The 144,179-nt window shown below is 41.1% G+C and overlaps 3 pseudogenes; all 3 read right to left on the reverse strand.

Annotated features, from left to right (window-relative positions):
• Positions 1-19,727: 19,727 nt before the first annotated feature.
• LOC122808616 lies at positions 19,728-96,098 on the reverse strand (annotated as a pseudogene).
• On the reverse strand, positions 24,013-36,075 carry LOC122808599 (annotated as a pseudogene).
• Positions 96,099-129,500: 33,402 nt separating the features above from the next.
• On the reverse strand, positions 129,501-137,276 carry LOC122807963 (annotated as a pseudogene).
• Positions 137,277-144,179: the final 6,903 nt, after the last annotated feature.

A 144,179-nucleotide genomic window follows, 5' to 3' on the forward strand; every position in this document is an offset into this window, starting at 1 on the left:
AACTCAAATAAAGGAACAAAAACTTTGGAACACTGGAAAGCGGAGTCAGCAAACAAACTGAGGCTAAAATATGAAAAAAGACCACTGCATGATATAAACCTAAGTGCCTTCATTCTTTAATTGTATAAAACAGAAGTTTCTCAGAACTTTAGTGCAACATAAAAAGCCCTCATTAAATACATTTCAAAAGCTGTCATGTGACAAACTCAATTAACCATTAAAGCTATACTCATAGTAAATGTTAAAATATATAATGTTAAAATATATATGACAGTATAAAAATCCCAAAAAATCATTCTAATATGTTTACACATAAAAGTGAACACCAATTAAACCTTTAAAAGGCATTTGATGTTGATATATTCATTGATACCTGATAACTTGTCAGCTTGTAAAAAGATTTGCTAGTTAAGTTCTTTGACCTCCAGGTAGTTTTCGAAGTTATGACTTAGAGGAACTGGATTAACAAAGTCAACCACAAAAAATAAAAACTTTCTGAAATCATTACAAGTAATAGCATGCCTGGCCAAAGCATTTCTAACATCTCTATTTTTAATGGCTAAAACATGTTCTGAAAAACATTTATTTAAATTCCTAATGGTCTTTCCTATGTAAACACAGTGACAGGAATCACATGTTGTCAAATAAACAACACATGTTGAGCTGCAAGTAAATTTTCCTTTTAAACGTATTTGTAAACTATTGTACTCAAACACCACATTTGAACCTTCACTGCTGAATTTACATTGTTTAGACCCATTACAATGAAACATTCCCTTCCTATTGTACTGGTTATTGTATGGTACATACTCAAATAACTTTTTACCGTCATAATTCTGGTAACAATATTTGGATGTATCACCTAATACTTCACTAAGATCTTTATTACCAGAAATGATCTTCCAATTTTCATTAAGAATTTTTTGGATGTCTGGTGCATCAGATGAAATAGGCAAAGAACATCCCGTTGACATATTATCGTTGTCACGTTGTCTACTTTTGTCAGTAAAAGGAATTCCACCAATCAAAATTGGTGGATATTTTCAACTGCTTAAACTTTTGACCTCATCAGTCACCCTGACCAAGTAACCAGAGGTATAGCCTCTGTCCAAAAAAGATCTGTCTCAAGTGTAAAACATTTTCAAAATTACTGTTTAAACTAATGAGATGACTTATACAAAGAACAAACCAAGTCCTATGCACGAGGGAATGCACGGTCCAAACCAAGTAGAAAGCAGCAAATAGACCAGCAAAGCAGCAAGGAGTTCCAATATATTTATTTTAGTACTTGAACAGACTAGTTTCGGCAAACAGCCTTCTTCAGTGTAAGACAGTACAATCAAGTTCCTTTTACTCATCACTTTAAATACATAACATGAGCCAATAAAAAATTGAGCTCATGAATATTAATGAAATTGAAAACAAATTTTTAACTTAGTATTTTTGACAATCAAATATGCAGTGGGTAACATATATGAAAAAGTCAATCCTGAACAGAGAAGATGACAACCCTGAATAAATGTATACAGATAATTTAACATGATGTTAATACATTATACCATATTTCTGTATAGCCATATAAATATATATTTCTCCGCCACAGGCACCAAATATTAAACATGGGTTCGTCATTACCACTAGTGGTAATGCATATCGAGTACTTGTATAGAATTGGCTTAAATAGCCTAGACTAGCTATGTCAAAATGGGTGCTATTAGGCAGATTGGGTGATCGACATATCCTGAGTATATAGCTATCACCAACAATAATGAAAATAAAACATAAAGAGTAAAATTAAAACAAAAAACAAAAAGCACAAAAAAACATATCATCCAAAACTGAAAATGGAAAAACGAATTGGGGTAATCTCATGTGACATGTATAAGTATATTGGAGAAAACATATATAGTTGCTAGTCAAAAACCAGCATATACTGAGTAGATACTGTTCCTACAAACACTGAGTTTTTCACATAACAGTTACCTATATTATATACATAAACCACACCCATACCATAGTTAGTGCTACAAAAAGGCCCATATGGTTCAGTGTCCTAAACTCAGATCCATACCGAACCAAAGTATATTTGTGTTCATTGCTCACATATATAAAACCAGATTGTTTCTAAAGATCAATGTGACCCAAGGCTTAGTATCAGATTGGTCAACATTGTTGTTACAAGATAACCATATTCTCCTATAAGTGATCATTTAGTCCCGGATGAAATAAACCCCCCAATGTAGTAATCCAATATTTCTCTTTTTGATCCAATAACCCATGCCAACCTTGTTTATTTGTTCTGTCTCCAGAAATACGATCAATAACAATGAAATTAAACTTGGCCTGAGGATGTTTACTCGTATGTTGATAAAGGGCACTAGTCTCCTTATGGTTTTTTATATCACTCCGATGTTCATTCATTCTGGATCTAAGAGCTCTAGAGGTTTGTCCTACATAGAATGCCCCACAATAACAGGAGGCAAGGTACACCACCCAATCGCTGCTGCAATTACCAAAGATCTTAATATCAAATATTCTACTGGTATTACGACTGGAGAACTCCTTGGATTTAAGCATATGTGGGCAGGATCCACAATGACCACAGGAAATGAACCAATAAGTTCATCACCCTGAAGTGTCAGTTGTTTGTAGATAGTACCCCCACTTGCCATGTGTTTGAAATGTGACAAGTAGGAGCCTAGGGTTTTGCCACGTTTGTATGAAAAAAGACATCGTGGTCCCAAAATACTGCAGCTTGTCATTTGCCAGTAAAATATTCCAATGTTTATTGATAATGTTTCTGATCATATTGATATTTCTGCCATACGTTGTGATAAATCTGACACATGTACTACGAGAAGAAAGATTTTTGTTCTTAATCTGGTATTGTAATAAATCATCCCTCTCTAGACTATTAGCTCTACTCTGGGCAGACACAATATCAAATCTATCATAACCCCTATTGGTAAACCTCTGACTGAGATCCCTGCTGGCCACTTGATATTCCTCTATATTTGAACTAAGACGTTTAATACGTATAAATTGAGATATCGGAATACTTCTGATGGTGTGACGGGGGTGTAAACTTGATGCATGTAACAAGGTGTTATATTGCGGGTACTTGCGGAAAACTTTGGTGGACAAAGTATGATCTGGGTTCCTGTAAACAGTGACGTCCAAAAAATTGATGGAGTTTCTGTCATACGTCACTGAGAATTCCAGTCCCCAAACATTGTCATTAAGATACTCAACAAATTCCTGCAAGTAACCCACATCAGCCCGCCACACCAACCAGCAGTCGTCCAGGTAACGTCTCCAAATGTCCATTTCCACCTGAAAGATGTTGTGTGATATATCATATATCATGTATTCTTCGACATAGGCCATGAAGAGGTCAGCATATATTGGAGCGAAGGATGCTCCCATAGCTGTTCCTTGTAGCTGCCAATAACATTGGCCTTGGAAATATAGAACATTCTTGTTTAGAACATGCTCAGACATACATATCAAAAGGGTGTTAAACCCAGGTGCATATAGATTGGCCCTTTCCAACCAATATTGGATAGATTGCAAACCCGCCCAGTGGGGTATACTTGTATATAGTGATTTTACATCCAATGTGCATAAATACCATTCGGGTTCCAATTGGGTCTCCCTAATTAACTGCAAAAATTGTGTGGTGTCCTGCAACCTAGATCTTATATGTCCCAAAAGTGGTTTAAGATATTTAGTAAGGAAGGCCGATAAGGGTTCAGTCAGTGAGCCTATTCCAGAGACTATTGGTCTACCAGGTGGTTTAGTTAGAGACTTATGAATTTTGGGTAAAAGATACAATATCTGTTTAGAAGGTTCAGAAACCATGAGTGAATCCAAACATTTCTTGTTTATAATACCTTCCTCACAGGCTAACCGCAAAAAGGAGTCAATCTCATCCTTAAACACAGGCGTTGGGTCTATAGACATGTGCATGTAACACTTAGCATCAGACAGTTGGGTTAACCCTTCCTGGACATAATCCGCAGTATTCCAAACCACAACTGCACCTCCCTTATCAGCAGGGACAATAACTATATCTTTATTGTTACATAAGTTGTCCAAAGCTATCCTATCATCCGGAGTTAAGTTGCTAGCTAGCATAATATGTCCCATATTCTCAAAGTGAATATCCCTCAAAATAGTGTCCATAAAAATGGAAACGTGTTTGTTCATAGGAGGTTGGAATGAAGACTTGCCAAAGCGAAAGTCCTCAGATGGTTCTGACTTGTTATCATCAAAAAACAATCTAAGATTTAAAGTCCGGCAAAAAGCTTGTAAATCCTGTACTATGTGATATTCCTGACTGAAAAAAGAGGGAATATAGTTAAGACCCTTGTTCAAAAGAGCAACCTGTTCATTTGTTAGTATAGCTTTAGATAGATTCAACACATTCTGAGTGGGCTCTGGCATAACTCCTATTTCAGGAAGTTGTCCAAAAGTCCTTGGAAGGAGACCTGAGTAATTGGTCTTTCTGTGCTTTCTGCCCCCCCGGTGTCCCTTACCCCCTCTAAAGGGGAAATTTTATTTGTTTTCTTCCTGTTTGGTGAGACCCTCTCCCCTGATCCCTCACAATCCGTGAGTGAGGATTCTTCACCAGATGTGCTAAATGAGCTGTCCCCCTTCTTCTTCAGAATTGAGCGGGGTCTCTTTTTGGTGCGACTGGGCCCTGTCCTAACCTGATTTGTGTCCACAAATCTAACTGATCTGCTGAAATCAAAAGGTTTACCCCGTTGGTAATCTGAGAAGTCACGATGAAACTTCTTAATTTTCCGTTCCTTCAAAATTTTTTCATGCTCCGTCAATTCTAGGGACAGTTTTTTAATATTATCCTGATATTTCAAAGAGGATTCAAACTTTTGAACCTCAGAGCATATATTTTTGATTTCAAGTATATTGGAATCTACTGTCCTTTCATAATATTGTAACAAAATGTTCACAAATGTCATGGATCCCGTCTGAAGAGCCTCCTGCCAATCTTGGTTTAGTTTGTCATCTGGTCTCCCCACTAGGGGTTGAGTGCGTATTCGTAGTCCCCTGGGAGCCATGTTTTGTGCCGAATATGCTTTAAATAACTTAAGATGCCAAATGTTTGATCTAAAGGTTTTGAATGCTTTGGTAATTGAATGAAAAAACATATCACAATCTACCAAAGAAGTCTGTGCCGAATTGACCGGATCATTGCTTGGCAAATTCTCAATACCAAATACACCTATATCTTGCCGATCAGCACATAATCCAGACAGAATATTATTCAGATCCATGTTGTGAATGATATTTTGTAAATGCTACTATTAATAATTGGTGGAGCACAAAAAAGCAACAAAAATATGCAATATTTCAACCAAATTGATAGAACAATAGTGAAAGACCCAGTGGCACCAAAAATTCGAAGATAGTTAAACGTCAATCCAAAATTTAAGGGTCACAAGGGTAGGCAGAAAGCATTGATTATACAGAAAAAACAGAAAAAACAATCCAAGGAATAATGAATCACTATGAGAGGCAAAACACAATGAATAGCACAGAAAAGTGATTTACAGTATTCCATATAAGGCTGTTAACTTATATTCTCAGTTAAAGCATCCAGACCTAAGAATGGTTAAATGTTAGACTCTCCAATGGTTAAGGCACGATTCCGATTAATCGCTGATGGATACCCCACTGAACCAAACTAACAAATATGAGTAACGGCTAATACTAGTCGTTAAATTCAAGTATTAGGATCCACTCAACAAATATATTAGATCAATAAACAAATGATCAAAACACTGGGTCCACTAAGGGAACCATAAGACTCAATTCACCATCAAAAGATGTTCTGTATATATAATGAACAACTGTTTGATAGTAATAAAGACAAATGTGGACCTCTTTAAAGATCAGATTGGAATGGTCTAATTAAGTAATATTCTTTTAATCGAACAATACCCCACTCACAGCTGGATAAATCCTCTAATCACTATACAAAATATTGTTGATTGTGTTATCAACCATATAAAATATTCATCCGATTAACGCACAAAAAACAATTAGTGGGAATGGTCCAAGTTTTAATTGTGATTGGGGGACCGAGCAGTGGCCCGTTTATAAGAAGGCAACTAAACTGGTAACCTACAACAAATTGCAAATGTAGTTACCGTAAATGCTAATACATGTTAGTACAACAACAAGGGCAATATTTCCGTTTGTTATATTGCACACTTTACTGGAACTATAATCCCAGACACTCAGAATATAACATAATATAATCAAATCTCAACAGTCGTTGTCCCTCTTGGACTCATACACCAGCTTATTTGTAATTATAACTCCACAATTATACATGCAACCTGTGTTAGTAAGTTAAACTCTCTAAAATTGTGTCCCATATTGAATATATATAGTATAATAGAGTCCAAATTCCCATTATACTGTAATATATTATAATAATATAACAAGTATAGTCACAACTATTCCAATATATTGTGTTCACGATAGTCAGTACCTATAACCAACTGGTATGTTGGGGAGGGATATCATACATAGTCATAAAACTATTTTAAATATACCAATATATTAGGGTCTAAGACATTGTATAAGTTGAACCCAGCATGACTCAGTTCTTAGTCTAATTAACACACATAACCTAATACCCCAACACCAGTTAGCCAACACTTCTGAAAGCCAAAAGGCTAAATATTTCCATTAGTTATCAGTATACTATATCAGTATACTTGATTTAGAGGTACAGTTTTCAAACTGTCTGAGCACACACAGAGGTGAACCAAGTATAACTTGGATACTGACTGTAGTAGGACCAGACACATTTAGTAATATCATGCACCATAAACTAGTATGCACAATCATATAACATGTACAACATAGTCATTAAGCAGAGTAGTTATCTCAATTATAAGCCAAGAGGGTGTGCAAACATATATTATCCAAAACCAATGGTTGTTTGTATATAGTATTTGCCGTGGCTAATATAAAACCACAACTTCAATCCTAGTACCTACTTATTTCCAAACACTCTATATTAATATTTGTACCAACTGGTTATTTCAAGTTGCACAAAGGAAACAACAGTGATTCCAATAGTTGCCCATAACTTATAGATACTAAAAAACATTCTGCGCTTGATGTTAATGTCCAGCTATTCAATAGTAGAGGAGTCCCAAGTCCTGGTCCTGACACGACCATAAATTGTTGTCGTCCTTTGGTCGTTTCAAGAGTATATAAATATAAAGCAAAACAGCACTAAAGTTCCGTAGTAGTTCACACGAACCCGACAGAATTCTTAGGCCCAGTTAATTTATTGCAACCTCACTCACCCTAGAGCGTAACAGGTGTAGTAATAACACCTTCAAAAGACATAGGCCCAAATTGAAAACATGTGTGAAAACCCAAATGTTATTCAAATACACGTTTGATAAATCCCTGAGTTTCAAAACATACCAATATACACAACTGCCGAAGCATTTAGTTACTTCACAACCAAGTATCAATTGAACACTCTAGACACTACCAGGAACCACAAATAAACCAGCGGCAGTATTGCCAGTAATAAAATATAATAAACACAAAATGTCCATATCACATTTGGCCCTGTTGGTTGTACGGACCCCAAAGGTTCATAGTAGAAGAAAACGCCTCCAAAAATGTAGCTGTTTTTCGAAAGAGAAAATTCAGTGTATCCCGATCATCAGTCATAACCCCATAGGTACCCAGAATAGTCTCACACATAAAGACATATATTTTTATTGTAGTAACACGAAAATGAAGATGTCCCAAAACGCCAATAATTTAAGTTGTAATCCTCACCCACGACAGACGGACATATCAAAGTACATCAGAATGGATGGAAGTCAAGACATCAACCGTCGATGTGGCCAAAACCAGTACAAAAATGCCCAACGATAACGCTAAGCTCAGTAACTACAATGCTGAAGTTCCAAAGGTTTCACGCACTTGCAGCTTAACCGCCGAGATGAAGCCAAACCAATATGGCGCTCCCAAAAACCGACAGCTGTGCCTGGCTCCTTCAATCAGAATTTTACCCACATCCAGGAACAAGAATAAATGTCCAAATGCCAACCCACTGTTAGAAAACAAACATGTGGGCATGTAAAAGCAAGTATACACAAAAAGTCACCATAGAAAATCAGCCTGGAACAGGCTGAAAACGACTCCACTGCTCGGTCCCCCAGCACAGAGTGAACACACAGAACAAACCAAGTCCTATGCACAAGGGAATGCACGGTCCAAACCAAGTAGAAAGCAGCAAATAGACCAGCAAAGCAGCAAGGAGTTCCAATATATTTATTTTAGTACTTGAACAGACTAGTTTCGGCAAACAGCCTTCTTCAGTGTAAGACAGTACAATCAAGTTCCTTTTACTCATCACTTTAAATACATAACATGAGCCAATAAAAAATTGAGCTCATGAATATTAATGAAATTGAAAACAAATTTTTAACTTATCGGCCTTCCTTACTAAATATCTTAAACCACTTTTGGGACATATAAGATCTAGGTTGCAGGACACCACACAATTTTTGCAGTTAATTAGGGAGACCCAATTGGAACCCGAATGGTATTTATGCACATTGGATGTAAAATCACTATATACAAGTATACCCCACTGGGCGGGTTTGCAATCCATCCAATATTGGTTGGAAAGGGCCAATCTATATGCACCTGGGTTTAACACCCTTTTGATATGTATGTCTGAGCATGTTCTAAACAAGAATGTTCTATATTTCCAAGGCCAATGTTATTGGCAGCTACAAGGAACAGCTATGGGAGCATCCTTCGCTCCAATATATGCTGACCTCTTCATGGCCTATGTCGAAGAATACATGATATATGATATATCACACAACATCTTTCAGGTGGAAATGGACATTTGGAGACGTTACCTGGACGACTGCTGGTTGGTGTGGCGGGCTGATGTGGGTTACTTGCAGGAATTTGTTGAGTATCTTAATGACAATGTTTGGGGACTGGAATTCTCAGTGACGATGACAGAAACTCCATCAATTTTTGGACGCCACTGTTTACAGGAACCCAGATCATACTTTGTCCACCAAAGTTTTCCAAGTACCGCAATATAACACCTTGTTACATGCATCAAGTTTACACCCCGTCACACCATCAGAAGTATTCGATATCTCAATTTATACGTATTAAACGTCTTAGTTCAAATATAGAGGAATATCAAGTGGCCAGCAGGGATCTCAGTCAGAGGTTTACCAATAGGGGTTATGATAGATTTGATATTGTGTCTGCCCAGAGTAGAGCTAATAGTCTAGAGAGGGATGATTTATTACAATACCAGATTAAGAACAAAAATCTTTCTTCTCGTAGTACATGTGTCAGATTTATCACAACGTATGGCAGAAATATCAATATGATCAGAAACATTATCAATAAACATTGGAATATTTTACTGGCAAATGACAAGCTGCGAAGTATTTTGGGACCACGATGTCTTTTTTCATACAAACGTGGCAAAACCCTAGGCTCCTACTTGTCACATTTCAAACACATGGCAAGTGGGGGTACTATCTACAAACAACTGACACTTCAGGGTGATGAACTTATTGGTTCATTTCCCTGTGGTCATTGTGGATCCTGCCCACATATGCTTAAATCCAAGGAGTTCTCCAGTCGTAATACCAGTAGAATATTTGATATTAAGATCTTTGGTAATTGCAGCAGCGATTGGGTGGTGTACCTTGCCTCCTGTTATTGTGGGGCATTCTATGTAGGACAAACCTCTAGAGCTCTTAGATCCAGAATGAATGAACATCGGAGTGATATAAAAAACCATAAGGAGACTAGTGCCCTTTATCAACATACGCGTAAACATCCTCAGGCCAAGTTTAATTTCATTGTTATTGATCGTATTTCTGGAGACAGAACAAATAAACAAGGTTGGCATGGGTTATTGGATCAAAAAGAGAAATATTGGATTACTACATTGGGGGGTTTATTTCATCCGGGACTAAATGATCACTTATAGGAGAATATGGTTATCTTGTAACAACAATGTTGACCAATCTGATACTAAGCCTTGGGTCACATTGATCTTTAGAAACAATCTGGTTTTATATATGTGAGCAATGAACACAAATATACTTTGGTTCGGTATGGATCTGAGTTTAGGACACTGAACCATATGGGCCTTTTTGTAGCACTAACTATGGTATGGGTGTGGTTTATGTATATAATATAGGTAACTGTTATGTGAAAAACTCAGTGTTTGTAGGAACAGTATCTACTCAGTATATGCTGGTTTTTGACTAGCAACTATATATGTTTTCTCCAATATACTTATACATGTCACATGAGATTACCCCAATTCGTTTTTCCATTTTCAGTTTTGGATGATATGTTTTTTTGTGCTTTTTGTTTTTTGTTTTAATTTTTACTTTTTATGTTTTATTTTCACTATTGTTGGTGATAGCTATATACTCAGGATATGTCGATCACCCAATCTGCCTAATAGCACCCATTTTGACATAGCTAGTTTAGGCTATTTAAGCCAATTCTATACAAGTACTCGATATGTATAACCACTAGTGGTAATGACGAACCCATGTTTAATATTTGGTGCCTGTGGCGGAGAAATATATATTGATATGGCTATACAGAAATATGGTATAATGTATTAACATCATGCTAAACTATCTGTATACATTTATTCAGGGTTGTCATCCTCTCTGTTCAGGATTGACTTTTTCATATATGTTACCCACTGCATATTTGATTGTCAAAAATACTAAGTTAAAAATTTGTTTTCAATTTCATTAATATTCATGAGCTCAATTTTTTATTGGCTCATGTTATGTATTTAAAGTGATGAGTAAAAGGAACTTGATTGTACTGTCTTACACTGAAGAAGGCTGTTTGCCGAAACTAGTCTGTTCAAGTACTAAAATAAATATATTGGAACTCCCTGCTGCTTTGCTGGTCTATTTGCTGCTTTATGACTTATACAAATACATTTGCCTTTGACTACATTTTTTCATAGCATCAGGTTGCTATTAGACATAAGATAGTTACTGACAAAAGTAATTTTCTAAAAATAGTACTATTGAAAGAACCTTGTAATATATCCATAGTGATTTCTAAATCCAAGAAATTTATACTAGAACCTCTACATTCCCAAGGTGAAATTAAGAAAACAAGTACTGACATAAAGGTCTTGAAAAAATGGTGTGAAGCTCATCATATTCACCCTGCCATACAAAAAAATAAGTCATCAATATATAACTTGTAGAATCCTACCACCAAAAAGGGTGCATTTGAACAAAGATGTTTGTGCTCCCACCAACTCCTAACCACATTTGCATATGATGATGTCATCCTGGCACCTGTTGCTACTCCTCTTTTTTGCCTGTAGCAATCTTTGTTAAAAACAAATTATTTTGTAAAACAAGCTTATCTAAAGTACATAAAGTATTAACAAAATTACCATCTGTCTTTCCAATTTATACCATGAAGTTTCTGAAATAGTCCAACCCTTCTTCTCATGGTATACAAATATACAATGCAGCGACATCCAAAGTAAACATACATTTCTCGATCAGAAAAAGAATATTGTCATAATAAATATAAAAGTGGCCATGAATCCCTAAGATACAAATTAGAATTTTGTATCACGGGATTAATGGTAGAGTCCAAAATTATTGAAATAAACTTTGTACTACTCTTGGAAATAATCAACTGAAAGAAGGAAAACTACCATCTACAATAGCATTATATGTTTTCAACATACAAAAAAAAATCATACAACTTGGCATCTATCTGTTCATTGATCTAACAAAGTGTTATCCAACATACGAAGACAATGGATCTCATTCAAAGAAACAGGTTTGTAAAGATTAGTATCAGATAAAGTAAATCACACTGGCATAATCTTCAAAATTCATAAGTACCATCCCATTCCCCTTATCTGACGTCATAATATGGAGCCCCTGGAAATTCCTAAGTTACAACAGTACCTGTCTTCCCAAAAATATCATATTGTAAAAATCTAGTAAACAAAGAGGGACTTAAAACATTCCTAATTTTTTCACAAGCTATTGAAAAATTTTTTAAGGTGTAATGAAGGGAAGGGTTAAACCTTATGTAAATGAAAATTATCCTTCTGAACATCAGCATCATGCAGAATAAATGCTAAATTTAACTTTCTTACAAAATGTTTAAGTTCTTTAACAGTATTTACAAGATTTGCTCTGCACAAAGACACAAAAGAAAGACCTTTTTTAAAACAGGAGAGCACAGTGGTGCAGTGGTTGCATTGTCAACTCACAGCAAGAGGTTTTCTGGTTCAATTCTCAGCTGGGGTGCCATCTGTGCAGAGTCTGCATGTCTTCCCTGCATTCGTGTGTGTTTCCTCCGGGTGCTCAGTTTTCCTCCTATGTTACAAAGATATGCATCTGGAGCATTTCTCCCCGGGCCTCTGCTGAAAATTGGCTTTGTTCTAAGTCAGACTTTCCCGATAAACAGATGTTAAATAAAATTAGATAAATAAAATAAAATAAAATAAAAACTGCCAAATGCCTGTCCTCTAAGACAAAATCACTGAAATTACAAACTAGGATGCCACAGTCATGTTCAGGAAGCTTTATTTTCCCCTACCTCTTCCATTGATTTTTCTGTGGGCCCCTTGGCACTCCCTGGTCCCTTCCACGATTCCCTGTCATTGTGTCCCAAAAAGGGGAAGATGACCGGACTGCCTCAACATAACTACCACTCATTAAACTGGTGCTGCTGTTGTCCAAAAAACACTATTTGTAGTTGGCTGACATTCAGAATTAAAGGATTAATGCTGGCCATTAAAAATAAAGATATAAGAAATGCTCTGGCCAAACATTCTAGCATTTGTAATGATTTTAGGACATTTTTATTTTTTGTGGTAGATCATGCTAATCCAGTCCCCCTGAGTGATAACTGTAAGAATTACCTTGAGGTTAAAGAGTGTAACTGGCAGATTTTTTTAGAGGCAGACAGAACACCAGGTATTAATGAAAGTGTTAACATCAAGTATTTATAAAAAATGGGTCTATATTAGAACATCAAAGTTTCAAAACTTCGAATGTCCTAATATCGAATCCTATTCAGCGAAATCTGAAAATATCGAAGCAACAGAAAACCAAATTTTTTCCTAGGGAAAGAATTTGGTTGTCCATTTCTGTTGCTTCTGTATTTTCAGCGCTGTGGTGGAAAGTCACGGGTCAGGTTCATGTAAGTGTGCGATTGAGTGGGGGTTAGGGTAGTTAGGGTCAGGGTGCGGGTTAGGTATGTGTGCGATTGTGTGGACGTGAGGGTTAGGGCGGGTTAGATGAGTTAGAGTTAGGGCGCGGGACAGGTAGGTGTGCGATTGTGTGGACGTGAGGGTTAGGGCAGGGTAGGTGAGTTAGGGTTAGGGCAAGGGTGAGGTGAGTGTGCGATAGTGACAGACCTTAGGGTTACGGTTTGGGTTAAGGTAAGTGGATACTTAGTGGTGTGTGTATAGTTTAGTGTAGGGTTAGGTGTAAGATTTTAGGTGTATGTGTGTGGATTGCTGTTTGTTTCGTGTGCTTGTGTTGTGTGTATGTGTTTTGGAACAGCAAATTTTTTCCCTAGGAAAAAATTCGCTGTTCTGTATGTTCGATGTTTTCAGCTTTCGCTGAATAGGGTTCGATATTAGAACATTCAAAGTTTTGTAACTTCGATGTTCTAATATAGACCCATAAAAATGTGGTGTAATTTTAAATTTTATTGTAAAGTTTTTCTAAATACTTTAATAGGTTAATTTTTTTTGTGTCATTTGATCTTTAAATTGTGCATTTAAATCATGTTTCCCCACTGCATTTAAAGTTCTGATGAAGTTCTGTTTGAAACAAATAAAGAATGAAAGTGCGTAGCTTTAAATTGCACAGCGGGTCTGTTTTAACCTCAATGGGATTATTGTTTTTGCTTCTGCTGCTGTTGTGAGTTTGAGTTTGTTTCATTAGTTTGGCAGAGTCCACTTTTAACTATTGTGAAGCCTGACCTAACAGCTATTAATGTATTATAGGTTCATAGGTTCATAGGTTTATACTAGGCTATCTGCCCTAAGGCATTTATAAGCCTAGCCCAAATTTTTGTGGCTTACGCCACCCCTTATATGAAAAAATACTGTGCCCATTAGTTTGTTGTGCCTCTGTCCAGCAGTGACACAGAGATGATTCCCGGGGTAAACCTATGATCTCCCATCCACAGGTCTAGATTTCTCTTGAACAGAGTCAGCGAGGTGCTCTGCCTCACATGGACCGGGATTTTATTCCACAGCATAGGGAGTCTCTGAGTGATAAATCTATCCCTCCAGCACGTCCTATTTATATCCGTGCTAAGGTTTAAGTCGCTTGCTCTAGTGGTTTTGGTGGATTTGGATTTTTGAGGTGGAGCATGTCCATTAATTCGGGTTGGACATGGCCTTGTATGTCAGGCACATGTCACCTCTGAGCAGACGGTATGCGACTGAATAGAGCTGGAGTTTCTTCAATCTGGCAGCATATGACAGATTTTGGAGTCCCTTTATCCTTTTGGTGAGGAACTTTTGGGGTCTCTCCAATTGCTGCAGATGTCGGGTGAGATACATCCCGAATGGGGCATTGTACTCGATCATTGGTCTGATAAGTGAAGAGTACAGGGGAACAATGACCTCACTAGATCTGGATGTGAATCCCTTCATGATCAGGTGGGCAATGTAGAAGGTCTTTCTAACCACTTTAGCAACGTGAGTGTCAAAAGAAAGGCCACTGTCAACCTGGGTCCCCAGGTCCCTGATAACCTCTTCTGTGCTTAGTGGATTGCCACCTATATGGTAGCTTGGGGTTACCTTGTTTTTCCCGAAGGGTATGACTATACATCTTTTGGTGTTTAACTTCAGGCCATGGCTCTGGCACCAGCTATCTGTTTCCGTGAGTCCCTTCTGAAGGATATCCGTGTCCGATGCACTTTCCACTATGGCGCCCAGTTTGCAGTCGTCTGCAAACTTTGTCAGCCAAAGTCCTCCCATGTTGGCCTGTACTTCTGAGAAGTAGATGCCAAACAATAGGGGGCCAAGGACCGAGCCCTGTGGGACACCACTTCTGACCGGCTTGGAGTCTGACACAGCGCCAGCAACTCTAACCCAGTGGGTTCTGTCCTTAAGCCAGTTTGCAACCCATCTTGTGACATATGGGTTTACATTTAAGCTGGTAAGTTTTTCTACAATACCCGAGTGGGGTATTGTGTCGAAAGCCTTTGCAAGGTCAAGGTAGGCTGTATGGACTGCCTTTCCCTCATTTATTTATTTATTTTACATTTGATTACCGGGTAATGTCCGACTGGGCACAGAAGCCTGTTTTCAGCAAAGACCTGTGGAGAAAAGTTCCTGTTAGTTTATGTTATCAAAAGACAGTGAAAAATAACAATGAAAAATTAAAAGTTCATATCTCAGAGTGAAAAATACAGAGGCATGAGAGTTTACAGCAATGATTCAGGTTCAACCAAGTACAGTAGAATGAGTTAACATGGATAATAGTTACATAGAAAAAAATGTATCCACATGTTCGCATGGACAGTAATTTTTTTTTTCTTCTCTCTCACTCTCAGGTAAGTTAGTAGTAACAGAATTGTTTTATTCATTGGTGGGTAGAGAATAATTGATATCAGGAAGGTTGGATGATTTGATTTGGAGTATTAATTCCCCAGAGTAAAATATGTACTGCCTATGGCTTTGCTGCAACCACATGCTTGTTACAAAATGTCCAAGGCAGTTGTATCATACATTTTGTCAGCAAGATATCACTTAGAGAAACACCAGATGGCTTCCAATTACGACAAGAACCATCAACATTGACAAAAGATATAGCCCACACAAGTTAGGATTATGAAATGTAAGAGTCTCAAAACTAGAAAAAGGCCCCAATTCTCATTCATAGCCTGTGAAAGACCCTTCAGGTAACTGCACCCAGCTTTGTGAAATAGCCTAATGAAATTACAACTGTTAGATCCACATCCAGAGAATTAAAATGCACTTGCTTTACAGTTTCAAAATTAGTAGAATAGTGGCTTTAATAGCACACATCTCATACTGTTAATTCTAATTTTATTGGGTAGGAACATGCTAGGCAACAATCACAGGGACAAAGACAGTAAGATGCCAACGTATGAACACTTTTAAACTAAAACTTCTTACCACCCTTTAAACTGTACTCACCTTATATTTCCAAAATAACTAGACTCCTGTTCTGGTTAATCAGTGCAACATTAATGAATCTTTCACAATTTAGTGCACGTCACGTTAAATGACTTATATTGTAGTGTCCATGTAGCTCCAAACCAAGGATGTACAACAATATTTTTAGCATCTTCTTTTTACAAGGTACCATCTGTTGCACTATGTATTTTTTCATAGGTTTTCTTTACCAATGCCTGCTGATCAGCCTATCCCCCATTACCATGGAAAGGGCCATCATTTAGGCAGTGATAAGCATGGCTGTGCATTTCCTTATGTCTACCATCCTTGTGCACACTGTATATGTAAGGGACAATGAAATGGGCACTGCTCACTTTCTCAAGGGGTGTGCACAGCCATGCCCTCTCATCCCTCAGCATGGGTGTAGTTTCCTCTTCCCCACAAGGGATGACTGCTATGTACACAAATGAATACAGGCACGTATTCTCACAAGGGGTCACTGCTATGTACACAAAGAATGCAGACATCTATTCTCACAAGGGGTCACTGCTATGTGTACAAATGAATGCAAGCACCTATTCTCACAAGGGGTTACTGCTATGTGCACAAACAAATGCAGGCACCTATTCTCAAAAGGGGTCACTGCTATGTGCACAAATGAATGCGGGCACCTATTCTCGCAAGGGGTCACTGCTATGTGACAAATGAATGCAGGCACCTATTCTCACATGGGGTCACTGTCATATGTACACATGAATGCAGGCACCTATTCTCACAAGGAGTCACTGCTATGTGCACAAATGAATGCGGGCACCTATTCTCAAAAGGGGTCACTGCTATGTGCACAAATGAATGCGGGCACCTATTCTCGCAAGGGGTCACTGCTATGTGACAAATGAATGCAGGCACCTATTCTCACATGGGGTCACTGTCATGTGCACACATGAATGCGGGCACCTATTCTCACAAGGAGTCACTGCTATGTACACAAACAAATGCAGGCACCTATTCTTCCTCTACCCCATGAAAGAAATGAGGTGTATCCCTTCATTCCTCACCCCCTGGCTTGTCCAATACCAGGACCACTAATCAAATCTAGGATGCGCTATGTATATTCACTTTACTATGGACTTAGTGTCTATATACCTGCATTAGCATCCCCGAAAGGCTCAGCCTGTGGTTGAAAAATGGTCCTGTACTAGACTCAACCAGTCACCTAGCAGGAGAGACCCCCCCAACTGCATAAATTGCCAGGTCTTGCCCCTCACTGCATATTCAAGTAGTACCATATCCCCATCCCACAAAATCACTAATAAAATGGCTTAAAGGCATTTTACCAAGCTATGCTCTATACTGTCCCCCTCTCCCCCGGTGACCATGAAAAAATGCTAATCTGTCATAGTGTGTCTAAACATGTACTAAAATTAAGACCATGTTCCCCTGTGGGCAACTTGTGCCCAGGTTAACTAGTTTGTGGGGCTTAGACCATGCAGTAAATGGGCTTTTTTTTCTTAAAATGAAATTTGAACAAATACAGTTATAGCATCTAAAACCCCACAAATATATGATCTCCACCAATCATGCAGTAAAAAAGTGCCCTTCTCAAAGGAAGCATTTCACCCTTCATATGGTCCTACACTGCCATACATTTAAATTTATCCTACAGGGGGATTTCTGACATTGGGTTGCAATTATTTAATTTTGATCTGGCTATTACATAGGTTAAGATTTAAGAGTTTAGCTGACACAGCAGTGTTTGGAGCACTTCTTACCCCATCCTACTGGGTAGAAACTGCTCAAGCAGTTATGCCATTATTATACAGCAAATGAAACCAGAGATTAAAGCAAAAGTCCATGCATGTAACCAGCTGCAAAGCTTCTAGGCATTAATTTTATAGCTAGAGTGCTTATTAAGTTTTAAGCATTAAACACATTTCAGACCATGCCCAGTCTCAAAACGGATTACTTTCACTTTACAAAGATCCCAAGAGGGTTGCTATCTACATCAGATAAAAGTTCCAGTTCTACAGTTTCCTGGTCAGTTTAGGGATGCAAGTCCAAGCCTACATGCCCACATCATTTGCCATTTAGACCATCTGATTTGCCTAGAGTTTTTGTTTTCTGTAGGATCCACTTTTTGCATTGTAGACCATGTGGCTTTGCCTACTTCTATGAGATATTTGAGACCTTAAAAAAGACTGAACTAGCTTAATCTGGCCCAAGAACATACAGAGACCTGGATCAGCCAACACCAAGGATGGGGGGGGGGGTGCACACAGAAGAACCTTCAGGTAGACTAGTTAACTCATTACATCCGAGTGACGCCTCCAGGTGCATCTGCAGTTACCTCCTACTGCTCCTCTAGACGTCAAATATTGCTTGTTCATATTTGCATTAATAGTTCCAAAACCATGCCCTGTACAAGATATCAGAATATTTTATCTTGAAGCATACATGATGGCAAAGACAATTGTATTGATATTTGACCTCTGTCAATGAGTATTTGTTAGGATTGTAAGGTGATAACTTTATTTTTTAAAGGCACAAGCCACGCCCACTAGGAGTTAAAGGTGCACAATCAAAAGAGCTGTACTGGAGGGAAGCCACGCCCACTAGGAGTTAAAGGTACACAATCAAAAGAGCTGTACTGGAGGGAAGCCACGCCCACTAGGAGTTAAAGGTGCAGAATCAAAAGAGCTGTGCTGGAGGGAATAATAACTAACCCATTTGTGTGTGCATATGCTGCAGTCTTAGTGCAACAAGTGTGTGAGGCAATCCGGCTTTAGCATCGATATGGCAGGACATGCCAACACTAGTCCTTCTGATGAGATCCAAAACAGAGGCCCCATCTGCCAGAGTTGGTGACTGCTTAGGTGGATGTAAAAGATCCCAAGGCACTTAAGATTAGGGAGAAGTTCCATGGTGCCCTGATAAAGTTTCTCCTAGTTAGTATGAATACCAGCTTGAGTCTTTTGACTAGGCTTTTGGTCACATGGAACCAACCTGATCAAAACATAGCTCCCAACTTTCATTAGTTAAGACTTCCTCACAGATGTCACCCCACGTATTTCTCATGACAGCCTTTATACAAAGTTACAAAAGGTATAGTAATAGCTAGGAACAAGCACAAGCAAATCATTTGCAGTACAAACAGAACTGTGTGTCTTAATACCACTGCACAATGAACATACTTGGCCTAGCCATAAAACCAATTCAATATGGATTCTCAAGCTCCAACAGCCAATATTGCCAAAATCCCTTCATAAGGCAAATAGGCCAGTGGAGACATTACTACCAACTGAAGGCTCACTGATCTTAGTCATGCTAAAGCCTAAACATACTATAACTTATGCTAGCCTAACAAGCACAGGGCAGCTTTATTACTTTATTTTATAGACATATACATTATAACTTACTGAAGAATGTTGCAAGTGCAAAGCTGGAAAAAGCCTGGTTATTTGGTAACTTCTCTTGTTGCCACAGTGCGATGGAGTCACTCCTTGCTGTGCATGTAGGCCATCAGGTCCACAACACGCTGGCTATAACCAAACTCATTGTCATACCTGAAAAAAGTGGCACTATTTAACTTTTGTACAACAAAACTGCATACAAGTACAAGTTACATCCAGAGTTGGATCATGGTCAAATGGGGACCTAGGCAGGGTAATGACCAGGTCCCCTGTCCACCCCCCTGCAACCATTCCAGTGTCCCATTACTTGGATGTCTTCCCAGTTATGCTAAGCATGGTTCAATCAAGTCAGTGTGCAGACTATTTTCTTGGCCTTTACAATGCTTAGAGATTTGATTTAAAACCTTTATTTCAAATTTTATGGCACAAACATATTTTGCTTAAGAAAACAAAATAGTCTCACATTGAAAACAGATTTAGCTTGAACAACAGTTAACTTCTCTTCCCTTGCAACATGCATTCATTGAAACTGTATCTGGCCAGTAGTGGATATCTGTATTTATATCCATAAACATCCCTCAAACCAAAGAATTACAGCTACATTGCTGACTACATCCCTCAGATGTTGGTGTCAACATTTATGAACAAAGTCACATTTCAAATTTGACTCAAACACAGTAGCCATAGCCAAAGTATTCCAGCTTAATTCACACATACTGCAAAGCCAGACTGACAGTTTTAAAATGTCCAGATAAAAGCATAAGGTACTTTCATCCAAAGAGCACTGACCCCCCCCCCCCAGTTATAACCAATTGTTGACTGTACACCTGGTAGCTTTGAACTACATGAAATTTTATAAAGATCACTAGCATCATACCATAAGATCCAGCTATGTGTAGCATACTTAAGCATTTAAGAGCACAAGAAATATCAACTACCTCATAACATGCTAAATCAGTATATACAATCTTGGCAGAACCTAACTGGCTGAGCAAGTCAGTTAACCAGACACTGCTCCCAAGCAGAGTATGAAAAAGATCTATGGGGAATCAATGCTCTACCCTGGAAAACAAACATAAATAAATAAGTCATCTGAATTCCACATTAGAGTTACTAATGCAGAAGCCACTGCTGCCAGACTTTGCATTTCAGTGCTTCATCTACAAATGCAGTGCCTGCTGTCCTTGAATAAATTGCCTGTGTTGCATTAAAATAGTGTGCTGGTGATATTGCCATAACATTTCCTTTGGTAGGTAAGCTATGCGATAGGGAATGGGTGGCAAACAGGTTCATAGTTACTAGGCATGTAGCCCTGGAGACCACTAACATGCCTAGCCCAAATTGCCAATTGTTCCAAAGCACTGTCTGGTTAAATGACTTGCTCAGTGTCACACAGTTGGTAAATGAGGGTCTACTTCACGTTGTTGTAAGCTGACAATACTGAATATGATATTGGCACGACAATGTCGAAAGTTCAGAACATCGCACAGGTAAACTGAAATCTCCATAAGGGGGAGATTTCTGTTTACCTCAATATAGTGTGGTCTCGGAGTTGATATATTTAAGTAGGGGGGTGTAGGGGGGGGCTTGCCCCCCTGCCTACGCTAGTTAGTTTTTTTTATTGATTTTTGTTTTTATATTATTCGATATTTTACTACTTCGATCAATAAAGTTCAACCTTTATTGATTCGATGTAGTAAGATTTCGATAGCATGATACAGACGTGGTAAATGAAGGCAGAAAGATTCAAACCTGCACCTTTACCACAGGAAGCAGCTCATTAACAAGTCAGAGCTTTAGTTCTCTCTGCTAACTGCTGTATTAAGTTTTTACCTAAATGTAGAAATCCTTTACAATCCGATGTTTTGAAGACTGTCAAATATGGAATTAATGCCAAACTATTCCAACAGCGTGAATACTTTTTTCACTGGGATTAAATGAACACCTGCGATCTGCTAATGGGAAATGACACTGACTATATAAATTGTGGGTTGGGTTAGATTAGCATGATACAATGAAGAAGGCTCGTTAGCCGAAACGGGTCTGTTTGTGGCCTTTTTATGTAATAAAGTAAGTGGATGCTGACTATGTTGTGCTGGCTTTTGTGTTTTTTGTTTTGAAGACTGTACCACAATAATAAACAATGACTACTTAAGGGATGCAAAAGATCTGAGTTCTGATCACCACCAAATGCAAACTATGACCTGACAAATTTAAACCCCTTTGTATTAGCTGGATGCTCTAAAGGTACTGCAAAAATATATTACCAAAATGCAACATGTTTTGGCTATTAATTCATTCATTCCTTAGTGTTCCTTAGCAGTAGCTTTTGTTTAACCCACAAGTCACACATAAAATCAGAATTATTGCATGTAGCGTACAATTTTCTGGGGGCTTTCATTCTTGCAGGACACCCCTCATTTTTGACCTCCCTACATCTTCTGTCAACTACTGTAAATCACTTACATCAACAGGTTTTGCATCAACATGAATTTCATGTACCAGATGAAATTGGGTCTGGCAGTTTGATTAAGGCTGTTTATCCCCTGTACCAAGGTACAGAGTTTGACTGACAAGCCCCATAACCAAGTGGGGGTATTTCTCACACACTGTACTGCCTAATAAAGTAAAATGCTGCATGGATTCACTGGCTAACACCTGCCAATAAAATGCTGCATCAACTGGATTATCTGGATGTTAACTCCAAACGCTGTTTTTACTGTATTCTAGTTTCACGCTGCTCCATCTTTGAATGTCTGCTTCTACTTCATTGGCTGAAAGAAGGAAGCAGCCGGACATGGCTAAAGGCAAAGCAGGAAAACTTAATTTTTTTAATTTTTAAAGTGACGGTATGCAGTCACGCAGGAAAGAAAGCTTTATAGTGTAATGTTGTGACTGGGACCCCCTCATGGTAAGGGGGCTTGGCAGCTGCCCAGGTCACCTAGTGCTTGATCTGGCCTTGGTTACATCTTAGTTGCTAAATTGCTACATTGTACTTCAAAGCTCAGTAAAAAAATTCTGATCAGGTACACTGAGCCACACTTGACTATAAGTTGGTTCCCCTCATACCATTTTACATGCTGGGAAGGGAAGATACTGTGGAAGTGCAGGAATCTAGAAAAGGCAAATTACTCAATACCATGCCCTTCCTGTATGCTCACATGAAAAAGATAGATACCAACCATGCTGGAACTTGAATGGTTACAGCCACTTTCAACCAATTACTCATCCCAAACAGACAGCTGATATATTAGGTCCTCCAATTTGGATGCTTTGCAAACCCCCCCCCCCCAGATGTTCCCAAGTTGGGTGTGATCACCAACTCTCTCCATCAGCTACCCCTAGCACTGATCCTACTTCAGTGTCCCACATGGCTGAAACATTTTAGGCCATAGTGACCTTCCATCCCTTCTTACAGAGCTTGCATCCACCTTTAAATTCTGGGAATATTCTACCAGGGAGCTGTACACAGTAAGAGCAGTGCACCAGGTCACCAAGTGCCAGCCACTAATCCTGACCAAGTCCTACTTTTCAGTACTTTGGGGGAGGGTAAGGCCAAGACTGAAGGCAAATTGATGCTAAGATTAATACTGTCATCTCTTCAGCTGTCCCCATTCACTAGGGATGAAACCCAGCCTTCAAACTCCTTGGTCTCAAATCTCAATCTTGTTAACAGTTGAGCACTGCTAAAATTGCTAAAAAGCATTTAACAACCGTGGTCAAGTCCCCAAATCAAGAACTGCAGAGTGTTCTTTGCAGTTCAAGACTGCTTCTGTATTTGACCTAGGCTGGCAGGCTCGCAAATCCACAGGAATAAACTCAGTATAATAGTGGCAGACCAGAATATACTTACCATGACACTAGCTTGACAAAGTGCTCATTGAGAGCAATTCCAGCTTCAGCATCAAACACTGAAGAACGATCATCCCCACTGAAGCCTGCTGAAACAACCTGAAAAATGAATCCCATTAAGCAATCATGTACTCCCTAAGTCCATTAGAAATCAACACTCCCAAGGACCTTTTCATCCCCCTATTAATGTCTGAACTTTGGTCAAAATGCAAACAAGGTAATAAGATTCATTCAGATTAGTGAACCTTGGCAAGGAACTTGGTCATGTGGCAACTCATCACATCAAAACTTTCTATAGATGTAGAAAAGACCAGAAAGGAGTTCACGAACCCTCAGTTCTAGATAAGAATGCAGAGTTAGGAAGTCAGTTCTAGATAAGAATGCAGAGTTAGGAAGTCAGTTCTAGATAAGAATGCAGAGTTAGGAAGTCAGTTCTAGATAAGAATGCAGAGTTAGGAAGTCAGTTCTAGATAAGAATGCAGAGTTAGGAAGTCAGTTCTAGATAACAATGCAGTGTTAGGAAGTCAATGTCTTGCTCGAATTGCAAATATAGCCTTCCCCATTGATTTGAGTATAGCAGCAGGATAGGCAATTAGGCATTGGAATATGGAATGTCATTCCAGTCAACTTCCTGTAATGTAAAAAAGGGGTTTTACAAGTTGTGAGAAGCCATTGTTTTATGTAGCACAGATCCCGCCACAAAACCAAATGCACCCTGGAGAGACAGATACACCTTTTAATGCATATTTTTGTAGTTACAGGACTTTTTGGCCATGCGGGCCTTCAGCTTTGACACTTAACCTGATACTATGAACAATCAGCACTACAAGGATCGACTACCCTAAGTTGATAAACTTGCACCACCCCCCACTACAGTTTAGTGGCTACCAGTATCAAATGCTACCAAACAGGACTATCATTTTGTCATGAGTGTGGTAAAATGACACCAAGGTACACCACTGCACTGGCTAACTAAACAGTTTCAAACAGGGTTTTGAAAACAAACAGCTTGTAAGCAGCAGTCATCTCATTTCAATAGCTGCCAAAACCTTAACATGCATATCTAAAAAAAACAATGGACAAACTAAACTACAATAGTAGGCCATAGGCAAGAATTTTTGCAAAGACTTCCCATATTTAAACTGGTAGTGCATGTGCCTTCCCCTAAAACTCTTGCATTAAGTTCAGGTACCCTAGTTCCCAGATAGGAGGAGACAGGTTATAGAACCCATCACTCAAAGCAGTTTTACACAGTGCAGATCCCCTTCCATTCTTGCCTTTTCACTCCCCCCCCCGATAGCCAAGTACACTCATTCAGTTCTGGAATAACTTTGCCGACTGCCTTGGCTCCACCAGTGGATGCTGGAATGATATTCTGAGCAGCCACTCTACCATCGTGCCACATTTTCGAGAAGGACCATCCACAGTTTTCTGACTGGCCGTATAAGAATGGACAGTTGTCTGAAAAAACAAAACAATTTCTGCACATCAGCCCACCAGCACTCAACATGCCCACATTTACAGTATTAGTGATGCTGAATTAAGTTCCTCTTCCCTTCCCCCAAATTCCATCTGCCTATTGCACCATGTATGGCAGATGCATCAGCTTTAGTATAACACACAAGCAAATGTTCCAACCCTACCCTTCACTTTTATGTGTAGCTGGATGGATGCTTGGGTTATAATAGAAGCCTTAAAAGTCTCCCATCAAATGCCATTAATTGCGCTCACCCATCAGACTTACAACAAAACGTGGCTCTCCATGAGTCCTTCCACAATACCAAAGTGGTCGTGGATAACTTTTGCTAAGGGAGCCAGGCAGTTGGTAGTGCAGGAGGCATTGCTGCAAGAGGAGAAAATGTTAGCAAAAACAGCAAATACTGCTTTTTATAATGAAAAGCTAGCTAGGACTTCAAATCTACACACAATGTTGAACTTTCACAGGTTAGAGAGCACTGAAAGCTAACATGCAGAATACTAGACAATTTACGTTTTATGTGTAAATAGGCCGAATTTTACACTATCCTATTTCTGATCTTGCCCAAATTCAAAAGGACCTTACCTGACTATTTTCAGACTGTTGTCATACTTTTCACGATTCACTCCAACAACAAACATCAGATGAGGGAGCAGTTATGACAACCCTTTTTGTACTTTCTTTCAGGTGAGCCTAGAAAATTAGTGTTAAAATAAAACTGTTGAGAATGTGCATCCATTCTGAAAGACTATCACCTCATTTTGTGCCTGCACTTTCTTACCATCCTCAAGGCAGTAACTACTCATTACATCATATAGGCAGTTAAATCACAGCTTTCCCTCCCTCTGATACCCACTTTCCCAGCTCCCTTCTAGCTAGTCCACCTTCAAAATGTAATGAGACCCAATAACACAACTTGCAAAAGCCTTCTCTGTTGTCATAAATACCTTTATGGACACCACAACACACTCAGCATCAGCATCTCCTCACTTGATGTTATGGGGTCATGCCTGCGAATGAAAACTATCAAAATTAGTACTACATTCTCATATTAAACCCAAGTTTAGTACAGGCACCCTTGTTACCACTACACTCTTACTATGCACCACCCAAGTATTAGTTAATACTAAAAAAGGGGTGTACTCATTTCATTGATCACGAGTTTTCCATTCTCTGCTATAACAGTACCCTAAAACATCCATGAGTGGAATCATACTTGAACATAGACCTGTTGCATACATTTGGTATTTAAAACTCAAGCTTACCAATGATTTATAATATCTAGTAAGTTCTAACGTACTAAACTGCACTCATCATGCATTTTGGCCCAATGAAAGGGTCATTAATGGCAACATTCTCCACCTTTCCACTCTTTAAAGCAGAATAAGCTACTAGTCTACTAATGTGGCCAAATCTAGGAAGACAGTGAGTAAAAGACTTAGCGTGTCCATGCTCTTCTTTCCATCATCCCTAAACAAGGCCTAAAGCTCAAGTTGTAACAGCTTGTTCCTTAGAGTAGGTTATCACCCAGACAAACTCTTCAGGCAATGATCTAAAGCCCTAGTTTACTAGCAAAAGCAGTGGTTCAAATCCCATATAAAATATGCAATGTGTGCTACTGTTGAACCAAACCACTGATGTAATTCTAAAACCAACCACAGACTCTTCAGGCATTGCTGCTTCTGCTACAATAGCACAGGGGGGAAGAGGTATTATAGGTTATTAACCAGGAACTGCTCTTAATATTTGTGGCAAAGTCAGCACATTGAGAGTTTGGACTTTCCTCTTAAATGAAAGAGGTACCCCAAAAGGCTGCAGAAGCTGCATATAAATAGTTACTACAGCCCTAAAGCTTACTATGCGAGTGGCATGTTTTGATTAGACAACACACCCTTGCTAAAACGCCAACTGATTTTTATGCCCTCCCCAAAAGTAGTCTTTTCCCAAATTCCTGATTACTGGGTATGCAGCATATATCCTATTTTCTGCAGGTTTTATAGTTAAGGTGTACAGCTTTACATTCACTGTAGACATGAGTGAAGGCACTTCCTCTATTTTCCCTTCTCTCTGTGGGAGCATGGAGAAAAACATGCTTAAGCAAGGCAGTGGAGACCCTGCTTACAGTTCCTGTACTAAAGTGCTGTGGACAGGAGGGATAACTGCTTTTGCTTCCTCACCTCCTGGAGCTACATACTTCAACTGTACTTCATGAGAACCATTTTGAGTCAAAAATGCTATGCTCCATATTTGAAAAGAATAAAAATGTTAATACCCATGGTAATAACCTGAATTATAGTATGATGAAACAGTTAACCATGCTATGAATTTCCATGTTGAAGTTGTTCGTTTTTGTAAATGCTCCACATTTGAGACAGAAGGTGGACACAAAGCATACATGGATAAGTGAGTAGAGGGTGAGTAGAGGGTGAGGGGTGGGAAGACTACCCCATGCAACATATTACTTACTATAAATCCAAGTGTCTTGTGAGATTCAATTATTGCTTCATCACATTTGACATACGTCTCAAACATCTCAACGTACAGTAAAAATCAGTTTATTTCTTTAGATTCTGAGCCCATTTTGACATTTAAAAGAAAAAAAATGAAAGCTAATATTCATACATTCATACATACAAATATCAATAATCAAGCCTACCAATATATCAAAATAGTTGTTCCCATAATAAGTGCCTAGGGTGTTCTTAAAAATATCTAAACTAGTGCTTGCTTTAATGTAATTGGTAGTCTGTTCCATGCTGCTGTCTCGGAGAACCAATTAGTACACTTGACATTCCTACAGAATCTTCCACACAGTAGTAGAGAATCATTCCTACAGAATCTTCCACACAGTAGTAGAGAATCATTACTACAGAATCTTCCACACAGTAGTAGAGAATCATTAGACAACCTTTTTGATAACCTCAAACATTCCCTGAAGTAGATGTTTCTAAATGCACTATATAGCTGAATAAAATCTCTGCTTAAATATTTATAAGAGACACTGTACAAGTTCAGGTATTTTAGTCTTTGATAATAACTTAAATTTTCATATCTATGGAGGTCTTCGGTATATTTCCGCTGTAGTCTTTCCAGTTTACTCATGCTTGTTTTCTTATAAGGTTTCCATATTGTTATTTCATATTCAAGTTTGGGTCTAATGTAACTAAAAACAATGACTTAATCTTTTTATACAACCTAAAGTTCTATAACTATCATTAACCAATTGGTTGAAATGATTAGAAAAACTCAAAGCTCAATCTACACATGTACCCAGGTCCTTACATGAATCTACAGTTTCAATCACTGTGTGCTATATTAAATATGCACCTTTCAGCTTATGTCTCCCAAATGTCATATGTTTAGTTTTGATGTATTTATCAACATACTCTCCTATGTCCAAATGGTCAATTTAGTCAAGTTCTTTTGCAGACATTCCATATCGGTAACACGTGTAATCAGTTTACCCAATTTCAGGTCATTTACATACAGCCTGTAGAACACCTCATATGAAAAAGGTAGATCTGAAAGATACAATCTAAACAAGTAAGGGCCTAGGACAGAGCCCTGTGGAACACCCTGACTGTAACCAAATATTTCACCTGCGTAACTGCTGTATGATACTTTCCATGTCCTGTTTGTAAGCCATGCAGCTATCCATATTCACTCACACCATCCAGAGAAAGGAAACAAGTTAAACTAGAACACGCAACCTTCCTCCTCAATTCAACCTGTAATACTGAAGAGCTCTCTTACTGGTAATGCATACAAACACAGCAGGTTCAGTTTCTAAACTACAGGTGGAGATTACTTTTAGAAACATCTACTTGCAACGTATTAATGCCTCCCTAAAATCCTTCGTAAACTGGCACTGTCATTACTAATCAGCTCTAGGATAACAAAACAGCTGAATGTTCTTTTGGGCCATACTGCATACACATCTACAAGACTGCAAATTTCATTGCTAGCATACACACTTAATTACTTCTCTTTTGCTTTGTGCAATCGCTCTCTAAAAGTTACAAAACTTACTTTTATGTGGGTTCTGTTTTGTACTACTGCAGCCAGATTGCAACATGCATGGTTTTGAGCAAGTATCCTTTTCTTCGAATCTGCTAAATGAATAATTCATTCCACCAAGTCTGGAAAAGCTGTATTTATTGTTTGTAAACCAAGGTACTGGTGCAGACTTGTAACTTACTTTATAAGCTACACAATATAAAGATATCATTTTTAACAATAAGCAAGGCTCAAATGTTAAATGTTGCCATTTTAGTTTCAGTGATTTATACATTTTGTTAGTGTACATCTACATTAGCCTACCACAGTTTTCTCAATATAGCAATAAAGATCAGTCCCAAGTGGTACTAAAACATGCAAAAGACTTTGATATAGAAGATGCACTTAAAGAGAGGGTGGGGATTCAGCATCCAGGACAACTTCCTAAAAAATACAAAGAGACAGAATTAAGAGACAGGTGAGCACAAACAGAAATAAAAGTGCCGCTGGATCCATAATGTTACTACCTATCAATACTCAAAAATCCAGCAGCTGGCCAATATTAGCAAGTATATGCTATAGTCTTAAAAGAGTATATGAGCACATCACCTTCTAACTTCAGTGCTTAGCAGCATCAGAATTCGTAGTCAAAGGTTTAGCAAACTGATCCATCCTGCATAGTGTATGTTGTGCTAAACAGTAAATGCCAAAATCCTAAATCTGGATTAGCGGGCATGGTCTGAAAAGCAGTACTTAGAGTAGAAAGGACAACGGTAAGCCAGAGGGCTCAACTGAAGTCTTGTATCCCACCTGTGACCCAGACGGTGACAGGACTAACAAGAAACAGAGTACAAAGGATTAGTCCAGATAAAATCACTTTAGCTAGCAGATCTGGGAGACTCTCTCTCTCTCTTATACCCTCCCTGTGACAGGAATAAAGGCACCTGATTGATTATCTTTGGACATCAGAAGCAATCAGGGTCCAGGTCCAGCCTGCTCCATACGCACTCGCTATGTTTGTGTTCCCTCTGCTCCCCTATCCTCTGCCCCCATTTCCCACTCATCCCCACAATACCTGCATTTATTTAAAATAAGCCGATCCCACCACCCACTTCACCCAACCACCAAAGATAACTTGTCTAATTCTCAGCACCACTTAATTAACCAACCCCTCCCCTTCAAACCCTTAGTAAATCTACTCAGTCACTTAGATAGCAGATATTTTAATCCCATACCTCATAACAGCACTGTATAACAACTAATAACAAATGCTGTCTTCTACTAATTGCCTCCTCTTTAATAATATGTTACACTTATATACTGCTGTTCTAATAATCCTGCCATTAGCTGCCCATTTTACCTCTTACCACATCAACTTAAAAGAGTCAGTTCACTACCAAACCACCCCATTCTCCTTCCCACAAAAAGTTAAACCAAACATATCTTTCTAAATATTTAACACTTCACCTGTCAACCATGCCCAGTTCAGTGTCTCCCTAAAATATGATAGGTGTTTAGTTAAAGCCCTAAAAAGATTAATTAATATAGCATCCAAACTAACTCTCAGTGGAGACATTCACCCAAACCCTGGCCCAAAGACTAACCTAAACCATACACCTCCCCAACATACCACCCTTTCCCAGTGTTTACTAAATCACCCTAGAAAGGCAGGTGACCTCTTACTATTAAACATCAATATTAGAAGTATGCAAACAAAATCCATGAACGTCGTGCCGGTCTTGCTCTACACTCGCCCAATATTGTAGTAGTAACCAAAAAACGGCTAAAACCTGACACTAGTCATAATGAAATTCTAGCTCCTGGGTATAATATCCTATGGGTGGACAGAAAGGGCAAAAGGGGGTGGTGGAGTAGCCATTCTATTTAAAAATCATCTTACCCTTGAAATATCAAACCAGCATGCCCCCATCTTTGACAATGCTGAAGTGATTTTTACAAAACTACAAATTAATTCTAAAAAACAGGTAAATATGATAGAAAGCTATATACCACCCAGAAACAACCTCTCCACTCTAGAAAACATACTGCATTGGACTACTAAAATGCTGCCCCAGGAAACAATAATCATGGGAGATTTTAATATAGACTGGTCAACTTGTAACTCTCAAAACCCCACAAATCACATCAACCTCCATGTATTTAACCAAATTATACAACACCCACCAGGAGTGTCAACCGATAAACAATCCATTCTTGATTGGATATTAACAAATAAACCAGCCCTTTCCTTTCACTCTGGCTGTCTCCAAGACTGCCTTAGTGATCATCTCCCACCATTTCTGCTCAGGCATCATATATGCCCTACTAAACATACTACTTACCATCTAATAAGAAACAAAAATAACTTCAACACCAAAAAGTTCTCATCTACCCTCAGACCATCGTAACTGGGCATCACTTAAGCATCTTCCCCTAGAGGATGCCGTCAAGTTTTTAAGTCTACCTTCCTAAATATTTTAAATATACAAGCTCCTCTGAAATAGTTAAGAATCAAATCCAACTTTGCCCCATGGCTAAGCAAAGAAACCAGGCCAATACTAAAATCAAGAGACAAAGTTGGGTTCTCTTTCACAAAACTAGGACACTAGCCACTAAAAGATCTTACCAGGAACTCAAAAATAAAGAAAAGAGACTAGTCAAACAGGATAAAATAAACTTCCACTATTAGACCCAAATTAAACACCAAAACAATCTACAAAAGTTGTGGTCAGCTATTAATAAAATACTCCTACCAGGTAAAGCTGGTACTCCCTCCCCATCTACTACCAATCCAGATAACATTCAATAAATACTGCACTGAGACTATTTTAACCAATATACCAGATCCTCTGATAACTCAGAATAACAACAATATCTTCTTACTACCGGTCTCAACTTACAAAATAAAAAAAACTAAAGCCCACATCTCTAGCTGCGGATAGCCTTCAAGCAAATTTCCTAAGAATAGCTGCAGGTGGAATCACCTTCCCATAATCCATCCTTATTAACAGATCCATTTATGAACATTGTGCACCTGCTGTTTGGAAAATGTCACGTTATTCCATTACATACAGGAGGCAACTCAACAGAACTGTCCGGTTACCGACCAAGCTCGATTTTATCCCCTGTTCAAGATACTAGAGAAATGTATACACACACAGATAATGCATTACTTACATACTAACAACTGTCCAGTACTCAACATGGCTTTCGTCCCTTCCACAGTACTACCACTGATTTAATGTCTTTCACTAACAGTTAACCATCACAGAAATAATGGCAAATTTGTATCCGCTATCTTTCTCGATCTATCCAAAGCCTTAGATATGGTCTCACATAGTAAACTGATCAGTATCCTCTCTGAATTGAATCTAAGCTAGTCTACTCCTGCTCGGTTCCAAGACTATCCAAATGGGCATCAGCAAACAGTACTATGACAACAAAACCTCTCTCCTCTTCTTCCTGTTACTCTAGGTGTCCCACAAGCCTTGATCCAGTTCCCCCTACTTTTCTCTCTATTTATTAACAATCTCTATACTTCAACACCACATGCTTCTGTTATTCAGTATGCAGATGATTCTACACTGATATGTACTGCTTCTACAATGCAAGGATTACAGTGAAATACACAAAATTCTTTCTCTGCAGTTAAACCATGGCTAACTAATTCCCAGCTAATTCTGAACCCCAACAAACTAAGCTCACACTTTTCCATCCTAAAAGGCCTCCTGTACCCCTCCCTTCATTTAACCTTGTGTCCAAGAACAATACAATCATCGTACCTGTACCTCCCATTAAACTCCTGGGAGTTATGGTAGATAGCAACATGAGATTTGATATCCGTAATTCACAAACCATAAAGTACACAAAAAAACTTGGTATACTCTTACAAAATAATCAACTGTAGCACAAACACATCTAATCTTGACTCTCCTCTATGCCTCACCTAGTCTCACCAATCTAAGAAAATCTGATTTAGCAAAATTTGATTCCTGTTATAACAAAATTGCCAAGTTTGCAATAGACACTCCCTTCAAGTCACATCTCTGTACAGCACTCAAGCAACTTAACTGGTTAGAACTTCCTCAGGTCTTACTCTATAACCAACTAACTATGGCCCATAAAATTCCATCCAACCACAGAAACCCCCTGCCCTCCAAAATCTACTACAACCATACTCCAGTAACAGGATTCTTTGGTCAAGCAACAAATCCCTAATAAATGTAACCAAGGCCAAGAATGCTGCAGGAGACTCCCTCTTCTCAAACTATATACAGTACAGTCTCACTTAACCAGAACCTGTGGGGATTGGTAGATGTCGGTTAAGTGTATGTTCTGGTTGCTTGGAATATGCTTTGTGATTTTTGATTGGTTTGTATACCGGCATATCAGCCAATCAAAAATTGCAAAGTGGAGCTACTTCTACTCTATGCGGAACTGCTGGCTGTTCTGCATTGTGTAGAAGTAGCTCTGCTTTGCGATTTTTGATTGGCTTGTATGCCGGCATGCAAGCCAATCAAATGCTGGTTGCTTAAGAGTGCTGTTTTTTTAAGTTACAGATAATGGGGATTTTACTGTAGCTAAAATCTGGAACACAATGCCTAATAATATAACTTATATGACCAATCTATCTCATTTTAAAAAAATACTAAACACTCCCTTATTTAATATATGGCTATGTTCATGCACTACTCCAGGTTAATGGTTTTCTTTCTTTGCTGTCAATACTGTAAGAACAATGCTGACCTCAATGTTTATGTCTCTGTACATTGCATCTAATGATTTTAATCTACAAATGGGTAATCCCACTCTTGTTTTTTACTTTGTTAGAATGCTTAATAACCACTTTTGTACAGTTTCTCTGTGATCTACCTGTATACTGTCAACATGAGCACATTATTTTATTATATGTTGTTCTTCTATTTATAAAGATGCACATTCTCTTGCCTTCACTATATACAAATGCTTAATATCCTGTTATGTGCATTTCCTTGGTGATACATGATTTACCTATATATTGTCAATGAGTACTCTGAATCTTATTCTATATTGATCTTAATTTTGTTGTCATGTGCTTTTTATATGCTTTATGTGGAGCATTTCTCCCCAGGCCTCAGCTGAAAAAGGATTAGTGTCCAGTCAGACTTTCCTGGTAAACAAATGTAAAATAAATAAAATAAATACCTGAAGTTTCCAGTAGTTTATTCAGTTAAGTAGGTAGATGGGCGAGCGTTCTTGTAATAAACTACTGGAAATTTCAACAATGTGTCTTTATTCTCCCACAGAGAGGGTGTCAAAGAGAGAGAGAGAGAGAGTCTTCTAGATCTGCTAGCTAAAGTGATTTTATCTGGATTAATCCTTTATACTCTGTTTAGAGTAGAGAGGATGCAAGACAAGTATGTCCAAGAAAACAGATAACAGCTTGGGAAGTAAAAAAATTTAAATAATGGAATGTACATAAAGGCACAAAAGGCCAGAACACAATCCTAAACTACATCAAATTTCCTATGACACAATTTAGTAGGAAAAAAATTATACAAAGAAGTTGAAAATATATATACGCTAAAGCCATTGAAATATTACTATTACACCAAACTATTACAAACAGCCCATAAACAAATATTATTTTTATTTATTTATTTTACATTTGTTGACCGGGATAGTCCGACTGGATTCATATCCATTTTCAGCGGAGGCCCGGGGAGAAAAGCTCCAAGGTACAAGCAGATAAGAGTACTTAATACAATTTATACACTGGTTACATGCTTAAATATCAAGTTATACAGTTCCAATGTTTGAGAAAACCCAGGTGTAAGACCAGGATATGTAACACAACTAAGCTAAACTACAGTTTTTTAACACCATACTAGAAGAGAGTTAGTCAGGTTTGATACATTGACATAGACAGTTTAGTTTCAAATACTGTTTGAGTCTTTTCTTAAATTGACTCAAGGTGGTTTGTAGGGTAATATCAGCTGGGAGGGAATTCCAGGTTCTGCCTACAGAGTTGACAAACAGAGAGTCTCCAGCTGAGTTATTAGTTTTGACAGTTTGAACTAGAAATCTATTGGAAAAACAGAGGTCTAGGATTATTAAAGGGGGTAATAATGTTTTAAAGTGCAGGTGTATTGTCAGGATGGTTAAGAACTTTATATGCCACAATAAGTTGGTTATACTGGATCAGGTTGGGCAATCCCAGCCACCCAAGCTCGTTTAGATTTCTACAACGGTGTGTCCTAAAGGGCAAACCAGTGGCAAATCTGGCAATGTGGTTGCAGCTGGTAGAGAGTTTGTTGAGAACAGACTTGTTTAAGTTGCTGAGTAAAGGGGATGTGTGGAGAAGAGTAGATGAGGGCATACAATGGCAATTCTAGCCAGTGGGGTTAGGAAGGATTTAATCATGTAAAGTGATCCTAGTTTTTTTATTGATGGTTTTGATAGTTTGATTGACATGCAAGTCGAATTTAAGATTATTATCTATGATAACACCTAGTAATTTTGTAGAGGTGTCTGAGGAGATTATAGTGCCATTACCGGATTTTATGGTAAAGGAAAATGCAGTGGACCTATGAGTCAGGAGGAAAAGTAGCAGCTTTGTTTTTTGGGGGTTTAAGATCAGACAACGACCAGAAAGCCAGTTTTCCACTATGTTGAAAGCATTCTGGGTTAATGGCCACAGATCTGTCTGGAATGTGGCCGAGCAGATCAGGGTGGAGTCGTATGCATATTGAATACAGCTGACTTTTGGGATGACAGTGTAAAGGTCATTGATGAAAATGGAGAACCTATTATAAAACCCTGGGGAACACCAAGGGAGTAGGGTAGGAGGTTAGATAGTTTTTTTTTGCCAAAGGACAGCCTGCTGTCTACCACTTAGATAACACTGGAACCATTGAAGGGCTTTAGTATCTAAGTAGAATGTTTTAAGGGTGTGGATTAGTAGTTGGTGATCAACCATATCAAATGCATTGGAGAGATCCAAGAACAGGGCAGAGGATAAATTATTATTGTTACGATTATGGTTTATGGTGTATTACATTGAAAGATAAAGCCTCAGCGTACAAAATTTCCACACACAGACACCCATTAAGTCTAACCCTCACCATAATGGCAGAACTAGATGCACTTGACTCACAACTCCTCCTACAACATACCAAAAGCAATAAAAAAGAAGTGGGGTTTCATCCAGGACGCCTGTACTACATTATTTCTCTGTCCCACCCCAATAGCCATCTAATCCAATCAGCATTAATGTTCAATTAAAAGAGCAGACAATCAGATGTCTGTAATTCAGAAACAGGTCAGAAAGTCACAGCAAGGCCACCTCCCACTTCTGACTTCACTGCAGGTTTTGTTTGACTATATTTAGAGTAACCACTGAGATCTAGTATGACTGATTTGTGCTCTACTTATTTACTTTATAACAGTTTGTTACCCAAATGGCTAGTAAGTTAACCTGTTTTTTTATGTATAACCTATTATCCAAAGGTAGAAGTATGCTCTATATTAACAACAGTCCTTATTATTCACATGTAAGCACAAAACAACAGCTCTGTGCTCCTGTATTTATTTATTCACTTGTTAACTGGGTAAACTGAACTGGTCCAAAAGAAATTGTTCAGACACAGAGTCAGCAGTGTCAAGTGGTACAATAATACACAGTGACACTACAATATTACATAATTTAATTTATTCATTTGTTAACTGGGTAATTTAACAGTCAGACTCTGACCCTTTTTAGCTACAACTCAGGCCAGAAGGGAAATGATAAATGCAATGTATGTGAACAATTTAGTTTTTGGGAGGAAAGCAGGGTATCATGAAAAAAGCTACAGGGTTACAGGAAGAGCATGCAGACTCCACACACACACACACTCACACACACACACGCACACACGCACACACGCGCACACGCGCACACACGCACGCACACACGCACACACGCACACACACACACACACACACACACACACACACACACACACACACACATACTGGGAATGACAGACATATTACAGACCTGTGAGGCAGAGATCTTACCAGTAAACCACTGTACTGTCCCCTATTGGTCTCAAAAATCAGAAATTAATTCAGTAAATGAAAAAAAAGACATATAAATATACATATAATACATAAAAGGGGAAGGGGTTGGCATAATGGTTAAGGTGTTCACCTTACAGACACAAGGTGCAGGGTTCGATTCTCACATGGGGTAATTGGCTAGGCTTAAAATGGCCCACGGGTCAGTTAGCCTAGTACTAATCTATGAACCTATGAATAGGTTCATAGGTGTGTACTAGGCTAATGGGCCTGGGGCCTTTACAAGGCTAGCCCATAGAAGTGCCCTGGCATTGTGGCACCCGTCATTAGTTCCCAGTGTCTCTATGAAGCAGAGCCACTGGAGTGATCCCCAGGGTGAACTTTCTATTTCCCATCCACTCATCAAAATTTCGCTTGAAGAGGGCTAGTGAGGAGCTCTGCTTGACATGTATGGGATGTCTATTCCAGAGCATGGGCAGTCTCTGGGTTATGAACCTGTCCCTCCAGCATGTTCAGTTGATTGTAGTAATGAGGTTGAGGTCTCTGGAGCATGTGGTGTGGAGGGATTGGGATTTCTTTAGATGTAGCATTTCTAACAGAGATGGGTCAGACATGGCTTTGTAAGTCAAGCAGAGATCGCCTCTTAGCAGACGATATGAGATAGAGAATAGCTGGAGTTTTTTGAGTCTGTCCATGTAGGACATGTGTTTAAGGCCTAGGATCCTCTTTGTGAAGTACTTCTTTGGCCTCTCCAGCTGTTGCAGGTGTCTAGTGAGGTACATGCCAAATGGGGCATTATACTCTATGATTGGTCTAATGCGGGAAGAGCAGAGAGAAATGATGACCTCTTTCTTCCTGGATGCAAAACCCTTGGTAATGAGATGTGCCACATAAAGGACTTACTGACCACAGTGGCAATGTGGTGGTCGAAGGAGAGGTTGCTGTCAACCTGTGTCCCCAGATCTCTTATAACACCCTCAGTGTTCAGTGGGCTCCCATCGATGTGGTAATTAGTGGGAACTGAGTTTTTTCCTAAGGGGATGACAAAGCTTTTTTGGCATTAAACTTAAGGCCATGGTTTCAACACCAGTCATTGGTGTCAGTGAGGACTTTCTGTAGGATGTCTACATCACTTTGGGAGTTAATAATGGCTCCCAGCTTGCAGTCATCTATGAATTTGATCAGCCAAAGTCCCTCCGTGTTGTTGGCCTGGACATCTGAGAGGTAGATGCCAAACAGGAGAGGACCCAGGACTGATCTCTGTGGGACTCCACTCATGAGTGGTCGGCAGTCTGACTTGGAGTCCTCTACTTTCACACTGTGGGTTCTATCTGTGAGCCAATTTGCAATCCACCTAACGATATAGGGGTTGATGCCTAGTTTGCTGAGTTTATCCATAATTCCTGAGTGAGAAATGATATCAAAGGCCTTGGTCAGATCGAGGTAGGCTGTATCAACTGCCTTACCTTCATCCACCGCTCTGGTGACTGACTCAAAGAAGTCAACCAGGTTGAGCAGGCATGATCTGTTTGTTTGATTGTTTGTTCTGATTTCCTGCCAAGGAGTGTATCATATAACTGATTTGTTTGCAGTTAAAGGCATTCTCTAAAAACTTTCATTTAATGGCTGTTTTTCTGCTGTGATAAATATTTCTGTAGTGTTTTCTGCCTAAACTACTGTAGCTGCTAGCTGTAATAGTTCACCCCCTGCTGCCTATTGGTGTCTTGTTCTTATACTTGGTAGCTTTGCAGTTGCCCACCCCTACTGTAAATTTGATCTGAAACACTCCTCCCAATCTAGTGTCATTAGCTTATTCTACCTAATACAGAGAGAACATTTGAGAAGGCCAACCCACTTAGGTTCTTAACCAATTATCTTCTGGTCCTCCTTTCTCCCTTTCCAATTTACTAAAAAAAAAAAAAAAAACTTTGCTGGAATCTCCTTGTGTTCTGACCGAGTGTGCTTCTCAGCTGATAAGTATATTTTTTGGCACTTTTTAACTGTTCAGAGTTGAATAAAACAATAACTGAATTCAGTTATTTAAATGTTTAGCTGCTAGAAAAAAAATTCTAAGCTTGTTTCCTGCCTTTCCTTTAATTAGTCTAGTCCAGATACAAATTTGCTGTATCCAGGACTGTTTTTAAGCTTCTGCGCCCCACAAGCCTTTCTTTGTTGGAGGGAAGCCTTCTAGCTTATCAGTGGGTGTGGTAAGCACTAGGTAGCTTGCTACCACAAGAGGAGTGGTTTCTGGCCCAGAAATTGTAGTTTATTGGCCATTTGGGTAGTTTTTCCATCTCTTACAACTTTCTGGTTTATAAGCCTGCATTTGCACGTGTTTCCTGCCTTTCCTGTACCTAGTCTAGTCCAGATACTAATTTGCTGTATCCAGGACTGTTTGCAAGCTTTTCAGCCCCCCAAGCCTTTCTGTGTTGGAGGGAAGCCTTCTGTTTTATCAGTGGGAGTGGTAAGCACTAGGTAGCCTAAATACCACAAGTGGAGTGGTTTCTGGCCCAGAAATTGTAACTTATTGGCTGTTTGGGTAGTTTTTTTCATCTCTTTCAACTTTCTGGATTAAAAGCACACATTTGTGCTTGTTTCCCACCTTTCCTGTAACTAGTCTAGTCCAGATACAGATTTGCTGTATCCAGGGCTGTTTGTAAACTTCTGAGCAGTGCCAAAGTCTGCTCTTCATTTTTTCCCCGTAGATATGCTAGTTCTCTCCTCTCCTGTACTTTTACTAGCTTATTAGTCTAGCACTTTACCAGACTTCTTATAGCAATTATTGTACCACACAAAGTGCCACCAGCACTAAAGGTTCTAGAAGGAAGTAGCTCCAGTACTTATTAATGCCCACCCCTCCAGGCATGTCTAAAGGTCAGTTCCCTGTGCTTTCTCCTATTAACCTGGTGAACTTAGGCATCCTGAGGCAATGTAGCAACTGCCTCATGTACACTGACAACCCTCTCCTCTTACCTCCCAATACTCAGACTTGTGAGAGATGCACTTATATATTCAAATTGGAAGCCACACACTCTCTAGCCTAGACCATAATAGCTGGTCAAGAGGAGAAGGTCAGCACTTGCACCACACCACATGGAACACATAGCCCTCCAGAACACACACCAACACTGCCTTCACATAAAAATACAAACCACACACCCATCTTCATGGAGGCCTTCAATAAAAATCTACACAAGCAGCAGAGACCTCCAAGGCAGAAACGCACTTGATCACCATAATGCAACACTAATCATGAGACACATAACTCTCCTAAACAGTGTGCCACTCAACCAAAGCCCCTAAGGCAAAACAGCATGCCCAACACATAGGTGACTCGATAGTGAAGCACACTGATGTCCCACTCACTAGGTTGAATAAGGAGAAAGTAACAGTCAGCTGCTTGTCAAGTGCAGGATCTGCCACATAATGTAAGCACTCAGGTCCCTCATCAACAGGTACAAATATGACTCTGTCATTGTACATGTGGGTGTGAATGACCTGAGACATACCTCATTGGACTACATGAAAAGAGACATGGAGGAGCTCTTGGATTATGTAGCCCAGGCAGATATAACCCTAGCCCTGAGCAGCATCCTACCATCACCCAGAATGATACCACAGTACAAGCAGAAAATGATTGATTTCAACAATTGGCTAAGTTTCTGGTGTCATTCTAAGGGGATCCAGCATCTGTCTGTCTGGAATGACATGACTGACAGACCTCGATGCTTTGCTAGAGATGGCCTGCATCTGTCACCCCTGGGCTTCTGGATACTGGCTAAGGCTCTTGCCACCCCTGTAGTGCCTTTTTTAGGCAGTATTCCAAAGACCAAATTACCACCGTAACAGCTACAAACAAATGCAAACTGAGGGTCATGCTGCTCAACTCTAGAAGTCTAAATCTCAAAATACACTCGCTCGAAGCACTCCTCAAAATGGAGAACATTGACATTTGTGCTGTAACAGATACCTGGTTTAAAGCAGCAGAAAGCACCCCTGCACTACCAGGCTATAACTCATTCCACACCTTTTGGCTCCAGAACTAGGACCAAAGCTCCAAAGACGGTGGTGTTTCCATATTCATAAAGGATGCACACACCTCCAGACTATTAGCCCAATATAACAAATCAGAGATACTTCAGGTGCAACTAACATTGGGTAAGACAGTGATTCAGGTCATAGCCTGCTATAGGTCCCCAACCATGTCCCATGACTCACACTCCACATTCCTAAGCACCCTGGAGAGTACTAGGGTCCAACCTAACACTCTCATACTGGGCGACTTTAACTACCCCTCCATTAACTGGGAAAACTACTCATGTACCAAAACACTTACCCAACATTTCCTAAAATTTATTAATTTCAGTGCCCTGGACCAGCTCGTTCTTACCCTCAATAGAGGTAGCAACATCCTTGACCTGGTCATTACTAACATGGGCAACTGTTGCTCTACACCAACAGTCAACTCCTCCCGGGTTAGATCCGACCACAAACTAATCACCATGGAAATACACCCCCTCCCACCCACCCCTGCAAAGGTAACCACCATGAGAAACTTCTCCAAAGCTGACTTTGAGCTCCTAAAAACAGAGATGGCTAACTTAACGGCACCCATGCAAATGGAGAATAGTTGCATGATCACTGAATCATACACCAATGCACTGTACGAACACGTACACAAATGAATGGATCTCGCCATACCCAAAAGAATCAAGACGCTCTCCTCCACAAAAAGGAAGCCAATTTGATGGTCCTCTGCCATAAACAAACTCTACAACAGAAGGAGTAAACTGATGTGGAATACGGTGAAGTCCCAAGACTGGAAAAACTCTCATATCAGCTTCAACAAAAAGTTGAGTCCCTCATCAAATCCTCTAAAGCTAGCTATGAAAACAGAATTGCAGCAGGTAGTAAAGACAACCACAAGGTCTTCTATAGTTATGTAAATAATCTCCACGACAATACCCAGATTTGCTCTGAGCTACTGCACAATGGTACCTCCTATACAGAGCCAATGGATATTGCCAATATACTGGCCGACAGATTCAGTGCCAAATTTACCCCCCCCCCAAAGGATCAATCACAATACCAGTAGATTGCCAGGCACCCAGTATTACTGCTGCACAGGTTAAAACAGCACTGTCCAAGGCCAAGAATACAGCTTCTATGGGACCTGACAATATCCCCGGCTGTGTTCTACATGAACTACAGAGTGAACTGGCACCTCACCTGTGTGCCCTGTTCAACCACAACCTCACCTTAGGCTTTGTCCCTACCAAATGGCGCACTGCTACAGTCATCCCTCTCCACAAAGGTGGAGCGATTATGGACCCTGGGAACTATCGCTCCATTAGCCTGACAAGTCTGATATGTAAAGCTATGGAACGCATCATCATGGACCTAATAAACAAGGATCTAGGGAATCTCCAAACTCTGGATCCCACACAGTTTGGTTTTGTGAAGGGTAGATCATGCATGCTCAACCTGGTCGATGTCTTTGAGTCAGTCATCAGAGCTGTGGATGAAGGCAAGGTGGTTCATACAGCCTACCTTGATCTGGCCAAGGCCTTTGATACTATTCCCCTCTCAGGAATCAGAAAAACTCACTAAGCTAGGCATCAATCTGTATATCACTAGGTGTGTTGCAAACTGGCTCACAGATAGAACCCGCAGTGTGAAAGTAGCTGACTGCAAGTCAGATTGTTGACCAGTCACTAGGGGAATTCCACAGGGTTCGGTCCTGGGTCCGCTCCTGTTTGGTATCTCTGAAGTCCAGGCCAGCACGAAGGGACTCTGGCTGACAAAGTTCACAGACGATTGCAAGTTGGGAGCTATTATTAACTCCTCAAGTGATGTTGACATCCTACAGAAAGGCCTCACTGAGACCAACGACTGGTGTCAGAACCATGGCCTTATGCTCAATGCCAAAAAATGTGTCGTCATCCTCTTTGGGAAAAACCCAGTTCCCATGAATTGCCATATCGATGGTAGTCCACTGAACACAGAAGGTGTTATAAGAGATTTGGGAACACAGGTGGACTGCAACCTCACTTTTGACCACCACATTGCCACTGTGGTCAGAAAGTCCTTCTATGTGGCACATCTCATTACTAAGGGTTTTGCATCAAGGAAGAAAGAGGTCATTGTCTCCCACTACTCTTCTCTCATTAGGCCAATCATCGAGTACAATGTTCCATTTGGCATGTACCCCACTAGACACCTGCAACAACTCGAGAGGCTGCAAATGTACCTCACAAAGAGGATCCTAGGCCTTAAACACTTGTCCTATATGGACAGACTCAAAAAACTCCAACTATTCTCTGTCTCATATCACCTACTTAGAGGCGATCTCTGCTTGACTTACAAATCCATGTGTGACCCAGCTCTGTTAGAAATGCTACATCTAAAGAAATCCCAATCCCTCCACACCACATGCTCAAGAGACCTCTACCTCATTACCACAATCAACAGAACATGCTGGAGGGACAGGTTCATAACCCAGAGACTGCCCATGCTCTGGAATAGACTTCCCATACATGTCAAACAGAGCACCTCACTGGCCCTCTTCAAGAGAAATCTTGATGAGTGGATGGAAAATAAAAAATTCACCCCGGGGATCACTCCAGTGGCTCTACTCGACAGAGGCACTGGAAAATAAGGTTGGGTGGCATGATGCCAGGGTAATCCTATAGGCTAGGCTTGTTAAGGTTCCAGGGCCATTAGCCTAGTACACACCTATGAACCTATGATCTACCTTTCACAAAACCAAATTGCGTGGGATCTAGAGTTTGGAGATTCCCTATATCCTTGTTAATTAGGTCCATGAGGACGTGCTCCATAACCTTACATATCAGACTCGTGAGGCTAATGGGGCGATAATTTCCAGGGTCTGTAGTCACTCCTCCTTTATGGAGAGGGATGACTGTAGCAGTGCGCCATTCGGCAGGGATAAAGTCTGAGGTGAGACTGTGAGTGAACAGAGCACACAGATGTGGTGCCAGTTCACTTTGTAATTCATGTAGAACACAGCCAGGGATATTGTCGGGTCCCATGGAAGCTGTATTCTTGGCCTTAGACAATGCAGCTTTAACCTATGCTGCAGTAATGTTGGATGCCTGGCATTCTTCTGGTACTGAGATTAGTCCGTTGGGGGGAGAGGGGTAAAGTTGGCACTGAATCTGTCGGCCAGTATGTTGGCAATATCTGTTGGCTCAGTATAGGAGGTACCATTGTGCAGTAACTCAGAGCAAATCTGGGTATTGCCATGGAGATTCTTTATATAACTATAGAAGGCTTTGTGGTTGTTTTTAGTGTCTGCTGCAATTCTGCCTTCATAGCTGGCTTTGGAGGTTTTGATGAGGGATCTCAACTTTTTGTTGAGGCTAATAAGGGAATTTTTCCAGTCTTGGGACTTCACCTTTTTCTGCAACAGTTTCTTTCTTCTGTTGTAGAGTTTATTAATGGCAGAGGACCACCAGACTGGCTTCCTTTTTTTGGAGGAGAGCATCTTGGTTCTGTTGGGGATGGTTAGTTCCATGCATTTATGTACTTGTTCGTACAGTGCATTCATGTATGATTCAGCAGTCATGCATCTATTTTCCATTGGCATGGGTGCCATGAAGTTAGCCATCTCTGTTTTTAGGAGTCGAAAGTCAGCATTGGAAAAGTTTTTCATGGTGGATACCTTTGCGTGGGGGGGGGGCTACTAGTCTGGAGGTGTGCATATCCTTTACACATATGGAGACACCACCACCTTTGGAGCTTCGGTCCATCTTCTCCGGCTGAAAGGTGTGGAATGAGTTATAGCCTGGTAGTGCAGGGGTGCTTTCTGCTGCTTTAAACCACGTCTCTGTTACAGCACAAATGTCGATGTAATGTGAATGTAATGTGAGGCAAACATCTGACCAGCATTCAAGGAAGGTAAATACTGAAGCAACTACAGTTTGGGATTATCGTGGAGCATTTCATTCACTGAACTAGTTCATTTACCCAGCTATTGCACAAGTAAATGAATAAAATCGCTCTAAGATGGTTATTCACCTTGACCATCAAAATGAGAGGGCCAGAGCAGCAGTTAGAGAGCATTAGTTAAAAAAATGTGTTTCAGTCAAAATGCATGATGCAGCATTCTCCAGTGGTACAAAAGCATTCACAAAGGTACAGGAAATGGGTGCCAGGATTGCTCTTGTTGCAGGCTTGTCAAAATCAGCCAACATGTGGTAGCGCAACCCCTCAATAATTAGACAGTGAAACTCACAAGTCACAAATTACACAAGGCAGTTTTGTGGGTGGACTTGGAAGAAGGATGTGACCAATGTCTGCCTGTGGGTCGCTTACCATCTCAGGTTCCTCTGGCATTGGCATGTGATCATGAGAGGAACCCGCCTGTCACTGTGCTGAGTACTCTTTGCAGCTGTTACCTTTAGAAAGATCTTTGTTGCTGCTGGTCACTTTCCTTCCCCCAGACCTATAACCTGCCTTGCTAACTGTTGCAGATAGTTTGAGGCTGTCATGTGGGCTGGGCAGCCATCACTGGAATTAATGATATAGACTCCAATTCCCTGTATGTCACAGTAAGGTCTTTATGGCTGGATATCCAATGGACACAACGTCAGAATGTCACTCTCATCATAAAATGACACAGTCCCACAGATAGCCCTGTCTCTTTCTGACCAGGCAGCTCTCATAAAGTCAACAACAGGCATAAACATATGAAAATAAAGTGGCATCTATATGTCTAGTGCTTTAGTAAACAGTGCCAAATGAGTGTTTCCAACGCAAGAAGCTATTGTTGCTTAATAAAGCACTTAGCATATAGATGCCACCTTTTTTCTTGCTTTAAAAGTCTATGATCACCACTGGGGGATAGTGTAACAGCACATGTGCCCTCCAAGATACATTCCTGAACCTAACCCATAGGAAAGGTGAGCAGACAACATATGTTCACTCCCACCTCAACCAGCTCTTCCATTTCTCAGGATGCTAGCTGAATATAGGTTGGCTGTGCTATGTTTAGGGTTCAGTCCCTGCATGGTAAACAACCATTAGCATCTTCAGATAGTTGAGCATACCCTTCAAGTTTACAAAGTTGTTAGAATAGCAGGATTTGTGTTAATTTGCATTTTCTGAAGGGTATATCATTATTTCGTGACTTCATTCCTCAGTGATTTGCCAGAAAATCACAAATTTTATGAAGAGCAGCAAAAATACAAGGCAAAATCTGAACAGTTGAGGAGTATGGAGATAAGGTAGGCTAGAATTTCAGCCTTCATTTGCTGCAGATCTTTTTCTTCTTCTCTTTTCAGCTGCTCCCGTTAGGGTTCACCACAGTGGATCATGTCCATAGAATGAGTGGCAGTATAGTTTTACAGTGTGTCAAGTTGCCAGCCCCACACCCAACCTTCCTCAGAAGGCACACACATGCACACACTCACACCTAGAGTCAATTTAGAGTGTCCAATCCACCTGCAGCATGCCTTGGGAATGTGGGTGGAAACTGAGCACCCAGAGAAAACCCATGTGAACACAGGGAGGACATGCAGGCTGTGCACAGAAGGCACCCCAGCCGAGAATTGAACCGGAGAATCTCTTGCTGTGAGACAACAACGCTAATCCCTGCACAACTGTGCCACCCTACCTTCTTCACCTGCACATGACTCATCTGAAACATTAGCATTTATAGTCCTATTTCACATCATACTCCTCGGAAAAGCAAGCAAGAAACTGTGTAGATGTAGCTCTTAGTTTGGGAAGTGGAGCCCGCAGAAACTCCTGGGATCATTTTATTTTTACTTATCTGTACCTAAATGTGTTAACCAGGATATAGCACTGATCACAAATGATCAATTTCAGTCTCAACCTGGGCATGATATTTTAGGCATCAAATGTGAGAGAGTTTCTATGACAAACAATAGGACTGAGAATAACATTGTGCAAATGGTAAAAAACAGCTGGCAGTCAGTGGGGCTAAACACATTCGGTTTGCTTTTACTACTTATTTATTTGTATACTTGTTTAGTTACCTGGTGTAATGCGCTGATTTAAGACATTGCTAACGTACAACACACCCAATGAACACAAAATGGTCAGAGAAAGAAATTAGCGTAGGTGACATTTGATGCACAACTAAAATATACCCATATCTAATGCCACACAATGCTTAATAGTTTATTATTCACAATCTAGTGTAATGTTTGTATGATGAATTAAGTGTCAGAAAGCAAACCACAATGGCTTACGAATACAGGTGTACAAAACCTGATAAGAGTAAAGGTGGGGTGCCTGCCTGGTTATATAACTCCAGTCTAACTGAACCAATGGCAATGGGATCTTTGCGAGAGAAAGGATCTGAGCTCTGTGCAGAATTATTTGTAATGGGATAATTCTGATCCTAAGTGATATAATTTGGTCACTGAGACTGAAAAGCTCCGATTGTTACAATGTAGTTTATTGTGCCGATCAGCCTGTTGGTGCTAATACAAGGCACATCTCTGATGCTAGTGACATCAGTTCCATAATGGACTGGGGTTACTGGTGAGGTTGGACTGGGAGAAAAGCCTGGAAATCTACTCCTGTACCACTGCCACAAAAACTCTAACTGTCCACTAAATCACAAAAATTTGGTGAGAACTCAATGGCCACACATATATACATGGACAGCATTTATATTACCCTATCATACGATTTAAATAGTGAATGCTATTTCATCGTACCTAAAATATGTAAACCACAAAATATCGAACATACAGAACAGTGAATTTTTTCCCAGGGAAAAAAACTGCTGTTCCAAAACACATACACACAACACAAGCACACCAAAATAAATAAGCCACACACATACACTTAACAAAACCATAATTCTAACCCTACACTACTACCTATCCACTCAACTTAACCCAACCCTAACCCTAAAGTCCCTAACAACCACACACTCACCTTACCCGCTCCCTAATCCTACAGTCACTAACTACCGAACACTCACCTTACCCGCTCCCTAACCCTAAAGCCCCTAACTACCGCACACTCACCTTACCCACTCCCTAACCCTAAAGCCCCTAACTACTGCACACCCACCTTACCCGCTCCCTAACCCTAAAGTCCCTAACTATCGCACACTCACCTTACCCGCTCCCTAACCCTAATGTCCCTAACTATTGTACACTCACCTTACCCTGATCCGTTCCCACACTTACCTTAACCCAGTCCATAACCTCAGTTCACATACTTACCTTAACCCGGTCCGTAACCTTCCCACCACAGTAGAGTAAATAGCGAAGCCATGTAACGGACAACCAAAATCTTACCCTAGGTAAGATTTCGAAGTTCCGTGGCTTTGCTATTTTGAGTTTTCGACAAAAATAGGTCAATATTATAGCATTCAAAGTTTTAAAACTTTGATACTATAATATAGACCCCCATGGACATACACACAGATGCACACACAATTGTTTTAAGATACCTTAGTGTGGGGGGGCTTCACTGAACTGAGAGAAGTTGTCTGCAGAAGATTGTAACGTGAACCTGGAGGCATGGGAAAGGAAGAAGACCAGGACTAAGTGTTTACAAAGGAATGAACCCATAAAGAAGTCAGCACAGTGTTCAATGGGGAGCTGTCTGTCTTGGTAATGACTGAGAAATTATGCCATGGCATTGGAGATAGGATAATGAAATGCCAGATTCTGTTGGTGGCTGTTTACAAGGAGCTGATGATTGTTTTAGAGGAGGATGTTATGAATGGAAGGCCATATTCAGGATATGAGAGTAGAATTCTTGGTGATGGTCATGTATAGAATGCAACACTAACTGAAACATAGGTAGCATAACCAGCAGTTATGTTATTTGTGTATGAAAGACTCATGCCCACAGTAATCACTACACGATACCAGTTGCTATCAGCTGAAAAGGGAAATGCACATATAGAGAAATCTACCATGTAACTACATATTGTTAGGACAGAAAGAGCTAAAGAAACTTCCTTTCCTATGACAGAAAGAGCTAAAGCCACTTCCTTTCCTTATGCTTTCACAAGACTGTGATGACACAATTATAGCAGAGACCTGCTTCTACAGTGACAGGTTGACAAGCCAAAAAAAAAGAAATCTGAAACTGCTCTGAAATGTACCTATTGCATTCACACCGTAGCTTTAAAGCCAGGTGATAATGATGTAAGATTGTTTTCATTTGTTTCTTTCTTCATAGCTTTCATCAGAAAGAGAATTAAGAGTTTATGATGATTACTAGTCTGAATTCCGTATCTTGGTATTCACAATTCTGAGATTCTGTTGCTAACAGAAAACTGTGGAGGACTTCCTTTTTTTGGCATATACTCAAACTTTATTGCACAAAACAAATTTCCATATCACCTTTATAGCGCAATCTTCATGTATTTTGCACTTTAGCCCCACCCATGCTGAGACTGAAATTGCTCATGGGCTGCACCACACAATGGAGTGTGTGCCATTTTGCTTACATACATGCATGTTAAATCCTGTTTGCAATATGTTCCTCAATGTTGTGGGTCTGCATGATATTGATTTGTATGCTGCAGTTGCAGCATGATTGTTCCACAGCACTGAACCACAAATGTTCCATGTTCCACATTGTAAGTGCACACTGTATAAACTGGTGTTTGTGATGGGGAGTTGATGTTTTATGACATCTTTTGTTTTTCCTGTTTTTCCCCCATGCCTGATGACTGTTAAGCCTCCCCAAGTCATGTCCATTCATTCCACTACCATAGGATTTCACCCAAGAACATGGCAAGAGCTGTCCAGAAGGGGCCATCATCTAGGGAGGCATAGAGGTATTGTGGTGCCTCTTCCTGAGCCACTGATCCCTCTGGCTTTTGTCATATACATAGGCACCTTCCAACATGGCTAACTGCATCCACATTACCACCCTAGACCTGGGTCTACTGGAGACTTGCCCCTTTAGTCTAGCCATGAACAAAGACACACAATCCCACCAGATAGATCAGTTTGCCTTATCCATAAAAAACACCGCCGCCAGCTGTAACGACTGACTCAAAGTTTAATGTTACAAAAAAAACAACTTTACACTAAGCGCTTTCACCCAATAATTTAACTGGGCTTCTTCAGAGTAAAGCTGTAACCTTTTACTGTCTATTTAAATGAGCCCAAATCATGTGATTCCTTAGAAATTCACTTTTTAAAGTTAAAGACACATATTAAAACCATATTGTTAAGTAAACACATATTAAAACAAAAACATTAAAACAATCAAACATTAAAACACACCTGATGGTCAATGCTGAACTAAATTGGAGAGTTGCATGTAAGTGACTGCAAATACTAAAAGGTGTAGTAATAACAAATTTTAATTTCATACACTCATTTACTTTGGGTTCCATTTAGATGTTCGAAAGTCCTTTTACGCGAATACGAAAAGAGCGACACATATTGCGCGAACCACGGAAATGCTGAATGTCCAAAACCGCGAAATTTGAAATGTCGAAGTGTCATGGTTGGCCCGTCTGCATTATAGCTCCGTAAGGCAAATATGCGATAGTTACAGACCTTAGGGTTAGGGTGTGGGTTAAGGTAAGTGCAAAGATAGGTAATGTATGTAAGGTTTAGTGTAGGGTTAGCATTAGGGTTTTGTTAAATGTATGAGTGTGGATTATTTATTTTGTTTTGGTATATCTCTGTAGGGTAAGTGTGCGATAGTTACGGACCTTAGGGTTAGGGTGCAGGTTAAGTTAAGTGCATAGATAGTAATGTATGTAAGGTTTAGTGTAGGGTTAGAAGTAGGGTTTTGGTGCTTTACTTTAGGGTTAGAAGTAGGGTTTTGGTTAGTGTATGTATGTGGTTTATTTATTTTGTTTGGGTAGGCAGTATGTAGTGGGAGGTGGAGTTGGCCGACTATGGGGATTCGACTTTTTGAATTTCGTGGTTTACTGCGTTCGGCATATTCGCGGTTCGCGCAATACTTGTCGGTGTTTTCGTGTTCGTTTAACAGGATTTTTGCTAATATAATATAGACCCATTTACTTCTTAGTGACACACTAAGGTAGCTGTAAACAGTCTAATGCTCACTATGCTGTAAACAAGCAACCTTTTAATGTAATCTGATGATTACAGTTTGGAAGACCTTAACTTAAGCACACTAGCCAAAGAACAGATTTCATTAATACTTGGGGTACAATCAGCATTCAATCTTAACTGCCACTGAAGTTCTAACCTTTCTAAATTTGTTTTACTGTCACCTCCCCCTCTGAGTAGGGATGATATGATCAATAATAAAAACACAAATTTCTTGTAGTTCTCACAAGACAGACTGTGTGTAAAAAGTGCATTTTCTTTCTTTTTGTTTTTAATGTCCCTTATGTGTTTGTCCATTCTTTCCCTCAATTTCCTTGTAGTCTTACCTACATAAAAAGCTAAACATGAAGTACAAGTTGCAATATGGCTAGGCTTATAAATGCCCTAGGGCAGATAGCCTAGTATGAACCTATGAACCTATAACCTCAAAAAAGGGCATAGCAAAATTAATTTAAAATGGGTGGCGAAAGCCAAACACACTCTGGCTAGGCTTATAAATGCCCTAGGGCAGATAGCCTAGTATGAACCTATGAACCTATATACACCACCATTCCTGTGTTGCAATTACAGTGTCCTGGACACGCAATAGTACGGTTGTGCCCCTCTATCACTACGTAAGGGCCATCTTTTATATACCTACAATATTTGCATGTGTTGCACTTAGACATTCTAGACCTGCGTGTCTTGCTTTTGTTTTCTGCATTTTTCTCCAGACACATTTTTATGTTTTGACCTTTACTGTAAATTAATTTTCAGACAATAGAGTTTTTGGATATTTTATTGTACAAAAATGAAATCACTGGTAAGATAGAGTCCAATATTTACAGGAAAGACACTTACTCTAATTCTTTATTTCACTACAATAGCTGTCATCCCCCACACTAGAATTAAAGTGCCATCAAAGGATAGATGGTGAGAGTCTCTAGACTGGTTAGCAATGACACAAAGTTTGAAAATGAGATATACAAACTGATAGGCACATTTAAAGAGAGAGGATACCCTACCAAATTGTTAATTAAAATTAGGAATGAGATTCTAAAGAACAGAAAGGATACGTTTTCCCCGATCCTTTCACCTATGATATGGACATCTATAGGTTCAAAAGCAGTAAAACAATTTGAAAGAAGCTTAATACTTCCCTACAATTACGAGACCCAATACCTCAGAGCATTTTTTGACAAATATTGACAATTGGTATTTGACAAAGGGATGAAACAGATATTAGGTGAGAGGCCGAAAATAACATATAGTAAAGGTCAAAACATAATATGTGTCTGGAGAAAAATACAGAAAAGAAAAGCAAGATGCACAGGTCTAGAATGTCTAAGTGCAACACATGTAAATATTGTAGGTATATAAACGATGGCCCTTACGTAGTGATAGAGGGGTACAACCGTAGTATTGCATGTCCAGGCCACTGTAATTGCAACACAGGAATGGTGGTGTATAGTGCAACTTGTACTTCATGTTTAGCTTTTTATGTAGGTAAGACTACGAGGAAGTAGAGGGAAAGAACGGACAGACACATAAGGGACATTAAAAACAAAAAGAAAGAAAATGCACTTTTTACACACAGTCTGTCTTATGAGAACTACAAGAAATTTGTGTTTTTTATTATTGATCGTATCATCCCCACTCAGAGGGGAGATGACAGTAAAACAAATTTAGAAAGGTAAGAACTTGAATGGCAGTTAAGAATGAATGCTATTTGTCCCCAGGTATTAATGAAAACTGTTCTTTGGCTAGTGTTCTTAAGTTAAGGTCTTCCAAACAGTAGTCATCAGATTACATTAAAAGATTGCTTATTTTAAAGCATAGTGGGCATTAGACTATTTACAGCTACCTTAGTGTGTCACTAGGAAGTAAATGAGTGTATGAAATTAACATTTGCTATTTATTACTACACTTTTTATTATTTACAGTCACTTACATACAACTATCCGTTTTAGTTCAACATTAACCATCAGGTGTATTTTAATGTTTGAATGTTTTAATGTTTTTGTTTTAATGTGTTTACTTAACAATATGGTTTTAATATGCATCTTTAACTTTAAAATTTTAATTACTAAGGAATCACATGATTTGGGGTCATTTAAATAGGCAGTAAAAGGTTACAGCTTTACTCTGAAGAAGCCCAGTTACATTACTGGGTGAAAGTGCTTAGTGTAAAGTCGTTTTTTTGTAACATTAAACTTGGAGTTTGCAGTTACGGCTGGCAGTGGCGTTTTTTATTTGTTTTTTTATGGTTATGAGTGTTACACTCTCTGAGTATTTTTAACTACTTGCTCAGTTTACCTTATCCCCCAGACCAGAATCTGAAGGGGACCTATCTACCCAACTCAAATGGCAGACACTTACTTCAATCAGTGGCCCACATCATTCCCAGTACAGGCTATGTTAGCATTTCTCTTACCCTAATTCGACCTTAAGCCCCCGCCATGGTGATGTAGGCACCCTATTACTGCTATGAATCCATTTCCCTCCCCCAATATATATATGCTGCCAGATACACACACACCCTCTTTGAGCTACCATCACTGATTTGGGATTCCAAGCCTTCACTTCCACTAGTCCAACCAGGAATCACCACTCTCTCACCCAGTATGGGCGAGACAGACCTCCCTCTCATTATCATCTCCTCCAGATCTTCCAATGTCCAGGTCACTACTTGAGCTCTGGTGGTTTGGGTCTCAGTGAGGACTTTATCCCTCCAAGCCACAGAGCCAGGATGTTATGTGACTCATGTGACCTGACAGCTACACTACATGTTGGTATTGCATTCACATTGTCAACGTGTTGTTCTCTGTATTTGGGTGTCATGTATGTACCCCACGGCTTTGTGGAATATGTTCATAGTCCCATGTTTCAGCACACTGCAGCCACTGACCATCAGTACATCCATCTGACACCTTATGTGTTTACCTCCCTCTACATGTAACATATCTCTGTGTTGAAGCTGCATTGCTAATGCATGCATGTTCTGTAAATGTGTTGCCGTTGCTCCATACATGTCTGTTATATTACACATGTACTGGTGACATATTTTTTAATTTTTGTCTAATTGGTTGTTACTTCACCACTGTTGTGTGAACATGTTGTGGCTGTACACTGTGGCACTGTGAATGGCAGGGGCTGATGTGATGTCCATGCAACATGCATATCCCTATGGCCTGTTGTCATTTCTAACCTGCACTCTCTGACATTATGTCCATTCATGGTCCATGGATGTGTTCCTATATATCCAAGTAGTTCCCTGTCTCAGTGGATATGTAGCCATGCCATTCCTTGTCATTAAGCTTATACATGGCACAGTCCTGTGGGTTCATAGGTTCATAGGTTCATACTAGGCTATCTGCCCTAGGGCATTTATAAGCCTAGCCAGAGTGTGTTTGGCTTTTGCCACCCATTTTAAATTAATTTTGCTATGCCTTTTTTTGAGGTTAGTATACTGTGCCTCTGTCTAACAGTGACACAGAAGTGATAGCCGGGGTAAACCTACGATCTCCCATCCACTCATCAAGATTCCTCTTGAAGAGAGTCAATGTGGGACTCTGCCTAACCTGGACTGGGATTTTATTCCAGAGTGAAGGGAGCCTCTGGGTTATGAATCTGTCCCTCCAGCATGTCCTATTTATTTCAGTGCTGAGGTTCAAGTCTCTCGAGCGTAGCTCGATGGGATTTGGATTTTCTGAGGTGCAGCATGTCCATTAATTCCGGGTTGGACATGGCTTTATACGTCAGGCACAGATTGCCTCTGAGCAGGTGGTATGCCACTGAGTAGAGCTGGAGTTTCTTTAACCGGGCAGCATATGGCATCTGTTTGAGCCCTTTGATCCTCTTGGTGAGGTACTTTTGGGGTCTTTCCAGTTGCTGCAGGTGTCTGGTAAGGTACATCCCAAAAGGGGCATTGTACTCAATTATGGGCCTGATGAGGGATGAGTAAAGAGGTATGATGACCTCCCCTGATCTAGATGTGAATCCCTTCATGATTAGGTGGGCTATATAAAATGTTTTTCTAACCACTTTGGCCACGTGGTTGTCAAATGAGAGATTGCTATCAACTTGGGTCCCCAGGTCCCTAATGACTTCTTCTGTACTTAATGGATTACCACCTATGTGGTAATTTGTGGGCACTTTGTTTTTGCCAAAGGGATGACTATACACTTTTTGGCGTTTAGCTTGAGGCCGTGGCTCTGGCACCAGTTGTCTGTTTCTATGAGGCCCTTTTGGAGGATGCTTGTGTCGGCTGGAGAGTTGATTATGGCGCCCAGTTTGCAGTCATCTGCGAACTTGGTCAGCCACAGTCCTTCCGTATTGGCCTGTACCGCCGAGAAATATATACCGAACAAGAGAGGTCCCAGGACTGAGCCTTGTGGGACGCCACTTGTAACTGGTTTGGAGTCTGACATGGCTCCAGCAATTCTAACCATGTGGGTTCTGTCCTTGAGCCAGTTTGCAACCCATCTAGTGACATAGGGGTTTATATTTAAGCTGGTGAGCTTATCTATAATGCCCGAGTGGGGTATTGTATCGAAGGCTTTTGCGAGGTCCAGGTAGGCTGTGTGGACCACCTTCCCCTCGTCAATGGCCTTGGTGACTGTTTCAAAGAAATCGACCAGGTTTAAGAGGCAGGATCTGCCCTTAACAAAGCCAAGCTGGGTAGGATCCAGTGTCTGTAGATCCCCAATATCTTTATTTATGAGGTCCATGATGATCCTTTCCATAGCTTTGCAGACCAAGCTAGTCAGGCTTATGGGGTGATAGTTTCCAGGATCCGTTGAGGCACCACCTTTGTGGAGAGGGACCACTGTTGCTGTACACCACTCTTTGGGTACATATCCTGTAGTAAGGCTAAGATTGAACAGTAGTTTTATGTTTGGGTTTAGCTCTTCTTGGAGTTCATGTAGGACGCAGCCCGGGACACCATCTGGTCCCATTGATGCTGTGTTTTTTGCTTTGGAGAGGGCGGCTCTTACCTGAGCATCTGAGATGTCACGGGGGGGCAGCACTCTGTTGGGATAGATATTTGTCCTTTTGGTGGGGAGAGGGGGGAGAAGTTTGCACTGAACCTGTCAGCTAGGATGTTGGCAATGTCTGTGGGCTCGGTGTATTTTTTGTCATTTTGGACTAATTCTGAGCATATCTGGGAATTCCCACCCAGGTTCCTAACATAACTAAAGAAAGCCTTATGATTATCCTTAGTGTCCTGTGCAATTTTTCTCTCGAAGCTGGCCTTAGACGATTTTATGAGTGCCCGTAGTTTTTGCTAATACTGATCAGAGATGCCTTCCCTTTTGGGATTTTGCTCTATCATGTAGTAGCTTCCTCCTTCTATTGTATAGTTTGTTTATGGCTGGGGTCCACCAGACAGGACGTCTGCCTTTGGAGGATTGGGTCTTGGTTTTATTTGGGATTGCATGATCCATGCATTCCTGAAGGTGTTCATAGAATGCGTTTATAAAGGATTCTGCGGTCTGGGCCGTATTTTCCACAGGCCCGGGGCTTTGAAGGATTTCTCGGTTTTGAGGCGTGTGAAATTTGCTTTAGAAAAGTTTTTCACTGTGGTTTTCTGGGCAGGGGGTGGGGTCGGGATGTGAATATCCAGTGAGATTAGTTTATGGTCTGATCTTACCAGTGAGGGATACACTTCTGGTCTGGAGCATAGTGCCCCCATGTTGGTGATGATCAGGTCCAGTATGTTTTCCCCTCTTGTGGGAGTGGTAACAAGTTGTTCCATAGCATTTGAGTTTATAAATTCTAGGAACCTTTGGGCTAGGGTGTTGGAGCTAGAGTAATGCTCCCAGTCTATGTTTGGGTAGTTGAAGTCACCCAATATAATGGTGTTTGGAGAGACCTTCATATTTTCCAGTATTCTCAGGAAGGCCAAGTGGGGTTCCTGTGTTTGGGAGGGTGGTCTGTAGCAGGCTATAAACTGGAAGGCAGTTTTACCCATAGTTAGTTGCACATGGATAGTCTCTGATGCTTCATGCTGTGCCACCAACCTGGAGGTGTGGGTATCTTTGACAAATATTGATACTCCCCCTCCTTTTCTGGTTCGGTCCAAGTTTTGGGGCCGAAAAGCATGGTATGAGGTTTAGGCTGTTTATAGTCTGCAGGCTCATGTGTTTTGCAGAACATTTCCTATATGGGTGCTGCAGCTAGTATTTACCTGTTGGTCACCCTTATACAACGCAGATACTGGTGCTGACATTTTTCTTTACAATTACAGAACAGGAGGAGCCCCTCATGCCATTTTCCAGCAGAAGGGGCTTAACTGAGTGTCCCATAAAGTGAAGGGTGTTACGTAGCAGGCTGAGGTGTTTTGCATTTGGTGAAGGGAGGCTTGGTGCATAGACGAGATTGCTAAGACATAAAGTACCAATACATGACTATAAATATGCAGCAAGGTGTGATGTCAGGGTTGACCAGTCTGCTCATGGTCAGCAAATACAGCAACGCCATCATGTAGGGCCAGGATAGTTCTTCAAGCTTTATCTGTGGAATCTGCAATATGGCACATCAGATCTGAAGGCAAAGTCAGGTGGTACATCCAGTGATAAAAAGAAAAGCAAAGTCTGTGATAGGTATCCCATCTGTTACCTGCCAACACTACATGCCAGCCACTTCCTCTAACTTATGCATGGTCTGGCAGATGCTGGATACCCTCACATATTGCCCATGAAACCTGTATGTCACAGGACAAACTGTGCTATTGGACATGCTCCATACATAGCTGCATCACACCTGCCTTCACCTGTGCAGCCAACTGGTATGGCAGAAGGTGTAGCAATAGCACAGGCTGGATGAGATCAATGAGCAGCTTGAACCCCACAGAGTTTTGCACCTTCCATTGTATGTTGTTACTGGTGTTCTGAGAACCCCACAGTGTTTTTATTTTTTGTGCAGCTTCCATTTTATGTTGGGACTGGCGTTCTGAGGACCCCACGGTGTTTTTATTTTTTTGTGCAGCTTCCATTGTATGTTGTGACTGGTGTTCTGAGGACCCCACAGTGTTTTTTTGTGCATCTTCCATTGTATGTTTTGACTGGTGTTCTGAGGACCCCACAGTGTTTTATTTTTTGTGCAGCTTCCATTGTATGTTGTGACTGGTGTTCTGAGGACCCCACAGTGTTTTTTGTGCAGCTTCCATTGTATGTTGTGACTGGTGTTCTGAGGACCCCACAGTGTTTTTTTTTTTTGTGCAGCTTCCATTGTATGTTATGACTGTTTGTTCTGAGGACCCCACAGTGCTTTTTGTGCAGCTTCCATTGTATGTTGTGACTGGTGTTCTGAGGACCCCACAGAGTTTTTATTTTTTGTGCAGCTTCCATTGTATGCTGTGACTGGTGTTCTGAGAACCCCACAGTGTTTTTATTTTTTGTGCAGCTTCCATTGTATGTTGTGACTGGTGCTCTGAGAACCCCACAGTGTTTTTATTTTTTGTGCAGCTTCCATTGTATGTTGTGACTGGTGTTCTGAGGACCCCACAGTGTTTTTATTTGTGCAGCTTCCATTGTATGTTGTGACTGGTGTTCTGAGAACCCCACAGTGTTTTTTTGTGCAGCTTCCATTGTATGTTGTGACTGGTGTTCTGAGGATCCCACAGTGTTTTTATTTGTGCAGCTTCCATTGTATGTTGTGACTGGTGTTCTGAGGACCCCACAGTGTTTTATTTTTTGTGCAGCTTCCATTGTATGTTGTGACTGGTGTTCTGAGGACCCCACCATGTTTTTATTTTTTGTGCAGCTTTCATTGTATGTTGTGACTGGTGTTCTGAGGACCCCACAGTGTTTTTATTTTGTGCGGCATCCATTGTATGTTGTGACTGGTGTTCTGAGGACCCCACAGTGTGTTTTTTTGTGCAGCTTTCATTGTATGTTGTGACTGGTGTTCTGAGGACCCCACAGTGTTTTGTTTTTGTGCAGCTTCCATTGTATGTTGTGACTGTTGTTCTGAGAACCCCACTGAGTTTTTATTTTTTGTGCAGCTTCCATTGTATGTTGTGACTGGTGTTCTGAGGACCCCACAGTGTTTTTATTTTTTGTGCAGCTTCCATTGTATGTTGTGACTGGTGTTCTGAGAACCCCACAGTGTTTTTATTTTTTTGTGCAGCTTCCAGTGTATGTTGTGACTGGTGTTCTGAGTACCCCACAGTGTTTTTTTGTGCAGCTTTCATTGTATGTTGTGACTGGTGTTCTGAGGACTCCACAGTGTTTTGTTTTTGTGCAGCTTCCATTCTATGTTGTGACTGGTGTTCTGAGAACCCCACAGTGTTTTGTTTTTGTGCAGCTTCTATTGTATGTTGTGACTGGTGTTCCGAGAACTGCACAGTGTTTTTTATGCAGATTTCATTGTATGTTGTGAGTGGTGTTCTGAGAACTCCACAGTGTTTTGTTTTTGTGCAGCTTCCATTGTATGTTGTGACTGGTGTTCTGAGGACCCCACAGTGTTTTATTTTTTGTGCAGCTTCCATTGTATGTTGTGACTGGTGTTCTGAGGACCCCACCGTGTTTTTATTTTTTGTGCAGCTTTCATTGTATGTTGTGACTAGTGTTCTGGGGACCCCACAGTGTTTTTATTTTGTGCGGCATCCATTGTATGTTGTGACTGGTGTTCTGAGGACCCCACAGTGTGTTTTTTTGTGCAGCTTTCATTGTATGTTGTGACTGGTGTTCTGAGGACCCCACAGTGTTTTGTTTTTGTGCAGCTTCCATTGTATGTTGTGACTGTTGTTCTGAGAACCCCACTGAGTTTTTATTTTTTGTGCAGCTTCCATTGTATGTTATGACTGGTGTTCTGAGAACCCCACAGTGTTTTTATTTTTTTGTGCAGCTTCCATTGTATGTTGTGACTGGTGTTCTGAGGACTCCACAGTGTTCTGTTTTTGTGCAGCTTCCATTCTATGTTGTGACTGGTGTTCTGAGAACCCCACAGTGTTTTGTTTTTGTGCAGCTTCTATTGTATGTTGTGACTGGTGTTCCGAGAACTGCACAGTGTTTTTTTTGTGCAGCTTCCATTGTATGTTGTGACTGGTGTTCTGAGGACCCCACAGTGTTTTTTTTTTTTTTGCAGCTTCCATTGTATGTTGTGACTGGTGTTCCAAGGACCCCACAGTGTTTTTATTTTTTGTGCAGCTTCCATTGTATGTTGTGACTGGTGTTCTGAGGACCCCACAGTGTTTTTATTTTTTGTGCAGCTTCCATTGTATGTTGTGACTGGTGTTCTGAGGACCCCACAGTGTTTTTATTTTTTTGTGCAGCCCCTAACTATCGCACACCCACCTTACCCGCTCCCTAACCCTAAAGTCCCTAACTATCGCACACTCACCTTACCCGCTCCCTAACCCTAATGTCCCTAACTATCGTACACTCACCTTACCCCACACTTACCTTAACCCAGTCCGTAACCTCACTTCGCATACTTACCTTAACCCGGTCCGTAACCTTCCCACCACAGTAGAGTAAATAGCGAAGCCATGTAACGGGCAACCAAAATCTTACCCTAGGTAAGATTTCGAAGTTCCGTGGCTTTGCTATTTTGAGTTTTCGACAAAAACAGGTCAATATTATAGCATTCAAAGTTTTAAAACTTTGATACTATAATATAGACCCCCATGGACATACACACAGATGCACACACAATTGTTTTAAGATACCTTAGTGTGGGGGGCTTCACTGAACTGAGAGAAGTTGTCTGCAGAAAATTGTAACGTGAACCTGGAGGCATGGGAAAGGAAGAAGACCAGGACTAAGTGTTTACAAAGGAATGAACCCATAAAGAAGTCAGCACAGTGTTCATTGGGGAGCTATCTGTCTTGGTAATGACTGAGAAATTATGCCATGGCATTGGAGATAGGATAATGAAATGCCAGATTCTGTTGGTGGCTGTTTACAAGGAGCTGATGATTGTTTTAGAGGAGGATGTTATGAATGGAAGGCCATATTCAGGATATGAGAGTAGAATTCTTGGTGATGGTCATGTATAGAATGCAACACTAACTGAAACATAAGTAGCATAACCAGCAGTTATGTTATTTGTGTATGAAAGACTCATGCCCACAGTAATCACTACACGATACCAGTTGCTATCAGCTGAAAAGGGAAATGCACATATAGAGAAATCTACCATGTAACTACATATTGTTAGGACAGAAAGAGCTAAAGAAACTTCCTTTCCTAGGACAGAAAGAGCTAAAGCCACTTCCTTTCCTTATGCTTTCACAAGACTGTGATGACACAATTACAGCAGAGATATGTGTGATGACACAATTATAGCAGAGACCTGCTTCTACAGTGACAGGTTGACAAGCCAAAAAAAAAGAAATCTGAAACTGCTCTGAAATGTACCTATTGCATTCACACCGTAGCTTTAAAGCCAGGTGATAATGATGTAAGATTGTTTTCATTTGTTTCTTTCTTCATAGCTTTCATCAGAAAGAGAATTAAGAGTTTATGATGATTACTAGTCTGAATTCCGTATCTTGGTATTCACAATTCTGAGATTCTGTTGCTAACAGAAAACTGTGGAGGACTTCCTTTTTTTGGCATATACTCAAACTTTATTGCACAAAACAAATTTCCATATCACCTTTATAGCGCAATCTTCATGTATTTTGCACTTTAGCCCCACCCATGCTGAGACTGAAATTGCTCATGGGCTGCACCACACAATGGAGTGTGTGCCATTTTGCTTACATACATGCATGTTAAATCCTGTTTGCAATATGTTCCTCAATGTTGTGGGTCTGCATGATATTGATTTGTATGCTGCAGTTGCAGCATGATTGTTCCACAGCACTGAACCACAAATGTTCCATGTTCCACATTGTAAGTGCACACTGTATAAACTGGTGTTTGTGATGGGGAGTTGATGTTTTATGACATCTTTTTGTTTTTCCTGTTTTTTTCCCCCATGCCTGATGACTGTTAAGCCTCCCCAAGTCATGTCCATTCATTCCACTACCATAGGATTTCACCCAAGAACATGGCAAGAGCTGTCCAGAAGGGGCCATCATCTAGGGAGGCATAGAGGTATTGTGGTGCCTCTTCCTGAGCCACTGATCCCTCTGGCTTTTGTCATATACATAGGCACCTTCCAACATGGCTAACTGCATCCACATTACCACCCTAGACCTGGGTCTACTGGAGACTTGCCCCTTTAATCTAGCCATGAACAAAGACACACAATCCCACCAGATAGATCAGTTTGCCTTATCCATAAAAAACACCGCCGCCAGCTGTAACGACTGACTCAAAGTTTAATGTTACAAAAAAAACAACTTTACACTAAGCGCTTTCACCCAATAATTTAACTGGGCTTCTTCAGAGTAAAGCTGTAACCTTTTACTGTCTATTTAAATGAACCCAAATCATGTGATTCCTTAGAAATTCACTTTTTAAAGTTAAAAACACATATTAAAACCATATTGTTAAGTAAACACATATTAAAACAAAAACATTAAAACAATCAAACATTAAAACACACCTGATGGTCAATGCTGAACTAAATTGGAGAGTTGCATGTAAGTGACTGCAAATACTAAAAGGTGTAGTAATAACAAATTTTAATTTCATACACTCATTTACTTTGGGTTCCATTTAGATGTTCGAAAGTCCTTTTACGCGAATACGAAAAGAGCTACACATATTGCGCGAACCACGGAAATGCTGAATGTCCAAAACCGCGAAATTTGAAATGTCGAAGTGTCATGGTTGGCCCGTCTGCATTATAGCTCCGTAAGGCAAATATGCGATAGTTACGGACCTTAGGGTTAGGGTGTGGGTTAAGGTAAGTGCAAAGATAGGTAATGTATGTAAGGTTTAGTGTAGGGTTAGCATTAGGGTTTTGTTAAATGTATGAGTGTGGATTATTTATTTTGTTTTGGTATATCTCTGTAGGGTAAGTGTGCGATAGTTACGGACCTTAGGGTTAGGGTGCAGGTTAAGTTAAGTGCATAGATAGTAATGTATGTAAGGTTTAGTGTAGGGTTAGAAGTAGGGTTTTGGTGCTTTACTTTAGGGTTAGAAGTAGGGTTTTGGTTAGTGTATGTATGTGGTTTATTTATTTTGTTTGGGTAGGCAGTATGTAGTGGGAGGTGGAGTTGGCCGACTATGGGGATTCGACTTTTTGAATTTCGTGGTTTACTGCGTTCGGCATATTCGCGGTTCGCGCAATACTTGTCGGTGTTTTCATGTTCGCTTAACAGGATTTTTGCTAATATAATATAGACCCATTTACTTCTTAGTGACACACTAAGGTAGCTGTAAACAGTCTAATGCTCACTATGCTGTAAACAAGCAACCTTTTAATGTAATCTGATGATTACAGTTTGGAAGACCTTAACTTAAGCACACTAGCCAAAGAACAGATTTCATTAATACTTGGGGTACAATCAGCATTCAATCTTAACTGCCACTGAAGTTCTAACCTTTCTAAATTTGTTTTACTGTCACCTCCCCCTCTGAGTAGGGATGATATGATCAATAATAAAAACACAAATTTCTTGTAGTTCTCACAAGACAGACTGTGTGTAAAAAGTGCATTTTCTTTCTTTTTGTTTTTAATGTCCCTTATGTGTTTGTCCGTTCTTTCCCTCAATTTCCTTGTAGTCTTACCTACATAAAAAGCTAAACATGAAGTACAAGTTGCAATATGGCTAGGCTTATAAATGCCCTAGGGCAGATAGCCTAGTATGAACCTATGAACCTATAACCTCAAAAAAGGGCATAGCAAAATTAATTTAAAATGGGTGGCGAAAGCCAAACACACTCTGGCTAGGCTTATAAATGCCCTAGGGCAGATAGCCTAGTATGAACCTATGAACCTATATACACCACCATTCCTGTGTTGCAATTACAGTGTCCTGGAATCGCAATACTATGGTTGTGCCCCTCTATCACTACATAAGGGCCATCTTTTATATACCTACAATATTTGCATGTGTTGCACTTAGACATTCTAGACCTGTGTGTCTTGCTTTTGTTTTCTGCATTTTTCTCCAGACACATTTTTATGTTTTGACCTTTACTGTAAATTAATTTTCAGACAATAGAGTTTTTGGATATTTTATTGTACAAAAATGAAATCACTGGTAAGATAGAGTCCAATATTTACAGGAAAGACACTTACTCTAATTCTTTATTTCACTACAATAGCTGTCATCCCCCACACTAGAATTAAAGTGCCATCAAAGGATAGATGGTGAGAGTCTCTAGACTGGTTAGCAATGACACAAAGTTTGAAAATGAGATATACAAACTGATAGGCACATTTAAAGAGAGAGGATACCCTACCAAATTGTTAATTAAAATTAGGAATGAGATTCTAAAGAACAGAAAGGATACGTTTTCCCCGATCCTTTCACCTATGATATGGACATCTATAGGTTCAAAAGCAGTAAAACAATATGAAAGAAGCTTAATACTTCCCTACAATTACGAGACCCAATACCTCAGAGCATTTTTTGACAAATATTGACAATTGGTATTTGACAAAGGGGTGAAACAGATATTAGGTGAGAGGCCGAAAATAACATATAGTAAAGGTCAAAACATAATATGTGTCTGGAGAAAAATACAGAAAAGAAAAGCAAGATGCACAGGTCTAGAATGTCTAAGTGCAACACATGTAAATATTGTAGGTATATAAACGATGGCCCTTACGTAGTGATAGAGGGGTACAACCGTAGTATTGCATGTCCAGGCCACTGTAATTGCAACACAGGAATGGTGGTGTATAGTGCAACTTGTACTTCATGTTTAGCTTTTTATGTAGGTAAGACTACGAGGAAGTAAAGGGAAAGAACGGACAGACACATAAGGGACATTAAAAACAAAAAGAAAGAAAATGCACTTTTTACACACAGTCTGTCTTATGAGAACTACAAGAAATTTGTGTTTTTTATTATTGATCGTATCATCCCCACTCAGAGGGGAGATGACAGTAAAACAAATTTAGAAAGGTAAGAACTTGAATGGCAGTTAAGAATGAATGCTATTTGTTCCCAGGTATTAATGAAAACTGTTCTTTGGCTAGTGTTCTTAAGTTAAGGTCTTCCAAACAGTAGTCATCAGATTACATTAAAAGATTGCTTATTTTAAAGCATAGTGGGCATTAGACTATTTACAGCTACCTTAGTGTGTCACTAGGAAGTAAATGAGTGTATGAAATTAACATTTGCTATTTATTACTACACTTTTTATTATTTACAGTCACTTACATACAACTATCCGTTTTAGTTCAACATTAAACATCAGGTGTATTTTAATGTTTGAATGTTTTAATGTTTTTGTTTTAATGTGTTTACTTAACAATATGGTTTTAATATGCATCTTTAACTTTAAAATTTTAATTACTAAGGAATCACATGATTTGGGGTCATTTAAATAGACAGTAAAAGGTTACAGCTTTACTCTGAAGAAGCCCAGTTACATTACTGGGTGAAAGTGCTTAGTGTAAAGTTGTTTTTTTGTAACATTAAACTTGGAGTTTGCAGTTACGGCTGGCGGTGGCGTTTTTTATTTGTTTTTTTATGGTTATGAGTGTTACACTCTCTGAGTATTTTTAACTACTTGCTCAGTTTACCTTATCCCCCAGACCAGAATCTGAAGGGGACCTATCTACCCAACTCAAATGGCAGACACTTACTCCAATCAGTGGCCCACATCATTCCCAGTACAGGCTATGTTAGCATTTCTCTTACCCTAATTCGACCTTAAGCCCCCGCCATGGTGATGTAGGCACCCTATTACTGCTATGAATCCATTTCCCTCCCCCAATATATATATGCTGCCAGATACACACACACCCTCTTTGAGCTACCATCACTGATTTGGGATTCCAAGCCTTCACTTCCACTAGTCCAACCAGGAATCACCACTCTCTCACCCAGTATGGGCGAGACAGACCTCCCTCTCATTATCATCTCCTCCAGATCTTCCAATGTCCAGGTCACTACTTGAGCTCTGGTGGTTTGGGTCTCAGTGAGGACTTTATCCTCCAAGCCACAGAGCCAGGATGTTATGTGACTCATGTGACCTGACAGCTACACTACATGTTGGTATTGCATTCACATTGTCAACGTGTTGTTCTCTGTATTTGGGTGTCATGTATGTACCCCACGGCTTTGTGGAATATGTTCATAGTCCCATGTTTCAGCACACTGCAGCCACTGACCATCAGTACATCCATCTGACACCTTATGTGTTTACCTCCCTCTACATGTAACATATCTCTGTGTTGAAGCTGCATTGCTAATGCATGCATGTTCTGTAAATGTGTTGCCGTTGCTCCATACATGTCTGTTATATTACACATGTACTGGTGACATATTTTATAATTTTTGTCTAATGGGTTGTTACTTCACCACTGTTGTGTGAACATGTTGTGGCTGTACACTGTGGCACTGTGGATGGCAGGGGCTGATGTTATGTCCATGCAACATGCATATCCCTATGGCCTGTTGTCATTTCTAACCTGCACTCTCTGACATTATGTCCATTCATGGTCCATGGATGTGTTCCTATATGTCCAAGTAGTTCCCTGTCTCAGTGGATATGTAGCCATGCCATTCCTTGTCATTAAGCTTATACATGGCACAGTCCTGTGGGTTTATAGGTTCATAGGTTCATAGGTTCATACTAGGCTATCTGCCCTAGGGCATTTATAAGCCTAGCCAGAGTGTGTTTGGCTTTCGCCACCCATTTTAAATTAATTTTGCTATGCCTTTTTTTGAGGTTAGTATACTGTGCCTCTGTCTAACAGTGACACAGAAGTGATAGCTGGGGTAAACCTATGATCTCCCATCCACTCATCAAGATTCCTCTTGAAGAGAGTCAATGTGGGACTCTGCCTAACCTGGACTGGGATTTTATTCCAGAGTGAAGGGAGCCTCTGGGTTATGAATCTGTCCCTCCAGCATGTCCTATTTATTTCAGTGCTGAGGTTCAAGTCTCGAGCGTAGCTCGATGGGATTTGGATTTTCTGAGGTGCAGCATGTCCATTAATTCCGGGTTGGACATGGCTTTATACGTCAGGCACAGATCGCCTCTGAGCAGGTGGTATGCCACTGAGTAGAGCTGGAGTTTCTTTAACCGGGCAGCATATGGCATCTGTTTGAGCCCTTTGATCCTCTTGGTGAGGTACTTTTGGGGTCTTTCCAGTTGCTGCAGGTGTCTGGTAAGGTACATCCCAAAAGGGGCATTGTACTCAATTATGGGCCTGATGAGGGATGAGTAAAGAGGTATGATGACCTCCCTGATCTAGATGTGAATCCCTTCATGATTAGGTGGGCTATATAAAATGTTTTCTAACCACTTTGGCCACGTGGTTGTCAAATGAGAGATTGCTATCAACTTGGGTCCCCAGGTCCCTAATGACTTCTTCTGTACTTAATGGATTACCACCTATGTGGTAATTTGTGGGCACTTTGTTTTGCCAAAGGGATGACTATACACTTTTGGCGTTTAGCTTGAGGCCGTGGCTCTGGCACCAGTTGTCTGTTTCTATGAGGCCCTTTTGGAGGATGCTTGTGTCGGCTGGAGAGTTGATTATGGCGCCCAGTTTGCAGTCATCTGCGAACTTGGTCAGCCACAGTCCTTCCGTATTGGCCTGTACCGCCGAGAAATATATACCGAACAAGAGAGGTCCCAGGACTGAGCCTTGTGGGACGCCACTTGTAACTGGTTTGGAGTCTGACATGGCTCCAGCAATTCTAACCATGTGGGTTCTGTCCTTGAGCCAGTTTGCAACCCATCTAGTGACATAGGGGTTTATATTTAAGCTGGTGAGCTTATCTATAATGCCCGAGTGGGGTATTGTATCGAAGGCTTTTGCGAGGTCCAGGTAGGCTGTGAGGGCCACCTTCCCCTCGTCAATGGCCTTGGTGACTGTTTCAAAGAAATCTACCAGGTTTAAGAGGCAGGATCTGCCCTTAACAAAGCCAAACTGGGTAGGATCCAGTGTCTGTAGGTCCCCAATATCTTTATTTATGAGGTCCACGATGATCCTTTCCATAAGCTTTGCAGACCAAGCTAGTCAGGCTTATGGGGCGATAGTTTCCAGGATCCGTTGAGGCACCACCTTTGTGGAGAGGGACCACTGTTGCTGTACACCACTCTTTGGGTACATATCCTGTAGTAAGGCTAAGATTGAACAGTAGTTTTATGTTTGGGTTTAGCTCTTCTTGGAGTTCATGTAGGACACAGCCCGGGACACCATCTGGTCCCATTGATGCTGTGTTTTTTGCTTTGGAGAGGGCGGCTCTTACCTGAGCATCTGAGATGTCAGGGGGGCAGCACTCTGTTGGGATAGATATTTGTCCTTTTGGTGGGGAGAGGGAGAAGTTTGCACTGAACCTGTCAGCTAGGATGTTGGCAATGTCTGTGGGCTCGGTGTATTTTTTGTCATTTTGGACTAATTCTGAGCATATCTGGGAATTCCCACCCAGGTTCCTAACATAACTAAAGAAAGCCTTGTGATTATCCTTAGTGTCCTGTGCAATTTTTCTCTCGAAGCTGGCCTTAGACGATTTTATGAGTGCCCGTAGTTTTTTGCTAATACTGATCAGAGATGCCTTCCCTTTTTGGGATTTTGCTCTATCATGTAGTAGCTTCCTCCTTCTATTGTATAGTTTGTTTATGGCTGGGGTCCACCAGATAGGACGCCTGCCTTTGGAGGATTGGGTCTTGGTTTTATTTGGGATTGCATGATCCATGCATTCCTGAAGGTGTTCATAGAATGTGTTTATAAAGGATTCTGCGGTCTGGGCCGTATTTTCCACAGGCCCGGGGGCTTTGAAGGATTTCGCCTCAGTTTTGAGGCGTGTGAAATTTGCTTTAGAGAAGTTTTTCACTGTGGTTTTCTGGGCAGGGGGTGGGGTCGGGATGTGAATATCCAGTGAGATTAGTTCATGGTCTGATCTTACCAGTGAGGGATACACTTCTGGTCTGGAGCATAGTGTCCCCATGTTGGAGATGATCAAGTCCAGTATGTTTTCCCCTCTTGTGGGAGTGGTAACAAGTTGTTCCATAGCATTTGAGTTTATAAATTCTAGGAACCTTTGGGCTAGGGTGTTGGAGCTAGAGTAATGCTCCCAGTCTATGTTTGGGTAGTTGAAGTCACCCAATATAATGGTGTTTGGAGAGACCTTCATATTTTCCAGTATTCTCAGGAAGGCCAAGTGGGGTTCCTGTGTTTGGGAGGGTGGTCTGTAGCAGGCTATAAACTGGAAGGCAGTTTTACCCACAGTTAGTTGCACATGGATAGTCTCTGATGCTTCATGCTGTGCAACCAACCTGGAGGTGTGGGTATCTTTGACGAATATTGATACTCCCCCTCCTTTTCTGGTTCGGTCCAAGTTTTGGGGCCGAAAAGCATGGTATGAGGTTTAGGCTGTTTATAGTCTGCAGGCTCATGTGTTTTGCAGAACATTTCCTATATGGGTGCTGCAGCTAGTATTTACCTGTTGGTCACCCTTATACAACGCAGATACTGGTGCTGACATTTTTCTTTACAATTACAGAACAGGAGGAGCCCCTCATGCCATTTTCCAGCAGAAGGGGCTTAACTGAGTGTCCCATAAAGTGAAGGGTGTTACGTAGCAGGCTGAGGTGTTTTGCATTTGGTGAAGGGAGGCTTGGTGCATAGACGAGATTGCTAAGACATAAAGTACCAATACATGACTATAAATATGCAGCAAGGTGTGATGTCAGGGTTGACCAGTCTGCTCATGGTCAGCAAATACAGCAACGTCATCATGTAGGTCCAGGATAGTTCTTCAAGCTTTATCTGTGGAATCTGCAATATGGCACATCAGATCTGAAGGCAAAGTCAGGTGGTACATCCAGTGATAAAAAGAAAAGCAAAGTCTGTGATAGGTATCCCATCTGTTACCTGCCAACACTACATGCCAGCCACTTCCTCTAACTTATGCATGGTCTGGCAGATGCTGGATACCCTCACATATTGCCCATGAAACCTGTATGTCACAGGACAAACTGTGCTATTGGACATGCTCCATACATAGCTGCATCACACCTGCCTTCACCTGTGCAGCCAACTGGTATGGCAGAAGGTGTAGCAATAGCACAGGCTGGATGAGATCAATGAGCAGCTTGAACCCCACAGAGTTTTGCACTTTCCATTGTATGTTGTTACTGGTGTTCTGAGAACCCCACAGTGTTTTTATTTTTTGTGCAGCTTCCATTTTATGTTGTGACTGGCGTTCTGAGGACCCCACAGTGTTTTTATTTTTTTGTGCAGCTTCCATTGTATGTTGTGACTGGTGTTCTGAGGACCCCACAGTGTTTTTTTGTGCATCTTCCATTGTATGTTTTGACTGGTGTTCTGAGGACCCCACAGTGTTTTATTTTTTGTGCAGCTTCCATTGTATGTTGTGACTGGTGTTCTGAGGACCCCACAGTGTTTTTTGTGCAGCTTCCATTGTATGTTGTGACTGGTGTTCTGAGGACCCCACAGTGTTTTTATTTTTTGTGCAGCTTCCATTGTATGTTGTGACTGGGGTTCTGAGGACCCCACAGTGTTTTTTTTTTTTTTTGTGCAGCTTCCATTGTATGTTATGACTGTTTGTTCTGAGGACCCCACAGTGCTTTTTGTGCAGTTCCATTGTATGTTGTGACTGGTGTTCTGAGGACCCCACAGAGTTTTTATTTTTTGTGCAGCTTCCATTGTATGTTGTGACTAGGGTTCTGAGGACCCCACAGTGTTTTTTGTGCAGCTTCCATTGTATGTTGTGACTGGTGTTCTGAAGACCCCACAGAGTTTTTATTTTTTGTGCAGCTTCCATTGTATGCTGTGACTGGTGCTCTGAGAACCCCACAGTGTTTTTATTTTTTTGTGCAGCTTCCATTGTATGTTGTGACTGGTGTTCTGAGGACCCCACAGTGTTTTTATTTGTGCAGCTTCCATTGTATGTTGTGACTGGTGTTCTGAGAACCCCACACTGTTTTTTATGCAGCTTCCATTGTATGTTGTGACTGGTGTTCTGAGGATCCCACAGTGTTTTTATTTGTGCAGCTTCCATTGTATGTTGTGACTGGTGTTCTGAGGACCCCACAGTGTTTTGTTTTTGTGCAGCTTCCATTGTATGTTGTGACTGGTGTTCTGAGGACCCCACAGTGTTTTGTTTTTGTGCAGCTTCCATTGTATGTTGTGACTGGTGTTCTGAGAACCCCACAGTGTTTTTATTTTTTTGTGCAGCTTCCATTGTATTTTGTGACTGGTGTTCTGAGGACCCCACAGTGTTTTTCTATGCAGCTTTCATTGTATGTTGTGAGTGGTGTTCTGAGAACTCCACAGTGTTTTGTTTTTGTGCAGCTTCCATTGTATGTTGTGACTGGTGTTCTGAGGACCCCACAGTGTTTTATTTTTTGTGCAGCTTCCATTGTATGTTGTGACTGGTGTTCTGAGGACCCCACAGTGTTTTTATTTTTTGTGCAGCTTTCATTGTATGTTGTGACTGGTGTTCTGAGGACCCCACAGTGTTTTGTTTTTGTGCAGCTTCCATTGTGTGTTGTGACTGGTGTTCTGAGAACCCCACTGAGTTTTTATTTTTTGTGCAGCTTCCATTGTATGTTGTGACTGGTGTTCTGAGAACCCCACAGTGTTTTTATTTTTTTGTGCAGCTTCCATTGTATGTTGTGACTGGTGTTCTGAGTACCCCACAGTGTTTTTTTGTGCAGCTTTCATTGTATGTTGTGACTGGTGTTCTGAGGACTCCACAGTGTTTTATTTTTGTGCAGCTTCCATTCTATGTTGTGACTGGTGTTCTGAGGGCCACACAGTGTTTTATTTTTTGTGCAGCTTCCATTGTATGTTGTGACTGGTGTTCTGAGGACTCCACAGTGCTTTTATTTTTTGTGCAGCTTTCATTGTATGTTGTGACTGGTGTTCTGAGGACCCCACAGTGTTTTTATTTTGTGCAGCTTCCATTGTATATTGTGACTGGTGTTCTGAGGACCCCACCATATGTTTTTTGTGAAGCTTTCATTGTATGTTGTGGCTGGTGTGCTGAGGACCCCCAGTGTTTTTTTTTTGTCCAGCTTCCATTGTATGTTGTGACTGGTGTTCTGAGAACCCCATAGTGTTTTTATTTGTGCAGCTTTCATTGTATGTTGTGACTGGTGTTCTGAGGACCCCACAGAGTTTTTTTGTGCAGCTTCCATTGTATGTTGTGACTGGTGTTCTGAGGACCCCACAGTGTTTTGTTTTTGTGTGCAGCTTCCATTGTATGTTGTGACTGGTGTTCTGAGGACACCACAGTGTTTGGTTTTTGTGCAGCTTCCATTGTTTGTTGTGACTGGTGTTCTGAGGACCCCACAGTGTTTTTATTTTTTGTGCAGCTTCCATTGTATGTTGTGACTGGTGTTCTGAGGACCTCAGAGTGTTTTTTTGTGCAGCTTTCATTGTATGTTGTGACTGGTGTTCTGAGAACCCCATAGTGTTTTATTTGTGCAGCTTCCATTGTATGTTGTGACTGGTGTTCTGTGGACCCCACAGTGTTTTTTTTGTGAGCAGCTTCCATTGTATGTTTGACTGGTGTTCTGAGGACCCCACAGTGTTTTTGTTGTGCAGCTTCCATTGTATTTTGGTACTGGTGTTCCGAGAACCCCATAGTGTTTTTTTGTGCAGCTTCCATTGTATGTTGTGATTGGTGTTCTGAGGACCCCACAGTGTTTTTTGTGCAGCTTCCATTGTATGTTGTGACTGGTGTTCTGAGGACTCCACAGTGTTTTTTTGTGTGTGCAGCTTCCATTGCATGTTGTGACTGGTGTTCTGAGGACCCCACAGTGTTTTTATTTTTTGTGCAGCTTCCATTGTATGTTGAGACTGATGTTCTGAGGACCCCACAGTGTTTTTTTGGGTAGCTTCCATTGTATGTTGTGACTGGTGTTCTGAGAACCCCACAGAGTTTTTATTTTTTGTGCCGCTTCCATTGTATGTTATGACTGGTGTTCTGAGGACCCCACAGTGTTTTTATTTTTTTGTGCAGCTTCCATTGTATGTTGTGACTGGTGTTCTGAGGACCCCACCATGTGTTTTTTTGTGTGCAGTTTCCATTATATGTTGTGACTGATGTTCTGAGGACCCCACAGTGTTTTCTTTTTGTGTAGCTTCCATTGTATGTTGTGACTGGTGTTCTGAGAACCCCACAGTGTTTTGTTTTTGTGCAGCTTCTATTGTATGTTGTGACTGGTGTTCCGAGAACTGCACAGTGTTTTTTTTTTGTGCAGCTTCCATTGTATGTTGTGACTGGTGTTCTGAGGACCCCACAGTGTTTTTATTTTTTTTGCAGCTTCCATTGTATGTTGTGACTGGTGTTCCAAGGACCCCACAGTGTTTTTATTTTTTGTGCAGCTTCCATTGTATGTTGTGACTGGTGTTCTGAGGACCCCACAGTGTTTTTATTTTTTGTGCAGCTTCCATTGTATGTTGTGACTGGTGTTCTGAGAACCCCACAGTGTTTTTATTTTTTTGTGCAGCTTCCATTTTATGTTGTGACTGGTATTCTGAGGATCCCACCATGTGTTTTTTTTGTGCAGCTTGCATTGTATGTTGTGACTGGTGTTCTGAGGACCCCACCATGTTTTTTTTTTGTATAGCTTCCATTGTATGTTGTGACTGGTGTTCTGAGAACCCCACAGTGTTTTATTTTTTGTGCAGCTTCCATTGTATGTTGTGACTGGTGTTCTGAGGACCCCACAGTGTTTTTTTTGTGTAGCTTCCATTGTGTGTTGGGACTGGTGTTCTGAGGACCCCACTGTGTTTTGTTTTGTGTGCAGCTTCCATTGTATGTTGTGACTGGTGTTCTGAGGACCCCACAGTGTTTTGTTTTTGTGCAGCTTCCATTGTATGTTGTGAGTGGTGTTTTGAAAACCCCACAGTGTTTTGTTTTTGTGCAGCTTCCATTGTATGTTGTGACTGGTGTTCTGAGGACCCCACAGTGTTTTTTTGTGCAGCTTCCATTGTATGTTGTGACTGGTGTTCTGAGAACCCCACAGAGTTTTTATTTTTGTGTGGCTTCTATTGTATGTTGTGACTGGTGTTCTGAGGACCCCACAGTGTTTGTTTTGTGCAGCTTCCATTGTATGTTGTGACTGATGTTCTGAGGACCCCACAGTGTTTTCCTTTTGTGCAGCTTCCATTGTATGTTGTGACTGGTGTTCTGAGGACCCCACAGTGTTTTGTTTTTGTGCAGCTTCCATTGTATGTTGTGACTGGTGTTCCGAGGACCGCACAGTGTTTTGCTTTTGTGCAGCTTCCATTGTATGTTGTGACTGGTGTTCTGAGGACCCCACAGGTTTTTTTGTGCAGCTTCCATTGTATGTTGTGACTGGTGTTCTGAGGACCCCACGGTGTTTTTTTTTGTGTGCAGCTTCCATTGTATGTTGTGACTGGTGTTCTGAGGACCCCACAGTTTTTTTTGTGAAGCTTCCATTGTATGTTGTGACTGATGTTCTGAGGACCGCACAGTGTTTTGCTTTTGTGCAGCTTCCATTGTATGTTGTGACTGGTGTTCTGAGAACCCCACAGAGTTTTTATTTTGTGTGCAGCTTCCATTGTATGTTGTGACTGGTGTTCTGAGGACCCCACATTGTTTTTATTTTGTGCAGCTTCCATTGTAAGTTGTGGCTGGTGTTCTGAGGACCGCACAGTGTTTTGCTTTTGTGCAGCTTCCATTGTATATTGTGACTGGTGTTCTGAGGACCCCACAGTGTTTTTGTTTTGTGCAGCTTCCATTGTATGTTGTGACTGGTGTTCTGAGGACCCCACAGTGTTTTTATTTTGTGCAGCTTCCATTGTATGTTGTGGCTGGTGTTCTGAGGACCCCACCATGTGTTTTTTTGTGCAGCTGTCGTATGTTGTGACTGGTGTTCTGAGGACCCCACAGTGTTTTTTTTGTGCAGCTTCCATTGTATGTTCTGACTGGTGTTATGAGAACCCCACAGTGTTTTGTTTTTGTGCAGCTTCTATTGTATGTTGTGACTGGTGTTCTGAGAACCCCACAGTGTTTTTTTGTGCCGGTTCCATTGTATGTTGTGACTGGTGTTCTGAGGACCCCACAGTGTTTTTTTTGTGCAGCTTCCATTGTATGTTGTGACTGGTGTTCTGAGGACCCCACAGTGATTTTCTTTGTACAGATTTCATTGTATGTTGTGACTGGTGTTCGGAAGACCCCACAGTGTTTTTATTTTTTGTGCAGCTTCCATTGTATGTTGTGACTGGTGTTCTGAGGGCCCCACAGTGTTTTGTATTTGTGCAGCTTCTATTGTATGTTGTGACTGGTGTTCTGAGAACCCCACAGTGTTTTTTTCTGCAGCTTCCATTGTATGTTGTGACTGGTGTTCTGAGGGCCCCACAGTGTTTTGTATTTGTGCAGCTTCTATTGTATGTTGTGACTGGTGTTCTGAGAACCCCACAGTGTTTTTTTCTGCAGCTTCCATTGTATGTTGTGACTGGTGTTCTGAGGACCCCACAGTGTTTTTATTTTTTGTGCAGCTTCCATTGTATGTTGTGACTGGTGTTCTGAGGACCCCACAGTATTTTTATTTTTTGTGCAGCTTCCATTGTATGTTGTGACTGGTGTTCTGAGGACCCCACAGTGTTTTTTTTTTGTGTGCAGCTTCCATTGTATGTTGTGACTGGTGTTCTGAGGACCCCACAGTATTTTTTTTTTTTTGTGCAACTTCCATTGTATGTTGTGACTAGTGTTCTGAGGACCCCAAAGTGTTTTTTTTGTGCAGCTTCCGTTGTATGTTGTGACTGGTGTTTTGAGGACCCCACAGTGTTTTCTTTTTTGTCCAACTTCCATTGTATGTTGTGACTGGTGTTCTGAGGCATAATGTCAATTATGCCACTTGTACGGACACTGGATGATGACAAATGCCAACATATCTCTCAACTTTTTTGCTCAGGAATTCTAGATGAAAATAAAAGGAGTCAAAGACTTGTATTAATAGAACAGAGTTTGCATCAACATACATTTATTGTAAATAAGTATGAACCTCTTCTGACCAGCGTTACTGACTAATCCTCAAACATTTCTCAGAAAACCCCCAAATTTTACAAGGGACAGGGCAAAACTGAGGCAAAAATCAGTAGAATAATTTCCTTGTGTCATGTTTGTCATCCTGAACCATCTTAATACTGGTTAAGCTGTGGCCCACCCCCACTAGAAATAGGACACAACTCATTGAACAGTCATACTGTGCTATAGTCAAGAAAATTATCTTTTGAAAAACATCTATAACAACTCCCAGGAAAAAAGTTTGAAATTCATTTTCTTCTAGAAAAACTAGACTAGAAAAAAATCCATCAACAACTGAATAGAATGAGCTTGTATCAAGTCATCCAGATAATGAAAAGATGAATACAATTCACACTGACTGCTTCTATAACAGGAACTAAGAATCAGAAAAAAAACACAGGCACTGACCCCACATCACGAGACAGACTTTAGGGTGAATCTGATCTGGAGATGGTATACCAGAACATGGCAATAATTATTTTTCTGCCCGACAGTGGCCATCCAAGCCCACTGGAACAAGAGTAACATATAGATATGAAGTCATTTGGCTTCAATGCATGTATTCAGCGTGCACAAACTTAAAGCAAGCATAGAGGACCATCTCAGAGAAGAAGGAAACTGAAGTAATACCCTTTGTCTTATAAGGAGATGTCACTCTCTCTTTAACCCTTTCCCTTATTATTAAATACAAAATAGGCCATGCCAGAAAGTCATTGACACTCTTCAATAACAAATGGCTGAAAGAGAGAAGACTGAAATGTAGCTGTCAAATAAGCACAAAATCAGACTACAAGCACCATCAAAGTTCACATCAAAGCACAGAAAGTAAGCCATATAAATACATTTTTTGGGGGGGACAAACTTGTCTCCACTCTCACATGGGGAATATTTAAACTGCAGGTTCTCAGATCAGATGGCACTTCTTTGTCTCAGAAGTGTCTCCCACTGCCTATAACTAGTGGTGTAACCATCATCCATCCAGTTCGCAGTGGTGGTGCTCCTTAAACTCCACCAGTACCCCCTTTCAAATGTCCAGTCAAGTATGTGATGGGTAGGGTTTGCAATGGGAAGTGCACTATGATGTCAAAGTTACTCACATTTGTGGACGATGTACCCAGAAGCAGCCCTATCTCCTTTAGAAGTAGGTGCTTCTGTTCAGTATCAGGTTTCCATCACTGATCCTCGGCAACATTTGCACCTCCTCATCCACCCAGGGAGAAGTAAATGGGGGTACCCCATCACCTTTCTTCCTCCCTATGTGGCTTCTCTAGTTCTCATGCATCTATCTGAAATAGGGCATCTGGGCTCCATTCCTCTGTGGCACACAGCTACTGGGCAGCCCATCTCTTCCCCTTGTGCAAACACTGTAAAGTTGTAATTTTAGCCTTGTTATTTGAAATTTTAGCTCAATGCTGCTCTGGGCTTTCAGGCTTTATGGTGCAGTCATTTTGGTTGCTTTCTTCTTCAATTTGAGAATGTCAGCAGACTCCACACTTCCCTGTCTACAAGGGTCATAGATACACTTGAAGTAGGCCAACATAAGGATTTCACCAGCAATCCTGAATTGTATCTTGACCCCAGCACAAAAAAGTAGTAGGTCATTGATGCTTGGTTGTGAGGAAGTCTGAAACAAAAGATAGCGAGTTGATTGTTTAGATAGCTCTATCCTTGGAAGATAGATTTTGTGTTAACATGAGTCCATTTTCATGTTTCCAAACATGACAGTTTAAGATTTTTCTTCAGGGTATTCCACTGTCTTGGTAAACAGTTGTATTGAAGAGTCATGTTCATCTGGATTGCTTACTTTCAGATCCTGGCTGGTCTCCAAAGGGTTAAAATAGGCACTTTTCTGTTTGTTCTCGTATTGTAAAACTCCAGTGCTCAAGGCAATTCTGAAGAGCGTCAGTACCAGGTTTTGCATTTATTAACAGTCACAAACTGTTGTACTTCAAAAAGTGTGAGAGTTGTTATTAATCACAGTATATAAACAACTGCTTTCATTTGCTACAGCCAACAAACAACACAAAGTTCTGATATAAGTGCAGGTGGCACAGTAGTGCAATGGTTAACATTGTTACCACACAGCAAGAGGTTCTCTGGTTCGATTGTCGGCTGGGGTGCCTTCTGTTTGGAGTTTGCATGTTCTCCCTGCGTTTGCAAGGATTTCCTCCAGGTACTCCAGTTTCCTCCCACAATCCAAACACATGCATCTGGAGCATTTCTCCACGGGCCTCCACTGAAAATAGGCTATGTCCTAGTCAGACTTTCCTGATCAACAAATGTTAAATAAATAAGAGCTTCAGTCCTGACCACAGAAGCAGTATTGGAATTCATTTTCATACTGGCATTCAGAAATGGAACTGTACTACTGACCATCCGTCATCTGCCAATTGCACCTCTTAACAACTTGTACTCAGCATGGCTGCCTCCTTCTCCCCACCCTATCTATGCCTCTGTCAGTGTGCCCCTACTATAATGCCCAGCAGCCCTGATCAGTAAACTACTGGTCAGCTTGTGTCCAGCTGTCTTGACTGAGTTACCAGGAATAGCTCTGCTGATCAAATGCTGTATGAAAAAATAGCTGTAAATCCTTGAAAAATGAACTAATAATTTCTACATTAATTATAGATTCTGTGATGGGGCAGAGCCTTGAAGTGGATTACATGATGGTAAGGAAGAGAGTGAACATTCTGTGTAGCCAGCAGACAACACGGAAGGCCAGTACAGCAAAGTCACATGTCTTAGGATGAAGACTGTCTTCTACTTTAGTGGGGGGGGGGTCAAACAAAAAGTGGTGTGGTAACTGTGGTGAGAGAGCCTTCCAAAGATAGTGGGTTGCCAGCCATCAGCATGAGTGACAGACTCACAGCATCAGACTCTGGTGTAAAGACACAGTGGTATTCATGATCTCAAATTGTGCCCACAGAAGGGCTGTGATGGAAAGGAAATGAGGGTGTGAAGGCTGCCGGCCTAGGCAGATAGACTTTTGGAGATAATTCTGCCATCTGTAAATATTAATGTAAACCACAAGCTTGTTGTCTTAAATGGTAAAAGTAGTATTACACGTGGAACTGGGAAAAAAAATGTAACAGTGCACTCTACTGACCAAGTAAAGCATGTTGTGACCCTTTGACGTTAAAACTCAGAGCCAGAAAGTCTAGAGTGAGGCATCCTGCCTATTGTTTTAAGGCCAGAGTTAATGGCCAGAATTTGCATGCATAAAGGTCCATTACTGCTCTGGTTTCTGCCCAGAGGTGAAGAATGTACATGTAGTTTCTGTTAGCCTAGGAACCCAGGGAAGTGTGATGAATGATGCAATGTGAACCAGGAATGTGATTTTAAAAACAGAGAGAATCAGAGAGCATTAAGCATTTCTGTCTTGACCATCCAACTCACCAGCACTGTCTTGCTCTATATGTAAGTTTATCTTAGACTTGTGTTTTCTCTTAGAAATAGCTGGAAACTAGAAAAATTAGACTAAGTGTTTTTCTGTGATGTCAGAACAGTACTACTGAATTATTTTAAGTATTTCTCTGTGATCTCTGAACTCTTGACTAGCACTGTGTAGTAAAAAGTATTGTCTTATGCTTTAACTATTTGTTATTAAATATTCTTAAAACCCTTTCAACTGTGGCTGTTTTTGTAGAGACAATTTAAGCTCTTTACAGTACTTGCATGCCTTTGGTAAAATTGTACAAAGCCACTCTAATAGCTTTAGCTCTGGGCTATACTACGATTTGGATAATAATATTGCACAGTAATAATTGGACACCCTTTTAAGGGCCTTTGAGTAGCTGATAAATATTAGTGGGTGGTGGCAGCTGGTACTACCGTACAGTCTGGGACAAAGGGGCACAGCTGGAGAGCCTGTACCAGCCTTCCCCAGGAGTGTCTGTGTAGTTGTATAAAATCTTTGCAAAGTGTGTGTGTGTCAGCTACTTGGGCAGGGACACAAAGCACTGGTTGGACAGAGGATGATGGAGGTTTTAGCTTGCCCACTAGGCTGAGATCTGGTCCCTATAGCTGTGCCAGTGGGGAGTCTTACTGGGGACCTGGAGAGCAAGGGAGCGACCAGCCCCGGACTGACTGTGATCTCTGTGTGCTCTTAAGGGAAATTGCACTTTACTGTGTGTACTTGTCATCCTTTCCTCCTATATGAGACGACCCTCACTGCACCCTCAATAAACCAGGACAAAAATGAGTTAGTCTTGATGAGTGACCCGAGTGCTCATAGGTTCATAGGTAGGTACTAGGCTATCAGCCCTGGGGCCTATACAAGCTCAGCCAAAAAGGTACCCTGGCTTTTGCCACCCAAGAAAATTATTTTCCTGTGCCACTGTCGAGCAGAGCCACAGAGGTGATCCCCGGGGTGAATTTCCTATTTCCCATCCAATCACCAAGATTTTTCTTGAAGAGTGCTAATGAGGAGCTTTGTTTGATATAGATAGGTAGTTTATTCCAGAGTATGGGAAGTCTGTGGGACAGGAATCTATCCCTCCGGCAATTTCTGTTTATTGTGGTGACAAGGTTTAGGTCCCTAGAGCATGTAGCTCAGAGGGATTGGGATTTCTTTAAGTGGAGCATGTCCAACAGCTCTGGGTTTGACATAGCTTTGTATGTTAGGCAGAGATCACCTCTGAGTAGGCAATATGCGACGGAGTAAAGCTGGAGTTTTTTGAGATGGTCTGCTTAGGGCATCTGTTTGAGGCAATCCTCTTTGTGTGGTATTTCTGCGGCCTTTCCAGTTGTTGTAGATGTCTTGTGAGGTACATACCAAAAGGGGCGTTGTACTCTATAATGGGTCTAATGAGTGATGAGTAGAGGGGAACAATGACCTCTTTTTTTCTGGATGAGAAACCTTTTGTGATGAGGTGTGCCATGTAGAAGGATTTCCTGACTACTGTGGCAATGTGATTATCAAAGGAGAGACTACTGTCCACCTGTGTCCCAAGGTCTCTTATCACACTTTTGGTATTAAGTATACTACCACCTATGTTGTAGTTCATTGGTACAGAGTTTTTACCAAAGGGGACGACAATGCACTTTTTGGCATTGAGCTTGAGGCCATGGCTTTGACACCAGGCATCTGTCTCTGTGAGGCCCTTTTGTAGGATGCCCACATCGTTAGGAGTTTCGATTATGGCTCCTAGTTTGCAGTCATCTGCGAACTTCATTAGCCAATCCTCCTATGGGAGGAGGTCGTCTCCTCAGGACAAGATATGAAAGCTACCTGGGCTCACATGGTTGGGATAACATGACTAGTGGTGGAAGGGCTGTTCTAGACTTCTGTCTGACAAACAGCTTAATTAATGTCAACACGTGGGTCACCAAGAGAGACAGTCACAAGTTTATATACAAGAGTGGCCAGTATGTAGCATGTGTAAACTTCCTCCTAGTAAACAAAAGGCAAACAGGGTCAAATTACAGATCGTTTCATTAGGGATAAGTTTGCAGTCAGTTCCCAGAATAAATCATTGTTAGCAACAATCAGCAGCAAGGAACAGTCAGATAACACTTTAAAATCAGAGACTAGGCTGAAGACCTGGAAGTTAACTTGAATGAAAGCACAGACATAAAAACAAGTATTCATGGCTCTAGTACCTGAGGAAGAAGAGGAAGTAAGTGAAGCAGAAGAAGAATGGCAGCATCTCAAAACAGTATGTAAAGACCCCAGAAATTTCAGCAGATGCCAGCAACAACCTACCTGCCAGTCCAGAGTTCACCAATGGCAGATGGCAAAAATACATCAAAAAGCTTCTTAATTAAGAAGACCAAACAGAGGCTGTATTACCACATATGCAGCTAACAATGAAAGAAGGGGAATGTACACTGAGGAACATGAAGTCAGAGAAAGCAGCAGGCTCAGAGGAAATCACAACAGATATTATCAAGATGGAAAAATGCCTATAGAGGGTACTCATAGTTCAGGGCAGAGAGAATGGCATATTCCAAGTGACTGGAGAATAATCATTCTAGTGTCATTGTACAAATACAAAGGGGACATCACAGCTGTGGACAGTCAGATGTATCAAACTCCTGCCACAGTGCATGAAAGCGCTGGAGATGGTGATTGATAAATGGATATGCACAGCAGTAAAAAGTAAGATGGGAAATGAGCAGTTGGATTCATATCAGGATGCAATACAACTGAACAATTGACCTGATGTCTGCAGTGAGAGAGAGAGAGAGAGAGAGTTCAGGAAATAGTCCGACTTGGAGAAAGTATATGAAAGGCCCCAAGAAAGCTGATTTGGTCAGTCTTTGAATGACTGCAAGTCCTAGAAATATTGAAATAATTAGTGTAGGCCATATAGAAGGACCCAATAAAAAGCATGAACAGTGTTTGGATTCACAGAAGGGTTCCCACTGGCAGTGGGTATGCATCGGGGTTCAGCTCTGAGACCACTGCTGTTCACAGAGGAGATGGACTACATTAAACAGGTCGACAGATCATCAAAACTGCTGCATGCAGATAATGTGGCATTACAGGTGGACTGTGAACAGGGACTTCAGCAAATGACAGGGGGAATGGAATGCAAAACTAAAGGAATGTGGGATGAAACAAAGCACAGAGAAGACAACTGTCATGGCAGCAAATGTAGGGAAACTAGAAGAAGCCACGAATGGAGACACGAGGGAGAATAATGAATGAGGTTAACAGCATCAAGCAGTTGCGAGGGATGGTTGATGAAAAGGGAAATCTGAATGAGGAGATCAAAGCTAGAATCAGAGGTACTGCAGCCAACTGGCACAAAATATTATGGGTAGTCATGTGACATAACTATACGGTTGCAGTGGTAGCGTTGTCGCCTCATAGCAAAAGGTTCTCTGGTTCAATTCTCGGCTGGGGTATCTTCTGTATGGAATCTGCATGTCCTCCCTGCATTCATGTGGGTTTCCTCCTGGTTCTCCGGTTTCCTCCCATGTTAGAAAGACATGCATCTGGAGTGTTTCTCCCTGGGCCTCCGGTGAAAATTGGCTTCATTCATAGTCGGATTTTCTCTTTTAACAAATGTTTAATAAATAAAATATAAATAAACATGAGAATGTCACAGAGGCTGAAAAGTAAAATGTACAAACAGTGGTGTGACCAGTGGTAGGTCACAGAAACCTGGGATAGTGAAGGCAGAGCATCTGAGTAAGCCTCAAGTGATGGAAATGAAGTACTCGAGAAGAGAATCTCAATGTACATTCTGGGACACAAACTAATGAAGATATCAGAGAAGAAGCCAAGGTAGCCATTACAGAAACCAAGGAAACCAGATTTATGATGCTTTATGATGTGCAGGAATGCAGAAAATGATTTGGTAAAATAGATTTGGGGGAGAGAAAAAAAAAAGACAAGAGAAGATGACATTCAGCCAAGAGATAGACTGCATGAGAAAAGTCTGACAATTGTCAGGCATGACTGCTGAAGAAGTTAGGAAAGTGACTCTGAATCAAGAGAGGTGGCCATAGTTGATGCAACTTCCTAACGTTATGTGAAGAATGAGGAAAAGTAGGTGGGTGATGGTTTTGGAATTATGGGTAGCCACACTACAAAATCTGCATACTCCAATCCCCAGGGTTCCTGCGGTGCCAGTATATCTTAGGGTTACCACCTGTCCCACTTTGCGAGGGACAGTCCCTTTTTGGGCAGTTGTGTCCTGCAAAATATTGTGAGAAAATGGCATATGTCCTGAGATTTTAGGATAAAATTATTTTTTATATTGTATGTAATAGTTGCATAAAACAGTTATTCTGTATCTGAAACACCTAAATGTTATACGAAACAGAATAAGGAACTGAAATGCTACAAGAATAAACTTTTATTCAGGCAAACAACTGAAGTTCTGTCCTTTGTACTGGCTGTGGGTATGTTTTGCCCTGCAAAATCTGATGTTTTTAGCACAAATGTCCCACTTTGGCCATTTGGAAAGGTAGCAACCCTAGTATATCTTCCTCATGTACAATCTGACATTGACTTGTTGGCACTAAAGGAGGACATCTGCTCAGGGCTACGAGGCATGTATTATAGTCAATTCTTTCTATTTTGAAATATGTAGAAAATAGTCTATCACGAGGCATGTATTATAGTCATTCCTTTCTATTTCTGAAATATATAGAAAATAGTCTGTCAGCTGAACTCTCTCCAATAGTACAATTATCTTGGAAGGCTTGAGATGTAATACTGCTTTCAAGAATCCCTCTTAGACAGAAGTAGATCTGACTGGTAACCAATGTAAATACACAGGTTACTAAAACATTGTGAAGTTTGTTGTACTGGAAGAGAAAAACACTGAATAGGGCTGGCTTGGATGAGGCAATCATTCAAATAAGAGCAAATGTGATTAGATGATAAAAATGGAACTAGACATCTGATGAGCGTTCTGAATACAACAGAAAGGTTACATGGAAAACATGTAAACTGAGAATGAACCTTTCCCAATTTGAACCTGATAAACTGTCTGTCAGCCTTATGGATGGTAATATGTATGTAGTCACCTCAAACAATCTGCATCAGCACAGAAGGCAAAATCTGCACTGTCCAGCATTTTGAAATGAAGTGAGATCTAAAATTGGCCTCTACAAGTCCTCTTTTTCTCACGATTACAAAGCTTAAAAAAAGATTTGCTTCCTTTCTATGTTAAAGACAGTGTATGTAGGACTTTTATGGCCAATAACTGATGGCTCAAGAATAAGGCCAATCTTATTCATTGTCTTGGAGTCTTGGAGTGGAAGGAATAAGTTCCGGCAATGGTGTAACTTGTCAACACTACTTCTGTGATCCATTTGTTCTTAGCTATCTGTCTAGAACTGTTTAAAAAAAATGGATAAATGTTCCTCTGATTGTGAGAAAGGGGGCAGGCGAAAAAGACAAGTCTTTCTTCTAATTACTATGCTTTGTAGTTCTCAGCAGACCACTCCTGCTACACAATAAACCCATCTCACTCATGGCCCCATGCACACCAGAGGATTTCCACAGGCAGGGATGTCTTTGTCAAGAACATAAGGCCTTGGCAGCCAATAATATATGTTAAGGTTACCTCGCATCAAGCCAACACAAGTCCATATAGGAGATGAAGTTTTCGTTTCATGCAGGAGGAGAACCTGCCATTTTCTAGTTTTTTTTTTCCTCTCTGATAGGATCAATGTCACTGCAGCTGTCAATCACTCCTCTCATTACTTCAGCACAGGTCCAGTTAACCTTGTTCATTGAGAGAGACTGCACCACTCTGTTAACCTTGTCCGTTAAGAGAGACCACACCTCCAACCCTTACACTAGAAAGGATGGTCATCACAGGCACTAGACCCTTCCCCACTGGCCTTCTAGCTTCTTGGGCTCAGCAATAAAGCCTCAGAGTCAGAATAGTCATCACTGAAACTTCATATACAGCTTTTCTTAATCATAGGAAGTTACTAGGCTAGTGGCCCTGAGGCCCTTACAAGCCTAGTCAAGAATTTAGCCCATGTTCCAACAAGTCAGCATCCGATGTCCCTATCCAGCAGGAATACTAGTAGAATACCAGGGATGTAGTTTCTGTTACCCATCCAGTTATCCAGGTTGTGCTTAATAAGGTTAATGTTGTACAGATGAACAAATCTTTGCTGCCAAGACTGCTGGCACTTACATTTATACAACTGGAACTTCCTTTACCTAGCAGTATCACTGTTTGTGATACAAAGCCAGGATTTGACTGGGATTTAATTCCTGGAATAAGTAGGTAATAGAAATAAAGTTACCCCCCTCCCTTAAAGGACTGACTACACACTGAAAAAAACATGTTTATTTTATCAAGTATTGCTACTTTTGAACACTATTTAAATACAATTACAGAGTCTGCCCAGATGTGGTCTGGCATCTTTTTTCCCTCCAGATATCCCACAATGCAGCATTTGGCTTAGAAATATTAAATCATATGCCCCAGAGTTCCTGTCAATGCATTGACTTTTTCATGTATTTTCACATACACCCTGCTTTCTTTTAGCAAGTCAGGTTTAATTACCATGTATTGCTTTCAATGACTACTTAAGACAAACAGGGATATTGTCACATGTACCAACTGAGGCTGGGTATTGGTTCAAGCTGTTTATAAACACATCAACTGGAACATATATTTAAGCTGACCAACTCATTACTTCAAACACACAAGCAGGCGCATCTCCATTCATGCTGGCATTCACTGCCTATACAAAATAGCACTGATCTTGCACATGCTCAGTAACTTACATGCATGTGATATCTAGCAACAGTGGCTGACTAGGTACAATACACAGTGATCTGCATCCTCCGTCCGATTTGTTAGGCATGCAATAGGAGATATTTTACAAGCTAGAAATCACATCAATATGTAACAAATAAAGTCACAGTGTATTTCACATTGGGTCTGGTACATTTACCCCATCTGGTTAGAAAAGGAAAAAAAAAAAACAGCCCAGGTTTAGCAACAGGATTGAAGCCGTGGGGGTGGTGCAGCAGTAGCGTTGTTGCCTCACAGCAAGAGGTTCTCCCATTCAATTCTCAGATGGAGCGCCTTCTGTGTGGAGTCTGTATGTCCTCCCTGCAACTGAGAGTTGGTCAAAAGACATGCATAGAATGGGTGTGCATTTGTTGAAGGTTGGGCATCAAGCTGGCACCTCAGCACCCATTAAAAAAAAATCTGCCAATCATTAGTGGACCAGAGTTCCACTGTGTCGACCCCTAACCGGGAAAAGCCAAAAGAACAGTAGTCTGGGGATTATTTTACAACTGAAACTTTAGGGATTACATCAGTATTACTTGAAGTACACCAGCCTCTGGCATTCGAACAAGTGTAGTCTCATTAGCACAAGCAATCTACTGCACCACTGGTTTGGAGATTGGTAGTACAAGTCGGATTCCTTCAGATTGTACAAAGATCTAGGTTCATAAATACTTGACAATTTCCACTATCATAACCTTAGGCTTAATGGTCCGAGAGGGTTGGTGGATTTATAGCAAAATTTTTCTGATTGGCATATTCTGTTCTTTGCATTAGGTATCAATTGGTTTACTGATCAGAAGAGTTCTAGTCAGGACTTCAATCACTGCAACTAATCCATTAGACTGTGGATACTTACAACTAGTAACATGTACCAAGGACCAAGCCTCAGCAAATTTCTTCAACTTGTAAATTGTGCACCATTATTAGATGTAGCTTTGTGTGGACTACCATGGACAAAAAAAAAAGTCTCAAGCTTTGTAATGCAAGATAAGAAGGTAAATTTAAGCCAAGTGTGGAGTTCACTCCATGAAATGTTACACCTAGTTCACTAAAACTACATAGTGCAAAATAAAGTAGGTAGCCCACAATGGAGTCAAGATGGATATCCTTGACTGAAGCAAGACAAGCAATCCTAGTTGATTGGAACAAGCATAAGATACTAATTCATATATAAATTGAGTTACTTGGAGCAAGGGAGTGAACACTCTGTAACCACTGCAATACAAAGCCATTGCAAGTACAGACCTGTATAAAAACACTTTAAGGCTTTGCTACTTTAGGTATTGAATGCAGGAATGAGGCTACAACATAAAAACCAAAGCTAGAGTTGTGTAGCCCAAAAAGCTGGCAGGTGCAGGATTAGGCTGGTCTTTTCCAAGAGAAAAGACAGGATCAACTTTTAGGCCACTGAATGAGGTGTCGTACAATTAAAAAAAATTGTGTAACAAGATTGCTTGTTAAAGATATTTGAGCTTGGGGGTGACCCACAGAAGCTGATAAAGGAGTACGGAGGTTGTTCTTATCAGGAAGACAGTTCTTGGCAAGCAGATCCTGCTCAGTTTCCTTCTTGCATGCCATCCGATGCAATAAACAAACAGGATTTTACTTGAACAAGACAAAGTATCTGCATCCCACAGATTTACACCTGAAATAGACCACTAAAAATGACTCCTTGCTTAAAATAAGCCCTCACACCAATCAGCAGAAAACAAGCAGTTAAAAGTACAAACAAAATAATGAAAAATAGCTCCGAGTCAAGCTAGAAGTGAAGGCTATAGTTACAAGCCCAGAAACAGTTATACTCCTTAATCAGCTAAAATTTAAGGCAAGCAGGATGCCATCTCATATCCAAAGTCTCAAAGATTCCTTTATAAGCTGTTTGACCCTTTCTGGTAGTGGGTTTACACCTCCACACACAGAGAGGCACTCAATGGCTCCTGTAGCATTGAGTTAGATCTGGATTTATATTAGAAAGCCAGATCTCTGCATTTAAGGCAGGAGTGGTTTAAGAGGTGCATCTTAGGAATGAGCTCCTACAATTGATACAGATTGTTCAGCCTGTTACACCATGTTCATATTACTCAGGTCTGACATACCAAATCAATAGGCCAACATACTTACACAGTATAACCTACCAGTGACTGCCCCTACTAACATGTGGTTACGATCTAGTACACAGCTATCACTACTACAGTGGGCACTGAGCTGCTGCTTCACCCTGAAAGGAGCGGGGGGGGGGGGTGTATACACAAGGTCTACCAAACTGCTGCAGGTTCAATCCTGGCTTTGTGTTTACATGGAGCTAAACCATTGTTAGGGGGGATGTAATTTCTTACCAAAAGAATTTGGCTGCACAGAAAACAAAGCTGGGCAGTATTTACTCCTATCCTTGTAAGCCATGACATGGGTTAGCTGAAAGGGACTGACTACTATCCACAAAGGTGGAAAGGAGTAACTTGCAAATATAGGAAAGACCGCATTCACACCATTTTATTCCTGGCCAAACTAGCAACACTACATTCAAAGAATGCTCGATTGTGAGGAAAGCCCACGTGCCCGATATACACCAAGCCTGCCTTTTAAGAAATTGTTCTTACAGCACCTAGCCTGTGCTTTTGGCCCAGGCTACAAGTTAGGTGCCCAGATTTTAATTAGCAGATCTGGAGGTGCTTTCTAGACAAAAGTGGTAATGCCCATCTCAGGCGAGTGTTACACAAAAGATAATCGCTTATGTAGGTTGGGGGATACTAGAAGAGTTATACCCTAAAGGAAAGGTACAGCAGAGGCATGGCATTCCAGCAAGTCTCCCAGATACAACGGGGCCTACAAAGGGGGGGGGGGTAGCTTAGCATACAGTAAAGTCATTCCTCCAAGTCAGTGTGAGGCTGCACCACAGACCACAATCTCCTTAACCCAACCAGTCAATTGGGGGTGGTCAGTTCTCATTTATGTTCAGCACACCATTCTGAAAACTTCCTGGTAGGAGTCCTGCTAGATCACTGCATTGACAGAGCTAGAGTCATCTGGTCAGACATGGGTGGTGTGCATTGCTAATCCAAAAAGAGAAGGGGCCCAGTATTTACTTAAATATTCATCCCTGGTTTCGCACCAATGTCTCCATTGGAGACAAGTAACCTGTAAATGGCATCTCCCAGGCCCATGCTTACACTTAAAGGCATCAGAATTCGTCAGATTTGGGATGCATGGCTAGGCTTAAAGGCCTTGTGGTAGTTGGCCTAGTAATAGAGTATAAGCCTACAGGTAGTGCATCCCATTCTCCATTTAGAATGGGATCTCAGGAAATTCTCCCCAGTGCTGGGGCACTGGCATATACAGACCAGATGCCAGCTGCTCATTTGATCTGCACTAGGGATGAAATGGTAGTTTAAGGTAATCTTGTTTGCTTCAGCACAGTCTTTTAATACACATACGTTTTTATTATTTATATATATATATATATATATATATATATATATATATATCTCCATCTATCTATATATTAGGTCCCCCCCCATTCCACTGAAAACTTGGTAGTGGTTCACAGTGGCTATTCCTATGGTTATGAACGCACCAAGCTCACATTCCCAGGCACTGAAACATGCCCAGCTCACCACCTTCATTCCATTTCCTTACCACACCTACCAACCGCACAGCCATTCCCTCCCAAGTAATACACATTTCCTGTAACAAGAAGTGCAGCAGGAAGCTTACCACAAGTGGCATCTACACAGTCTCCTAGTTAGGATGTAGCAGCCTGAACATAGCCCAATAGCCCTGATTGGCTAGTGTGCAACCAGGTGGAGCTTTATCTTACTACCTTCCCTTAAGCTCCAATGGAAAACCCTCCACAGGCAGTAACCCTAGCTCCATAACTGGCTGTGGTAAATCACCAGGCAATATCTTCAAACACTAGCCAACTTCACTTGGTGGAAGGGCACACCATTGCAACACCTGCATGCACACACCCTCTATGGGTAATGACAGTTTTTTTCCTTGAAGGATGCAAGCTTCTTTTCCAGTCACCAATTAAATTTCAGGATGACATAGCAACTCTTCAGGGCAACTTGTGTCTATTGAGAGTTTGATGTAAATAAACAGCAAATTTCAATTCACAATTATGCCTTTCCATGTGCTTCAAGGCAGCTACAGCACTTTAGCACACAATGCCAAGGGCCCAGAGTTTCATAAACATTCCAGACAACGACGTTATTTGGCAGGACACATCAAGAAATCCCCCCACACACACGCACACACTTCAGCCATATTAAGTGGAGCTTGGCAAAAGCCCACACAGTAAGGGGGTTGCAGCATTAGTTTTCCCCTCCTGAAAGGGCAAGGAGGGTTTGGGGAATACTCAGGTAAAGAGTGATACCAGACCAAATACTGAACCCCCACAACTGGGCATTTAAAAGCTTGTCTTTATACCAAGTGCAAAGAAGTCAAGCATTCAAAAAATTTCATGAAGTGTTTGAGAGGGCATTACTAACTTAGCCACGTAAATGCCAGTGTGAAGCTCCAACCTACTACCTCTTCTAGTGCCATGTGCCACAGTCCAACTAGATTCACTTACTAGCCTGACCATACATTTGTGTATAAACCAAAGTCTAATCTCCCCAACTATTCCCATCCAAACTAGGGAGAGGGGCCATTCCCCCCCCCCTGAAGTTAGTGCAATCACCACTTGTCTCCCCCCCCCCCCATTTCTGGGATTCTGAGTTTGGCTTCTCATCCAAGTTTTGGCCATTTACACATTTCTGGCATGAAAATTGATTGTATGAAGTTGTGGCATGACCACCTCCAGATCAGGAAGAAGTGGAGAAACCCACTAGTATGCAAACCAATTTCTCAATATGGCAATTTAGAGGGCAAAAAACATGCATGTGCTATCCAATGGCAGCCCTTCGCTGCCACAGTGGATGCACACCCACCCTTTATGGGCAACCCACTAGAGATTCAATCCCAGAATTCCCATACAAATGGGCACATTCATTGGTGTTGTGCAGGGGCTCCAGAGAGTTTCCATATTAAACCAAGAAACTAGATTCTACACTTACAGCTCCCCCTTCAAATAAAGTTTTAGGACCAGTTTTGCCCATCATACTATGGAGGCACTACTAATACTTCACAAGTCAAGAGAAGTCAGTCCGGCGGATAGCAAGTGAATAGAAGACCCATGTCACAGCATTTTTAATTAAGTGTTCATGACAGATTCCAAATTGTTCAAGATACATAGAAGTGCAAAGCTGAAGAACTTTGTTTAGGCTACAATTCAGAGTTGGAGGCTTCACTTCTTGCTGTACATGTAAGCCATCAAGTCCACAACACGCTGACTGTAACCAAATTCATTGTCATACCTGAAAAAAAAAAAATTGAAGACTGCTTTAAAAACTTCTCCATTCCATTCAAACCAGCATTATACATGAGGAAAGTTTTTCAAAACAAGCCAATTCTGGCTACATCATGAAGGGTAGCCCTTTTAGTCAGCATTGAGGCTTTGAGAATCTCAGGATCCTTCTACAAGAGGCTTGAGGAGCACCAAGGAGCAGTCCTCTACACAGTGGCCAAAAGTGTGGTGTATACCATACATTTTCTAACAAATGGAGACTATACCAAACAGGGCAATCCCCAGAAACTTCAGGGGGACAACTACATTTGCCATTGAGACTCAACTCTAATTTAAGAGACCAGAATGTACTTATCATGACACTAGCTTGACAAAACGCTCATTGAGAGCAATTCCAGCCTCAGCATCAAACACTGATGAACGATCATCCCCATTAAAGTCAGTTGAGACTACCTGTTGAGAGAAAAATGTTCAGAGATACACACCACCACAAAGCTTTGCTTGTCCTAAAGTCATGAGCAGTTTGTTTTTATCATATAAAGCTCACTAATTTTAAAGGGCCTAACTTGGAAAAGAGACTGCACCCCCCCCCCAAAAAAACAAAAACAAGGAATGAAGAAGAGCTCTCAGCATATATGTACATCTAGGGCTACAGAGTCCCAAGCATCATTCTCCCAAGCAGTTCTACTTACAGGTTTCTCCAAGCGACATGGCAAATCCACAACCGAGACATTGGGTGTTGGAACACGGAATGCCATGCCAGTCAGCTTCCTGTGAATGTAGAAGAGTATAGAGTCAATATTTATAAAGAGCCCTCAAGAGGGCCAGTATTCATAAGCCACCCCTCCCCCACCATGTAGTAGAAGAATACTGGATAAGCAGACTTCCAATTTTGCTGCATTCTTCCCCTCTTAAGAATTCCCCCTGCCTGGAGGTAGGCAGGGAGCCCATCTCATAACAAGTCACTTTCTGTAAAATATTCCCTCCCATGTTTTTATAGCTTTCTCACACCAACTAGGCAGATTCACCTCACTCTGTAGTACTGACCCATTTAGTTCTGGAATGACTTTGCCGACTGCCTTGGCTGCACCAGTGGATGCCGGAATAATATTCTGAGCAGCCCCTCTACCATCATGCCACATTTTACCAGAAGGGCTGTCCACAGTTTGAGTGGCTGTATACAAATGGACAGTTGTCTGGAAAAGCAAAACTGTTTAGTATTCCTGCATACACATGCATCAAGCCAGCACACCCAAAGCAAAATTTTGCTTATAACAAGCACAGTCTAAATCCCACTATTCCCAAGACAGACAAAGACTTGACAAAATGCTGATGCCAAAATACAATAAACCAATGCAGGGAAAAACTTGTATTGCATTTGCTTTCCTACAGAAGTCAGCAATAACCACCCCAAGTCATACTCCTCCTGTGATGCAAGTAAAATAGATAATGCACTCCTATCACTCAAAGATTAAAAGTCCCAACAGATACCTTTAAATGCCATCACCACAAGACCTTCCACAATGAAGTTCACTCACCATCAGTCCTTCCACAATACCAAAGTTGTCATGGATGACTTTTGCTAGGGGAGCCAGGCAGTTGGTAGTGCAGGAGGCATTACTGAAACATAAATTGAGTGTCATGCCATTAGTAAGCCTTTTCATTGAAACCAAGTCAATGCAGCGAGCCCAACACAGATTATAGTGGTGTAATTACCTAGAACATGCAAGTCCCATAGTCAGTCTGCCAAAGACTGCAGAGGTCTTACCTGACTACTGTCAAACTGTTGTACTTTTCATTATTCACTCCAACAACAAACATTGGGGCATCAGCTGAGGGAGCAGTTATTACAACCCTTTTTGCACCCCCTTGCAGGTGAGCCAAGAAGAGGGAAAAAAAAAAAAACACGTTTGTTAAACAGTCAAAGTGGTAACCTCCTTAGGTTCTCATCATTGCTAAACATTTAAGCTTTTTTACATTACTTAAGCATGCAATTTTCCCTCACCTTCAGGAGGTGGGTACTTTCCAGACACCCTTTGACTGAGATGGTTTGTCCTTGAAGTCTTTCTGGTCCAGAAAAAGAAAAGTAGAAAAAAAAAATCATAAAAACAGTACAAAAATCAAAGCACTACTTACAGACGCCTTCTCTGTTGTAGTAAAGACCCCTGTGGACTCCACAACATACTCCACACCAGCATCACTCCATTGATGTTACTTGGGTCACGCCTAAGGAAACAAATGAACAAAAATGGTAAATGAATAGTAATATTAAACTAAGTACAAAAAAAGAGAAGGGGTACTCACGCCTGGAAGACAGTAATAGGCTTTCCATCAATCACAAGTTTACCATCTTCTCCTGAAACCATCCCCTTATAACATCCATGGGTAGAATCGGACTTAAACATATAGGCCTGCAAGACATGTACAGTATTAGATATTAAACAACCCTACCAAAACAGATCTAGAGTAATAAACTGCACTCACCATGTACTTTGGCTCAATGAAAGGGTCATTAATGGCAACAATCTCCACCTGTCCACTCTTTAAAGCAGCACGAGTTACTAGACAACCAATGCGGCCAAATCTAGAACAATGTTTAAAGGTTTTAGTGAGCTGCACTCCATATCTAAACATGACCTGAAGCTTTTCCAAATTTTTAGTAACTCATTTCATCTTAAAGCAATTTGTCAAAAACAAAATAAAGTCTCTTGCTTTACTACATTAAAAAATAAATAAAATAACCAGCATCACTTATGGCTTTGTTTATGTTATAGGACTCAAGCCCAAGTTACTCTCCCCCAGAAAACAAAATCCAGTCATGAGCTTTTACCTATATAGAATAAGCCATCAAGCAATAGTTTGTGTTTCACCACAGTCTTTTATAAAGCAACCAAAAACACTTACACTTGACTCCTTCTAAAATGAGAGAAACACAACCTAGACCAGTGGATGGGGAACAGGAAATTTACACCAGGATCGGCATTCAAGTGCCTTACGGATAAATGTAGCTCATAAATGCCTAGCTCCCAATGTCCTATTTAGCTACAGGATAGCATAATTCTATTGGGAAAGCTTTGCTAGACTTAGAAAGGCACCCCAGCCCCAGGTCATTTGCCTAGTAAATTTACTTGCCTAGGACATGCACATTAAATTCCCCATTAGGAGTTAAATACGAGCATCATAAAACACACTACCAATTTAGGGGCCCACCTACACAGCGGTAAACATGGGGCTTAAAATTTCTGTTTTAAGGGACTTGAGGTGTTTAGAAGTATAGGCACTAACAGCCAAGATCACAGAGCAGACCTTTGATACAAACATACAGCCAGGTTAACAGGAACCACCAAAACTGCCTGGCAAATGTGGGAATAGCCTGGTACCAACACTAACAGCCAAGATCACAGAGCAGACCTTTGATACAAACATACAGCCAGGTTAACAGGAACCACCAAAACTGCCTGGCAAATGTGGGAATAGCCTGGTACCAGCACTAACAGCCAAGATCACAGAGCAGAACTTTGATAAACATACAGCCAGGTTAACAGGAACCACTAAAACTGCCTGGCAAATGTGGGAATAGCCTGGTACCAGCACTAACAGCCAAGATCACAGAGCAGAACTTTGATAAACATACAGCCAGGTTAACAGGAACCACTAAAACTGCCTGGCAAATGTGGGAATAGCCTGGTACCAGCACTAACAGCCAAGATCACAGAGCAGAACTTTGATAAACATACAGCCAGGTTAACAGGAACCACTAAAACTGCCTGACAAATGTGGGAATAGCCTGGTACCAGCACTAACAGCCAAGATCACAGAGCAGAACTTTGATAAACATACAGCCAGGTTAACAGGAACTACCAAAACTGCCTGGCAAATGTGGGAATAGCCTGGTACCAAAGTTACAAGATTTTCTCTTACAATGTGGGAATAGCCTGGTACCAAAGTTACAAGATTTTCTCTTACAATGTGGGAATAGCCTGGTACCAAAGTTACAAGATTTTCTCTTACAACTCTTTGCAATGGTCTACAACTACACCTTTTGCTCAATACATTATTAGAAGTACAACTTCCTTAGTTCAGGCACTGCGAAATATGACTAGTATGTACATAACACTAAAAATGAGCTGCTTTTAAAATCAAAAGTAGAAACAAGAAATACTTGCTGGGCTACAGACACAAGCATCCAGTCTTAAATACAAGAAATTCTTAGCTGTATTTCCAAGGTTAAAACCTTCCTAAACTACAGTCTCACATATAAATATTTTCTTGGTTGCTGAAGAATTAACCTTCAACAAGATTAATATACATTATTAATAAAAAGTAGTTCAAGACCTTTGTAATACCACTGTTGACATTAAAAGAAACAAAAATTACAAAACATCCAAACAAACCCATTAATTCCAACCTTCACCATGATGTCAGATATATAATTCCTTTACAATCTGAAAACAACCTTCTGCAATATACCAGGTTTGCCTAATATAATAGAGTACCTTTTATCCCACAAGTCTGTACCACACCTTTCCTCTGTCCCTTCCCCAATCACTTATCAATCCAGTGTGCATCCACGGCTCACTTAAAGGAACAGTCATGCAAGTGTCTTCACTTCAGAAACAGTTCAGCAAATGCTAAATCACAAGCTGCACCTGCACTCCCCATTTTAGTAGGTCTTGCAGCAGCCATTATGATCTAAGATGACAGAAGGACACAACAATCAGATGAACACAGGTTCAAGTCCTACTTATTCTCTTTTTAACGGTTTGTAACAAATAAAACGGTTAATAATGCAACCTTTATTATTTAGGACCTGGAAATGTTTTAAAATATTTAAGCCCTAGCTGGAAGTTCACCGAACAACAGCTCCATCTTGCAAAATGCAAGACTGGAACAACTGTTCTTCCTTTATTTATTCATATTTTTATTTATTCATTTATTAAGGGGACACATGGACTGATCCAGCAGAACCTCTTCAGGCACAAGGAAGTCAGCAGTAGTGTACACAGTGAAACTACAAAGTTACATAATTTGATTTGTTTTCTGGGTAAATTAATATGCCCCTCACTTACCGTTTAAAGTCACAAAGGCAAGGATAAATGTAGCATATAAGGGCAATTTAGTTTTGGGGAGGAAACTAGGGTATCAGGATAAGTGTGTACAGGGAAAACATGGAAACTCCAAACTACACACACACACGCGCGCGTACACACACATGCACATACTCTGACTGGCAGGACTCAACCTCAGACCAGTCAGGCAGATACACCAGCGATAAATTCAGTAAACAGGGACAATGTATAAAAAGATATATAAGCTTCATGTAATATGTATTGTGAGGCAAACATTCAACCTTCATTCAAGAAGTGTAAATATAGATTAAAAAACTACAAATTGGGATTACTCTGAAACATCTTTGCTCTGCTCATAGACTAGTTTACATATCCAGTTATTAGAGAAGTAATTAAAAAAATAAACATACAACCAAGAATCCAAATAATAAAAGAAACAGCAAAAGGCTGCTTTTCCAAATTTAATACAAATCAAAGAACACACACAAAACTCTAGCACCTCAGCTGTGTAGCCTTCAAGGAGTATAAACTTACAGACATGAGCAACTATATATTAGAATAAAATAATTATCTAATTAAATAATTAATTAATAAATAATTAAATCAGATTCCTCCAGTTACATTCAGTGTTAAGACCCTAAGGAATTAAAGTGTCATACTTTAAAATAAAAACAGACTCTTTATATAGCAGTTGGCATCCCTTGCACTAGAAGAAGGCCCTTTTAAAAGGGCAACTGGTACGATTAGAAAGGATGATGCCTGAGACGGATATATTTTTTAAGGAAGGGGGAATATCAAAGGCTATGTTACTAAATAAAGGATACCTCCTAGAATTATTGGAAGAAATATTCCAAGAGGTAAGACAAAAAAGATTGGGTCATTTTTTTCAAACCACTATTAGGCAGTCCTAACGATGGTGAGGTTAGACGTTTGGTCAATTATACTAAATTTAACAAGGGATGTATCCTTACTTGCAACAATGAGGCAAGAAGTATCCAGTATACTTTGCGATACAAGTGGAAAATGCTGGAAATAGGAGGTTTAAATATGGAAAAACTAGGTGATCGCCCCATAATGACATTCAGAAGGGATAGCATTTACTGTTTGGAAAGGAAGAAATTATCAACTTACAGAATACAGAGACCTCACAGGATGTTGAAATGTGGGAGATGTACCTGTTGTCATTATATTATGGAAGGGGAATATGTAATGGTCAAGGGGTTCGAAAGAATTTCATGCCCTAGAAGGTGCAACTGTGAGACAGAAAAAGTAGCCCTTTGTTTCTATATTGATAAAACAGCCAGGTCACTGAGAGATACAATTAATGAACATTTATGGGATATCAAGAAGCAAGACATTAGGAACAGTTTATGGAAACATATTCAAAGTAATGTGGACCATTCATTTAGCCTTTTTTGTCATTAATGTAATCAAGTTAGATTCCAAGGTGGGGGGTTTAGACTTGAGTGCAAAGAATCTGAGTGGCAAATAAAAACTAATGCCACCAGTCCCAAACATTTGAATTAAAGAATTTCCCTCTCATATTTCCTAAAGCTGAAGGCATTGAATTATTAACCCCCTGACCATGTACACTTAGATAACTTCCTCCTGGAACCATGTACAGGCATGATATGTTAAATCCAACACAAAATGAAGAAATTATCTTGATAAAGAATGGATTTTTATGTGGTTTTCACATTTGTATCGACTGTGACATAAACTGACAAGTGTGATGATGTGAACTATTGCCAGCCATGCCAGGATAAGTAGGGTAGTGGAGATGTAACATATGTCAGCATAGCTAGCTGCTGTTTTGTAAAGAATTATATGTCATTTGTATATCAAACTGATTTGTACAAGTTCTTGTGTTGAAAATGTATTTGTAAAGCTGCTTCTGTTAAAAATGTGCCAACAGTGGGTTCTGCTGGGCAGACTGTATTATAACTGTTGAAATGAATATACTGTTAACAGAGGATACTAGAAGAAAAGAGGTTACTCTCAGTCTAGGTAACTTTGAAAAATAGTCTGGAATTAAATTACCTGGTTTAGGCCATAAAGATGCTATCTTACAGTTCTGCAGCCAGAGAGAAAATGTCTGTGAAAACCAGGACAAGAAATCCTACTGTATTGTCCCTAGGGATGAACTTATTGCTACCCTGGAAGGACAGATTTTTTTTAAATGGTTTTAAAGCTTCCAGATGCTAAAACACATCCTAGCAAAGCAATATGTATGTGTATTATGACACATATGTGCTAGATTCTGGTTCAGTTTCTGGTAAAGTGGGTAGTTTGAGAACCAGAAGTCAGATGACCATATGTATGTAATGTCATTATGTAATCCAGTACTGAAATGATGATGTAATGTGATCCTGTCTCGCCTACATTCTCTACAGATGGGTTCGGAGCCGATCCTCGGCTCCGACTCGGCGCTATACAATAGAACGCAGTCTCTTATTGGCTGAGTCACCTCATATCCCAGGATGCACCACCACTACCTCCCCAGATCTCGTTTGCCGCTTTCCAGCATAGACGTGGTCTCGGACTTGGCTGAGCTAAGTACCTCTAGTCAGAAACTTTTCTGTCAAATTTCTCTCTAAAACTCACCCAAAAGCTGTTTTAACGGCTAGTGTTGTTGTGTGATTGTTTTTTTTGGTACTTTTTGTGGAAGATTGTGTATTTTTGTTGGTAAAAAGGTTCCGTTTAAGTTAGAGGGGCCTAGCCCTGCCTTAGGCGTTTAAATTAGAGCCTAGTTGTCGGTGTTAACTGTTTTGTCTGTAATTGCTGTTAAGTTTTAGGCGTTTAAATTAGAGCCTACTTGTCGGTGTTAACTGCTTTGTCTGTAATTGTTGTTAAGTTTTTCTTTAAAACCATGTCTAAAGAACATAGACCTTCCGGTTTTACAAAATGTGTTAAGTGTGGTTACAAAATGTCCATAACGGATGATCATTCCTTGTGTGTATATTGTTTAGGTCCCAAACATCTCCAGGAGTCCTGTAGCGTTTGCCACGCTTTTTCCTCTCGAGTCCTCCAAGAGAGGAAAAACAAATTGATTTTAAAAGGGCTCATTGCCCCTTCTTTTGAGGAAGCCTTATCCTCTTTTTCTTCTCCTACTGGCAAGAAGAAAAAATCTTCGGCTCCGACCAGTCCGTCGGATCCGATAGCTAAAAAGTCTAGGCAGGCTTCTCCGTCGGCTCCACGGACTTCGGAGCCGAGGGCGGAATGGTCTGCCTCGATGTCTCCAGCCTCGACTCCTCTGGCTTTGGAGTCGAGAGCTCGGGCATCGAGAGGTGTGTCACCTTCATCGGCTCCACTGCCTTCGGAGCTGATGGGGGTTGCCCGCTCAGACACTTCCACTTCGGAGCCGAAGTCCACATCGGCTCCAAGGGAGATTGCAATAGTAGTGGAATCTCCCTCGGTGCCGATACGCCTCGAGCCTTTACGGAGTCAGTCCCCCAGTCTTTCGGAGCCGGCGGAGAAGTCGACTCGGACCCGGTCGGTCTCTTCTCGTTCTTCGAGGATGTCCGATTCGGACGTAGACAGGGTACTTCAGAAGCTTTTCCAGTCACCGGTCTTCGCTAAATTGATCTCGACTCCTGCCCAGTTGGCTCTGGAGCCGATCCCCCATCCTTCTACTTCCATTCCTCCTCCGACAGCCTTGGCGCTGTTGGAGTCGGTGTTGGTGGATCCGGTCGAAGTTATCGAGTCGGCTCCGACTCTAACTTCAACCCCGTCCCTCGGGTCGGGTTCGCACGCTGACCTCCTCAGTCGGCCCCGGGGGGGATGCTTCGGATCCGATCCTTTTAGTTCCGAGCCTCCCTCTAGGTGCGTCGGCTGTGGGGGCTCCGGTTACTGTTGTGGCCTCGGGGATGGGACCTTCCCAGGATTCTGGGGGTCCGGCCTTCGATGCCATGAGAAGTGCTTTAGCCAAATCCTCTGTGGCCACTTCGACCTTTCCACCACCACCACCTTCCTTGGGCATGGAGACTGGCGCTTCTGGAATCCCCCTGTCTCGTGACAGCGGAGCCCCTGGGCCTGAGGTTACCCCCATTGGCGGTTCCCTTCTTCCTGGAGGTTCCTCCGACACCCTTTCGGAGGAACCGCCCAGGAAGAGACAGTGTAAGAGGAAACACGTCGACTCCCCTGACGAGTCCCTCACATCGGATACCAACCTCGATGATGTGGAGAGGTCCCCAAAGTCGTCTTCGGAAGATGTCTCCTTTGCAGACATTCTGGAAATCCTTAAACACCGAGGCGACTGGCAGTCCAAACCCCCTTCCACTGAGGAGTCGGTGTTCCTCAAGGCCTTCGGGGCTCAGCCCTCCGCCTCCTGGGTGTCTCCGCCCTTCGATGAGCTTCTGGATTTGATCTCTCGAAGGGCGTGGGAACACCCGGATTCTGTGGAACCGGTGCCAGTTCGTCCCAATAAGTTTTTCTCGGCACCCCCGGACAAGGATTTTTTATCTAAAGGTGTGGCTGTAGATGCTATGGTGGTGGCATCTGCCACCCAACAAGATGTGGCAGAGGCTTCGACGTCCATCCATCCCCCTAATAAAGAGTCTAGGAGCATAGATCGGTACGGCAAGCGTACCCTTTCTTCAGCGACCTTTACGTTAAGGTCTCTGAATTATCTGGCACACTTCACCAGACTACAGAGGGATCTGATCAAGGAGCTGTCGGATGCCCTCTCGGGTAACTTACCTGAACAGTTAACTCAGACGGTTAACTCTCAGTTGGCTACCCTATCCTCATTATCTAACTCGTCCATGAGGCTCATTTCCTATGCGGCCGAAGGAGCGAGTAGAGCGGCTGGGACAGGTGTTGCTCTACGGAGACAAGCCTGGCTACGCCTGTGTCATTTTGCAGAGGCCTTTAAGTCTTCCTTTGCCGACGCCCCCTTTGATGGGTCCTCATTGTTTGGACCCAAGGTAAAGGACACTTTGACTCACTGCGAACAGGAGGGTAAGACCTTGGCTGCCGTAGGAGCCCGCTTCCACTCCTCAGGCCTTATCCCAAGGCCCGAAGGGGAGGGAAAATGTGGTTCCGTAAGTCTCAGAAGCCTTACTCGTCGCAGCAGAGCGACCCCCCTTCTAGAGGCAGAGGAGGGGGAAATTTTTCAGTGAGACGCCGTCCCAGAGGCGGCGGAGGCCCCCGCAACACTGGAGACCGCGAGTCCTTTCGTGGCTCCTCCTCCTTCCAGCATCCCTGAAGGAGTACCCGGCTGTGCAACTCCGGAGCCAGTCGGGGGTCGTTTCTCAAAGCACCTAAAGGCCTGTGAAGATATTACTCAGGACCAATGGGTGCTTCGAATCATTGCCGGAGGTTACTCCATCTCCTTTGTTCAACCACCCCCACCAGTCCAAAGAATCCCGGACCCACCACCCAGTCAACGGGATCATGCAGCCAACGAAGTATCAAAGCTGCTTCAAAAAGGAGTCATCCAACCTGTCCCCGCAGACAAGGCCGGATTAGGGACTTACTCAAGATTCTTTTTGGTGCCAAAAAAGACCGGGGACTTGAGACCCATTTTGGATCTCAGCAAACTAAACCGATTTGTAAAAAAGTCCAAATTCCGGATGGTCACTTTACAATCCATTCTCCCGCTTTTGGAGAAAGGAGTTTGGATGTGCTCCATAGACCCCAAAGACGCCTACTATCACATTCTGATGGATCAGGCATCGAGGAGACACTTACGCTTCAGCCTAGGAGACAGTCATTTTCAGTTCCGAGCACTGCCCTTTGGTCTCACCACAGCCCCCAGGGTGTTTACCAAATGTTTGGCAGTCGCGACTGCTCACTTGAGAAGTCTAGGATTCCAGGTGTTTCCATACCTAGACGACTGGCTCCTAACTGCCGCCTCCAGGCATCTACTCTTGAAAAATTTAGCAGCCACTATAGCACTGGGCAAATCCTTAGGAATCACCTTCAATTGGTCAAAATCTGTATTGCAACCATCTCAGCGTATTCTGTTTATCGGTGCAGAAATAGATTCAAGGCAGATGCGAGTCTATCTCCCTGCAGAAAGGATCGCAACGCTTCAGTCTCAGGTCCGGGCCCTAATCCTCAGACGTCGTGCTCCAGCAAGAATGGTCCTACAACTGTTGGGCTCCATGGCAGCCACCATTCTTCTGGTCCCCTTGGCAAGGTTGCACATGAGGATACTTCAGTGGCTCCTCTCAGTCCAGTGGTCTTATCAGGACCGTCCCCTCAGTCACCACATTCTGATCATGGACACGTGCAAACAGGATCTTCGTTGGTGGCTTCTATCCCCCAATCTGAATCAAGGGCGACCCTTCGTTCCACCACTCCCCTCTGCCACGCTGACTACGGACGCCTCCCAGACAGGGTGGGGGGGTCATTATCTGGACAGGTCGGTCCAAGGCACGTGGCACCCCGACGAGAGTCTTCTTCATATCAATATCCTGGAGATGAGGGTGGTGCTTTTAGCATTGCAAGCACTGCACGATCACCTCCCCCAGGGTACAATTGCCATTCAATCCGACAGCATGTCGGTAGTCTGGTACCTAAACAAGCAAGGAGGAACCAGGTCCTATCCCCTTTGCAGAGAGGCCATGAGAGTATGGGATTGGGCGATTGCTACCAAGCGTTTTCTAATTGCAACGCACATTCCGGGGAAATCCAACATGATAGCCGACAGACTGAGCAGAACTATTCTCTCCCCTCATGAGTGGTCCTTGAACAACAGAGTGATAACACAGATTTTCACAAGATGGGGAGTCCCCTGTTGCGATCTCTTCGCAAGCCCCTTCAATGCGAAGTGTCACCACTTCTTCACTCTGACCCCAGTTTCGGGGGAGACTCCCAAGGACGCTCTAGTCCATGCTTGGCCCTCCGGACTGCTATATGCCTTTCCACCGGTTCCCCTTCTCCCCAAGGTGATTCAGAAGGCGATTCGCTTGAGAAGCAGAATGATATTAATCGCCCCATACTGGCCTCGGCAAATCTGGTTCCCCTTTCTTCACAGGTATGCATTGGAGGGTCCTTGGTTCCTGGACCAAGTTCCGGACCTTTTGACTCATCAGTCAGGACAACTCCATCAGTCTCTCCATTCATTGAAGTTGACAGCCTGGCTACTCCTCTTCCAACCATAATTAGGAGCCACTCTTTGGCTCCTGAAGTCATACACATCTTGTCTTCGGCCCACAAGACTTCTACAAAGAAGATATATAGCAGTAAATGGAAGAGGTTTGCTATTTGGGCCCAACTCCGAGGATTAGACCCAATGACAGCCTCGGTATCTGAAGTACTGAAGTTTTTAGCCTTCCTGTTCCAGCAAGGTTGCTCAGTATCTACCATCAAAGTACAATTGGCGGCTATTTCCAATTTTCATGAAAGTGTGCAACCTCCCTTAATGAGCAACAAGCTCTGTAAAGCCTTTATTAAAGGAGCTTGGCTTCTACGACCCCCCATTTCGCAACCTGCACCTCCGTGGGATCTGAACGTGGTATTAGGTGCCTTAACCTCACCACCCTTTGAGCCGGCAGCAACCTGTGATCTGAAATTCCTTTCTTGGAAAACTGCCCTTCTAATTGCTATTACTTCAGCCAGATGGGTTTCAGAGCTTCAGGCTCTATGTGTTAAACCACCTTACTTGGTATTCCACAAGGATAGAGTATCTCTTAGGTTAAACCCATCTTTTATACCAAAGGTTTGTTCTAATTTCTGTCTACAACAGTCAATGGAGCTACCGGTCTTCTTTCCCAAATATTCCAATAGAGCTGAATATACTTTTCACTGCTTAGATGTGCACAGGCAATTATGCTTCTATTTGGATAGGACACACAAAGCACGGAAATCAGATCAACTGTTTGTGTCCTTTTCAGATAATAGATTAGGCAAAGCCATCACTAAAGTCACTATTGCCAAGTGGATCAGGGACTGCATCACTCACGTGTATCTCATCTCAAACAAGGAGCTCATAGCTCCCGTTAAAGCTCATTCTACTAGAGCTATGGCCACTTCGGCAGCTTTTCATTCCAAGCTCTCTATTGGCGACATTTGTGCGGCTGCCACGTGGACATCTTCACACACCTTTGTTTCTCACTACAAATTAGATGTGGCATCCAGGGGTTGAGCTTCCTTCGGTTCCACAGTTCTCAGGAGTGTTTTCCAGTGAGCCACCCGGGAATTAGGTGCCAGGGACGCTGTCCCATCTGTAGAGAATGTAGGCGAGATAGGATCACATTACATCTTTTAGTTATGTACTTACCATAACTTTAGATGTATGGGATCCATCTCGCCTACATTCCTAATAACCCACCCTCCATCCCCCTGCCTTGTAGACCAGGAGAGACCGGACGATCCGAAATTGATCTTCTTCCTCTCTTGAAAGACCTGAGTATGTTATGACAATAGTATGTCTCTGTGAACATGAGTGCGAACAAACGAGATCTGGGGAGGTAGTGGTGGTGCATCCTGGGATATGAGGTGACTCAGCCAATAAGAGACTGCGTTCTATTGTATAGCGCCGAGTCAGAGCCGAGGATCGGCTCCGAACCCATCTGAAGAGAATGTAGGTGAGATGGATCCCATACATCTAAAGTTATGGTAAGTACATAACTAAAAGTTTTAATAATAGATGAGACAGAAGTCTCAGGACAGTCTGTTTGTGAAACCTGACAAAGAAGGAGCACTCACCCACTTCTTTTTGCCTTGCTCTAGTAAGTGAATTAGAAGACAGTAATTCTTTAGATTCATCAGGAAAATATAGTGAGATTAGTTAAGTATTGTTTTTCAGTATCTGTGTGAACCTTTCCATCTGTGTTATTTTTAGTATTTCCTTGGATGAAACTCTGATGTTTATTGTAAATAGATATTAAGTATTTTTATGTTCTTTTATTACTTACTACTAAATGTATTTAACCTTTTCTTTGTGGCTGGTCTTTTAGAGAATATTTTAATCTGAGAGTACTTATATTTGTCTGGTGACACTGTGGCCACTCCTGAAAGCCTTCTGCATTGGTGAAACACTACCATTTGTATTAGTATTAATTTTACTCAGTATAATTGGATACCCTGGTAAGAGTCTTGGAGTAGCTGGCTTTGGAGTGTTCTGGTGGCATTATCTACCGTATAGTCTGGGCATCAAAATCAGACCAAAAATCAAATCTTAAGGAGTGTGTGTGTGTCAGCTACCTGGAGCAGGGACACAGAGCACTGTTTTCACAGAGAGGGTGGTGGAGGACTTGGCGTGGAACACTCAGCTGAGGATTCAAGTCTACAGCTGTCATCAGTGTGGAGTCTTATTTGGGGCCTGGTGAGAGAGAGGGAAACCCAGGCCCAAGATGTGAGTTTGTTCCCTGTGTGCTATTAATGGAAATCATGCTTGGTACAGAGAGCTGCAAGTGGAAATACTGTGTTTATCTATTTTTGTTCCAAGTGAACATCCCTCAGCAGAGTCAGTGGTGAGGATTGAGGCTCTTTGATTAATGGCTCAGAGGAACAGCGTCACATATTGGTGAGCAGTGGTGTGGATAATAATTGAACTTCTGTAGCTTGTAGACCATTGTCACTGAAGTTGTCTGTACTCTCAACAGCCACAAGGTAAACATACAGAGTTTTATTTTCACAACAGTTTTATTTATTTTTTCTTAGTTTACTTTAGTCTGGGAAAGCAGGAAAAGATGTCAGCACGGGATTATGGCGAGCTGACAAAGAACCAGTTGGCCAAGGTGTATGATGCCAAAGGACTTGTGCATGCCAACCTGACTATAGAGAAAATGATTTCAGCCTTAGTCACAGCTGTAGCCTAAACAAGCAACCAGGAAGACAACCTGTCTGTTGATGGGGATGTGCAGCCCCTCAGAAACAGGAAAGTTCACCTTTTCTTCAGAGGACTTAAAAATCCATTTTGAATTAAAAAGACGAACTGGAGGCCAAATGTTTGGAAGGAGAATCAGCAGACAGACTGCAGATTTGAAGGCTGAAGAAAATGAGATACAGAACCAACATGAGAGGGCAATGCTGACCCTTCGCCAGGGTCATGGAGGTAATGGGGAAGGGAATAACCGAACCCCAGAAGCAATAAAAGTAAGCAAATTTCTTCCACAGTTTGCACAGAGTGATACTTTGGCTAGTTTTATTCATATATTTGAAAGAATATGTAAACAGTATAATGTTGACCAAGGGCTCTGGGGACAGTTCCTGACCCCCTTACTCCATGGTAAAGCTGCAACCGTCATTTCTAAAATGTCTCATACTGATTGTTTAAACCATGATAAAGTTAAAACATGTTTATTGGAATGTTTTAAGTTAACACCTGAAGCTTACAGAGAAATGTTTCTTGAGCAGAGATGCAAGAGAGATGAATGTGTATGTGATTGTACTGCTGAGCTAAGCACTTATTTTCACAGGTGGGTGAATGGGTTTCAGGTCACCACTTTTAAAAGGCTGGCAGACGTTTTGGTGGAGGAACAAGCCCTTAGCACTTTGCCTGAGGACATGAGAATCTGGTTGGAAGACCCAGAGTGCAACTCTGCAGATCAACTGGGGAAAGAAGGGGATCTCTATTAGCCAACAGGGCATCACTGCACAAGAAGGGGATACCCAGTGCTGCACATGGGTATAAGGGAACCCATGGTGGGCAGCCTAAACCATCCCAACAGAGCCCACCAGTAACAGGGGAAGCCACTAGTTTAGGCACACAACTAGGATCAAAGATTAGATGATTTAAATGTAACCAGTTGGGCCATATAGCATACAGATGTCCATGGAAGGAAGGTGGAGAACAAAAGATGGGGGAGCCAGCAAGTGGGAATAACAGTATGCCAGTGGTAAGTTGTCTGGAGACAGCAAGGATATCCTATCCTAGTGGATGGAAAACAGACCACTGCTAGGAGAAAGACAGCCTCTGACATAACCATTGTGAAGCTTATAGTAGTTAAAGAGGGACACTACTTGCTTGGGCAGTCCACTCCAGTCACAGCTTTAAGAGGGATGCCATTCCAAATGCCTTTGACCAGGGGTCACCTTGACTGGGTTGGTGGAAAAGGAAGGAAGGAAACAAGCAAGTAGGTGAGTTTGAGGATATCCCTACAGATGTCCTGACAGGGAATGATTTTGATGATGCAGTACCTTGTGTGCATGCAGTGACACGCAGTCAGACTTGGAGACAGGCATGTGGGGCTGGAAGCCTGGGGGAAAACCAGACAGACCCCACACCTGAAGTCAAGGTTGGTGATTCAGCTATTTCAGGGAGTGAGCTACCCTCTAGCAGCGAGCCTGAAGGTGAGCCACAAGCTGCTGATAGGTTCTGGTTTTCCCTTGGACAGAATGACTGCAAGGGCAGAGGTGAGTGGTTGTATTCAGGCTGACACTGAGGCACCTATGTCAGAAGATACCTGACCTCCTGTTGAAGGGGAGCTGGGAAGGGTCACAAAGATAGAGCTGAGATAGGCTCAGCTTTCGGTCCCTACACTAAGAGGCTTGATGGAGGTAGCTAGGGAGGCACCTGATTCTTAAGGAAAAGGGGAGTCTGTATATTGGTACAAAGGGTTACTTTCTAGAGAGTGGACCTCTGAGGCAGGGTTACAGGCTGAGGTAATACAACAGTTTGTATTCCCTACAGCCTACCATCTGGGACTTCTAGCCATAGCCCATGACATTCCTTTTGCAAGGGATATGGGCATAAAGCATACCAAGAGACATATTATGCACAGCTTTTATTCGCCTGAGATTGAACAGGATGTAACAGAGTACTGCAGGACCTGTGAGTAGTGCCAAAAAGTAGGCAAGGCAGGAGACAACATCAAGGCTCCTTTGATGCCTTTGCCTGTGATAAAGGAGCTGTGTCAGAAGGTAGCAATGGATATTGTGGGGCCTCTGAGTACCTCAACTTCCACAAGGAAGAAATATATCCTAGTGGTAATAGATTATGCTACTAGATACCATGAGGTGGTGGCTCTCTCCTCCCTCAAAGCAGAGAAGGTGGCAAATGCTTTCTTAGAGATTTTCAGCAGGGTAGGTTTCCTGAGAGAAATACTGACTGACAGAGGTCCAATTTCATGTCAGACATGCTGGCTTGTTTGTGGGAGCACTGTGGGATGAAGCACCTAAAGATCAAATATTTGCCCCATCTGCTGTTTGCATACAGAGATGTACCCCATAAATCCACAGGTTTTTCAGTGTTGTATGGGCATATGGTAAGGGGGTCTTTAGATCTCATTCATGATGAGTGGGACAGTAAGTGTGAAGCCCACAAAAAGTCTGTTGTAACATATGTCTGAAACCTCAGGGCAAGGCTTAGGTAGCTCATGGTTTTGGCCCAGGAGAACCTGGCAGGTGCCCAACTGCATAAAAATGTTGGGTATAACAAGAATGCTTGAGCCTAAGAGTATGCTGTGGGACAGCAGGGTATGTTCCTCATTCCTGTCAGACAGAATAAGCTGCAGGCAGCTTGGGAATGAAGCTTCAAAGTGGTAAGGAAGGTCAGTGGTGTTAACTACATGGTAGAACTACTAGGCCAGAGGCAGGGGCACAACCTGTACCATGTTCACATGATGAAGCCTTACCATGATAGGGAGGCCCTTGTGCCAATTATTTACAGTGGGTGGCAGGAGGAGTATGAGGGGGATCTGTGAATGATCTCCTCAGTGAGGCTCAGACTGAAATCTCAGTGGGAGGGATAGCAATGTCCCAGTGACTATCCCCTACCCATGTTTGAGAAATCTGAGCAGAGTTTGGAGACATGCTCATGGGGAAACCAAGAAACAGGAATGAGATCAGAAATGCCAATGCAGATGGACTCTCATGACAGGGTATGGTTTAATGTGTTCCCAGAGCGGCTTGTGTTGCCAAGTTTCTCCAGAGCCACTTGAAAAACTAGCTTGAGTCTTTAAAGGGGGGGGGGGAGAGATGGTATGATGTGAGGTATTGCTAGCTATGCCATGAGAAGTAGGGCAGTGGATGTGTAACATATGCCGACATAGCTAGCTGGAGTTTTGTAAAGAATTATATGTCATTTGTATATCAGACTGATTTGTACAGGTGATTATGTTGAAAATGTATTTGTAAAGCTGCTTGTGTTAAAACTGTACCAACAGTGGGTCTTGATGGACAGAAAAGAAATACACCTGTATGTCAGACTATATTGTAACTGTTGAAATGAATATATTGTAACAAAGGATACAAGAGGAGAAGAGGTTAATTTCAATCCAGCTAACTTTGAAAATTAGTCTGAAATGAAATTACCTGGTTTAGGCCATAAAGATTATATCTTACAGTTCTGATTGCAGCCAGAGACAAAATGCCTGTGAAAACCAGGACTAGGAATCCTACTGTATTGTCATTAGGGGCAAACTAATTGCTACACTGGAACGGTGGAAGTTTTTTAAATGGATCTATAACTTCTAGATGCTATAATACATGTTAACAAAGCTCTATGTGTGTGTGTATTATGACACATGTATGCTAGATTCTGATTCAGTTTCTAGTAAAGGGGGTAGTGTGGGAACCAGAAGTCAGATGACAGGATGTATGTGATGTCATTCTGTAATCCAGCACTGAAATGATGTTTTAATACTTGGAACACTAAGAACAGTCAACAAAGAAAAAGAAAAAAAATCCATGGAAGCAGCAACCCAAGCTGAAAATGTTTATTTTTATTTTACTTATGTTTTAATACTAGATAAGACAGAAGTCTCGGGGCAGTCTGTTTGTGAAACCTGACAAAGAAAGAGCACTCACCCACTTCTTGCCTTGCTCTAGTAAGTGAACTAGGGGACAGTAATTCTTTAGAACAGTCAGGAAAATATAGTGAGATTAGTTAAATATTATTTTTTTTTGTATCTGTGTGAGCCTTTCCATCTGTGTTATTTTTAATATTTTCTGTGACTGAAACTCTGCTGTTATTGTACATAGACATTTAGTATTTTCATGTTGTTTCATTATTTATTATTAGATTTATTTAAACTTCTCATTGTGGCTTTTTTTAGAGAATATTTTAACCTTTGAGAGTACTTATATTTATTTGGTGACACCTTTGCCGCTCTTGAAAGCCTTGCTGCATTAATCAAACACTACTATTTCTATTAGTATTAATTTTACTCAGTATAATTGGATACCCTGGTAACAGTCTTAGAGTAGTAAGCTTTTGGGTGTTCTGGTGGCAGTATCTACCTTATAGTCTGGGCATCAAAATCAAATGAAAAATCAAATCTCAAAGAGTGTGTTTGTTAGCTCCTTGGAGCAGGGGCACTGGTTTCACAGAGAGGGTGGTGGAGGACTTGGCTTGGAACACTTGGCTGAGGACTCATCTTACAACTGTGGCTAGTGTGGAGTCTCATTTGGGGCCTGGTGAGAGAGAGATGAAAACCCAGCCCCAGGACGGTAATGTGTTCCTTGTGTGATGTGTTCCCTGTGTGCTCTTAAGGGAAATTGTGCTTGGTGCAGAGAGCTGTATCTGGAAATAATGTATTTATTTTTGTTCCTAGTGAACACCCCTCAGCAGTGTCAGTGGTGAGGATTGAAGCATCTCGATTACTGGCCCAGAGGAGGGATGTTAGAACACATTTTTATTATTATTTAATATTGTTTTTTAAGCCCAGTGATCATGTAAGTGCATTTTTACTTTGCATGGAATAATGAGTGGTGTAGCTTTAAAGAGAATGGCTCGATGGTAACAATATAACTTTCTCAGGGTGTTTTGTTTAAAAATGTTAATGTACTGTTACAAGGTTATTCCGATGAAGTCCCATGATTTTTCGGGGATGAAAGCACTTAGTAACTTTCATTATTTTTTTTTTATTTTAAATAAACTATGGTGTTGTGTTTACACTCAGATTTCCTTTCATTTAATCCACTCAATTAAGTCGGAACTGTGGTGAATTTGTTTGGCAGCTTCATCTTTCTCTATCCGCACATTGTTTGGTCTCAAATTACATTAAAGCAAGTAGTAGTTTAGATATTAATAAATAGGACACATTATAGGAATAACTGTTTTGGTTTCTTAGCAGGCTTGAAGAGCATTATGACCTATGCTTGAAATCTTTGTGTGTGTACAGCTTTCTTTTTTCCTTTTTTTGTTATTTGGTCTGTAACTTCAGGTGAGTAAGTATATCTTTATGTAGGTGCTGAAACAGCTCGCCAGTAACTCAGGAGGCTGAAAATCTGAATTAAAGAATAGCTGACTGTGCAGCTATTGAAACAAAATGGACAATTATTAGAGTGCACCATTTCTAAGTGCTAAATCACTGTCTGGCGAACCAATTCAACTGTTTCTTCATTAAAGTCTCTCCAAGAAGACATCTCCAGGGTACAGCCAGATGACAAAATTCTTTTCCCAGATAATGGTGTCAATATACTGAGGAAATCTGGTCAAAACAAGCACCTGAATTCTCATCTTCACTGCATGAAAAGAGAAAAAGTTATGTCATGTTAAAAGCTGCACAATAAATGCAAAGCTTAAAAGAACTGCTGAGGACTGATCAGCTTGTTGCAATGAAGCAGGATAAGAGGAGATTGTTTATAATCAAGAGAACACAGCAACACTCTTACCTCTCATACTTCTTTGCTCAAGAATACTGAAGACACAAAAATGGGAGAAGAAAGGCTCAAAGGCAATGATGATGCTTTATTAGCATAATTCCCCTTTAAACTTACTGGCGCAGGGGTTGCATCATGCATTTTCTGAAGTATGAAGCTAATATCTGGAACTGACTAATCCTCAGTGATCTAACAAAAAAATGATGTGGGACAGAGCCAAAAAAGTCAGAAACATTTAAAGGTATGGTAACACTCGCTATCCAAACACCTAATATCCAGACTAGGAGTACCGCCATATAGACATGTACTCAATTCCTCATGTTCAATTTAGTAACCAACATCTGCAAAACGAAGACATGGGATCTACCAACATCTTGTTCACAGATATCCCTGCTACACCGTTTAGTACTTCAATCTATGTAAGAGCTGAAACTCAAGTCAGAGCTCAAATGGGTATACAGCTGACTGCTGCAGGGTCTGGGGATTCAGTCCTGGTTTGCATTTCCCAATGTTTAGGTCAGACTTGCTGATACTCCAGTTTCCTCTCTCCCTAAAACACTTCTTAAATTGACACTAAAAACTCCCCATTTACATTTTGTATTTACTCTTACTTTTGTGGCCTGGATCACTGCTGAAAAGGACCAGTTCACTCACTCAAGAGTGATCTATTGCCATGTCAAATTCCTACAGCATGCTGTCTACAGTGAAGAAAAACTGTCAGGAATACTGACTGCATTTGGCACCATAACTGGATCCAAGGTTCATTTCACTACACCTCCCAGATAACTCTCATGAGGCACGGAGGTGGTCAGTAGGTTTCCTGTAGTGAAGGAAGACGTTCTGCTCCTGATAGTGACCAGCACCTTCCACCATAAAGAATCTGAAGAGTATCAAATTCTCTTACAGCCGTTTTTGGAAAGTACAAAATGCTCTGGGGATGTTAAGGCAGATTATAATTATAGGTTCTTAGTGAAATACCAGGTTAGCTGCCTCTGTAGCCAGTTTTAAGCCTAATCAATTTCCATACCAACGAGAAGAATCATACCCTATATCTTGTGTTTATACAGTAAGCACCTTAACCATTACACCAACCCAATTGCCAAATTCCTTGTCATACTAATACAGTTAAGCTGTATTGAGTGACATGGTTCTACAGGTATTATGTTATCCAATAACACATTAGATGATGCATGTTTCATCCTATCCATGTATGTTGTGACTCCTATACAGGTGCTTTATTATTCAGTGCTTCCGTGACTCTGGCATGTTATGCTTGAGAAGGGTAATTAGAACAGCCCACCTACCCAGTTAACAAATAAGCAGCAACACTACGCAGGATCACACAGGTACAGGTGCTGTGCAGACAGAGACTTGGACTGTCAACTGAAAGATACCAGACATGCATTTTAAGCCCCACCATGTTATTAAAGCTTTCTTCAAAGATGTTCAGCTTGTTTATCATTTTGTTTGTGTAGTATAGACTGAAGTCCATATTACTAGGAGCCCAGCATCCAGTTACAGAATGGAGTGTGACAGTGTGTTCATTAGCAGCAAGAGAGGATAGTGGAATAGTTTTAAATGCCAGCTAGGCTTTCCTGCATGGCTATATTATGTTGTAAAATCACTAATCATATGTTTTTAGCATACTGCAACACCTGTGATGTTAATGTTAAATGAGAACATTCCTAGAAATCTCACAATACATTATTAACCCCTACCTTAATGGAGCTGCATGTACCATTTACATGTGGTTTTACTAACAAAAAAAGATATAAACAGGGTTACCATCCAACTGCATCATCATACTATGTTAATGTAGATTAATGCAAGGTACAGGTGGTGTATAGTTCACAAAAATAGCACTTCCAAATTCGCTCATTTGTCTTTCAAAGTGCTGTCCCTCGTACCAGTCGCTCACAAGTGAAAAATTACAGTTGTGTAAAATCTTGCCATGATAGATTTCCTTTGCTTCCCTGTTGCAATACTCTTTACCAAAGGGATTCCCTGCCAAAGGTAGCTAAACATCCAGCCAGTATACCAAAGTCTTATACTTTTATAGATGTCCTATGTCACACATATGCTCGCTGATCAAGGTGTAGGCCATAAAGGTGATGTATGGATGTACATACGTCAGAACTGAAAAAACCCAAGAGGAACAGTCCAAAGAATTAGGAGGAACATGTGCATCCAGAAGGAGAAAAACAGAGCAGAAGGTGAAGGACGGAGGGAGCGAATACTGCAACAGTGAAGAGAAGGACATCTGCTGGTAAGATTTCACAACTGTACTATGCCCTTCCATATCACTGTTGTGGTATTCTTTACCAAAGGGACAATACAAAAGCTCAAGAGGAAACTTGGGAAGAGGAAATCACAGAAGAGCCCTCAAGAAACCCATGCAGGATATCTCTGGCAAAGCAAGCTCTTGCTCTGGAAACATCTAATTTGTAATGCTTAGTGAAAGAATGGGCAGAGGTCCACGTAGCAACTTCAAGGATTCTTTTGAAAAAAAACACCAGAGGACGTCACAGCCCTGGTAGAATGATCCTTTATAGAGACAGAAATACATTTTTCATGAAAGAAGTAACAAAAAGAAATGGCCTTAGAGATCCATGACAAAATGGTTTGCTTAGAAACAGCCAAACCCAGAGATCTGGGATGAACGGAAAAAAAATTTGCTCAGACTTGGAAATGACCTTAATCTTATCTAAATATCTGAGTCACCTATGCATATCTGAGATGTAAAACACTTCTTACTAGCAGACTGAGGAGGAGGAAAAAAGGAGGGCAAATTAATTAACTGATTAAGAGACAATTCGTTAACCACGTTGGACATAAAAAGGATTAGCACAAAGAGACATCCTGTTCCTATGAAAAAAACAAAAGAGGAACAGCCATAAGAGCTTGCAGTTCAGATACACTCTTAGCTGAATTAAGGGTAAAAAGAACAGTTTCAAGTACCATGTTGTAAGGAAGAACAAGCTGCAGGCTCAAAAGGAGCCCGAGTCAATTTTTGAAGTACAAAACTGAGGTCCAAGGAAGGCTGACTAGGCTTCCTGGGAAGCCTGATTTGAAGGACGCCTTTAAGAAACTGCTTGACCTCAAACCTAGAGGCCAAAGGAGCAGTTAATAGCAGACAAGAGGAAATAGCTGAGAGGTGAACTTTAACAGAATGTGATAACCCATGATGAAGCAATTCACAGAAATGAGAGAACCAGAGGGACCCCCACAGAAAATGGATCCTGGTTACGAGCAAGGCGCCATCCGGAAAAGTCTCTCCCATTTGAACACTTGGAATTTCCTGGCCTCCTGCAGAACCCTAAGCACATCCTCAGAAAAAAGGTGCCAAAAAGGGATCAAAACCCTACCACCCAAAATGTCAGTTGAATAGTGAACAAGTGAGTTTGGATCAGAGACCCCTTGTCTTGTGTGAGTAGGTCTACCCTCTGAGGTAACTTATGGTAACTGCCCTGGCTAGGTGAAAGGGGAACCAATACTATCTGGGCCAAAAGGGAGTTACCAACAAGTTTGTGGGGTAGTCCTCCTCTATCTGGTGAAGGACCCTTGGAATCAGAGTAAGGGGAGGGAAGGTATAGAGAAACATCCTTTCCAAGAATAAGATAAGGCATCGACCTTCCAAGCCAGAGGGCTTGGGTCTCTGGTGCAAAACAGGAAGTTGTCTGTTCAAACAGAGGCAAAAAAAATTACTCAAGTACTCCACCAATGGACAATTTCCAGAAACACATCTCTGAAGCATCCATTCATGAGTTGGTATACTGTACCTGCTCAAAGAGTCTGCTACTATATTTTGCTCTGAAGGAATGTATACAGCCTGAAGAGTCACTTGATACTGGACAGCTAGATCGCAAACTTGAAGAGCTAGTCTGAAAAGGTAGGACCATGCCCCTCTCCCTTGCTTGTTGATATACCACATCATTGTGGCATTGTCTGAAGATTTTGAGAGGCCCTGGAAGACAGAGGGAGTGAAAGGTCCAGAGGGTAAAAAGAAGAGATCTCATCTTTATGTTGTTGTGGTCTGACCTCTCAGGAGCCCAGACACTCTGGACCTTGAGAGAACTGAAAGAAGCTCCCCACTCCATGTCTGAGGAGTCCAAGAAAATTTCCTGAGGGGGGACTGGTGGCTGAAAAGGAAATCCCATGTTGAAAGACAGCTGACGAATCCACCACTGAAGCTTGAGTTTGAGGCATGAAAGTTCAGGGACTAGAACATATAGTGGATGACAGTGTTAGAGCCACTGATTTTAGGAACCACTGTAGTTTTCTTATGAAGTCTGGCTAGAGGTAGCATAGGAATGGTGGAGACCATGAAACCTAGAACCCTGAGAAATTCCTTGGCTGTAATTGAAACTAGAGGAAGGGGTTGAAAAAAGAACCTTGGGAGGAGGCAAGGAAGCCAGCATAGGAATGTTATGGAGCCTGCAGCCAAGAAACACATGATCCTGAGAGGGAACCAGGACTGATTTCTAGAAGTTTACTGTAAACACTAGGCTCTGTAAGAGACAAACAGTATACCAGAGGTGTTGAAGTAAGACCTCAGGGAGGAAGCCTGAGTGAGTGGGTCATCTGGATAAGGAAAGAATTGAACCATTTTATTATGCAAAAGGCAATCACATGAGAGAGGCATTTGGTGAATACCCTTGGGGCAGTAGAAAGGCCAAAGGGAAAGCAGAGAACTGAAAATGCAATGAAGAGACAAACACAAAAACATCCCGAAAAGGGGAAGAATTGGGATGTGAAGATAATCATCCCTGAGGTCCAGAGACACCAAGAAAGCTGGGGAGGGGGGGACAGGGTTTGAATGGATAACATCTGAAAGGAAGGGACCATCAGAAAGGTGTTGAGCTGAGAAAAGTCCATATTGGGTATCCAAGTGCCTTCCTTCTTGGGAACCAGAAATATTCTGGAATAAACCCCTCTTCCCCTCCAGAGAAGGGGTACAACTTGAATGGTGCCTTGGGCCAAAATGCCCTGAAGCAGTTCTGGGGAGAAAGGAAACTGTTCCTGAGGTGGCTGAGGGTTGCCTAGAAAAGGAAGAAGGGATTTCCATACCATGAAGTATCCCTGACAGATGGACGGAATCCCAGTCTTGACTGACCCTTAACCAATTGGGATAGGACAAGGAAAGATGAAGGGATAAGGGAACCTGACTCAAGAAATGGGGGGGGGGAGGCAAACAGTCAGATAGAACCTGCCTTATCTGCAAAAGGAGGCTTCTGAGAAGGAGGCCTTCCCTTCACAATCAAGGTGTTTATAGGGCCTGTGAAGCCTGAGAAAGAAGGGCTATAACATACCTAGTCATCTGGGTCTGATAATTAATAGCCCAAAAGGCCAAGGTGGCAGCAGTATATACCTTTTTGCCTAGCTGTTCCATAGCTCTGCTGTCCTTATCTGCAGAAAGTAGTTTAGTAGAAGGCAAAGGTTCAGAGGATTTGTCAGAAGAGACAGACACTACAGAAGGTTCAGCAAAAGGACATTTGTAGAAGAACTTACACTCATCAGGCACCTTGTAAAACCTATCAGGTTTCTTAGGGGTTGGAGGCTGAGAATCCAGGGCCACACAGGCTACTGAAAAAGGTATCTAGAAGGGAAGCCAAGACTGGACGTACAGCAGAAGGCTTGGGACTCCATCTGGAGGTACTCATAACACCTGTCTTGCATGTCAGAAACCTGAGAATAGTCCCATTTAAAATATTCCATCATATGACAAATAGTATCCCTAAAGGAGAGTTCTACCAAGGGAGCATCTGGGCTAATAGAATCCTCCTCAGAGTCATAATCCAAAGGAGAAGGAATCTGAGAGGAATATGCCAAAGTCACTTCCCCAAAATTGAATTCCTCTTCAGAGGAGTCCTGCTCTCTGGGCCTCTTGAGTGGGGTAGATGACCATGGGGAGCAGGCAGAGAAACTCCTTGAGGAGGCTTTAAAGCCATCAATGCATTGAACAACTCCAGGGTAAAATCTTGCCCTTCACAATAAAGATCTTTAGTAGTAGGGAAAACATGCTTGGCTTTTTGCTTTTTATTTATTTATTTATTTTTTGAGGGGGTGTCTACTCTAAATACCCTAGGTGGTTCAGACCTTTGCTTACAGTCAAAAAATGCAGTAGGAATCTCTTCCCTAACAAGTATCTATGGTACCCCCCCCCTTGGTCCCTCTCAAATAATCAGCAGAGGTTCCCCTTCAACATCCGGAGCAGTCATTTGCAGAGCCTCCGAGGATGTGCGAGAAGTTGGATCCATGCTGGTCTTTGAGAGGGTCATGGCACATGAATCTAATAACATCCAGGTGATTCTCTGGGCTTCCACTAGCCTCAAGAGAGATGATGCCAGGGGGAGGTGGGACAGTAGCCAAATCAGTTTCCTGACAGGTGACTGACCTTCAGGATGGGAAGATTCCACCATAACACCCTGCGCCAACAACTTAAGATGTCAGTTCTCCAGGTAAATGACAAGAAGAGATGACTACATAGGATCTTAGGGACAAACATGGCCGTGAAAAGCACCCTAATAGAAAAGACACTGCTCGTGACAATCCTTATGGGGAATCTGCCTCCCACACTAATATTTTCCCTTTCTGGATGATATGTAAACTCACAAAAAGTAAGAGAAATAGAAAAGAAACTCCAACGGGGCACTTATGTGAAACATGGCTCAGTAAGCAGCACAGAAGTAGCATTCAGACCAACGATCAATGATGACATTTGGATTGGTGACAAAGTTCTAAGGTATGTACATCCGTATGTCAACTTTATGCCTTATGCCTTGAGCGGGGAGCATATGTGTGACATATGATGTCTACAAAATCATAAGGCTTCGTTATGCTGGCCAGATGTTTGGCTACTCTTGGCAGGGAATACCTTTGGTAAAGAATGCTGCGACAGTGATATGGAAGGACATCGGTCCAAAGCATATTTTTCCTTACTCTTCATCTGTGTACTTATTTCCTCCTTTGAACATTCTGCTTTATTACTGTACTTCAGTTACCTTCACTACTATATATCAGCTTTACTAAGCACCATACCAGAGTTAATGCTAATCATCTAACAAGGGTCCGCTCCCATTTCCTGCTTGTCACATTTATGCTTTTTCCTTACCACATCCATTAAATGCTCCACGATCATATCTAGCTCACGCATTGCAACTTTCCTTTTCGCACACATCCCCTTTCAAAAATCAGGGAACTTTATTTAAAATGGAAATCTTTGATAACCACCATTAACCTGAAAAAAAAGTTAGTTCTAACCATCTACTCTGTACATTATGTTATTCCTAGCAGCTAGCTGCATAGCTCATTAAGAGCAAGTCATTGCAGGTCACAATTTCATACAGCACATAAACCATGGGATACATACAGACTAAGCATTTAGTAGTGTCTCACCCTAGGAGGAGCCTTCATTCACCATAGCAATGGTCATCGACAGCCTATCAGTTTTGAATGGCTGTGCTGAATTGTTCGTCTTGCATTCATCCGCCATAGTCAGACACTGGGCTAAAACAGCACGGTTGTTAAGAGGTCATTTGTGTATGTGTTGTATACAGTGGAGTGAGTTTTTCTTACTTTCTAGGCAACAGGATCAGTAGGGAATACAGATGCAAGTTGGGTGGCACAGTGGTGCAGTGGTTAACATCGTTGGCTCACAGCAAAAGGTTCTCTGGTTTGATTCTTGCCTGGAGTGCCTTTTGTGTGGAGTCTGCACATTCTCTCTGCATTTGCATGGATTTCCTCCAGGTACTTTGGTTTCTTTCCACATTCCAAAGAAATGTGTCTGAAGCATTTCTCCCTGGGCCTCTGCTGAAAATAGGCTCTGTCCTAGTCAGACTTTCCTGGTCAACAAATGTTAAATTAATAAATAAATTTCCACTAAAACCTATTGTATTATGCAGTTTCTCCACCTTGGATCTGAATGATAACCAATGTCTTGCATGTAACAGTACTTGTGTCTCCCCCTCCACTCATACAAGCATACCTGCCTGTCCATTATAGGCACTTGCTATTCCCTGGCATCTGGTTTACTAGACAGTTTAAAATGACTGGCCACTAATGGCTTAAGGCTACTTATAAACAAGATTGCAAGCACTCCTGGTCAGTGTTTGCAGTTTTTCTTTTACATCTGTTGGGATTTCTCAAGTCTAGAAATGCTGATGGAAGCTGACAGACTCCTAATCACGTGTGACCTGCTTTGGTCTCCTATCAGCCTTCAGCTCCCCAGCCACCGCCTGCCTCACATTAGGATTCCACATCCACCTGAAAGCCAATCACTTCTCCTAGTAAGAGTGAAAAAGTACTAATTTTATGACCTTTAATTATACTTTGACCTAGGAATGGGGTCCATTCCCGTAATGGTATTAGAAACCCAAAAGACTTGGAGAAATCAAAAAGGCACAATAATACTTGTCTTCTACAGATTCTATCCATATTAAATACTTAAGTGCTTCCTGCCACCCTATGTCATAATTTACAGTGCAAATTAAATGAATACACAATTTACATGGGCACAGCTTTGCTTTACTCACACTGCTATTTCCAACTCATTTTGATCCAACCAGTATGATGCAATATACAGGCACACTTCATATTTACTCCCACAAGCACATCTATCAAACCTCTTGAAAGGTGGGCAATAGACTAACCTTAACTGGAAAATTCCTTCATACTACAATATTAGTATATCCCCAACAAAACCTTGTACAAATCACACTTTAATGTTTAAAGATATTAAAGCAAGCCCTGGAACAGAAAACTTGGACAACCAGCAAAAGCTTTGTCTAAATCTGAAGTATAAATAAACTGTATCAATATGAACCTGTTAGAATACCCACAACCCCAAAAATAGGATATTTCCTAGATTTCATAGCACATCTTCACAACACAACTTGCACATTCAGCAACAAATTCTGCAAAGGCAATGATAGTATTCGAAATCTGCAACCACAACTGCAATCTGAACACAAGCAATGGTCAGCGATTCAGATCTAAACTGGACCCACATTCAACTACTGGTAGGAAAATATACTATTCTTAATACCGCCAAAGTTTACATCTCTCCATAGAGTATTCACAAAGTAATCATTTGTAGTGAATTAACTGGAGCGATCCCATTGTTGTATTAAAAAACTTATCATAAATGGTTAAAAGTACATTTAAACAATGCCCTCAATAGCTTAAAGATGTTTGTTATTCAGAAACTGTCCTCTCCAATTATTTTGGGAGATAGGTGCCACATCCTCTCAGACTGCACCGTGTAATGATCTTGGTGACCAGTGCCATGTTCTCTCCTAGTGGTCCCTACAATGCTATAAGTCAACAATGAAAGTTAGGCCTTACTAGTAGCAGGGTTACCTTCAATAAACTGCCGATTTCTACATTGTAGAGACCCCATTTCACCTTAACATTTTATATCTTATTCACTTATTCAAAATGTTCTTTCTTCTGCAAAAGGAAACGTTCCTTGCATTCCTTGGATTCCACTAAAGAGTACTTATTGGAAACAGGAACCAGTATTTGGAATATATGCCCAAGCTTTATGCATCACCTGCAATTAACATACAATACGAAATCTTCCCACTTCCAGCCTGGGAAACCCAAGGTGAGTGCAATATTAGCTGCATAAAAGTCCCTAAAGCAATTACAGCACATAGACTAACAAATGAAAATACAGATTAAGTGCCTGTATTAGACCTCAAGTGGGCATTTGAAACGGTTGATCATGAACTTTTACTGCTTTAGCTCGCCACTCTGGAAGAAGTATTATGGTTCAAGAACTTCTTTGTCAATAGATAATTTGTACTAGTATGACAATTATCAGAAACAGGCCTATATTATGTTCCCATCTCTCTACAAGGGTCTTTAGGCCCTACCACATTTAAAGCTTACATTTTATGTACAGTCTTAGGAAATCAAGGCTATAGAGTTCTTACAAGAGCTCCATTCAAAATAGAATGATTACAATGACAACTTAATACAGAATACTTCCAATATGTTACAGCTAAACTGGCAAAGTTAATTTAATAACTAAACTTACAGGAATCCAGCTACCTAAATATACATGGAAGTTTACTAGACATCTCACTGTTAAAGATCTTGAACTCAAAACAACTATAACTATTATGAAGCCTGACCTAACAGACATTAATGTATTAATTCCCCAGAGTAGAATACGCAGTGCCTTTGGCTTCAATACAACCACATGTTTGTTACAAACTGCCCAAGACAGTTGTATCATACATCTTGTCAACAAGATATAATTTAGAGAAAAACACCAGATGGCTTCCAGTTACCACAAGAACCATTAACATAGACAATAGATATAGCCCACACAAGTTAGGACTATGAAACGTAACAGAGTTTCTAACCTGAAAAAAGGCCCCAATTCTCATTCACAGCCTGTGAAGGACCCTTCAGCTAACTGCACCCAGCTTTGTGGAATAGCCTAATGAAATTATAACTGTTAGATCCACATCCAAATAATTTAAATGCACTTGTTTTACAGTTTCAAAACTGGTAGAGTAGCAGCTTTAATAGCACACATCTCATACTGTTAATTCTAATTTTATTGGGTAGGAACATGCTAGGCAACAATCACAGGGACAAAGACAGTAAGATGCCAACGTATGAACACTTTTAAACTAAAACTTCTTACCACCCTTTAAACTTTGCTCACTTCATCTTTCCAAAATAACAAGACTCCAGTTCTGGTTATTCAGGCTAATATTAATGAATCCTTCACAATTTAGTGCATGTCACGTTAAATGACTTATATTGTAGTGTCCATGTAGCTCCAAACCAAGGATGCACAACAATATTTTAGCATCTTCTTTATAAGGTGCCATCTGTTGCACTATGTATTTTTTGACAGCTTGTCTGCACCAATGCTTGCTGATCAGCCTATCATACCATTCATCCCCCATTACCATGGGAAGGGCTGTCATTTAGGCAGCAATTTGCATGACTGTGTGTTTCCTTATGTCTACCATCCTTGTGTACACGGTGTAAGTAAGGGACAATGAAATGGGCTGAACATGCTTGGTACCCCTCACTTGCTCAAGGGATGTTATTTCTTATGTTATGCTATTTCAGGGTCAGCAAATCTGACCCTGAAATAGCCTCTCTATTCAACTACTTCTTCACTAACTCCATAGCTGAACTGACCAAAACCTTCCCTAACAATAACCCCTCCCTCAATCCACCCTTTCCTCACCACCACCTACAACACCCTCCGCCCCCTACCCTCCACCTATATTCAACCTTAAACCGATCTAAACATCCTATATAAAAAATTACTCTCCAAATTAAAACCTTGCTCCAATGCCCCTGACAATATCCCATCCTCCTTCCTAAAAATAGCCGCAGATGGTATCGCTCTTCCCATTAGCATCCTGATCAATAGATCCATGCTAAAATCTCATGTTCCCAAACTATGGCGCACTGCCTTCATTCTACCTCTCCATAAAGGAGGCAAAAACAATCACATCACCAACTTCCACCCCATAGCCATCCTCTCCCCAATTTCCAAACTACTAGAAAAATGCATTCACATTCAGCTCATGCCATTCTTAGCCAATAACCAACTAATCACTCCAACCCAACACGGCTTCCATCCATAGTACAACCACTGCACTTCTCTCCTTCATAGAGACAATAAATCTTGCCCAGGTCTCTGGAAAAATAGTTTCTACTGTTCTTCTAGATCTGTCCAAGGCATTCAATACCATCTCCCACACCCATCTCCTAAACCATCTCTCTGACCTTAATCTCTTCCAGAATACCTTATTCTGGTTCTCTAGTTACCTCTCCAATAGATCTCAAGCTGTAAAATGGAGGACAGGCACCTCAACCTTCCTTCCCACCCCACTGGGGTTCTCCAGGGATCCATACTCGGTCCAATGCTGTTTAACATCTTTATTAACAATTTCCACAAAGCCATACCCAATACCAAAATTGTACAATATGCAGATGATTCTACACTAATCTGCAGTGCCACCAACCTCCCAGAGCTTCAGACACTGACCCAAGCTGCTTTCTCCACCACTGAAAATTGGATGCTTCAGAATCACCTCTCACTACATACCAATAATCCAAAATACTATTATTCTCTCCCTCAAAAGCTTCACCTCTTGATAAAAACTCATTCCAAAACATTAGCCAAAATGACTTCACTATAGAGGTTGTTCCCCTTGCCAAACTACTTGGGTCACTATTGATGAACACCTGAAATTCAACACTCACATCCAGCAAAACATTAAGAAAACCCATATAAAACTTGGTATGCTATACAGGAACATCCAATTTCTCTCTCTTTCCACCAGACAAACACTTGCCACTACCTATCTACTCCTCTCACTAATGTATGGCCCTCCTCTATTAACTAACTGATCTGCCACACTCACTTCAAAATTGGAAGTCTGTTATAATAAGATTTCTAAATTTGTCACCAAAGCCAAATACTCCTCCCATCACTGTATTGCCCTTAATTTGTTACACTGGCTTGAACTCTCCAACCATCTAGACTATCTTCAGATTACCACAGCCCACAAACTAATCTTTCAACCCACTAAGTGCCCTGCTCTATGCAACATCCTTCTCCCCTACACCCCTCAGAGAACTCTCAGATCTACTCACCAAAACCTAATCTGTGTCCGAAAACCCAGTCGCCCTGCTGGTCAACTCCTGCTATACTTTTCCTTAGCAAAAAAATGGAATTCTCTTCCTTCCTCTCTAAGGACCTGTGCAAACTTTGAAAACGTTAAATGTCAGTTACATTCCTACCTTTACTCTAACAGAAGATGCAACTGCATTCTCCCCACCTAGTCCTACAATTCTCTCTCTACCTCTAAATCCCTCTCCAGCTATGATTACTAGCCTCTCTAGCTATGATCTATAGGCTACCACACATTTGTACAATATTGTAAATATCAAATTTGTACCATGTACCTAAGAATTTACACCTGCTCTCTAACATGAAATGTAACTGTAAATTGTTCATTAATACTATTGTGTCTGTAACTAAAGGTAACATGTACCTAAGAAATTACACCTGCTCTCAGGAATGAAACATAATTGTAAATTGTTATTCTTTTCTATATTGAATCTGTATCGAAATTTTGTAACATGGAGCTTTTCTTCTGGGCCTCCACTGAAAATGGGCTCCCTGAGCCCAGTGGACATCCCCGGTCATCAAACTGGAAATAAATAAATAAATGTGCACAGCCATGGGTGTACTTTCCTCTTTTCCACAAGGGATCACTGCTATGTGCACAAATGAATGCAGGCACCTATTCTCACAAGGGGTCACTGCTATGTGCACAAATGAATGCAGGCACCTATTCTCACAAGGGGTCACTGCTATGTGACAAACGAATGCAGGCACCTATTCTCGCAAGGGGTCACTAATGTCCACAAACAAATGTAGGCACCTAGTCTCACAAGGGGTCACTGCTATGTGCACAAACAAATTCAGGCACCTATTCTCATAAGGGGTCACTGCTATGTGCACAAATGAATGCAGGCACCTATTCTCACAAGGGGTCACTGCTATGTGCACAAATTAATGCAGGCACCTATTCTCACAAGGGGTCACTGCTATGTGACAAACGAATGCAGGCACCTATTCTCGCAAGGAGTCACTAATATGTCCACAAATAAATGTAGGCACCTAGTCTCACAAGGGGTCACTGCTGTGTGCACAAACAAATTCAGGCACCTATTCTCATAAGGGGTCACTGCTATGCACACAAATGAATGCAGGCACTTATTCTCACAAGGGGTCACTGCTATATGCACAAACAAATGCAGGCACCTATTCTTCCCCGGCCCATGAAAGGAGTGAGGCGCACCCCTTCATTACTCACTCCCTGGCTTCTCTAGTACCAGGACTGCTAATCAAATCTAGGATGAGCTATGCATATTTACTTTACTATGGACATAGTGTCTGTTTACCTGTATTAGCATCCCCAAGGGGATCAGCCTGTGGTTGAAAAATGGTCCTGTACTAGACCCAGCCAGTCAAGAGTAAAAACCCTAGAAACTTTACACTAGCAGGAGTAACTCCCACCTACATAAATTGCCAAGTTTTGCCCCTCACTGCATATTCACATAGTACCATATCCCCAACCCACAAAATCACTATCAAAATGACTTAATGGCATTTTACCAAGCTACACTCTATACTGCCTCCCACTGACTATTTTAGATTAGCTTTTTTCATAATGTATCTAAAAATGTACTAAAGTTAAGACCATTTTTCCCTGTGGGGAACTAGTGCCTAGGTTAACTGGTTTGTGATGTTAGAGCACTCAGTAAATGGTCTTTTGTCTAGAAATGACATTTGAGCAAATGCAGTTACAGCATCTAAATCCCCACAAGTATGTGCTCTCCATCTCTCATGGTAGTAAAAAAAAAGTACCCTTCTCAAAGGAAGGATTTCACCCTACACAGGGTCCTACACTGCCATACATCTAAATTTATCCTACAAGAGGATTTCTGCCATTGGGAAGCAATTGTTTAATTTTGATCTGGCTATTACATATGTTAAAATTTAAGATTTTAGCCCACACAGCAGTGTTTGGAGCACTTCCTATCCCCTCCTACTGGGTAGAAACTGCTCAGGCAGGTATGCTGTTATTATACAGAAAATGAAAGCAGAGATCAGAAAAAAAGTCCATGCATGTCACCAGCTACAAAACATCTAGGCATTAATTTTATAGCTAGAGTGCTTATGCAGTTTTAAGCATTAAACACATTTCAGACCATGCGGAGTCTCAAAAGAGACTACTTTTACTTTACAAAGACCCCAAGAGGGTTAATATCTACACCAGATAAAAGTCCCAGTTATACAATTTCTTACTCAGTTTAGGGGTTCAAGATCAAGCCAACATGCCCACATCATTTGCCAATTAGACCATCTGATTTGCCTACATCTTTTATTTTTCTGTAGGATCCACTTTTTGCATAGGTAGACCATGTGACTTTGCTTACCTCTATTAGATCTTTGGGACCTTATAAAGGACTGAACTAGATTAACCTGGCCCAAGAATAACCAGAGACCAGGATCGGCCAACACCAAGGCTGGGGAGGGGGGGTGCACACAGAAGAACCTTCAGCACGACTAGTTACTCCCCTCTGTAATACTTAACCCATTTGTGTTTACATGTGCTGCAGTCTTAGTGCAACAAGTGTGTGAGGCAATTCAGCTTTAGCATCTATATGGCAGGACATGCCAACACAAGTCCTGCTGATGAGATCCAAAACAGAGGCCCCATTTGCCAGAGTCGGTGACTGCTTAGGTGGATGTAAAAGACCCAAGGCACCTAAGATTAGGGAGAAGTTAACAAAATATTAAAACCAAGAACTCACAAAAAACAAAAAGCAGGATCCATGACCAGAAATATACTGACCACATTTTATTCTCTGGATTTAGCGCTTTCGTTTAGACTGTAACAAAATATTTCTTCAGAATCCAATAAAACACTATATATATATATATATATATATATATATATATATATATATATATATATATATATATATAAAATAAAAATGTAACACAATACACTCAAAGGAGTAAATGCCTCTCCACACGAGAAATATATATAAAAAATAACAAATAATGAACCAGCGAAAGAGGCAACCATGCAGCAAACACAGAGACTGTCAGCGATGAAATAAACTTGTTACTTTAATGGTGTACACAGGTAAGTGCTTTCACATTCGCTTCATCAGACCAAGAAACACCACCTCTAAAGGCCACACCTTATATAGTCAACAGGTGACTATGACGTAAAGTCCTAAATGAGAAAAGTAAAAATTCTGTACTACATATACACAAAATACAGAATAAACTTGTTAAAATCACATAGATGCAAATTTCAAACATCTAAACATGAAATCAAATACTGATACATAGTAATAAGTGTGTCTATAATGATAATTCATGTGTATAAAAAAAAGTGCATATAAAACTTGTTAAAATCACAAAAATACAAATTTCAAACATCAAAATATAATGCCAGATACTAACACAATCTAACATATATGTGTCTGATACAGGGTTTTATATTGGAAAAACCACTCGAAGATTCAAAGATAGAATCTATGAACATACGAGAGATGTTAAAAACAAGCAAGAGAGTAATTCCCTGTAGAAACATATAGCAAAATATCCAAATCATGATTTTTTTATTTTTTGCTTTGGAGACGGTGCAAAAGAATCCACTCTTGGGAACATGGGCCGATATTATAGAACAAAGAGAGGCCCTATGGCCACAGATTAAATTCTTATTCTTTGCCTGGTTTAAATGAAATGGTGTCCATTTCTAGTATTTTAAGGCTTATGTCCTATAGAACATAACTAAGGACATTTAAGTAAATATTTTAATAATTTTTGGTGGACAAAACTATTTATTCATGTATTGACAATATGCAAAGTCAAATATATGTGGGAAAGCTGTTTGATTATATATGTTGCAGTAGGTTATTTACCTTTAAATGCTACTGTTTAACAACAGTGGTAGTTTAAATAAGAATGAAATTCTCACTATATTTTATTGGTGTTTTTTTAACATGTGACTTCAAAGGAGGTGTGTGTGTGTGTGTGTGTGTGTATATATATATATATATATATATATAAAAAAAGAGTAATTAATGGTGTTTTATTGGATTCTGAGGACGTCTTTTGTTACAGTCTAAGCGAAAGCACTAAATCCAGACAATAAAATGTGGTCAACATCCTTCTGCTCATGGATCCTGCTTTTTGTTTTGATTAAGGAGAAGTTCCCTGGTGCTCTGGTTAAAGTTTCCCCTAGTTAGTGTGAATACCTCCTTGGGTATCTTGACTAGGCTGTTGGCCTCATGGGACCAACCCCGTGAAAACGTAGCTCCCAACATTTATTAGTTAAGCCCTCCTCACAGATGTCACCATGTATTTCTCATGACAGCCATTATACAAAGTTAGAAAAGGTATAGTAATAGGAACAAGATGCACAAGCAAATGGCAGTTTACAGTACAAACAGCACTGTGCGTCTTAATTCCACAACACAATGAACACACTTGGCCCAACCATAAAACAAATTCAGTATGGATTCTCCAGCTCCAACAGCCAATTTTGCCAAAAATTCTCTTCATAATGAAAATAGGCATGTGGAGACATTACGACCAACTGAAGTCACGCTGGTCTTTGTCATGCTAAAACCTAGACATACTATAACTTATGATAGTCCAACAAGCACAGGCCAGCATATTACTTTATTTTACAGACATCTACATTATATCATACTGAAGAATGTTCCAAGTGAAAAGCTGGGAAAAGCCTGGTTATCTGGCAACTTCTCTTGGTGCTAGAGCGCAATGGAGTCACTCCTTGCTGTGCATATAAGCCATCAGGTCCACAACATGCTGGCTGTAACCAAACTCATTGTCATACCTGAAAAGAAAGCAGCATTATTAAATTTTTGTACAATGAAACTGCATACAAGTACAAGTTACATCCAGAGTTGGATCATGGTCAAAAGGGGCTCTAGGCAGGGTAATGACCAGGGCCCCTTTCCACCCCCCCCCCCCGCAACCATTCCAGTGTCCTATTACTTGGCTGTCTCCTCACTTACCCTAAACACTGTTCAAACAAGTCAGTGTGCAGACTATTTTCTTGACCTTTACAATGCTTAGAGATTTGATTTAAAACCTTTATTTCAAATTTTAAGACACAAACACTAACAGCATTTTCCTAAAGAAAACATAAAATAGCCTCACATTGAAAACAGACAAAGTTGTCTTCCCTCGCAACATGCATTCATTTAAAATACATCTAGCCAGATGTATTTATGTACATTTATATCCACAGACATCCCTCAAACCCAGGAATTACAGCCACATTGGTGACTACATCCTTCAGATGTGGGTGTCGAAATTTATGACCAAAGTCACATTTCAAATTTGACAAACATAGTAGTTATAGCTAAAGCATATGTCCTGCAAAGGCTGATTGTGAGTTTTAGAATGTCCAGATAAAAGCATTATATACTTTAGTCCACAGAGCCCTGCCCCCCCCCCCCCCCCGTTATAACCAACTGTTGACTGCACATCTGGTAGCTTTGAACTACATGAAACTTTATAAAGATCACAAGCATCGTATGATAAGATCCAGCTATGTATAGCATAGTTAAGTATTTAAGAGCACAAAAAATATCAGCTACCTGATAACATGCTAAATCAATATATGCAGTCTTGGCAGAACCTAACTGGCTGAGCAAGTCACTAAACCAGATACTGCTCCCAAGCCAAGTATGAAAAAGATCAGTGGGGATCACTGCTCTACCCTGGAAAACAAACAGAAATAAATAAGTCATCCAAATTCCACATTAGAGTTACTAATGCAGAGGCCGCTGCTGAGTCTTCATCTGTAAATTCCGTGCCTGCTGTCCTTGGATAAAGTGTCCATGTTGCATTAAACTAGTGTGCTGCTGATATTGCAATAACATTTCCTTTACTAGATAAGCTATGCAATAGGGAATGGGTGGCAAACAGGTTCATGGTTACTAGGCATGTAGCCCTGGAGACCACTAAGATGCCTAGCCCAAATTGCAAATTCTTCCAAAGTACTGACTGGTTAAATGACTTGCTCAGTATCACAAAGGAGGTAAATGAAGGTAGAAAGATTCAAACCTGCACCTTTACCACAGGAAGCAGCTCATTAACAAGTCAGAGCTTTAGTTCTCTCTGCTAACTGCTGTATTAAGTTTTTACCTAAATGCAGAAATCCTTTACAATTCGATCTGACTGTATCACAATAACATACAACAATGACTACTTAAGGTTCTGATCACCACTAAATGCAAACTATGGCCTGACAAATGTAAACCCCTTTGTATTAGCTGGATACTCTAAAGACTGCAAATATATATTACCAAAATGCAACATGTATTGGCTATTAATGAATTTGTTCTTTACTGAAATTAATAGAGCAAAAACAGAGGCAATATAAGTGATGTAACAGTAGCTTTTGTTCAACCCACAAGTTATACATAAAATCAGAATTACTGCATAGAGCATACACTTTACTAGGGGCTTTCATTCTTGCAGGGCACATCGCATTTTTGACCTCCCTACAACTTCTGCCACACTACTCCAAATCACTTACCTCAACAGGTTTTACATCAACATGCATTTCATGTACCAGATGAAATTGGGTTTGGCAGTTTGATTAAGGCTATTTACCCCCCCTTTATCAAGGTACAGAGTTTGACTGACAAGCATCATAACTAGGTGGGACATTTCTCACACACTGCACTTCTAATAAAGTAAAATGCTGCATGGATTCACTGGCTAACAACCTCTGAATAAAATGCTGCATCGACTGGATTCTCTGGCTGTTCAAACACTGTTTTTACTGTATTCTAGTTTCCTGCTAATCCATCTTTGAACGTTTGCTTCTATTTCATTGGCTGAAAGCAGGAAGCAACCGACATGGCTAAGGGCAAAGCAGGAAAACTTTATTTTTTTTAATTTTTAAAGTGACAGCATGCAGTCACTCAGCAAAGAAAGCTTTTTAGTGTAATGTTGTGGCTGGGCCCCCTGTTGGTAAGGGGACTTGGCAGCTGCCCAGGTCACATAGTGCTTGATCTGGCCCTGGTTATATCTTGGTTGCTACATTGCTATATTGTACTTCAAAACTCAGGAAAAAGATTCTGATCAGGTAAACTGAGCCATACTTGACTATATGTTGGTTCCCTTCATATCATTTTACATGCTGGGAAAGGAAGATACTGTGGAATTGCAGAAATCTAGAAAATGCAAATTACTCAATACCGCCCCCTTCCTGTATGCTCATATGTAAAGTTGGATAACAACCATAAAACAACAATGAATAGCCAGAGATCCAATAAGCACAGAATTTAATGAACATACTCTAGCACCTTGGCTCACAAGCCTTCTCGGAGATAACACACACAAAAAACAAGCTCAGTTTATATTACTGACAATTAACACTCATTATAAATTATCCGATTAAAAAAACAAATTTTCAAACACTTTTACAAAAAAACACTTCCAGTTGCATTCCTTATTCAAGCCAATAGGTGTCATAGTGCCATATTTTAAGATAAAACCAGTTTCTTTATACAATAATTTATTCTTAAAACAAGTTGCATTTCAGCTTCAATATGTTCCAAAATACAACCTTTTAAATCTGCATACCCCCCCCCCCAACATGCAGTATTAAAATGACAAGCTACCAGACTTTCCAATTTATTATTTGTAATGTCTCTTATGTGTTCCTGTAACCTAATCTTAAAAGTTTTTACTTTCACCAATATAAGACAGGTCACAGGAACACATTAAAGCATAAATCAGTCCCATTGTATTACATGTGTGTTCCCTTCAGAATGTCAAAATCCTGAAACATCGAATTTCATATGGTCGAGACCATAATTTTGAATGGAGATCTGCATACAGCTTGGAACGAGAGATTTCCCTTTTCCTCGCTGTAGTGTGATCTCGGAGTTGGTATATTTAAGTAGTGGGGGGTGGGAGCTGCAGGGGGGCTTGCCCCCTGCATAATTGTTTAACTAGTTGTTATTTTGTTTGTTCTGGGATTTGTTTCGGAATTTTGATATTCTGAAACATTGATCATATAGTCTTGATCATATGACATTCGACATTTCAGAATTTCGATCCAAAGTGAATCCATTACAAGTATATTCACACCATTAACACTCCAGTCAATTCTGTTCCTTCTTCTTCCTTATCTGTCCCCCCATCTTTTTTACTTCTAGTATTAGTCTCTTACTTCCTTACATCGTCTTTTTCTTGTAAAATACTTCTTCTTACATTGTCTTTTTCTTGTAAATTTTTGTCATGAGCTGTAACATTTTATTCGTACTGGTGTTACATTGCAGTATTCTTGAAAATACTTATCGTGTACTTTTTACTGTTACATTTGTTATGCTTATGATTTAACTGGAGATTTTCTCCCCAGGCCTCTACTGAAAAAGGGCTATTGCCCAGTTGGACCATCCCGGTAAACAAATGTCAAATAAATAAATAAATAAAAGATTTCACCACATAATGACATACAGAACAACCCACAGACCCAGGTTCCAAACCTGCTCATTATATTGTTACATCTTACTTTAGGTACACAGAATTTATTATGAATCAACATATCTTTTATGCTTCTCTCCCTCTTAAAAGTTATCAGGGGGGTATGCCATAAAGTATTCACACTATTTTTGTCTTTTAAAAGAAAAGGACAATAATGTTTTATAATATCTACTATTTCACTAGTCAATAAATTAAATAATGTAGCAATTAGAATAGTTAGATATCCCTACCTCCTTACTTGATTTGTTAATCTCCTTCTTTCTGTTATGGTTACAATTCAACTGCAATGATCTGTATACTATACCTCCTTTGTCTAAACATAACACAGTTCCGCCCTATTTCTTTTTCCAAAACTTTCTTCTCACTACATAATCTACTAACTTTCAAAAACTCTCCATAAGAGAGAGCATCCAATAAGTGAGATGGATAACAACTTCTATCATCCAAGAAATGGCCTCCATCATCAAATTTTCTGTATATCCTAGTACTTATATTTCCATTCTCATGGCCTTCTAAAACCACATCCAGGAATGCAACTGACTTACCCGTCTGCATCCCGTCAAATTCAAACCCAAAACGATTTTTATACAGTTCACAAACAAAATCTTCAACAAATAATTCCCCACCTCTACATAAAATAATCAAATCATCTATACATCTATAATAAAACAAAACATATTTTCTAAAAAAATCCAATTTATGCAAAAAATCCACTTCAAATAATTCCCATTACTAGGTTGACATACATGGAGTAAACGGAGCTCCCATGGCGGTACCTTGAATTTGATGATAATAACCATTAAATTCAAAAAAGTTATTAACCAAACTAAAATAAATCAAATCAACAACATAACTGGCTACAGAGCTATCTCCCAAAAATATATATGTTTTAGAAGGCACAGACAGCTGATGTATTATTTTTCAATATGGATACTCTGCAATCCCCCCAAGATGTTCCCAAGTTGGGTGTGGTCACCACCTCTCTCCATCACTTACCCCTAGCACTGATCCAACTTCAGTGTCTCGCATGGCTAAAAAATGTTAGGCCATAGCGACCTTCCATTTATTCTTATAGAGCTTGAATGCAGCTTTAAGTTCTGGGAATATTCTACCAGGAAGCTGGACACAGTAAGAACAGTGCACCAGGTCAACAAAAGGCAGACACTAATGCTGACCAAGTCTTACTTTTCAGTACTTTGGGGGGGTTAAGGGCAAGACTGAAGACAAACTGATGCCAAGGTTAATAGTGTCATTCACAAGGGGTGACACCCAGCCTGCAAACTCCTTGGTCTCAAATCTCACTCTTGTTAACAGTGGAGCACTGCTAAAATTGTTAGAAAGCTTTTAAAAACCTTGGACATGTCCCCAAATCAAGAAATGCAGAGTGTTCTTTGCAGTTCAAGACTGCTTCTGTATTTGACCTAGGCTGGCAGGCTTACAAATCCACAGAATTAAACTGAGTCAGATTGTGACAGACCAAAATATACTTACCATGACACTAGCTTGACAAAGTGCTCATTGAGAGCAATTCCAGCTTCAGCATCAAAGGCTGAAGAATGATCATCCCCATTAAAGTCTGTTGAGACAACATGACAAAAGAAACCCATTAAGAAATCATGTACTCACTGATGCCATTAAAAATCAGTCCCAAGGACCTTTTCAATCCCCTATTAACGTTTGAATTTTGTCAAAATGCAACTAAAATAGTAAGATCCATTCAGGTTAGTAAACCTTGGCAAGGAACTTGGTCATGTGACAAATCCTCACATCAGAACTTTCTACAGATGTAGAAAAGCTCAGAAAGGAGTTTATGTACCCTCAGTTCTAGATAAGAAAGCAGAGTTTAGAAAGATCAATCTCTTGCTCGAATTGCAACTATAGCTTTCCCCACTGATTTGAGTATAGCAGCAGGATAGGCAATACAGCACTTAAACATGCTTCAGTATAAGCAACTTGCCTGTTCATCTGTGTATCCCAGTTCATACAAGGCCTAAAAATAATCACAAGTACAGCAGATTTTGATGATCACATACTAAAATACCAAACTCGACTGCTACATAACATTAAAGGTCTAAGGTGATGTGGTCATGGCTGTTCATAGCAAACTGTCACTATGACAACTAACAAGAAGGGCTTGATTCAGGTTATAAGAAGCCACTTTGGTGCATTAAAGTTCCAGCATTCAATACCCAAGACTATCCAGAAACTAGATTCTGAAAAGGCCAAAAAAACAGGAAACTAAAATGTACTCTACACATACATGTTTCTCCATTCGACAGGGCAAATCCACAACTGAGACATCGGGCGTTGGGACACGGAATGTCATACCAGTCAGCTTCCTGTTAATGTAATAAGGGTTTTCACAAGTTGTAAGGAGCTGTTGTTTTATGTAGCACAGATCCCTCCCCGAAACCAAATGCACCCTGAAGAGACAGATGAACCGTTTAATGCATATTTTTGAAGTTACAGGAGTTTTTGGCCCTGCAGGTCTTCAGCTTTGACACAACCTTATACTATGACAAATCAGCACAACAGGGATCGACTACCCTAAGTTGATAAACTTGAACCCCCTCTCCCCCCACAATAGTTTAGTGCCTACCAGTATCAAATACTGCCATGAGTGTGGTAAAATGACACCAAGGCACACCAGTGCACTGGCTAACTAAACAGTTTCAGAACCATGTTTTGAAAACAAACGGCTTGTAAACAGTCCTTCCAAAGACAGCACAACAGCAATCAACTCATTTCAATAGCTGTCAAAACCTGAATATGCATATCTAAGAAAAAAACCAAACAATGGACTAAACTACAATAGTAAGCCAAAGGCAAGAATTTGTGTGAAGAATTCCCATATTTAAACTGGTAGTATATGCCCGTTCCCCTAAAACTCTTGCATTAGGTTCAAGTGCCCTAGTTCCTGGATAGGAGGAGACAGGTTATAGAACTCATCCCTCAAAGCAGTTTTATGCAGTGCAGATCCCCTCCATTCTTGCTTTTTCACCCCCCCCCCCCATAGGAATGTACATACCCCTTCAGTTCTGGAATAACTTTGCTGACTGCCTTTCCTGCACCAGTGGATGCTGGAATGATTTTGAGTAGACCCTTTACCATCGAGCCATATTTTGTGTGAAGGACCATCCATGGTTTTCTGACTGGCCATATAAGAATGGACAGTTGTCTGAAAAAACAAAATTTCTGCACATCAGCCCACCAGTACTTAACATGCCCACATTTACAATATTACTGATGCTGAATTAAGTTGCTCTCTCCCTTCCCCCAAATTCCATCTTCCTATTACACCACCATGGCAGATACATCAGCTTTAGTATAAAAGACAGGCAAATGTTCCAACCTTACCCTTCACTTTTATCTGTAGTTGGATGGATGCTTGGATTACAATAGACGCCTTAAAAGTCTCTCATCAAATGCCATTAAATTGCACTCGCCCATCAGACCGCCATGAGTCCTTCCACAATACCAAAGGGGTCATGGATAACTTTTGCTAAGGCAGCCAGGCAGAAGGTAGTGCAGGGGGCATTGCTGTGAGAGAAGAAAATGTTAGCAAAAACAGGAAATACTGCTTTTTATAATGAAAAGCTAGCTAGGGCTTCAAATCTACAAGCAATATTGAGCTTTCACAGGTGAGGGCACTCAAAGCTAACATGCATAATACTAGACAGTCCCCATTTTACTTTTTAAGTGTAAATAGGTGAAGTTTTACACTGTCCTATTTCTGATCTTGCCCAAACTCAGAAGGACCTTACCTGACTATTTTCAGACTATTGTCATATTTTTCAAGATTCAATCTAACAACAAACATTAGGACATCAGCCAATGGAGCAGTTATGACAACCCTTTTTGCACCTCCTTGCAGGTGAACCCAGAAAATTTGTGTTATTTTACTATTGAGGATATGCATCCATTCTGGGAGACTATCACCTCATTTTGTGCCTGCACACTCCTACCATCCTCAAGGAAGGAAATACCCATTACATCATATAGGTTCAGAGGTAGGTACTAGGCTATTGGCGCAAGGGCCTATGTAAGCCTAGCCAGCAAGGTTCCATGGCTTACGCCACCCCAGAAAGTTTTTTTCCTGTGCCACTGTTGAGCAAAGACACAGAAGTGATCCCCGGGGTGTATTTCCTATTTCCCATCCACTCATCAAGATTTTTCTTGAAGAGTGCTAATGAAGAACTTTGCTTGACATAGATGGGTAGCTTGTTCCAGAGTATAGGAAGTCTCTGGGACAGGAATCTATCCCTCCAGCGTGTCCTGTTTATTGTGGTGACAAGGTTTAGGTCCCTAGAGCGTGTAGCTCGGAGGGATTGGGATTTCTTTAGGTGTAACATGTCCAACAGCTCTGGGTTTGACATAGCTTTATATGTTAGGCAGAGATCATCTCGGAGTAGGCGATATGCTACAGAGTAAAGCTGGAGTTTTTTGAGGCGGTCAGTATAGGGTATTTGTTTGAGGCCAGTAATCCTCTTTGTGAGGTACTTTTGTGGCCTTTCCAGCTGCTGCAGATGTCTTGTGAGGTACATTCCAAAAGGGGCATTATACTCTCTAATGGGTCTAATGAGTGATGAGTAGAGGGGAACAATGACCTCTTTTTTCCTGGATAAGAACCCTTTTATGATGAGGTGTGCCACATAGAAGGACTTCCTGACTACTGTGGCGATGTGACTATCAAAGGAGAGACTACTGTCCACCTGGGTCCCAAGGTCTCTTATCACGCATTCGGTGTTAAGTAGATTGCTGCCTATGTTGTAGTTCATGGGTACTGAGTTTTTACCAAAGGGGATGACACTGCACTTTTTGACATTGAGCTTGAGGCCATGGTTCTGACACCTGGCATCTGTCTCAGTGAGGACCTTCTGTAGGATGTCCACATCACTCTTCAATAACAAAAGGCTGAAAGAGAGAAGACTGAAATGTAGCTGTCAAATAAGCACAAAATCAGATTACAAGCACCATCAAAGTTCACATCAAAGCATAGAAAATAAGTCATATAAATACATTTTTAGGAGGTGGGGTGAGCCTGTCTCCACTTCCGCATGGAAAATATTTTAACTGCAGGTTCCCAGCTCAGAGGGTATTTCTCTGACTCAGAGGTGTCTTCAACTGCCCATAACTACTGGTGCAACCATCATCCATCTAGTTATCAAGGGTGGTGCTCCATAAACTTCACCAGTACCCCTTTCAAATGTCCAGTCAGGTATGTGATGAGTGGGGCTTGCAATGGGAAGAGCATGGTGAAGTTAAAGTTACTTGCATTTGTTCATAGGTTCATACTAGACTATCTGCCCTAGGGCATTTATAAGCCTAGCCAGAGTGTGTTTGGCTTTCGCCACCCATTTTAAAATAATTTTGCTATGCCCTTTTTCGAGGTTAGTATACTGTGCCTCTGTCTAACAGTGACACAGAAGTGATACCCGGGGTAAACCTATGATCTCCCATCCACTCATCAAGATTCCTCTTGAAGAGAGTCAATGAGGGACTCTGCCTAACCTGGACTGGGATTTTATTTCAGAGTGAAGGGAGCCTCTGGGTTATGAATCTGTCCCTCCAGCATGTCCTATTTATTTCAGTGCTGAGGTTCAAGTCTCTCGAGCCTGTAGCTCGATGGGATTTGGATTTTCTGAGGTGCAGCATGTCCATTAATTCTGGGTTGGACATGGCTTTATACATCAGGCACAGATCGCCTCTGAGCAGGCGGTATGCCACTGAGTAGAGCTGGAGTTTCTTTAACCGGGCAGCATATGGCATCTGTTTGAGCCCTTTGATCCTCTTGGTGAGGTACTTTTGGGGTCTTTCCAGTTGCTGCAGGTGTCTGGTAAGGTACATCCCAAAAGGGGCATTGTACTCAATTATGGGCCTGATGAGGGATGAGTAAAGAGGCACGATGACCTCCCCTGATCTAGATGTGAATCCCTTCATGATTAGGTGGACTATATAAAATGTTTTTCTAACCACTTGGTTGTCAAATGAGAGATTGCTATCAACTTGGGTCCCCAGGTCCCTAATTACTTCTTCTGTACTTAATGGATTACCACCTATGTGGTAATTTGTGGGCACTTTGTTTTTGCCAAAGGGGATGACTATACACTTTTTGGCGTTTAGCTTGAGGCCATGGCTCTGGCACCAGTTGTCTGTTTCTATGAGGCCCTTTTGGAAGATGCTTGTGTTGGCTGCAGTGTCGATTATGGCGCCCAGTTTGCAGTCAGTCCTTCCGTGTTGGCCTGTACCTCCGAGAAATATATACCAAACAAGAGAGGTCCCAGGACTGAGCCTTGTGGGATGCCACTTGTAACTGGTTTGGAGTCTGACATGGCTCCAGCAATTCTAACCATGTGGGTTCTGTCCTTGAGCCAGTTTGCAACCCATCTAGTGACATAGGGGTTTAAATTTAAGCTGGTGAGCTTATCTATAATGCCCGAGTGGGGTATTGTATCGAAGGCTTTTGCGAGGTCCAGGTAGGCTGTGTGGACCACCTTCCCCTTGTCAATGGCCTTAGTGACTGCTTCAAAGAAATCAACCAGGTTTAAGAGGCAGGATCTGCCCTTAACAAAGCCAAACTGGGTAGGATCCAGTGTCTGTAGATCCTCAATATCTTTATTTATGAGGTCCATGATGATCCTTTCCATAGCTTTGCAGACCAAGCTAGTCAGGCTTATGGGGTGATAGTTTCCAGGATCCGTTGAGGCACCACCTTTGTGGAGAGGGACCACTGTTGATGTATGCCACTCTTTGGGTACATATCCTGTAGTAAGGCTGAGACTGAACAGTAGTTTTATGTTTGGGTTTAGCTCTTCTTGGAGTTCATGTAGGACGCAGCCCAGGACACCGTCTGGTCCCATTGATGCTGTGTTTTTTGCTTTGGAGAGGGCAGCTCTTACCTAAGCATCTGAGATGTCAGGGGGGGCAGCACTCTGCTGGGATAGATATTTGCCCTTTTGGTGGGGAGGGGAGTTTGCGCTGAACCTGTCAGCTAGGATGTTGGCAATGTCTGTGGGTTCGGTGTATTTTTTATCATTTTGGACTAATTCTGAGCATATCTGGGAATTCCCACCCAGGTTCCTAACATAACTAAAGAAAGCCTTGTGATTATCCTTAGTGTCCTGTGCAATTTTTCTCTCGAAGCTGGTCTTAGACAATTTTATGAGTGCCCGTAGTTTTTTGCTAATACTGATCAGAGATGCCTTCCCTTTTTGGGATTTTGCTCTATCATGTAGTAGCTTCCTCCTTCTATTGTATAGTTTGTTTATGGCTTGGGTCCACCAGACAGGACGTCTGCCTTTGGAGGATTGGGACTTGATTTTATTTGGGATTGCATGATCCATGCATTCCTGAAGGTGTTCATAGAATGCGTTTATAAAGGATTCTGCGGTCTGGGCAGAATTTTCCACAGGCCCGGGGGCTTTGAAGGATTCCACCTCGGTTTTGAGGAGTGTGAAATTTGCATTAGAGAAGTTTTTCACTGTGGTTTTCAGGGCAGGGGGTGGAGTCGGGATGTGAATATCCAGTGAGATTAGTTTATGGTTTGATCTTACCAATGAGGGATACACTTCTGGTCTGGAGCATAGAGTCCCCATGTTGGTGATGATCAGGTCCAGTATGTTTTCCCCTCTTGTGGGAGTGGTAACAAGTTGTTCCATAGCATCTGAGTTTATAAATTCTAGGAACCTTTGGGCTAGGGTGTTGGAGCTAGAGTAATGCTCCCAGTCTATGTTTGGGTAGTTGAAGTCGCCCAATATAATGGTGTTTGGAGAGACCTTCATATTTTCCAGTGTTCTCAGGAAGGCCGAGTGGGGTACCTGGGTTTGGGAGGGTGGTCTGTAGCAGGCTATAAACTGGAAGGCAGTTTTACCCACTGTTAGTTGCACATGGATAGTCTCTGATGCTTCGTGCTGTGCCACCAACCTGGAGGTTTGGGTATCTTTGACGAATATTGATACTCCCCCTCCTTTTGTGGTTCAGTCCAAGTTTTGGGGCTGAAAAGCATGGTATGAGGTATAACCTGGTTGTGGATGATGTACCCAGAAGCAGCTCTATCTCTTTTAGAAGCAGGTGCTTCTGTTCAGTATCAGGTTTCCATCATGGATCCTCGACAACATTTGCACCTCCTCATCCACCCATGAAGAGGTAAGTGGGGGAACCCCATCACCTTTCTTCCTCCCTATATGGCTTCTCCAGTTGTCATACATCTATCTAAAATAGGGCATCTGGGCTCCACTCTTCTATAGCACACAACTGGTGAAGTCGAGATACTCAAGAAGTAGAGAGGAATTACTGGGAAGACCATCTCTTCCCCTTGTGCAAACATTGTAAAGTTGTAATTTTAGCCTGGTCATTTAAATTTTAGCTTAGTGCTGCTCTGGGCTTTCAGGTGCAGTCATTTTGGTTGCTTTCTTCAATTTGAGAATGTTGGACTCCACACTGCCCTGTCTACAAGGGTCATAGATACACTTGAAGTAGGCCAACATAAGTATTTCTCCAAGAATCCTGTCTTGTAACCTGACTCCAGCACACAAAAGTAGTAGGTCATTCATGCATGGTTGTGAGGAAGTCTGAAACAAAACACAGGGAGCCGATTGTCCAGATGAAAGTCAGAAAGATCTTTCCTTGGAGGACACCGTTTTGTGTTAAGATGAGAAAGTTCATTTTCATGTTTCCCACCATGGTAGTTTAAGATTTTTCTTCTTAAAATGTTTCAGGGCATTCCACTGAGTTAGTAAACAGTTGTCTTGAAGAGTCATGTTCATCTGGATTGCTTACTTTCAGATCCTGGCTGGTCTGCATAGGGTTAAAATAGGCACTTTTCTGTTTGTTCTCGTATTGTAAAACTCCAATGCTCAAGGACATTCTGAAGGGTGTCTGCACCAGGTTTTGCATTTACTAACAGACTCAAACTGTTGTACATCAAAAAGTGTGAGAGTTATTAATCACGGTATATGTTCCTACGCTCAAAACCAAACACAAAGTTCTGAAGCAAGAGCTTCAGTCCTGACCCCAGAAGCAGTATCGGAATTTTTGTACTGGCATTCAGAAATGGTACTGTACTAATTACCATCCATCACCTGTCGACTACACCTAACAACTTGTACTCAGCATGGCTGCCCCCTTCTGCCCACCCTATCTATGCTTCTGCCAGTGTGCCACTGCAATAAAGCCCAGCAGCCCTGGATCAGTAAGCTACTGATCAGCTTGTGTCCAGTTGCCTAGACTGGGTTATCAGGAATAGCTCTGTTGAGCAAAACCTGGATAAAAAAAACTGTCAATCCTTCAAAAATGAACTAATAATTGCTACATTAATTATAGGTTTTCTGATGGGGCAGAGCCTTGAAGTAGATTACATGATGGTAAGGAATAATGGATATTCTGTGTATCCAGAAGACAAGGTGGAAGGCCAGTACACCAAAGTCGCATGTGTTAGGATAGAGTGTCTACTACTTTAGTAGGGGGTCAAACAAAAAATGGTGTAACTGTGGTGAGAGAGCCTTCGAAAGATAGTGGGCTGTCATCAGCATCAGTGACAGACTCACAGCATCAGACACTGGTGTAAATCACAGCGGTATTCATGATCTCAACTTGTACCCCGCAGCAGGGCTGTGATGGAAAGGAAATGAGGGCTTTCAAGCAGCAGCTGTTGCACCTCCTCAATAAACCAGGACAAAATGAGTTGGTCTTGATAAGTGACCCGAGTGCTCAGAACAGGATATGAGAAGTACCTGGGCTCACATTGTTGGCATAACGCAACTAGTGATGGAGAGACTGTTCTAGACTTCTGACAAAAGCTTAATCATTGTCAATGCCTGGATCACTGAGAAAGACAGTCACAAGCTTATATACGAGTGGCCCATATGTAGCACGTGTAGACTTCCTCCTTGTAAAGAAATGGCAAACAGGGTCAAATCAGAGATTGCAAACTTATCCCTAGTGAAACAGGCAGCTCCCAGAATAAACCGTTTTTTGCAACAATCAGCAACAAGGAACAGTCAGAGAACACTTTAAGATGAGAGACAGGTTAAATATCTGGAAGCTGACTTGAATGAAGGCACAGCAATTCAGATAAATACTCATGGCTCTAGCACCTGAGGAAGAAGAGGAGGTAAGTGGAGCAGAAGAATGTCAGCATCTCAAAACAGTATGTAAAGATCCCAGAAATGTCATCAGATGACTACCAGTCCAGAGGACACCAAGGGCAGATGGCAGAAATACCTCAAGAAGCTTTGTAATTTAATAAGACCAAACAGAGGCTGTACTACCACATGTGCAGCTAACAACAAAAGAAGGGGAATGTGCACTGAGGAACATGAAATCAGAGAATGCAGCAGGCTCAGAGGAAATCACAGCAGATGTGATCAAGATGGAAAATGGCATCAGATGGTACTCACAGTTTGGGGACAGAGGGAAAGGCACATCCCAAATGACTGGAGAATAATCATTCTAGTGTCATTGTACAAGTACAAAGGGAACATTCACAACTGAGGACAGTCAGATGCATCAAACTCCTGCCACAGTGCTTGAAAGCACTGGAGAGGGTGACTGATAAATGGATATGCACAGCAGTAAAAAGTAAGATGGGAGATGAGCAGTTTGGATTCATATCAGGATGCACTACAACTGAACTAATGGCTGCAGTGAGAAAGACAGTTGAGGATTCATATCAGGATGCACTACAACTGAACTAATGGCTGCAGTGAGAAAGACAGTTGAGGATTCATATCAGGATGCACTACAACTGAACTAATGGCTGCAGTGAGAAAGACAGTTGAGGATTCATATCAGGATGCACTACAACTGAACTAATGGCTGCAGT

Source organism: Protopterus annectens, chromosome 8.part0, assembly GCF_019279795.1.
Source record: "Protopterus annectens isolate FY-2018-M chromosome 8.part0, PAN1.0, whole genome shotgun sequence".
NCBI classification, from domain to species: domain Eukaryota; kingdom Metazoa; phylum Chordata; order Ceratodontiformes; family Protopteridae; genus Protopterus; species Protopterus annectens.